The sequence below is a fragment of the Oncorhynchus gorbuscha genome, unplaced genomic scaffold, assembly GCF_021184085.1.
Source record: "Oncorhynchus gorbuscha isolate QuinsamMale2020 ecotype Even-year unplaced genomic scaffold, OgorEven_v1.0 Un_scaffold_1516, whole genome shotgun sequence".
NCBI lineage: Eukaryota > Metazoa > Chordata > Actinopteri > Salmoniformes > Salmonidae > Oncorhynchus > Oncorhynchus gorbuscha.
Window position 1 is genome coordinate 1 of NW_025746270.1, and position 137,011 is coordinate 137,011.

The following is a 137,011-nucleotide window of genomic DNA, read 5'->3' on the forward strand; positions in this document are numbered from 1 at the left end:
CAGGGAACATCAGTCACGTCTCCTGTCTACAGGGAACATCAGTCACGTCTCCTGTCTACAGGGAACATCAGTCATGTCTCCTGTCTACAGGGAACATCAGTTGACTACACCTGTTATTCAGGCTGATTGAGGTAGTATGTACATGTAGATATAGTTAAAGTGACTATATGATGAACAGAGAGTAGCAGTAGGGAGGCTACATGCAGACACCTGTTAGTCAGGCTGATTGAGGTAGTATGTACATGTAGATATAGTTAAAGTGACTATGCATTTCAGATAAACAGAGAGTAGCAGCAGCATAAAAGAGGGGTTGGGTGGGGGCACACAATGCAGATAGTCCAGGTAGCCATTTGGTTACCTGTTCAGGAGTCTATGCTCGTACAAAGTGTTTGTTTTTTTTGCTTGTGAAACAGGAACCTTTTCTTCTCTCCCTCAGGATCCTGGTGAACATGAATGACAATATCATAGAGCACTATTCCAACGAGGACACCTTCATCCTGGCCATCGAGAGGTCAGCGGACTGCTTCCGGGTCACGCTGGCCGAGATCTGACCCTTGAGGGAGGGAGTAGGGGCCCCATCTCAAACCTCACTGGACGGCACCAACACCTCAGAGTCCATAGCTCAGAGCCGATGCTCTCACTCCAGAAGGTGGATTTACTGCGTTGTTCTCAGTGGTGATCGACTCAACCAAAATAACCCTGTGGTAACTCAATAGCTCCCCCTGCAGGTGGAGATTGGGACTCCAGGAGAGTGGGACATTAGGGCTCTGATCTGCCTCGCTCTCTCCAGAATGGTTCCATTAGTTTCCTCCCTGTTAGTGCCTTCTGAACATGATCCTGATCCGAACCTCCATCTCGCCTGGGCTCCTGCTATCTCTGTGACTGACAGGAAATCACATCTCCGTGACTGACAGGAAACCACACCTCCGTGACTAACAGGAAATCACATCTCTGTGACTGACAGGAAATCACACCTCTGTGACTAACAGGAAATCACATCTCTGTGACTGACAGGAAATCACATCTCTGTGACTGACAGGAAATCACATCACTATATAGTGCACTACTTTAGACCAGAGCCCTATTTCTCTATATAGAGCACTACTTTAGACCAGAGCCCTATTTCTCTATATAGAGCACTACTTTAGACCAGAGCCCTATTCCCTATATAGTGCACTACTTTAGACCAGAGCCCTATTCTCTATATAGAGCACTACTTTAGACCAGAGCCCTATTCCCTATATAGTGCACTACTGTAGACCAGAGCCCTATTCCCTATATAGTACACTACTGTAGACCAGAGCCCTATTCCCTATATAGTGCACTACTGTAGACCAGAGCCCTATTCCCTATATAGTGCACTACTGTAGACCAGAGCCCTATTCCCTATATAGTGCACTACTGTAAACCAGAGCCCTATTCCCTATATAGTGCACTACTGTAGACCAGAGCCCTATTCCCTATATAGTGCACTACTGTAGACCAGAGCCCTATTCCCTATATAGTAAACTACTGTAGACCAGAGCCCTATTCCCTATATAGTACACTACTGTAGACCAGAGCCCTATTCCCTATATAGTAGACTACTGTAGACCAGAGCCCTATTCCCTATATAGTACACTACTGTAGACCAGAGCCCTATTCCCTATATAGGGAATAGGCTCTGACTGACTGTTTTCTCTACAGATGTTCAGTTTCCAGAAAATACAAATATTTCTTCAATGAAGAGTAGAAGGACATTATAGATATATAACAGTATAGACAGTATAGATATATAACAGTATAGACAGTATAGATATATAACAGTATACAGTATAGATATATATAATAGTATAGACAGTATAGATCCGTAATGTTCTCCTCCCCAAGAGCTGCTAGGACCTCTCAATACAGAGGACCTCCTGTCAGTCACATTCAGACAGATCCTAGGACCTCTCAATACAGAGGACCTCCTGTCATTTAGACAGATCCTAGGACCTCCTGTCAGTCACATTTAGACAGATCCTAGGACCTCCTGTCAGTCACATTTAGACAGATCCTAGGACCTCTCAATACAGAGGACCTCCTGTCATTTAGACAGATCCTAGGACCTCTCAATACAGAGGACCTCCTGTCATTTAGACAGATCCTAGGACCTCTCAATACAGAGGACCTCCTGTCATTTAGACAGATCCTAGGACCTCCTGTCAGTCACATTTAGACAGATCCTAGGACCTCTCAACAGAGAATGATTCCTGTGTTGTATGAAATCCTAGCTCAGAGTCAGATATTTAGAGTCGGGCCAACTTTTATAATGTTTCTTTTATATTGTTGTAATTGTAGACATTCAGTTCCGTATCACTGTTTAAATATTCTCCATGTCATGTTAATGGGGAGACAATATGGCCGCCGTAGAACGTTCTAGTGTGCGTGCATCACAACGCAGGAACCTCAATGTCCCATCTAAACTCTTGGCTCTGGCCTATCTGTTATTCGCGAGGAGTTGGAACCAACAAACAAACACGAGACTTGGAAAAAGAAGACACGATATCCCAAAATTCGCGCAGAAAACTTGCAGCTTTAATTCTTGCTTTTTAAAGTTGACCCCCCCCCAAAAAAAAACCTAACAAATTCTGTGTTAACAAAAACAACTACAAGATCACTAAATACACCAATACAAAATCTACAAAATCCAAAGGAGGACAAACATTTTGTTCGACAGATCATTTGACAGTATAAATTTATACAATACTGTTTTGTTTTTATTTGGCACATGACCACATGGTTTATTGATTTCTTACAGAAACGGTACATCCGACAACTGAAATACATGAAACAGCCACATTCCAATGTGAAAATCATTGCAGTAGAGTTGTGATCTTCAGTTATTTTTTGTTTTTTAAAATGTACTTTCTTTACAAAACAGCAGTTATTAAAAAATAAAAACATTCCAAGATTTGTCCAATGAACACAAAGCCAACTGAAACCACTGGTTTTAGGCCCTGATCTGGGGGCCTCCGTTACATTCAATTAACAGGAGATGGAAGGGTTGGTTTAAGGGGGTTCCTGACTGAGCAACTGGTGCGGTATAACTGATCCAGGAACTGGTGCGGTATAACTGATCCAGGAACTGGTGCGGTATAACTGATCCAGGAACTGGTGCGGTATAACTGATCCAGGAACTGGTGCGGTATAACTGATCCAGGAACTGGTGCGGTATAACTGATCCAGGAACTGGTGCGGTATAACTGATCCAGGAACTGGTGCGGTATAACTGATCCAGGAACTGGTGCGGTATAACTGATCCAGGAACTGGTGCGGTATAACTGATCCAGGAACTGGTGCATTTTGACAGCCTCCTCTCTTCTGGGAAGGTGTTCCACTAGATGTTGGAACATTGCTGCTATAACAGCCTCCTCTCTTCTGGGAAGGCGTTCCACTAGATGTTGGAACATTGCTGCTATAACAGCCTCCTCTCTTCTGGGAAGGCTTTCCACTAGATGTTGGAACATTGCTGCTATAACAGCCTCCACTCTTCTGGGAAGGCTTTCCACTAGATGTTGGAACATTGCTGCTATAACAGCCTCCACTCTTCTGGGAAGGCTTTCCACTAGATGTTGGAACATTGTTGCTATAACAGCCTCCACTCTTCTGGGAAGGCTTTCCACTAGATGTTGGAACATTGCTGCTATAACAGCCTCCACTCTTCTGGGAAGGCTTTCTACTAGATGTTGGAACATTGCTGCTATAACAGCCTCCAGTCTTCTGGGAAGGCTTTCCACTAGATGTTGGAACATTGCTGCTATAACAGCCTCCACTCTTCTGGGAACGCTTTCCACTAGATGTTGGAACATTGCTGCTATAACAGCCTCCACTCTCCTGGGAAGGCTTTCCACTAGATGTTGGAACATTTTTGTGGGGACTTGAGTCTATTCAGCCACAAGAGCATTAGTGAGGTCGGGCCCTGATGTTGGGCGATTAGGTCTGGCTCGCAGTCTGTGTTCCAATTCATCCCCAAGGTTTTCGATGGAGTTGAGGTCAGGGCTCGGTGCAGGCCAATCAAGTGTGTGTGTATATAGACACACACACACAGTTGGAGTCATTAAAACTCATTTTTCAACCACTCCACAAATATCCTGTTAACAAACTATAGTTTGTCCTTCTGGAAGGTTCTCCCATCTCTGCAGCACTCCACCAATGAGGCCTTTATGGTCGAGAGGCCAAACGGAAGCCACTTTTCAGTAAAAGGCACATAACAGCCTGTTTGGAGTTTGCCAAAAGGACTCTGAGAAACAAGATTCTCTGGTCTGACGAAACCAAGATTGAACTCTTTGGCCTGAATGCCAAGCGTCACATCTGGAGGAAACCTGGCACCATCCTTACAGTGAAGCATGGTGGTGGCAGTATCATGCTGTGGGGATGTTTTTCAGTGGCAGGGAGACTAGTCAGGATGGAGGGAAAGATGAACAGAGCAAAGTACAGAGAGATCCTTGATGAAAACCTGCTCCACAGCGCTCAGGACCTCAGACTGGGATGAAGGTTCACCTTCCAACAGGACAACAACCCTAAGCACACAGCCAAGACAGCGTAGGAGGGTCTTCGGGACAAGTGTCTGACTGTCCTTGACGAGCTCAGCGAGAGCCTGGACTTGAACCCGATCGAACATCTCTGGAGAGACTTGAAAATAGCTGTGCAGCAACGCTCCCCATCCAACCTGACAGAGCTTGAGAGGATCTGCAGAGAAGAATGGGAGAAACTCCCCAAATACAGGTGTGCCAAGCTTGTAGCATCATACCCAAGAAGTCTCAAGGCTGTAATCGCTGCCAAAGGTTCTTCAACAAAGTACTGAGTAAAGGGTCTGAATACAGTTTTAAAAAATGTCTAAAAACCTGTTTTTGCTTTGTCACTATGGGGTTGCGCTGTCGCTATGGGGTTGCGCTGTCGCTATGGGGTTGCGCTGTCGCTATGGGGTTGCGCTGTCGCTACGGGGTTGCGCTGTCGGGGTTGCGCTGTCACTATGGGGTTGCGCTGTCACTATGGGGTATTGTGTGTGTGTGTGTGTGAATACATTGTATATTTGTCTCAGGGCCAGAGGGCCAGATTCATGGCTCAGATCCTTGTTATGGGGTTGGTTGTGTTGTGGTTGAATATAACAGGGTTGTGTTGTGGTTGAATATAACAGGGGGTTGTGTTGGGATGAAGTTGGTTAACTGCCTGTTCAGGGGCAGAATGACAGATTTGTACATGGTCAACTCGGGGGTTTGAACTTGCAACCTTCCGGTTACTAGTCCAACGCTCTAACCACTAGGCTACCCTGCCGCCCTGCCATTGGTCAGTGGCAAGGCTTGAGCTGGTCATAGGAGCTGCTCTCTCTACAAAGCTTTGCTGCTGTCGACAAACCAGAGGAAAAAGTTGGTTCTCCGTAAAAACACAGTGACTTTTCACAACATCACTGGGTGGGAGGATCACTAGGCGGGAAGATCACTGGGCGGGAGGATCACTGGGCGGGAGGATCACTGGGCGGGAGGATCACTGGGCGGGAGGATCACTGGGCGGGAGGATCACTGAGCGGGAGGATCACTGGGCGGGAGGATCACTGGGCGGGAGGATCACTGGGCGGGAGGATCACTGGGCGGGAGGATCACTGGGCGGGAGGATCACTGAGCGGGAGGATCACTGGGCAGGAGGCCACAAGCTCTTCCATCACCACTGAAAACCATCAGCACATGAACACACACATGCACCGTACGAACAGGAACCTGCTCCAAAACAAAGCCCCTCCTTTTAAAATAAACCCCTCCCCCCAGATTGAAACGTGTTTAACATGAACACACACATGCACCGTACGAACAGGAACCTGTTCCAAAACAAAACCCCTTCCTTTTAAAATAAACCCCTCCCCCCAGATTGAAACGTGTTTCTCTTCACAACATCACTGGGCGGGAGGCCACAAGCCCTTCCTTTTAAAATAAACCCCTCCCCCCAGATTGAAATGTGTTTCTCTTCACAACAGTAGATGAGAAATACAACAGAATTGCAACTCATAACATTTGTTCTGTCAACCTTTCTGTTTTCTGCTTTCAGGAGAGGAGGGATCTCGTTTAACTTATTAACAGCCCCTAACCGAAGGCTGTGAACAAATGTCTTGAAGGCTCTGCTTAAAGGATCATTCTAACATTTAAATGCAAATTTCCATTTTAAAGTCTTTCTTAAAACTATTTTTTACAAAACAAAAGTATTTAAGAGAAACATGTCAAAAATAACCACGTAGTTGACATCAATAACCACATTATCTGTGACAGGAAGTGTCCCAAAAGGGCACCCTATTCCCTATATAGTGCACTACTGCAGACCAGGGCCCTGTTCCCTATATAGGGGATAGGGTGGGTTCTGGTCTAGAGTAGTGACCTATATAGGGGATAGGGTGGGTTCTGGTCTAAAGTAGTGCACTATATAGGGGATAGGGTGGGTTCTGGTCTAAAGTAGTGCACTATATAGGGAGCCCTTTGGGACACTTCCCCTGGGGACAGTCCTCTTCCTTTAATTCACTAGAGGTACTTCAAACCATCACTAAAGGCCTTTAACAGTATCTGCATAGTACGATATGGAGACCCCATATTTAACTTGAGTCTGAAAAATACCGGCACAAATATCAATACAACTAAAACACAAGTGTATCAAGCTTGAAAAACACACCCACACATACATCCACATTCTAACAGTAAAATAACGAAAAAAAAATCTCTCTCTCTCTCTCCCTCTCTCTCTCTGTGTTTACGATAAACACAAGAGCTAGGAGGACCTAGTTGAGGGCAGTGGGTGTGTCCAGTACGGAGCGTTGAGAACCAAACAGAGAGTCCATTTTACGACCTTAAAACAGGATGGGATACGTCTCAAACAGCATCCTATTCCCTACGTAGTGCACTACTGCAGACCAGGGCCTACCGGGCTTAAGGTACTGCTATACAGGGAACAGGGTGCGATTTGGGATGTAAACCCTAGGACTTATCGAATACATGGCGAGTGGACTGGATCACATCATGACTGGGATCATGAGAGCCTGGAGATGTTGTCAGGTTGCTGCTGGGAGTGGTTAGAGGAGGAGTCTGGAGAACATGGCTGGCTCTCATTGGCCCGTTGTCTTCAGTGTCATCATTTGAAGGCTTGTCTTCTTCATCAGTTTGCTCCAAAGGTGGAAGGGGGGAGGGGCTATTTGGATTCACCCAAATAAGCACTGGAAATAGAATGACAAAGACTGGTTAGTGGAGGTAACAGACTGGTTAGTGGAGGTAACAGACTGGTTAGTGGAGGTAACAGACTGGTTAGTGGAGGTAACAGACTGGTTAGTGGAGGTAACAGACTGGTTAGTGGAGGTAACAGACTGGTTAGTGGAGGTAACAGACTGGTTAGTGGAGGTAACAGACTGGTTAGTGGAGGTAACAGACTGGTTAGTGGAGGTAACAGACTGGTTAGTGGAGGTAACAGACTGGTTAGTGGAGGTAACAGACTGGTTAGTGGAGGTAACAGACTGGTTAGTGGAGGTAACAGACTGGTTAGTGGAGGTAACAGACTGGTTAGTGGAGGTAACAGACTGGTTAGTGGAGGTAACAGACTGGTTAGTGGAGGTAACAGACTGGTTAGTGGAGGTAACAGACTGGTTAGTGGAGGTAACAGACTGGTTAGTGGAGGTAACAGACTGGTTAGTGGAGGTAACAGACTGGTTAGTGGAGGTAACAGACTGGTTAGTGGAGGTAACAGACTGGTTAGTGGAGGTAACAGACTGGTTAGTGGAGGTAACAGACTGGTTAGTGGAGGTAACAGACTGGTTAGTGGAGGTAACAGACTGGTTAGTGGAGGTAACAGACTGGTTAGTGGAGTGGAGGTAACAGACTGGTTAGTGGAGGTAACAGACTGGTTAGTGGAGGTAACAGACTGGTTAGTGGAGTTAACAGACTGGAGGTAACAGACTGGTTAGTGGAGGTAACAGACTGGTTAGTGGAGGTAACAGACTGGTTAGTGGAGGTAACAGACTGGTTAGTGGAGGTAACAGACTGGTTAGTGGAGGTGGAACAGACTGGTTAGTGGAGGTAACAGACTGGTTAGTGGAGGTAACAGACTGGTTAGTGGAGGTAACAGACTGGTTAGTGGAGGTAACAGACTGGTTAGTGGAGGTAACAGACTGGTTAGTGGAGGTAACAGACTGGTTAGTGGAGGTAACAGACTGGTTAGTGGAGGTAACAGACTGGTTAGGAGGTAACAGACTGGTTAGTGGAGGTAACAGACTGGTTAGTGGAGGTAACAGACTGGTTTGGAGGTTGGAGGTAACAGACTGGTTAGTGGTTAGTGGAGGTAACAGACTGGTTAGTGGAGGTAACAGACTGGTTAGTGGAGGTAACAGACTGGTTAGTGGAGGTAACAGACTGGTTAGTGGAGGTAACAGACTGGTTAGTGGAGGTAACAGACTGGTTAGTGGAGGGACTGGTTAGTGGAGGTAACAGACTGGTTAGTGGAGGTAACAGACTGGTTAGTTAACAGACTGGTTAGTGGAGGTAACAGACTGGTTAGTGGAGGTAACAGACTGGTTAGTGGAGGTAACAGACTGGTTAGTGGAGGTAACAGACTGGTTTGGAGGTAACAGACTGGTTAGTGGAGGTAACAGACTGGTTAGTGGAGGTAACAGACTGGTTAGTGGAGGTAACAGACTGGTTAGTGGAGGTAACAGACTGGTTAGGTAACAGACTGGAGGTAACAGACTGGTTAGTGGAGGTAACAGACTGGTTAGTGGAGGTAACAGACTGGTTAGTGGAGGTAACAGACTGGTTAGTGGAGGTAACAGACTGGTTAGTGGAGGTAACAGACTGGTTAGTGGAGGTAACAGACTGGTTAGTGGAGGGACTGGTTAGTGGAGGTAACAGACTGGTTAGTGGAGGTAACAGACTGGTTAGTGGAGGTAACAGACTGGTTAGTGGAGGGACTGGGTAACAGACTGGTTAGTGGAGGTGATGGATGTAACAGACTGGTTAGTGGAGGTAACAGACTGGTTAGTGGAGGTAACAGACTGGTTAGTGGAGGTAACAGACTGGTTAGTGGAGGTAACAGACTGGTTAGTGGAGGTTGGTGGATGTAACAGACTGGTTAGTGGAGGTTGGTGGATGTAACAGACTGGTTAGTGGAGGTTGGTGGATGTAACAGACTGGTTAGTGGAGGTTAGTGGAGGTAACAGACTGGTTAGTGGAGGTAACAGACTGGTTAGTGGAGGTAACAGACTGGTTAGTGGAGGTAACAGACTGGTTAGTGGAGGTAACAGACTGGTTAGTGGAGGTAACAGACTGGTTAGTGGAGGTTGGTGGATGTAACAGACTGGTTAGTGGACTGGTTGGTGGATGTAACAGACTGGTTAGTGGATGTAACAGACTGGTTAGTGGATGTAACAGACTGGTTAGTGGATGTAACAGACTGGTTAGTGGAGGTTGGTGGATGTAACAGACTGGTTAGTGGATGTAACAGACTGGTTAGTGGATGTAACAGACTGGTTAGTGGAGGTAACAGACTGGTTAGTGGAGGTAACAGACTGGTTGGTTGGTGGATGTAACAGACTGGTTAGTGGAGGTAACAGACTGGTTGGTGGAGGTTGGTAGATGTAACAGACTGGTTAGTGGATGTAACAGACTGGTTAGTGGAGGTAACAGACTGGTTAGTGGAGGTAACAGACTGGTTAGTGGATGTAACAGACTGGTTAGTGGAGGTAACAGACTGGTTAGTGGAGGTAACAGACTGGTTAGTGGAGGTAACAGACTGGTTAGTGGAGGTAACAGACTGGTTGGTGGAGGTTGGTAGATGTAACAGACTGGTTAGTGGAGGTAACAGACTGGTTGGTGGAGGTTGGTGGATGTAACAGACTGGTTTGGAGGTTGGTGGAGGTAACAGACTGGTTAGTGGAGTGGAGGTAACAGACTGGTTAGTGGAGGTAACAGACTGGTTAGTGGAGGTAACAGACTGGTTAGTGGAGGTTGGTGGAGGTAACAGACTGGTTAGTGGAGGTAACAGACTGGTTAGTGGAGGTAACAGACTGGTTAGTGGAGGTAACAGACTGGTTAGTGGAGGTAACAGACTGGTTAGTGGAGGTAACAGACTGGTTAGTGGAGGTAACAGACTGGTTAGTGGATGTAACAGACTGGTTAGTGGATGTAACAGACTGGTTAGTGGAGGTAACAGACTGGTTAGTGGAGGTTAGTGGAGGTAACAGACTGGTTAGTGGAGGTTGGTGGAGGTAACAGACTGGTTAGTGGAGGTTGGTGGAGGTAACAGACTGGTTAGTGGAGGTAACAGACTGGTTAGTGGAGGTAACAGACTGGTTAGTGGAGGTAACAGACTGGTTAGTGGAGGTAACAGACTGGTTAGTGGAGGTAACAGACTGGTTAGTGGAGGTAACAGACTGGTTAGTGGAGGTAACAGACTGGTTAGTGGAGGTTGGTGGAGGTAACAGACTGGTTAGTGGAGGTTGGTGGAGGTAACAGACTGGTTAGTGGATGTAACAGACTGGTTAGTGGAGGTGGAGGTAACAGACTGGTTAGTGGAGGTTGGTGGAGGTAACAGACTGGTTAGTGGAGGTTGGTGGAGGTAACAGACTGGTTAGTGGAGGTAACAGACTGGTTAGTGGAGGTTGGTGGATGTAACAGACTGGTTGGTGGAGGTTGGTGGAGGTAACAGACTGGTTAGTGGAGGTAACAGACTGGTTAGTGGAGGTAACAGACTGGTTAGTGGATGTAACAGACTAGTTAGTGGAGGTTGGTGGATGTAACAGACTGGTTAGTGGAGGTTGGTGGATGTAACAGACTGGTTAGTGGAGGTAACAGACTGGTTAGTGGAGGTTGGTGGATGTAACAGACTGGTTAGTGGAGGTAACAGACTGGTTAGTGGAGGTAACAGACTGGTTAGTGGAGGTTGGTGGATGTAACAGACTGGTTAGTGGATGTAACAGACTGGTTAGTGGAGGTTGGTGGAGGTAACAGACTGGTTAGTGGAGGTAACAGACTGGTTAGTGGAGATAACAGACTGGTTAGTGGATGTAACAGACTGGTTAGTGGATGTTGGGTGGAGGTAACAGACTGGTTAGTGGAGGTAACAGACTGGTTAGTGGAGGTAACAGACTGGTTAGTGGAGGTTGGTAGATGTAACAGATTGGTTAGTGGAGGTTGGTGGAGGTAACAGACTGGTTAGTGGAGGTTGGTGGAGGTAACAGACTGGTTAGTGGAGGTTGGTGGAGGTAACAGACTGGTTAGTGGAGGTTGGTGGAGGTAACAGACTGGTTAGTGGAGGTTGGTGGATGTAACAGACTGGTTAGTGGAGGTAACAGACTGGTTAGTGGAGGTAACAGACTGGTTAGTGGAGGTAACAGACTGGTTAGTGGAGGTAACAGACTGGTTAGTGGAGGTAACAGACTGGTTAGTGGAGGTAACAGACTGGTTAGTGGAGGTAACAGACTGGTTAGTGGAGGTAACAGACTGGTTAGTGGAGGTTGGTGGAGGTAACAGACTGGTTAGTGGAGGTTGGTGGATGTAACAGACTGGTTAGTGGAGGTAACAGACTGGTTAGTGGAGGTAACAGACTGGTTAGTGGAGGTTGGTGGATGTAACAGACTGGTTAGTGGAGGTAACAGACTGGTTAGTGGAGGTAACAGACTGGTTAGTGGAGGTAACAGACTGGTTAGTGGAGGTAACAGACTGGTTAGTGGATGTAACAGACTGGTTGGTGGAGGTAACAGACTGGTTAGTGGAGGTTAGTGGAGGTAACAGACTGGTTAGTGGAGGTAACAGACTGGTTGGTGGAGGTAACAGACTGGTTGGTGGAGGTAACAGACTGGTTGGTGGAGGTAACAGACTGGTTAGTGGATGTAACAGACTGGTTAGTGGAGGTAACAGACTGGTTAGTGGATGTAACAGACTGGTGAGTGGAGGTTGGTGGATGTAACAGACTGGTTAGTGGAGGTTGGTGGAGGTAACAGACTGGTTAGTGGAGGTTAGTGGAGGTAACAGACTGGTTAGTGGAGGTAACAGACTGGTTAGTGGAGGTAACAGACTGGTTAGTGGAGGTTGGTGGATGTAACAGACTGGTTGGTGGAGGTAACAGACTGGTTAGTGGAGGTAACAGACTGGTTAGTGGAGGTAACAGACTGGTTAGTGGAGGTAACAGACTGGTTAGTGGAGGTAACAGACTGGTTAGTGGAGGTTGGTGGATGTAACAGACTGGTTAGTGGAGGTAACAGACTGGTTAGTGGAGGTTGGTGGAGGTAACAGACTGGTTAGTGGAGGTTGGTGGAGGTAACAGACTGGTTAGTGGAGGTTGGTGGATGTAACAGACTGGTTAGTGGATGTAACAGACTGGTTAGTGGAGGTAACAGACTGGTTAGTGGAGGTAACAGACTGGTTAGTGGAGGTTGGTGGAGGTAACAGACTGGTTAGTGGAGGTTGGTGGAGGTAACAGACTGGTTAGTGGAGGTAACAGACTGGTTAGTGGAGGTTAGTGGAGGTAACAGACTGGTTAGTGGAGGTTGGTGGAGGTAACAGACTGGTTAGTGGATGTAACAGACTGGTTGGTGGATGTAACAGACTGGTTGGTGGAGGTTGGTGGAGGTAACAGACTGGTTAGTGGAGGTAACAGACTGGTTAGTGGAGGTTGGTGGAGGTAACAGACTGGTTAGTGGAGGTTGGTGGAGGTAACAGACTGGTTAGTGGAGGTAACAGACTGGTTAGTGGAGGTAACAGACTGGTTAGTGGAGGTAACAGACTGGTTAGTGGAGGTAACAGACTGGTTAGTGGAGGTAACAGACTGGTTAGTGGAGGTTGGTGGATGTAACAGACTGGTTAGTGGAGGTAACAGACTGGTTAGTGGAGGTAACAGACTGGTTAGTGGAGGTAACAGACTGGTTAGTGGAGGTAACAGACTGGTTAGTGGAGGTTGGTGGATGTAACAGACTGGTTAGTGGAGGTAACAGACTGGTTAGTGGAGGTAACAGACTGGTTAGTGGAGGTTGGTGGAGGTAACAGACTGGTTAGTGGAGGTTGGTGGAGGTAACAGACTGGTTAGTGGAGGTTGGTGGATGTAACAGACTGGTTAGTGGAGGTAACAGACTGGTTAGTGGAGGTAACAGACTGGTTAGTGGAGGTAACAGACTGGTTAGTGGAGGTAACAGACTGGTTAGTGGAGGTAACAGACTGGTTAGTGGAGGTAACAGACTGGTTAGTGGAGGTAACAGACTGGTTAGTGGAGGTAACAGACTGGTTAGTGGAGGTAACAGACTGGTTAGTGGAGGTAACAGACTGGTTAGTGGAGGTAACAGACTGGTTAGTGGAGGTAACAGACTGGTTAGTGGAGGTAACAGACTGGTTAGTGGAGGTAACAGACTGGTTAGTGGAGGTAACAGACTGGTTAGTGGAGGTAACAGACTGGTTAGTGGAGGTAACAGACTGGTTAGTGGAGGTAACAGACTGGTTAGTGGAGGTAACAGACTGGTTAGTGGAGGTAACAGACTGGTTAGTGGAGGTAACAGACTGGTTAGTGGAGGTAACAGACTGGTTAGTGGAGGTAACAGACTGGTTAGTGGAGGTAACAGACTGGTTAGTGGAGGTTAGTGGAGGTAACAGACTGGTTAGTGGAGGTAACAGACTGGTTAGTGGAGGTAACAGACTGGTTAGTGGAGGTAACAGACTGGTTAGTGGAGGTTAGTGGAGGTAACAGACTGGTTAGTGGAGGTAACAGACTGGTTAGTGGAGGTAACAGACTGGTTAGTGGAGGTAACAGACTGGTTAGTGGAGGTAACAGACTGGTTAGTGGAGGTAACAGACTGGTTAGTGGAGGTAACAGACTGGTTAGTGGAGGTAACAGACTGGTTAGTGGAGGTAACAGACTGGTTAGTGGAGGTAACAGACTGGTTAGTGGAGGTAACAGACTGGTTAGTGGAGGTAACAGACTGGTTAGTGGAGGTAACAGACTGGTTAGTGGAGGTAACAGACTGGTTAGTGGAGGTAACAGACTGGTTAGTGGAGGTAACAGACTGGTTAGTGGAGGTAACAGACTGGTTAGTGGAGGTAACAGACTGGTTAGTGGAGGTAACAGACTGGTTAGTGGAGGTAACAGACTGGTTAGTGGAGGTAACAGACTGGTTAGTGGAGGTAACAGACTGGTTAGTGGAGGTAACAGACTGGTTAGTGGAGGTAACAGACTGGTTAGTGGAGGTAACAGACTGGTTAGTGGAGGTAACAGACTGGTTAGTGGAGGTTGGTGGAGGTAACAGACTGGTTAGTGGAGGTAACAGACTGGTTAGTGGAGGTAACAGACTGGTTAGTGGAGGTAACAGACTGGTTAGTGGAGGTAACAGACTGGTTAGTGGAGGTAACAGACTGGTTAGTGGAGGTAACAGACTGGTTAGTGGAGGTAACAGACTGGTTAGTGGAGGTTAGTGGAGGTAACAGACTGGTTAGTGGAGGTAACAGACTGGTTAGTGGAGGTAACAGACTGGTTAGTGGAGGTAACAGACTGGTTAGTGGAGGTAACAGACTGGTTAGTGGAGGTTGATGGATGTAACAGACTGGTTAGTGGAGGTTGGTGGAGGTAACAGACTGGTTAGTGGAGGTAACAGACTGGTTAGTGGAGGTAACAGACTGGTTAGTGGAGGTAACAGACTGGTTAGTGGAGGTAACAGACTGGTTAGTGGAGGTAACAGACTGGTTAGTGGAGGTAACAGACTGGTTAGTGGAGGTAACAGACTGGTTAGTGGAGGTAACAGACTGGTTAGTGGAGGTAACAGACTGGTTAGTGGAGGTAACAGACTGGTTAGTGGAGGTAACAGACTGGTTAGTGGAGGTAACAGACTGGTTAGTGGAGGTAACAGACTGGTTAGTGGAGGTAACAGACTGGTTAGTGGAGGTTGATGGATGTAACAGACTGGTTAGTGGAGGTTGGTGGAGGTAACAGACTGGTTAGTGGAGGTAACAGACTGGTTAGTGGAGGTAACAGACTGGTTAGTGGAGGTAACAGACTGGTTAGTGGAGGTAACAGACTGGTTAGTGGAGGTAACAGACTGGTTAGTGGAGGTAACAGACTGGTTAGTGGAGGTAACAGACTGGTTAGTGGAGGTAACAGACTGGTTAGTGGAGGTAACAGACTGGTTAGTGGAGGTAACAGACTGGTTAGTGGAGGTTAGTGGATGTAACAGACTGGTTAGTGGAGGTTGGTGGATGTAACAGACTGGTTAGTGGAGGTTGGTGGATGTAACAGACTGGTTAGTGGAGGTTGGTGGATGTAACAGACTGGTTAGTGGAGGTTAGTGGAGGTAACAGACTGGTTAGTGGAGGTAACAGACTGGTTAGTGGAGGTAACAGACTGGTTAGTGGACTGGTTAGTGGAGGTAACAGACTGGTTAGTGGAGGTAACAGACTGGTTAGTGGAGGTTGGTGGATGTAACAGACTGGTTAGTGGATGTAACAGACTGGTTAGTGGATGTAACAGACTGGTTAGTGGATGTAACAGACTGGTTAGTGGATGTAACAGACTGGTTAGTGGAGGTTGGTGGATGTAACAGACTGGTTAGTGGATGTAACAGACTGGTTAGTGGATGTAACAGACTGGTTAGTGGAGGTAACAGACTGGTTAGTGGAGGTAACAGACTGGTTAGTGGAGGTTGGTGGATGTAACAGACTGGTTAGTGGAGGTAACAGACTGGTTGGTGGAGGTTGGTAGATGTAACAGACTGGTTAGTGGATGTAACAGACTGGTTAGTGGAGGTAACAGACTGGTTAGTGGAGGTAACAGACTGGTTAGTGGATGTAACAGACTGGTTAGTGGAGGTAACAGACTGGTTAGTGGAGGTAACAGACTGGTTAGTGGAGGTTGGTGGATGTAACAGACTGGTTAGTGGAGGTAACAGACTGGTTGGTGGAGGTTGGTAGATGTAACAGACTGGTTAGTGGAGGTAACAGACTGGTTGGTGGAGGTTGGTGGATGTAACAGACTGGTTAGTGGAGGTTGGTGGATGTAACAGACTGGTTAGTGGAGGTTGGTGGAGGTAACAGACTGGTTAGTGGAGGTAACAGACTGGTTAGTGGAGGTAACAGACTGGTTAGTGGAGGTTGGTGGAGGTAACAGACTGGTTAGTGGAGGTAACAGACTGGTTAGTGGAGGTAACAGACTGGTTAGTGGAGGTAACAGACTGGTTAGTGGAGGTAACAGACTGGTTAGTGGAGGTAACAGACTGGTTAGTGGAGGTAACAGACTGGTTAGTGGAGGTAACAGACTGGTTAGTGGATGTAACAGACTGGTTAGTGGATGTAACAGACTGGTTAGTGGAGGTAACAGACTGGTTAGTGGAGGTTGGTGGAGGTAACAGACTGGTTAGTGGAGGTTGGTGGAGGTAACAGACTGGTTAGTGGAGGTTGGTGGAGGTAACAGACTGGTTAGTGGAGGTAACAGACTGGTTAGTGGAGGTAACAGACTGGTTAGTGGATGTAACAGACTGGTTAGTGGAGGTTGGTGGAGGTAACAGACTGGTTAGTGGATGTAACAGACTGGTTAGTGGAGGTAACAGACTGGTTAGTGGAGGTAACAGACTGGTTAGTGGAGGTAACAGACTGGTTAGTGGAGGTTAGTGGAGGTAACAGACTGGTTGGTGGAGGTTGGTGGATGTAACAGGCTGGTTAGTGGAGGTTGTAACAGACTGGTTAGTGGAGGTTGGTGGAGGTAACAGACTGGTTAGTGGATGTAACAGACTGGTTAGTGGAGGTTGGTGGAGGTAACAGACTGGTTAGTGGAGGTTGGTGGATGTAACAGACTGGTTAGTGGAGGTTGGTGGAGGTAACAGACTGGTTAGTGGAGGTTGGTGGATGTAACAGACTGGTTAGTGGAGGTAACAGACTGGTTAGTGGAGGTAACAGACTGGTTAGTGGAGGTTGGTGGAGGTAACAGACTGGTTAGTGGAGGTTGGTGGAGGTAACAGACTGGTTAGTGGAGGTTGTAACAGACTGGTTAGTGGAGGTTGGTGGAGGTAACAGACTGGTTAGTGGATGTAACAGACTGGTTAGTGGAGGTAACAGACTGGTTGGTGGAGGTAACAGACTGGTTAGTGGAGGTTGGTGGATGTAACAGACTGGTTAGTGGAGGTTGGTGGAGGTAACAGACTGGTTAGTGGAGGTAACAGACTGGTTGGTGGATGTAACAGACTGGTTAGTGGAGGTTGGTGGATGTAACAGACTGGTTAGTGGAGGTTGGTGGAGGTAACAGACTGGTTAGTGGAGGTTGGTGGAGGTAACAGACTGGTTAGTGGAGGTTGGTGGATGTAACAGACTGGTTAGTGGAGGTTGGTGGAGGTAACAGACTGGTTAGTGGAGGTAACAGACTGGTTAGTGGAGGTTGGTGGAGGTAACAGACTGGTTAGTGGAGGTTGGTGGAGGTAACAGACTGGTTAGTGGAGGTTGGTGGAGGTAACAGACTGGTTAGTGGAGGTAACAGACTGGTTAGTGGAGGTAACAGACTGGTTAGTGGAGGTAACAGACTGGTTAGTGGAGGTAACAGACTGGTTGGTGGAGGTAACAGACTGGTTAGTGGAGGTAACAGACTGGTTAGTGGAGGTAACAGACTGGTTAGTGGAGGTTGGTGGAGGTAACAGACTGGTTAGTGGAGGTTGGTGGAGGTAACAGACTGGTTAGTGGATGTAACAGACTGGTTAGTGGAGGTTGGTGGAGGTAACAGACTGGTTAGTGGAGGTTGGTGGAGGTAACAGACTGGTTAGTGGAGGTTGGTGGAGGTAACAGACTGGTTAGTGGAGTTGTAACAGACTGGTTAGTGGAGGTTGGTGGATGTAACAGACTGGTTGGTGGAGGTTGGTGGAGGTAACAGACTGGTTAGTGGAGGTAACAGACTGGTTAGTGGAGGTAACAGACTGGTTAGTGGATGTAACAGACTGGTTAGTGGAGGTTGGTGGATGTAACAGACTGGTTAGTGGAGGTTGGTGGATGTAACAGACTGGTTAGTGGAGGTAACAGACTGGTTAGTGGAGGTTGGTGGATGTAACAGACTGGTTAGTGGAGGTAACAGACTGGTTAGTGGAGATAACAGACTGGTGAGTGGAGGTTGGTGGATGTAACAGACTGGTTAGTGGATGTAACAGACTGGTTAGTGGAGGTTGGTGGAGGTAACAGACTGGTTAGTGGAGGTAACAGACTGGTTAGTGGAGATAACAGACTGGTTAGTGGATGTAACAGACTGGTTAGTGGAGGTTGGTGGAGGTAACAGACTGGTTAGTGGAGGTAACAGACTGGTTAGTGGAGGTAACAGACTGGTTAGTGGAGGTTGGTAGATGTAACAGATTGGTTAGTGGAGGTTGGTGGAGGTAACAGACTGGTTAGTGGAGGTTGGTGGAGGTAACAGACTGGTTAGTGGAGGTAACAGACTGGTTAGTGGAGGTTGGTGGAGGTAACAGACTGGTTAGTGGAGGTTGGTGGATGTAACAGTCTGGTTAGTGGAGGTAACAGACTGGTTAGTGGAGGTAACAGACTGGTTAGTGGAGGTAACAGACTGGTTAGTGGAGGTAACAGACTGGTTAGTGGAGGTAACAGACTGGTTAGTGGAGGTAACAGACTGGTTAGTGGAGGTAACAGACTGGTTAGTGGAGGTAACAGACTGGTTAGTGGAGGTTGGTGGAGGTAACAGACTGGTTAGTGGACTGGTTGGTGGATGTAACAGACTGGTTAGTGGAGGTAACAGACTGGTTAGTGGAGGTAACAGACTGGTTAGTGGAGGTTGGTGGATGTAACAGACTGGTTAGTGGAGGTTAGTGGAGGTAACAGACTGGTTAGTGGAGGTAACAGACTGGTTAGTGGAGGTAACAGACTGGTTAGTGGATGTAACAGACTGGTTGGTGGAGGTAACAGACTGGTTAGTGGTTAGTGGAGGTAACAGACTGGTTAGTGGAGGTAACAGACTGGTTAGTGGAGGTAACAGACTGGTTAGTGGAGGTAACAGACTGGTTGGTGGAGGTAACAGACTGGTTAGTGGATGTAACAGACTGGTTAGTGGAGGTAACAGACTGGTTAGTGGATGTAACAGACTGGTTAGTGGAGGTTGGTGGATGTAACAGACTGGTTAGTGGAGGTTGGTGGAGGTAACAGACTGGTTAGTGGAGGTTAGTGGAGGTAACAGACTGGTTAGTGGAGGTAACAGACTGGTTAGTGGAGGTAACAGACTGGTTAGTGGAGGTTGGTGGATGTAACAGACTGGTTAGTGGAGGTAACAGACTGGTTAGTGGAGGTAACAGACTGGTTAGTGGAGGTAACAGACTGGTTAGTGGAGGTAACAGACTGGTTAGTGGAGGTAACAGACTGGTTAGTGGAGGTTGGTGGATGTAACAGACTGGTTAGTGGAGGTAACAGACTGGTTAGTGGAGGTTGGTGGAGGTAACAGACTGGTTAGTGGAGGTTGGTGGAGGTAACAGACTGGTTAGTGGAGGTTGGTGGATGTAACAGACTGGTTAGTGGATGTAACAGACTGGTTAGTGGAGGTTGGTGGAGGTAACAGACTGGTTAGTGGAGGTAACAGACTGGTTAGTGGAGGTTGGTGGAGGTAACAGACTGGTTAGTGGAGGTTGGTGGAGGTAACAGACTGGTTAGTGGAGGTAACAGACTGGTTAGTGGAGGTTAGTGGAGGTAACAGACTGGTTAGTGGAGGTTGGTGGAGGTAACAGACTGGTTAGTGGATGTAACAGACTGGTTGGTGGATGTAACAGACTGGTTGGTGGAGGTTGGTGGAGGTAACAGACTGGTTAGTGGAGGTAACAGACTGGTTGGTGGAGGTTGGTGGAGGTAACAGACTGGTTAGTGGAGGTTGGTGGAGGTAACAGACTGGTTAGTGGAGGTAACAGACTGGTTAGTGGAGGTAACAGACTGGTTAGTGGAGGTAACAGACTGGTTAGTGGAGGTAACAGACTGGTTAGTGGAGGTAACAGACTGGTTAGTGGAGGTTGGTGGATGTAACAGACTGGTTAGTGGAGGTAACAGACTGGTTAGTGGAGGTAACAGACTGGTTAGTGGAGGTAACAGACTGGTTAGTGGAGGTAACAGACTGGTTAGTGGAGGTTGGTGGATGTAACAGACTGGTTAGTGGAGGTAACAGACTGGTTAGTGGAGGTAACAGACTGGTTAGTGGAGGTTGGTGGAGGTAACAGACTGGTTAGTGGAGGTTGGTGGATGTAACAGACTGGTTAGTGGAGGTTGGTGGAGGTAACAGACTGGTTAGTGGAGGTTGGTGGATGTAACAGACTGGTTAGTGGAGGTAACAGACTGGTTAGTGGAGGTTGGTGGATGTAACAGACTGGTTAGTGGAGGTTGGTGGAGGTAACAGACTGGTTAGTGGAGGTTGGTGGATGTAACAGGCTGGTTAGTGGAGGTTGTAACAGACTGGTTAGTGGAGGTTGGTGGAGGTAACAGACTGGTTAGTGGATGTAACAGACTGGTTAGTGGAGGTAACAGACTGGTTAGTGGAGGTTGGTGGAGGTAACAGACTGGTTAGTGGAGGTTGGTGGATGTAACAGACTGGTTAGTGGAGGTTGGTGGAGGTAACAGACTGGTTAGTGTAACAGACTGGTTGGTGGATGTAACAGACTGGTTAGTGGAGGTTGGTGGATGTAACAGACTGGTTAGTGGAGGTTGGTGGAGGTAACAGACTGGTTAGTGGAGGTTGGTGGAGGTAACAGACTGGTTAGTGGAGGTTGGTGGATGTAACAGACTGGTTAGTGGAGGTTGGTGGAGGTAACAGACTGGTTAGTGGAGGTAACAGACTGGTTAGTGGAGGTTGGTGGATGTAACAGACTGGTTAGTGGAGGTAACAGACTGGTTAGTGGAGGTAACAGACTGGTTAGTGGAGGTTGGTGGAGGTAACAGACTGGTTAGTGGAGGTTGGTGGAGGTAACAGACTGGTTAGTGGAGGTTGGTGGATGTAACAGACTGGTTAGTGGATGTAACAGACTGGTTAGTGGAGGTTGGTGGAGGTAACAGACTGGTTAGTGGAGGTAACAGACTGGTTAGTGGAGGTTGGTGGAGGTAACAGACTGGTTAGTGGAGGTTGGTGGAGGTAACAGACTGGTTAGTGGAGGTAACAGACTGGTTAGTGGAGGTTAGTGGAGGTAACAGACTGGTTAGTGGATGTAACAGACTGGTTAGTGGATGTAACAGACTGGTTAGTGGAGGTAACAGACTGGTTAGTGGAGGTTGGTGGAGGTAACAGACTGGTTAGTGGAGGTAACAGACTGGTTAGTGGAGGTAACAGACTGGTTAGTGGAGGTAACAGACTGGTTAGTGGAGGTTAGTGGATGTAACAGACTGGTTAGTGGATGTAACAGACTGGTTAGTGGAGGTAACAGACTGGTTAGTGGAGGTAACAGACTGGTTAGTGGAGGTTAGTGGAGGTAACAGACTGGTTAGTGGAGGTTGGTGGATGTAACAGACTGGTTAGTGGAGGTTGTAACAGACTGGTTAGTGGAGGTTGGTGGATGTAACAGACTGGTTAGTGGATGTAACAGACTGGTTAGTGGAGGTAACAGACTGGTTAGTGGAGGTAACAGACTGGTTAGTGGAGGTTAGTGGAGGTAACAGACTGGTTGGTGGAGGTTGGTGGATGTAACAGGCTGGTTAGTGGAGGTTGTAACAGACTGGTTAGTGGAGGTTGGTGGAGGTAACAGACTGGTTAGTGGATGTAACAGACTGGTTAGTGGAGGTTGGTGGAGGTAACAGACTGGTTAGTGGAGGTTGGTGGATGTAACAGACTGGTTAGTGGAGGTTGGTGGAGGTAACAGACTGGTTAGTGGAGGTTGGTGGAGGTAACAGACTGGTTAGTGGAGGTTGGTGGATGTAACAGACTGGTTAGTGGAGGTAACAGACTGGTTAGTGGAGGTTGGTGGATGTAACAGACTGGTTAGTGGAGGTTGGTGGAGGTAACAGACTGGTTAGTGGAGGTTGGTGGATGTAACAGGCTGGTTAGTGGAGGTTGTAACAGACTGGTTAGTGGAGGTTGGTGGAGGTAACAGACTGGTTAGTGGATGTAACAGACTGGTTAGTGGAGGTAACAGACTGGTTAGTGGAGGTTGGTGGAGGTAACAGACTGGTTAGTGGAGGTTGGTGGATGTAACAGACTGGTTAGTGGAGGTTGGTGGAGGTAACAGACTGGTTAGTGGAGGTAACAGACTGGTTGGTGGATGTAACAGACTGGTTAGTGGAGGTTGGTGGATGTAACAGACTGGTTAGTGGAGGTTGGTGGAGGTAACAGACTGGTTAGTGGAGGTTGGTGGAGGTAACAGACTGGTTAGTGGAGGTTGGTGGATGTAACAGACTGGTTAGTGGAGGTTGGTGGAGGTAACAGACTGGTTAGTGGAGGTAACAGACTGGTTAGTGGAGGTTGGTGGAGGTAACAGACTGGTTAGTGGAGGTTGGTTAGTGGAGGTTGGTGGAGGTAACAGACTGGTTAGTGGAGGTTGGTGGAGGTAACAGACTGGTTAGTGGAGGTTGGTGGAGGTAACAGACTGGTTAGTGGAGGTAACAGACTGGTTAGTGGAGGTAACAGACTGGTTAGTGGAGGTAACAGACTGGTTAGTGGAGGTAACAGACTGGTTGGTGGAGGTAACAGACTGGTTAGTGGAGGTAACAGACTGGTTAGTGGAGGTAACAGACTGGTTAGTGGAGGTTGGTGGAGGTAACAGACTGGTTAGTGGAGGTTGGTGGAGGTAACAGACTGGTTAGTGGATGTAACAGACTGGTTAGTGGAGGTTGGTGGAGGTAACAGACTGGTTAGTGGAGGTTGGTGGAGGTAACAGACTGGTTAGTGGAGGTTGGTGGAGGTAACAGGCTGGTTAGTGGAGGTTGTAACAGACTGGTTAGTGGAGGTTGGTGGATGTAACAGACTGGTTGGTGGAGGTTGGTGGAGGTAACAGACTGGTTAGTGGAGGTAACAGACTGGTTAGTGGAGGTAACAGACTGGTTAGTGGATGTAACAGACTGGTTAGTGGAGGTTGGTGGATGTAACAGACTGGTTAGTGGAGGTTGGTGGATGTAACAGACTGGTTAGTGGAGGTAACAGACTGGTTAGTGGAGGTTGGTGGATGTAACAGACTGGTTAGTGGAGGTAACAGACTGGTTAGTGGAGATAACAGACTGGTGAGTGGAGGTTGGTGGATGTAACAGACTGGTTAGTGGATGTAACAGACTGGTTAGTGGAGGTTGGTGGAGGTAACAGACTGGTTAGTGGAGGTAACAGACTGGTTAGTGGAGATAACAGACTGGTTAGTGGATGTAACAGACTGGTTAGTGGATGTTGGTGGAGGTAACAGACTGGTTAGTGGAGGTAACAGACTGGTTAGTGGAGGTAACAGACTGGTTAGTGGAGGTTGGTAGATGTAACAGATTGGTTAGTGGAGGTTGGTGGAGGTAACAGACTGGTTAGTGGAGGTTGGTGGAGGTAACAGACTGGTTAGTGGAGGTTGGTGGAGGTAACAGACTGGTTAGTGGAGGTTGGTGGAGGTAACAGACTGGTTAGTGGAGGTTGGTGGAGGTAACAGACTGGTTAGTGGAGGTTGGTGGATGTAACAGACTGGTTAGTGGAGGTAACAGACTGGTTAGTGGAGGTAACAGACTGGTTAGTGGAGGTAACAGACTGGTTAGTGGAGGTAACAGACTGGTTAGTGGAGGTAACAGACTGGTTAGTGGAGGTTGGTGGAGGTAACAGACTGGTTAGTGGAGGTTGGTGGATGTAACAGACTGGTTAGTGGAGGTAACAGACTGGTTAGTGGAGGTAACAGACTGGTTAGTGGAGGTAACAGACTGGTTAGTGGAGGTAACAGACTGGTTAGTGGAGGTAACAGACTGGTTAGTGGAGGTAACAGACTGGTTAGTGGAGGTAACAGACTGGTTAGTGGAGGTTGGTGGATGTAACAGACTGGTTAGTGGAGGTAACAGACTGGTTAGTGGAGGTAACAGACTGGTTAGTGGAGGTAACAGACTGGTTAGTGGATGTAACAGACTGGTTAGTGGAGGTTAGTGGAGGTAACAGACTGGTTAGTGGAGGTAACAGACTGGTTGGTGGAGGTAACAGACTGGTTGGTGGAGGTAACAGACTGGTTGGTGGAGGTAACAGACTGGTTAGTGGATGTAACAGACTGGTTAGTGGAGGTAACAGACTGGTTAGTGGATGTAACAGACTGGTGAGTGGAGGTTGGTGGATGTAACAGACTGGTTAGTGGAGGTTGGTGGAGGTAACAGACTGGTTAGTGGAGGTTAGTGGAGGTAACAGACTGGTTAGTGGAGGTAACAGACTGGTTAGTGGAGGTAACAGACTGGTTAGTGGAGGTTGGTGGATGTAACAGACTGGTTGGTGGAGGTAACAGACTGGTTAGTGGAGGTAACAGACTGGTTAGTGGAGGTAACAGACTGGTTAGTGGAGGTAACAGACTGGTTAGTGGAGGTAACAGACTGGTTAGTGGAGGTTGGTGGATGTAACAGACTGGTTAGTGGAGGTAACAGACTGGTTAGTGGAGGTTGGTGGAGGTAACAGACTGGTTAGTGGAGGTTAGTGGAGGTAACAGACTGGTTAGTGGAGGTTAGTGGAGGTAACAGACTGGTTAGTGGAGGTTGGTGGAGGTAACAGACTGGTTAGTGGAGGTAACAGACTGGTTAGTGGAGGTTGGTGGAGGTAACAGACTGGTTAGTGGAGGTTGGTGGAGGTAACAGACTGGTTAGTGGAGGTAACAGACTGGTTAGTGGAGGTTAGTGGAGGTAACAGACTGGTTAGTGGAGGTTGGTGGAGGTAACAGACTGGTTAGTGGATGTAACAGACTGGTTGGTGGATGTAACAGACTGGTTTGGAGGTTGGTGGAGGTAACAGACTGGTTAGTGGAGGTAACAGACTGGTTAGTGGAGGTTGGTGGAGGTAACAGACTGGTTAGTGGAGGTTGGTGGAGGTAACAGACTGGTTAGTGGAGGTAACAGACTGGTTAGTGGAGGTAACAGACTGGTTAGTGGAGGTAACAGACTGGTTAGTGGAGGTTGGTGGATGTAACAGACTGGTTAGTGGAGGTAACAGACTGGTTAGTGGAGGTAACAGACTGGTTAGTGGAGGTAACAGACTGGTTAGTGGAGGTAACAGACTGGTTAGTGGAGGTTGGTGGATGTAACAGACTGGTTAGTGGAGGTAACAGACTGGTTAGTGGAGGTAACAGACTGGTTAGTGGAGGTTGGTGGAGGTAACAGACTGGTTAGTGGAGGTTGGTGGAGGTAACAGACTGGTTAGTGGAGGTTGGTGGATGTAACAGACTGGTTAGTGGATGTAACAGACTGGTTAGTGGAGGTTGGTGGAGGTAACAGACTGGTTAGTGGAGGTAACAGACTGGTTAGTGGAGGTTGGTGGAGGTAACAGACTGGTTAGTGGAGGTTGGTGGAGGTAACAGACTGGTTAGTGGAGGTAACAGACTGGTTAGTGGAGGTAACAGACTGGTTAGTGGATGTAACAGACTGGTTAGTGGAGGTTAGTGGATGTAACAGACTGGTTAGTGGAGGTAACAGACTGGTTAGTGGAGGTAACAGACTGGTTGGTGGAGGTAACAGACTGGTTAGTGGAGGTAACAGACTGGTTAGTGTAACAGACTGGTTAGTGGAGGTAACAGACTGGTTAGTGGAGGTTAGTGGATGTAACAGACTGGTTAGTGGAGTGGAGGTAACAGACTGGTTAGTGGAGGTAACAGACTGGTTAGTGGATGTAACAGAATGGTTAGTGGAGGTTAGTGGAGGTAACAGACTGGTTAGTGGAGGTTGGTGGATGTAACAGACTGGTTAGTGGATGTAACAGACTGGTTAGTGGAGGTAACAGACTGGTTAGTGGAGGTTGGTGGAGGTAACAGACTGGTTAGTGGGTAACAGACTGGTTAGTGGAGGTAACAGACTGGTTAGTGGATGTAACAGACTGGTTAGTGGAGGTAACAGACTGGTTAGTGGATGTAACAGACTGGTTAGTGGAGGTAACAGACTGGTTAGTGGATGTAACAGACTGGTTAGTGGAGGTAACAGACTGGTTAGTGGAGGTTGGTGGAGGTAACAGACTGGTTAGTGGATGTAACAGACTGGTTAGTGGAGGTAACAGACTGGTTAGTGGAGGTTAGTGGATGTAACAGACTGGTTAGTGGAGGTTGGTGGAGGTAACAGACTGGTTAGTGGATGTAACAGACTGGTTAGTGGAGGTTGGTGGAGGTAACAGACTGGTTAGTGGAGGTAACAGACTGGGTGGAGGTAACAGACTGGTTAGTGGAGGTAACAGACTGGGTGGAGGTAACAGACTGGTTAGTGGATGTAACAGACTGGTTAGTGGTAACAGACTGGTTAGTGGAGGTAACAGACTGGTTAGTGGAGGTAACAGACTGGTTAGGTTGGTGGAGGTAACAGACTGGTTAGTGGATGTAACAGACTGGTTAGTGGAGTGTAACAGACTGGTTAGTGGAGGTAACAGACTGGTTAGTGGAGGTAACAGACTGGTTAGTGGAGGTTGGTGGAGGTAACAGACTGGTTAGTGGAGGTAACAGACTGGTTAGTGGAGGTAACAGACTGGTTAGTGGAGGTTGGTGGAGGTAACAGACTGGTTAGTGGAGGTTGGTGGAGGTAACAGACTGGTTAGTGGAGGTAACAGACTGGTTAGTGGAGGTCAGTGGATGTAACAGACTGGTTAGTGGAGGTAACAGACTGGTTAGTGGAGGTTGGTGGATGTAACAGACTGGTTAGTGGAGGTTGGTGGATGTAACAGACTGGTTAGTGGAGGTAACAGACTGGTTAGTGGAGGTAACAGACTGGTTAGTGGATGTAACAGACTGGTTAGTGGAGGTTAGTGGAGGTAACAGACTGGTTAGTGGAGGTTGGTGGATGTAACAGACTGGTTAGTGGAGGTAACAGACTGGTTAGTGGAGGTAACAGACTGGTTAGTGGAGGTTAGTGGAGGTAACAGACTGGTTAGTGGAGGTAACAGACTGGTTAGTGGAGGTTAGTGGAGGTAACAGACTGGTTAGTGGAGGTTAGTGGAGGTAACAGACTGGTTAGTGGAGGTAACAGACTGGTTAGTGGAGGTAACAGACTGGTTAGTGGAGGTTAGTGGAGGTAACAGACTGGTTAGTGGAGGTAACAGACTGGTTAGTGGAGGTTAGTGGAGGTAACAGACTGGTTAGTGGAGGTAACAGACTGGTTAGTGGAGGTAACAGACTGGTTAGTGGAGGGTGGAGGTAACAGACTGGTTAGTGGAGGTAACAGAGACTGGTTAGTGGAGGTAACAGACTGGTTAGTGGAGGTAACAGACTGGTTAGTGGAGGTAACAGACTGGTTAGTGGAGGTTGGTGGATGTAACAGACTGGTTAGTGGAGGTTGGTGGAGGTAACAGACTGGTTAGTGGATGTAACAGACTGGTTAGTGGAGGTAACAGACTGGTTAGTGGATGTAACAGACTGGTTAGTGGAGGTAACAGACTGGTTAGTGGATGTAACAGACTGGTTAGTGGAGGTAACAGACTGGTTAGTGGATGTAACAGACTGGTTAGTGGAGGTAACAGACTGGTTAGTGGAGGTTGGTGGAGGTAACAGACTGGTTAGTGGATGTAACAGACTGGTTAGTGGAGGTAACAGACTGGTTAGTGGAGGTTAGTGGATGTAACAGACTGGTTAGTGGAGGTTGGTGGAGGTAACAGACTGGTTAGTGGATGTAACAGACTGGTTAGTGGTGGAGGTAACAGACTGGTTAGTGGAGGTAACAGACTGGTTGGTGGAGGTAACAGACTGGTTAGTGGAGGTAACAGACTGGTTAGTGGAGGTAACAGACTGGTTAGTGGATGTAACAGACTGGTTAGTGGATGTAACAGACTGGTTAGTGGAGGTAACAGACTGGTTAGTGGAGGTAACAGACTGGTTAGTGGAGGTAACAGACTGGTTAGTGGATGTAACAGACTGGTTAGTGGAGGTTGGTGGAGGTAACAGACTGGTTAGTGGAGGTAACAGACTGGTTAGTGGAGGTAACAGACTGGTTAGTGGAGGTTGGTGGAGGTAACAGACTGGTTAGTGGAGGTAACAGACTGGTTAGTGGAGGTAACAGACTGGTTAGTGGAGGTAACAGACTGGTTAGTGGAGGTTGGTGGAGGTAACAGACTGGTTAGTGGAGGTTGGTGGAGGTAACAGACTGGTTAGTGGAGGTAACAGACTGGTTAGTGGAGGTTGGTGGATGTAACAGACTGGTTAGTGGAGGTAACAGACTGGTTAGTGGAGGTTGGTGGATGTAACAGACTGGTTAGTGGAGGTTGGTGGATGTAACAGACTGGTTAGTGGAGGTTAGTGGAGGTAACAGACTGGTTAGTGGAGGTTAGTGGAGGTAACAGACTGGTTAGTGGAGGTTGGTGGAGGTAACAGACTGGTTAGTGGAGGTAACAGACTGGTTAGTGGAGGTAACAGACTGGTGTAACAGACTGGTTAGTGGAGGTAACAGACTGGTTAGTGGAGGTTAGTGGATGTAACAGACTGGTTAGTGGAGGTTAGTGGAGGTAACAGACTGGTTAGTGGAGGTTAGTGGATGTAACAGACTGGTTAGTGGAGGTTGGTGGATGTAACAGACTGGTTAGTGGAGGTTGGTGGATGTAACAGACTGGTTAGTGGAGGTTGGTGGATGTAACAGACTGGTTAGTGGAGGTTGGTGGATGTAACAGACTGGTTAGTGGAGGTTGGTGGAGGTAACAGACTGGTTAGTGGAGGTTAACAGTGGAGTGGAGGTAACAGACTGGTTAGTGGAGGTAACAGACTGGTTAGTGGAGGGAGGATGGAGGTAACAGACTGGTTAGTGGAGGTTGTTAGTGGAGGATGGAGGTAACAGACTGGTTAGTGGAGGAGTGGAGGTAACAGACTGGTTAGTGGAGGTAACAGACTGGTTAGTGGACTGGTTGGTGGAGGTAACAGACTGGTTAGTGGAGTAACAGACTGGTTGGAGGTGGAGGTAACAGACTGGTTAGTGGAGGGTGGAGGTAACAGACTGGTTAGTGGAGGTAACAGACTGGTTAGTGGAGGTTGGTGGATGTAACAGACTGGTTAGTGGAGGTTAGTGGAGGTTAGTGGAGGTAACAGACTGGTTAGTGGAGGTTAGTGGAGGTAACAGACTGGTTAGTGGAGGTTAGTGGAGGTAACAGACTGGTTAGTGGAGGTTAGTGGAGGTAACAGACTGGTTAGTGGAGGTTGGTGGGTAACAGACTGGTTAGTGGAGGTAACAGACTGGTTGGAGGTTAGTGGAGGTAACAGACTGGTTAGTGGAGGTAACAGACTGGTTAGTGGAGGTAACAGACTGGTTAGTGGAGGTAACAGAGTGGAGGTAACAGACTGGAGTGGTTAGTGGAGGTAACAGACTGGTTAGTGGAGTGTAGTGGAGGTAACAGACTGGTTAGTGGAGGTAACAGACTGGTTAGTGGAGGTTAGTGGAGGTAACAGACTGGTTAGTGGAGGTTAGTGGAGGTAACAGACTGGTTAGTGGAGGTAACAGACTGGTTAGTGGAGGTTAGTGGAGGTAACAGACTGGTTAGTGGAGGTAACAGACTGGTTAGTGGAGGTTAGTGGAGGTAACAGACTGGTTAGTGGAGGTAACAGACTGGTTAGTGGAGGTAACAGACTGGTTAGTGGAGGTTAGTGGAGGTAACAGACTGGTTAGTGGAGGTAACAGACTGGTTAGTGGAGGTAACAGACTGGTTAGTGGAGGTTAGTGGATGTAACAGACTGGTTAGTGGAGGTAACAGACTGGTTAGTGGAGGTTAGTGGAGGTAACAGACTGGTTAGTGGAGGTAACAGACTGGTTAGTGGAGGTAACAGACTGGTTAGTGGAGGTTAGTGGAGGTAACAGACTGGTTAGTGGAGGTAACAGACTGGTTAGTGGAGGTAACAGACTGGTTAGTGGAGGTTAGTGGAGGTAACAGACTGGTTGGTAGTGGAGGTAACAGACTGGTTAGTGGAGGTTAGTGGAGGTAACAGACTGGTTAGTGGAGGTAACAGACTGGTTAGTGGAGGTAACAGACTGGTTAGTGGAGGTAACAGACTGGTTAGTGGAGGTTAGTGGAGGTAACAGACTGGTTAGTGGAGGTAACAGACTGGTTAGTGGAGGTAACAGACTGGTTAGTGGAGGTAACAGACTGGTTAGTGGAGGTAACAGACTGGTTAGTGGAGGTTAGTGGAGGTAACAGTAGGGGTGAAACATACACAGGAATGAAACGAACAGGAAACCTAAATGAATAGAGTGTAGCCTTACATTGTCTTGACCCTCAAGGTCGGGCGGTTTAGAACTGCCCAGCGCTGCTGGGGTCACACTGCAACAGGCGCACAATGGAGGGGTCACTTTTAGCCCCTTTAATGAACTCTTCCAGAGACAGTTTACCTGGAGAAACACAACAGGAGACAGTCAGGTTAGATGAACCTTTAATGAACTCTTCCAGAGACAGTTTACCTGGAGAAACACAACAGGAGACAGTCAGGTTAGATGAACCTTTAATGAACCCCCTAGAGACAGTTTACCTGGAGAAACACAACAACAGGAGACAGTCAGGTTAGATTAACCTTTAATGAACTCTTCCAGAGACAGTTTACCTGGAGAAACACTAGACATATGAGTGTATATCATTATCAAATAGAGACCTCGACGTTTGGACAACAATCTGAAAACCATTGAGTAAGTAGGTCCCCAACTGGTGGTAGCCCTAGTAGTCAGATGTGGGATTATTAACAGGTGGGATTATTAATATGTGGTAACCCTAGTAGTCAGATGTGGGATTATTAACAGGTGGGATTATTAATATGTGGTTACCCTAGTAGTCAGATGTGGGATTATTAACAGGTGGTAACCCTAGTAGTCAGATGTGGGATTATTAACAGGTGGGATTATTAACATGTGGTAACCCTAGTAGTCAGATGTGGGATTATTAACAGGTGGGATTATTAACAGGTGGTAGCCCTAGTAGTCAGATGTGGGATTATTAACAGGTGGGATTATTAACAGGTGGTAGCCCTAGTAGTCAGATGTGGGATTATTAACAGGTGGGATTATTAACAGGTGGGATTATTAACAGGTGGGATTATTAACAGGTGGGATTATTAACAGGTGGTAGCCCTAGTAGTCAGATGTGGGATTATTAACAGGTGGTAGCCCTAGTAGTCAGATGTGGGATTATTAACAGGTGGGATTATTAATATGTGGTAACCCTAGTAGTCAGATGTGGGATTATTAACATGTGGTAACCCTAGTAGTCAGATGTGGGATTATTAACATGTGGGATTATTAACATGTGGTAACCCTAGTAGTCAGATGTGGGATTATTAACATGTGGTAACCCTAGTAGTCAGATGTGGGATTATTAACATGTGGGATTATTAACATGTGGTAACCCTAGTAGTCAGATGTGGGATTATTAACAGGTGGGATTATTAATATGTGGTAACCCTAGTAGTCAGATGTGGGATTATTAACAGGTGGGATTATTAACAGGTGGGATTATTAACAGGTGGGATTATTAACAGGTGGGATTATTAACAGGTGGGATTATTAACAGGTGGTAGCCCTAGTAGTCAGATGTGGGATTATTAACAGGTGGTAGCACTAGTAGTCAGATGTGGGATTATTAACAGGTGGGATTATTAACAGGTGGGATTATTAACAGGTGGTAGCCCTAGTAGTCAGATGTGGGATTATTAACAGGTGGTAGCACTAGTAGTCAGATGTGGGATTATTAACAGGTGGGATTATTAACATGTGGTAACCCTAGTAGTCAGATGTGGGATTATTAACATGTGGTAACCCTAGTAGTCAGATGTGGGATTATTAACAGGTGGTAACCCTAGTAGTCAGATGTGGGATTATTAACATGTGGTAACCCTAGTAGTCAGATGTGGGATTATTAACAGGTGGGATTATTAACAGGTGGGATTATTAATATGTGGTAACCCTAGTAGTCAGATGTGGGATTATTAACAGGTGGTAAGCCTAGTAGTCAGATGTGGGATTATTAACAGGTGGTAGCCCTAGTAGTCAGATGTGGGATTATTAACAGGTGGTAACCCTAGTAGTCAGATGTGGGATTATTAACAGGTGGGATTATTAATATGTGGTAACCCTAGTAGTCAGATGTGGGATTATTAACAGGTGGTAGCCCTAGTAGTCAGATGTGGGATTATTAACAGGTGGGATTATTAATATGTGGTAGCCCTAGTAGTCAGATGTGGGATTATTAACAGGTGGGATTATTAATATGTGGTAACCCTAGTAGTCAGATGTGGGATTATTAACAGGTGGTAGCCCTAGTAGTCAGATGTGGGATTATTAACAGGTGGTAACCCTAGTAGTCAGATGTGGGATTATTAACAGGTGGGATTATTAATATGTGGTAACCCTAGTAGTCAGATGTGGGATTATTAACAGGTGGTAGCTGTGGTAGTCAGATGTGGGATTATTAACAGGTGGTAGCTGTGGTAGTCAGATGTGGGATTATTAACAGGTGGGATTATTAACAGGTGGTAACCCTAGTAGTCAGATGTGGGATTATTAACAGGTGGTAGCTCCGGTAGTCAGATGTGGGATTATTAACAGGTGGGATTATTAATATGTGGTAACCCTAGTAGTCAGATGTGGGATTATTAACATGTGGGATTATTAATATGTGGTAACCCTAGTAGTCAGATGTGGGATTATTAACATGTGGGATTATTAATATGTGGTAACCCTAGTAGTCAGATGTGGGATTATTAACATGTGGGATTATTAATATGTGGTAACCCTAGTAGTCAGATGTGGGATTATTAACATGTGGGATTATTAATATGTGGTAACCCTAGTAGTCAGATGTGGGATTATTAACATGTGGGATTATTAATATGTGGTAACCCTAGTAGTCAGATGTGGGATTATTAACATGTGGGATTATTAATATGTGGTAACCCTAGTAGTCAGATGTGGGATTATTAACATGTGGGATTATTAATATGTGGTAACCCTAGTAGTCAGATGTGGGATTATTAACATGTGGGATTATTAATATGTGGTAACCCTAGTAGTCAGATGTGGGATTATTAACAGGTGGGATTATTAACAGGTGGGATTATTAACAGGTGGTAGCTGTGGTAGTCAGATGTGGGATTATTAACATGTGGTAGCCCTAGTAGTCAGATGTGGGATTATTAACATGTGGTAGCCCTAGTAGTCAGATGTGGGATTATTAACAGGTGGGATTATTAATATGTGGTAACCCTAGTAGTCAGATGTGGGATTATTAACAGGTGGTAGCCCTAGAAATCAGATGTGAGATTATTAACATGTGGTAACCCTAGAAATCAGATGTGGGATTATTAACAGGTGGTAACACAGTATCCACATGTTCATATCGTCATACCATCCTTCTCATCCCAGGATTTAGGGTATTACCTGTTTAGCACAGAAGGGGGCGCTAAAAAACAAGAAAAACCCATTGGGTCTCTATTACCAGAATGCTAACCAAATTACCACAAACCAATAGCAAAATCACATTGACGCTGTTAGCTAAATGCTAACAAGCGAAAAAAGTACATAAACTAATTGCAAAGACAAACAAATCCATCTCATAAAGTTATACAAGCATAGCTAGTAGTTACCAGATGTATAGATATACAAGCATAGCTAGTAGTTACCGGATGTATAGATATACAAGCATAGCTAGTAGTTACCGGATGTAGAGATATACAAGCATAGCTAGTAGTTACCGGATGTAGAGATATACAAGCATAGCTAGTAGTTACCGGATGTAGAGATATACAAGCATAGCTAGTAGTTACCGGATGTAGAGATATACAAGCATAGCTAGTAGTTACCGGATGTAGAGATATACAAGCATAGCTAGTAGTTACCGGATGTAGAGATATACAAGCATAGCTAGTAGTTACCGGATGTAGAGATATACAAGCATAGCTAGTAGTTACCGGATGTAGAGATATACAAGCATAGCTAGTAGTTACCGGATGTAGAGTTATACAAGCATAGCTAGTAGTTACCGGATGTATAGATATACAAGCATCACTAGTAGTTACCGGATGTATAGATATACAAGCATAGTTAGTAGTTACCGGATGTATAGATATACAAGCATAGTTAGTAGTTACCGGATGTATAGATATACAAGCATAGTTAGTAGTTACCGGATGTATAGATATACAAGCATAGCTAGCTAGTAGTTACCGGATGTATAGATATACAAGCATAGTTAGCTAGTAGTTACCGGATGTATAGATATACAAGCATAGTTAGTAGTTACCGGATGTATAGATATACAAGCATAGTTAGTAGTTACCGGATGTATAGATATACAAGCATAGCTAGCTAGTAGTTACCGGATGTAGAGATATACAAGCATAGCTAGCTAGTAGTTACCAGATGTAGAGATATACAAGCATAGCTAGCTAGTAGTTACCGGATGTAGAGATATACAAGCATAGTTAGTAGTTACCGGATGTAGAGATATACAAGCATAGCTAGCTAGTAGTTACTGGATGTAGAGATATACAAGCATAGTTAGTAGTTACCGGATGTAAAGTTATACAAGCATAGTTAGTAGTTAACGGATGTAGAGATATACAAGCATAGTTAGTAGTTACCGGATGTAAAGTTATACAAGCATAGATGTTAACGGATGTAGAGATATACAACATAGCATACCGGATGTAGTAGTTAACGGATGTAGAGATATACAAGCATAGCTAGTAGTTACCGGATGTAGAGATATACAAGCATAGTTAGTAGTTACCGGATGTAGAGATATACAAGCATAGCTAGTAGTTACCGGATGTAGAGATATACAAGCATAGTTAGTAGTTACCGGATGTAGAGATATACAAGCATAGTTAGTAGTTACCGGATGTAGAGATATACAAGCATAGCTAGCTAGTAGTTACCGGATGTAGAGATATACAAGCATAGCTAGTAGTTACCGGATGTAATGTTATACAAGCATAGTTAGTAGTTACCGGATGTAGAGATATACAAGCATAGTTAGTAGTTACCGGATGTAGAGATATACAAGCATAGTTAGTAGTTACCGGATGTAGAGATATACAAGCATAGTTAGTAGTTACCGGATGTAGAGATATACAAGCATAGTTAGTAGTTAACGGATGTAGAGATATACAAGCATAGCTAGTAGTTACCGGATGTAGAGATATACAAGCATAGTTAGTAGTTACCGGATGTAGAGATATACAAGCATAGCTAGCTAGTAGTTACCGGATGTAGAGATATACAAGCATAGTTAGTAGTTACCGGATGTAGAGATATACAAGCATAGTTAGTAGTTACCGGATGTAGAGATATACAAGCAGTAGTTATGTAGATTAGCATAGCTAGTAGGATGTAGAGATATACATAGCAGATATAGATATACAAGTAGTAGTAGTTACCGGATGTAGAGATATACAAGCATAGCTAGTAGTTACCGGATGTAGAGATATACAAGCATAGCTAGTAGTTACCGGATGTAGAGATATACAAGCATAGCTAGTAGTTACCGGATGTATAGATATACAAGCATAGTTAGTAGTTACCGGATAGTTACCGGATGTAGAGATATACAAGCATAGCTAGTAGTTACCGGATGTAGAGATATACAAGCATAGTTAGTAGTTACCGGATGTAGAGATATACAAGCATAGCTAGTAGTTACCGGATGTAGAGATATACAAGCATAGCTAGTAGTTACCGGATGTAGAGATATACAAGCATAGTTAGTAGTTACCGGATGTAGATGATATACAAGCATAGTTAGTAGTTACCGGATGTAGAGATATACAAGCATAGTTAGTAGTTACCGGATGTAGAGATATACAAGCATAGCTAGTAGTTACCGGATGTAGAGATATACAAGCATAGTTAGTAGTTACCGGATGTAGAGATATACAAGCATAGTTAGTAGTTACCGGATGTATGAGATATACAAGCATAGTTAGTAGTTACCGGATGTAGAGATATACAAGCATAGCTAGTAGTTACCGGATGTAGAGATATACAAGCATAGCTAGTAGTTACCGGATGTAGAGATATACAAGCCGGATAGATATAGCATAGCTAGTAGTTACCGGATGTAGAGATATACAAGCATAGTTAGTAGTTACCGGATGTAGAGATATACAAGCATAGTTAGTAGTTACCGGATGTAGAGATATACAAGCATAGTTAGTAGTTACCGGATGTAGAGATATACAAGCATAGTTAGTAGTTACCGGATGTAGAGATATACAAGCATAGTTAGCTAGTAGTTACCGGATGTAGAGATATACAAGCATAGCTAGTAGTTACCGGATGTAGAGATATACAAGCATAGCTAGTAGTTACCGGATGTAGAGATATACAAGCATAGTTAGTAGTTACCGGATGTAGAGATATACAAGCATAGTTAGTAGTTACCGGATGTAGAGATATACAAGCATAGTTAGTAGTTACCGGATGTAGAGATATACAAGCATAGTTAGTAGTTACCGGATGTAGAGATATACAAGCATAGCTAGTAGTTACCGGATGTAGAGATATACAAGCATATAGTAGTTAGCTAGTAGTTACCGGATGTATAGATATACAAGGATGTAGTTACCGGATGTAAGATATACAAGCATAGTTAGTAGTTACCGGATGTAGAGATATACAAGCATAGTTAGTAGTTACCGGATGTAGAGATATACAAGCATAGTTAGTAGTTACCGGATGTAGAGATATACAAGCATAGTTAGTAGTTACCGGATGTAGAGATATACAAGCATAGTTAGTAGTTACCGGATGTATAGATATACAAGCATAGCTAGTAGTTACCGGATGTAGAGATATACAAGCATAGCTAGTAGTTACCGGATGTAGAGATATACAAGCATAGTTAGTAGTTACCGGATGTAGAGATATACAAGCATAGTTAGTAGTTACCGGATGTAGAGATATACAAGCATAGCTAGTAGTTACCGGATGTATAGATATACAAGCATAGCTAGTAGTTACCGGATGTATAGTTATACAAGCATAGCTAGCTAGTAGTTACCGGATGTAGAGATATACAAGCATAGTTAGCTAGTAGTTACCGGATGTATAGATATACAAGCATAGCTAGCTAGTAGTTACCGGATGTATAGATATACAAGCATAGCTAGCTAGTAGTTACCGGATGTATAGATATACAAGCATAGCTAGTTAGTAGTTACCGGATGTATAGATATACAAGCATAGTTAGTAGATACCGGATGTATAGATATACAAGCATAGTTAGTAGATACCGGATGTAGAGATATACAAGCATAGCTAGTAGTTACCGGATGTATAGATATACAAGCATAGTTAGTAGTTACCGGATGTAGAGATATACAAGCATAGTTAGTAGTTACCGGATGTAGAGATATACAAGCATAGTTAGTAGTTACCGGATGTATAGATATACAAGCATAGTTAGTAGTTACCGGATGTATAGATATACAAGCATAGTTAGTAGTTACCGGATGTATAGATATACAAGCATAGTTAGTAGTTACCGGATGTATAGATATACAAGCATAGTTAGTAGTTACCGGATGTAAAGTTATACAAGCATAGTTAGTAGTTAGCGGATGTAGAGATGTACAAGCATAGCTAGTAGTTACCGGATGTAGAGATATACAAGCATAGCTAGTAGTTACCGGATGTAGAGATATACAAGCATAGCTAGCTAGTAGTTACCGGATGTAGAGATATACAAGCATAGTTAGTAGTTACCGGATGTATAGATATACAAGCATAGCTAGTAGTTACCAGATGTAGAGATATACAAGCATAGTTAGTAGTTACCGGATGTAGAGATATACAAGCATAGCTAGTAGTTACCGGATGTATAGATATACAAGCATAGTTAGTAGTTACCGGATGTAGAGATATACAAGCATAGCTAGTAGTTACCGGATGTAGAGTTATACAAGCATAGTTAGTAGATACCGGATGTAGAGATATACAAGCATAGCTAGTAGTTACCGGATGTATAGATATACAAGCATAGCTAGTAGTTACCGGATGTATAGATATACAAGCATAGCTAGCTAGTAGTTACCGGATGTAGAGATATACAAGCATAGTTAGTAGTTACCGGATGTAGAGATATACAAGCATAGCTAGTAGTTACCGGATGTAGAGATATACAAGCATAGCTAGTAGTTACCGGATGTAGAGATATACAAGCATAGTTAGTAGTTACCGGATGTATAGATATACAAGCATAGTTAGTAGTTACCGGATGTAGAGATATACAAGCATAGCTAGTAGTTACCGGATGTAAAGTTATACAAGCATAGCTAGTAGTTACCGGATGTATAGATATACAAGCATAGCTAGTAGTTACCGGATGTAAAGTTATACAAGCATAGCTAGTAGTTACCGGATGTATAGATATACAAGCATAGCTAGTAGTTACCGGATGTAAGATATACAAGCATAGTTAGTAGGTAGGTATACCAGTACACTCCCTCTATCGGCTGCCACTGTGGGCTGTAATGTGTGGATGAGATGAGACCTACATAGTTAGTAGGTATACCCTATACCAGTACACTAACACGGTATACCAGTACACTAACACGGTATACCCTATACCAGTACACTCCCTCTATCGGCTGCCACTGTGGGCTGTAATGTGTGGATGAGATGAGACCTACATAGTTAGTAGGTATACCCTATACCAGTACACTAACACGGTATACCAGTACACTAACACGGTATACCCTATACCAGTACACTCCCTCTATCGGCTGCCACTGTGGGCTGTAATGTGTGGATGAGATGAGACCTACCGTCTCTGTTGGTGTCCATCTGTCTGAAGATCTTCTCTGTTCTCTTCTCTGGAGTGGACTCGTCTTCTGGCATCTTCATCACAGACGACACCATCTTATAGATGGCCTGGAGAATAAACACACAGACACTATCTTATAGATGGCCTGGAGAATAAACACACAGACACCATCTTATAGATGGCCTGGAGAATAAACACACAGACACCATCTTATAGATATCCTGGAGAATTAAACACACAGACACCATCTTATAGATGGCCTGGAGAATTAAACACACAGACACCATCTTATAGATGGCCTGGAGAATAAACACACAGACACCATCTTATAGATATCCTGGAGAATTAAACACACAGACACCATCTTATAGATGGCCTGGAGAATAAACACACAGACATCCTGGAGAATTAAACACACAGACACTATCTTATAGATATCCTGGAGAATTAAACACACAGACACCATCTTATAGATATCCTGGAGAATTAAACACACAGATATCCTGGAGAATTAAACACACAGATATCCTGAAGAATTAAACACACAGATATCCTGAAGAATTAAACACATACAGACACCATCTTATAGATATCCTGGAGAATTAAACACACACAGACACCATCTTATAGATATCCTGGAGAATTAAACACACAGATATCCTGGAGAATTAAACACACAGATATCCTGGAGAATTAAACACACAGACACCATCTTATAGATATCCTGGAGAATTAAAACACAGATATCATCTTATAGATATCCTGGTGAATTAAACACACAGATATCCTGGAGAATAAACACACAGACACCATCTTATAGATATCCTGGAGAATTAAAACACAGATATCTTATAGATATCCTGGAGAATTAAACACACAGATATCCTGGAGAATAAACACACAGACACCATCTTATAGATATCCTGGAGAATAAACACACAGATATCCTGGAGAATTAAACACACAGACACCATCTTATAGATATCCTGGAAAATAAACACACAGGCACCATCTTATAGATATCCTGAAGAATTAAACACACAGATATCATCTTATAGATGGCCTGGAGAATAAACACACAGACACCATCTTATAGATATCCTGGAGAATTAAACACAGAGACACCATCTTATAGATATCCTGGAGAATTAAACACACAGACACCATCTTATAGATATCCTGGAGAATTAAAACACACAGACACTATGTTATACCCTGAACAAAAATATAAACACAACTCTAGTTCTATAGGAGGAATATGGTCTGGAAGGTTCTATTGGAGGAATATGGTCATCTCAGACCTCATATGTCTGTTTCTGTCTCACCTCCACCATCTCAGACCTCATATGTCTGTTCCTGTCTCACCTCTACCATCTCAGACCTCATATGTCTGTTCCTGTCTCACCTCTACCATCTCAGACCTCATGTCTGTTCCCGTCTCACCTCTACCATCTCAGACCTCGTGTCTGTTCCTGTCTCACCTCTACCATCTCAGACCTCATATGTCTGTTCCTGTCTCACCTCTACCATCTCAGACCTCATGTCTGTTCCCGTCTCACCTCTACCATCTCAGACCTCATGTCTGTTCCTGTCTCACCTCTACCATCTCAGACCTCATGTCTGTTCCTGTCTCACCTCTACCATCTCAGACCTCATATGTCTGTTCCTGTCTCACCTCTACCATCTCAGACCTCATGTCTGTTCCTGTCTCACCTCTACCATCTCAGACCTCCTCATATGTCTGTTCCTGTCTCACCTCTACCATCTCAGACCTCTCATATGTCTGTTCCTGTCTCACCTCTACCATCTCAGACCTCATATGTCTGTTCCTGTCTCACCTCTACCATCTCAGACCTCATATGTCTGTTCCTGTCTCACCTCTACCATCTCAGACCTCATGTCTGTTCCTGTCTCACCTCTACCATCTCAGACCTCATGTCTGTTCCTGTCTCACCTCTACCATCTCAGACCTCATGTCTGTTCCTGTCTCACCTCTATCATCTCAGACCTCATGTCTGTTCCTGTCTCACCTCTATCATCTCAGACCTCGTGTCTGTTCCTGTCTCACCTCTATCATCTCAGACCTCATGTCTGTTCCTGTCTCACCTCTACCATCTCAGACCTCATATGTCTGTTCCTGTCTCACCTCTACCATCTCAGACCTCCTCATATGTCTGTTCCTGTCTCACCTCTACCATCTCAGACCTCCTCATATGTCTGTTCCTGTCTCACCTCTACCATCTCAGACCTCATGTCTGTTCCTGTCTCACCTCTACCATCTCAGACCTCATGTCTGTTCCTGTCTCACCTCCACCATCTCAGACCTCATATGTCTGTTCCTGTCTCACCTCTACCATCTCAGACCTTGTGTCTGTTCCTGTCTCACCTCTATCATCTCAGACCTCATATGTCTGTTCCTGTCTCACCTCTATCATCTCAGACTTGCTGATGTATCCGTTCCCGTCCAGGTCGTGCCTACAAATAACTCACACCAGAACTACAAATCCCAGCTCTCTGTTCCCGCCTCACCTCTACAATCTCAGACCTATAACTCACACCAGAACTACAAATCCCAGCTCTCTGTTCCCGCCTCACCTCTACCATCTCAGACCTCATATGTCTGTTCCCGTCCAGGTCGTACATACCGTGCCTACAAATAACTCACACCAGAACTACAAATCCCAGCTCTCTGTTCCCGCCTCACCTGTACGATCTCCAGCATCTCAGACTTGCTGATGTATCCGTTCCCGTCCAGGTCGTACATGCTGAAGGCCCACTTCAGTTTCTGCTCCAGTTTGCCCCGCGACGTGACGCTCAGAGCGATGATGAACTCCCGGAAGTCTATGGTCCCGTCCCCGTTGGCGTCGAAGGTACGGAAGACGTGCTCTGCGAACTTGGAGGCGTCTCCGTAAGGGAAGAAGTTACCGTAGATCTTCTTAAACTCCTCCATGGAGAGGTTCCCGCTGGGGCAGTCTCTCAGGAAGCCCTTGTACCACTCCTGGATCTCATGCTCTGTGAAGTCCGTGCTCTCCAGCAGATCCTGCATCACCTCAGGGCGGAGTTTGCTGTTCTGCTTCCCCATGACTGGTGGTTACTATAGTAACAGCTGGAAGAGAGAGAGAGAGAGAGGGGAAACAGAAGCTGAGAAAGGGAGAGGAAGATGTCCACTAGAGTACTGAAGACCACGATGATAAACAGCTAACAGAAAGAACAAGACGTTAGCTGAATGTTGACGGCTGTACAGAGAAATTAGAGATGCACATCCCACATGACACAGGAGAAGAAAAAGGACCCAAAATGTATGTTTGGTTGTTTGCATATCACAGAAAGCTTCATTAAAAGACTACTTAGTTATCAGAGCAGCAAAGTAAGCAGACAGAACAGTGTCTCTCTACTGCTATGCAACCAAACCGCCTGTATCCTTCTCAGGTACCCTTCACTGTGGAACGAGGGAGAAGTGGACTTCACTGTGTCCAGGAGTCTTCACATGCTCAAACGTAACCAAACATATTGTTCTGTCTGAAGTGACAGACAGACAGACAGACAGGCAGGCAGGCAGGCAGGCAGGCAGGCAGGCAGGCAGAAATATGTCCATGCAGACTGACAGGCAGACAGAAATATGTCCATGTACTGAACCTAGAAAACACCTGGAGACACACCGGAGACAGACACTACTAAACCTACGGCTGTAGTAAACACCTGGAGACAGACACTACTGAACCTACGGCTGTAGAAAACACCTGGAGACAGACACTACTGAACCTACGGCTGTAGTAAACACCTGGGAGACAGACACTACTGAACCTACGGCTGTAGAAAACACCTGGAGACAGACACACTGAACTGAACCTACAGCTGTAGAAAACACCTGGGACACAGACACTACTGAACCTACGGCTGTAGAAAACACCTGGGAGACAGACACTACTGAACCTACGGCTGTAGAAAAACACCTGTAGTAAACACCTGGAGACAGACACTACTGAACCTACGGCTGTAGAAAACACCTAGAGACAGACACTACTGTAGTAAACACCTGGGAGACAGACACTACTGAACCTACGGCTGTAGTAAACACCTGGAGACAGACACTACTGAACCTACGGCTGTAGTAAACACCTGGAGACAGACACTACTGAACCTACGGCTGTAGAAAACACCTAGAGACAGACACTACTGAACCTACGGCTGTAGTAAACACCTGGGAGACAGACACTACTGTAGAAAACACCTGGGAGACAGACACAACTGAACCTACGGCTGTAGTAAACACCTGGAGACAGACACTACTGAACCTACGGCTGTAGAAAACACCTAGAGACAGACACTACTGTAGTAAACACCTGGAGACAGACACTACTGAACCTACGGCTGTAGTAAACACCTGGAGACAGACACTACTGAACCTACGGCTGTAGAAAACACCTGGAGACAGACACTACTGAACCTACGGCTGTAGAAAACACCTAGAGACAGACACTACTGAACCTACGGCTGTAGTAAACACCTGGGAGACAGACACTACTGTAGAAAACACCTAGAGACAGACACTACTGAACCTACGGCTGTAGTAAACACCTGGAGACAGACACTACTGAACCTACGGCTGTAGTAAACACCTGGGAGACAGACACTACTGAACCTACGGCTGTAGTAAACACCTAGAGACAGACACTACTGAACCTACGGCTGTAGAAAACACCTAGAGACAGACACTACTGAACCTACGGCTGTAGTAAACACCTGGAGACAGACACTACTGAACCTACGGCTGTAGAAAACACCTGGAGACAGACACTACTGAACCTACGGCTGTAGTAAACACCTGGAGACAGACACTACTGAACCTACGGCTGTAGTAAACACCTGGAGACAGACACTACTGAACCTACGGCTGTAGAAAACACCTAGAGACAGACACTACTGTAGTAAACACCTGGAGACAGACACTAGTGAACCTACGGCTGTAGTAAACACCTGGAGACAGACACTACTGAACCTACGGCTGTAGTAAACACCTGGAGACAGACACTACTGAACCTACGGCTGTAGAAAACACCTAGAGACAGACACTACTGAACCTACGGCTGTAGTAAACACCTGGGAGACAGACACTACTGTAGAAAACACCTGGGAGACAGACACTACTGAACCTACGGCTGTAGTAAACACCTGGAGACAGACACTACTGAACCTACGGCTGTAGTAAACACCTGGGAGACAGACACTACTGAACCTACGGCTGTAGAAAACACCTAGAGACAGACACTACTGAACCTACGGCTGTAGAAAACACCTAGAGACAGACACTACTGTAGTAAACACCTGGAGACAGACACTACTGAACCTACGGCTGTAGTAAACACCTAGAGACAGACACTACTGAACCTACGGCTGTAGTAAACACCTGGGAGACAGACACTACTGTAGAAAACACCTGGGAGACAGACACTACTGAACCTACGGCTGTAGTAAACACCTGGAGACAGACACTACTGAACCTACGGCTGTAGTAAACACCTGGGAGACAGACACTACTGAACCTACGGCTGTAGAAAACACCTAGAGACAGACACTACTGAACCTACGGCTGTAGAAAACACCTAGAGACAGACACTACTGTAGTAAACACCTGGAGACAGACACTACTGAAACTACGGCTGTAGTAAACACCTGGAGACAGACACTACTGAACCTACGGCTGTAGAAAACACCTAGAGACAGACACTACTGTAGTAAACACCTGGAGACAGACACTACTGAACCTACGGCTGTAGTAAACACCTGGGAGACAGACACTACTGAACCTACGGCTGTAGTAAACACCTGGGAGACAGACACTACTGAACCTACGGCTGTAGAAAACACCTGGGAGACAGACACTACTGAACCTACGGCTGTAGAAAACACCTGGGAGACAGACACTACTGTAGAAAACACCTGGGAGACAGACACTACTGAACCTACGGCTGTAGTAAACACCTGGAGACAGACACTACTGAACCTACGGCTGTAGTAAACACCTGGGAGACAGACACTACTGAACCTACGGCTGTAGAAAACACCTAGAGACAGACACTACTGAACCTACGGCTGTAGAAAACACCTAGAGACAGACACTACTGTAGTAAACACCTGGAGACAGACACTACTGAACCTACGGCTGTAGTAAACACCTAGAGACAGACACTACTGAACCTACGGCTGTAGTAAACACCTGGGAGACAGACACTACTGTAGAAAACACCTGGGAGACAGACACTACTGAACCTACGGCTGTAGTAAACACCTGGAGACAGACACTACTGAACCTACGGCTGTAGTAAACACCTGGAGACAGACACTACTGAACCTACGGCTGTAGAAAACACCTAGAGACAGACACTACTGAACCTACGGCTGTAGAAAACACCTAGAGACAGACACTACTGAACCTACGGCTGTAGTAAACACCTGGAGACAGACACTACTGAACCTACGGCTGTAGAAAACACCTGGAGACAGACACTACTGAACCTACGGCTGTAGTAAACACCTGGAGACAGACACTACTGAACCTACGGCTGTAGAAAACACCTAGAGACAGACACTACTGAACCTACGGCTGTAGAAAACACCTGGAGACAGACACTACTGAACCTACGGCTGTAGAAAACACCTGGGAGACAGACACTACTGAACCTACGGCTGTAGTAAACACCTGGGAGACAGACACTACTGTAGAAAACACCTGGGAGACAGACACTACTGAACCTACGGCTGTAGTAAACACCTGGAGACAGACACTACTGAACCTACGGCTGTAGTAAACACCTGGGAGACAGACACTACTGAACCTACGGCTGTAGTAAACACCTGGGAGACAGACACTACTGAACCTACGGCTGTAGAAAACACCTAGAGACAGACACTACTGAACCTACGGCTGTAGTAAACACCTGGAGACAGACACTACTGAACCTACGGCTGTAGTAAACACCTGGAGACAGACACTACTGAACCTACGGCTGTAGTAAACACCTGGAGACAGACACTACTGAACCTACGGCTGTAGTAAACACCTGGAGACAGACACTACTGAACCTACGGCTGTAGAAAACACCTAGAGACAGACACTACTGTAGTAAACACCTGGAGACAGACACTAGTGAACCTACGGCTGTAGTAAACACCTGGAGACAGACACTACTGAACCTACGGCTGTAGTAAACACCTGGAGACAGACACTACTGAACCTACGGCTGTAGAAAACACCTAGAGACAGACACTACTGAACCTACGGCTGTAGTAAACACCTGGAGACAGACACTACTGAACCTACGGCTGTAGTAAACACCTGGGAGACAGACACTACTGAACCTACGGCTGTAGAAAACACCTAGAGACAGACACTACTGAACCTACGGCTGAAAACACCTAGAGAAACACCTAGTAAACACCTGGAGACAGACACTACTGAACCTACGGCTGTAGTAAACACCTAGAGACAGACACTACTGAACCTACGGCTGTAGTAAACACCTGGGAGACAGACACTACTGTAGAAAACACCTGGGAGACAGACACTACTGAACCTACGGCTGTAGTAAACACCTGGAGACAGACACTACTGAACCTACGGCTGTAGTAAACACCTGGGAGACAGACACTACTGAACCTACGGCTGTAGAAAACACCTAGAGACAGACTGAACCTACGGCTGTAGAAAACACCTAGAGACAGACACTACTGAACCTACGGCTGTAGTAAACACCTGGAGACAGACACTACTGAACCTACGGCTGTAGAAAACACCTGGAGACAGACACTACTGAACCTACGGCTGTAGTAAACACCTGGAGACAGACACTACTGAACCTACTGTAGAAAACACCTAGAGACAGACACTACTGAACCTACGGCTGAAAACACCTAGAGACAGACACTACTGTAGTAAACACCTGGAGACAGACACTACTGAACCTACGGCTGTAGTAAACACCTGGAGACAGACACTACTGAACCTACGGCTGTAGAAAACACCTAGAGACAGACACTACTGTAGTAAACACCTGGAGACAGACACTACTGAACCTACGGCTGTAGTAAACACCTGGGAGACAGACACTACTGAACCTACGGCTGTAGTAAACACCTGGAGACAGACACTACTGAACCTACGGCTGTAGTAAACACCTAGAGACAGACACTACTGAACCTACGGCTGTAGTAAACACCTGGGAGACAGACACTACTGTAGAAAACACCTGGGAGACAGACACTACTGAACCTACGGCTGTAGTAAACACCTGGAGACAGACACTACTGAACCTACGGCTGTAGTAAACACCTGGGAGACAGACACTACTGAACCTACGGCTGTAGAAAACACCTAGAGACAGACACTACTGAACCTACGGCTGTAGAAAACACCTAGAGACAGACACTACTGAACCTACGGCTGTAGTAAACACCTGGAGACAGACACTACTGAACCTACGGCTGTAGAAAACACCTGGAGACAGACACTACTGAACCTACGGCTGTAGTAAACACCTGGGAGACAGACACTACTGAACCTACGGCTGTAGAAAACACCTAGAGACAGACACTACTGAACCTACGGCTGTAGAAAACACCTAGAGACAGACACTACTGTAGTAAACACCTGGAGACAGACACTACTGAACCTACGGCTGTAGTAAACACCTGGAGACAGACACTACTGAACCTACGGCTGTAGAAAACACCTAGAGACAGACACTACTGTAGTAAACACCTGGAGACAGACACTACTGAACCTACGGCTGTAGTAAACACCTGGAGACAGACTACTGAACCTACGGCTGTAGTAAACACCTGGAGACAGACACTACTGAACCTACGGATAGAAAACACCTGGGAGACAGACACTACTGAACCTACGGCTGTAGAAAACACCTAGAGACAGACACTACTGAACCTACGGCTGTAGTAAACACCTGGGAGACAGACACTACTGTAGAAAACACCTGGGAGACAGACACTACTGAACCTACGGCTGTAGTAAACACCTGGAGACAGACACTAGAACCTACTGTAGTAAACACCTGGGAGACAGACACTACTGACGGCTGTAGTAAACACCTAGAGACAGACACTACTGAACCTACGGCTGTAGAAAACACCTAGAGACAGACACTACTGAACCTACGGCAGAGAAAACACCTAGAGACAGACACTACTGTAGTAAACACCTGGAGACAGACACTACTGAACCTACAGCTGTAGTAAACACCTGGAGACAGACACTACTGAACCTACGGCTGTAGTAAACACCGAGAGACAGACACTACTGAACCTACGGCTGTAGTAAACACCTGGAGACAGACACTACTGAACCTACGGCTGTAGTAAACAGATCGGGAGACAGACACTACTGAACCTACGGCTGTAGAAAACACCTAGAGACAGACACTACTGAACCTACGGCTGTAGAAAACACCTAGAGACAGACACTACTGAACAGGCGATAGTAAACACCTGGAGACAGACACTACTGAACCTACGGCTGTAGAAAACACCTGGAGACAGACACTACTGAACCTACGGCTGTAGTAAACACCTGGGAGACAGACACTACTGAACCTACGGCTGTAGAAAACACCTAGAGACAGACACTACTGAACCTACGGCTGTAGTAGAGACAGACACTACTGTAGTAAACAGAGACAGACACTACTGAACCTACGGCTGTAGTAAACACCTGGAGACAGACACTACTGAACCTACGGCTGTAGAAAACACCTAGAGACAGACACTAGTAAACACCTGGAGACAGACACTACTGAACCTACGGCTGTAGTAAACACCTGGAGACAGACACTACTGAACCTACGGCTGTAGTAAACACCTGGAGACAGACACTACTGAACCTACGACTGTAGAAAACACCTAGAGACAGACACTACTGAACAGACGGCTGTAGTAAACACTGGGAGACAGAACTACTGTAGAAAACACCTGGGAGACAGACACTACTGAACCTACGGCTGTAGTAAACACCTGGAGACAGACACTACTGAACCTACGGCTGTAGTAAACACCTGGGAGACAGACACTACTGAACCTACGGCTGTCAGAAAACACCTAGAGACAGACACTACTGAACCTACTAGAAAACACCTAGAGACAGACACTACTGTAGTAAACACCTGGAGACAGACACTACTGAACCACGGCTGTAGTAAACACCTAGAGACAGACACTACTGAACATACGGCTGTAGTAAACACCTGGGAGACAGACACTACTGTAGAAAACACCTGGGAGACAGACACTACTGAACCTACGGCTGTAGTAAACACCTGGAGACAGACACTACTGAACCTACGGCTGTAGTAAACACCTGGGAGACAGACACTACTGAACCTACGGCTGTAGAAAACACCTAGAGACAGACACTACTGAACCTACGGCTGTAGAAAACACCTAGAGACAGAGACTACTGAACTACGGCTGTAGTAAACACCTGGAGACAGACACTACTGAACCTACGGCTGTAGAAAACACCTGGAGACAGACACTACTGAACCTACGGCTAGTAAACACCTGGAGACAGACACTACTGAACCTACGGCTGTAGAAAACACCTAGAGACAGACACTACTGAACCTACGGCTGAAAACACCTAGAGACAGACACTACTGTAGTAAACACCTGGAGACAGACACTACTGAACCTACGGCTGTAGTAAACACCTAGAGACAGACACTACTGAACCTACGGCTGTAGAAAACACCTAGAGACAGACACTACTGTAGTAAACACCTGGAGACAGACACTACTGAACCTACGGCTGTAGTAAACACCTGGAGACAGACACTACTGAACCTACGGCTGTAGAAAACACCTGGAGACAGACACTACTGAACCTACGGCTGTAGAAAACACCTAGAGACAGACACTACTGAACCTACGGCTGTAGTAAACACCTGGGAGACAGACACTACAGAAAACACCTGGGAGACAGACACTACTGAACCTACGGCTGTAGTAAACACCTGGAGACAGACACTACTGAACCTACGGCTGTAGTAAACACCTGGGAGACAGACACTACTGAACCTACGGCTGTAGAAAACACCTAGAGACAGACACTACTGAACCTACGGCTGTAGAAAACACCTAGAGACAGACACTACTGTAGTAAACACCTGGAGACAGACACTACTGAACCTACGGCTGTAGTAAACACCTGGAGACAGACACTACTGAACCTACGGCTGTAGTAAACACCTGGAGACAGACACTACTGAACCTACGGCTGTAGAAAACACCTGGAGACAGACACTACTGAACCTAGAGAAAACACCTAGAGACAGACACTACTGAACCTACGGCTGTATTAAACACCTGGGAGACAGACACTACTGTAGAAAACACCTGGGAGACAGACACTACTGAACCTACGGCTGTAGTAAACACCTGGAGACAGACACTACTGAACCTACGGCTGAGTAAACACCTGGGAGACAGACACTACTGAACCTACGGCTGTAGAAAACACCTAGAGACAGACACTACTGAACCTATAGAAAACACCTAGAGACAGACACTACTGAACCTACGGCTGTAGAAAACACCTAGAGACAGACACTACTGTAGTAAACACCTGGAGACAGACACTACTGAACCTACAGCTGTAGTAAACACCTGGAGACAGACACTACTGAACCTACGGCTGTAGTAAACACCTGGAGACAGACACTACTGAACCTACGGCTGTAGTAAACACCTGGAGACAGACACTACTGAACCTACGGCTGTAGTAAACACCTGGGAGACAGACACTACTGAACCTACGGCTGTAGAAAACACCTAGAGACAGACACTACTGAACCTACGGAGAGACAGACACACTGAACTACGGCTGTAGTAAACAGAGACAGACACTACAGAATACGGCTGTAGAAAACACCTGGAGACAGACACTACTGAACCTACGGCTGTAAACATACTACAGAACTACGGCTGTAGAAAACACCTAGAGACAGACACTACTGAACCAGAAAACATAGAGACGATGAGTAAACACCTGGAAACAGAACTACTGAACAGATCGGATGAGTCACACCTGGAGACAGAACTACTGAACAGATCGGCTGAGTCATACCTGGAGACAGAACTACTGAACCACGGCTGTAGAAAACACCTAGAGACAGACACTACTGACGGCTGTAGTAAACACCTACTACAGAAAACACCTGGGAGACAGACTCTGATGAGTAAACACCTGGAGACAGACACTACTGAACAGATAAACACCTGGGAGACAGACACTACTGAACCATAGAAAACACCTAGAGACAGACACTACTGACGGCAGAAAACACCTAGAGACAGACACTACTGTAGTAAACATGGAGACAGACACTACTGAAACTGTAGTAAACACCTGGAGACAGACACTCTGACGGCTGAGTAAACACCTGGAGACAGACACTACTGAACCTACGGCTGTAGTAAACACCTGGAGACAGACACTACTGAACCTATGAGAAAACACCTGGAGACAGACACTACTGAACCTAGAAAACACCTAGAGACAGACACTACTGAACCTACGGCTGTAGTAAGTCACCTGGGAGACAGACACAGACCTGGGAGACAGACACTACTGAACAGACGGATGTAGTAAACACCTGGAGACAGACACTACTGAACAGATCGCTGAGTAAACACCTGGGAGACAGACACTATGACAGAAAACACCTAGAGACAGATGAAAACACCTAGAGACAGACACTACTGTAGTAAACACCTGGAGACAGACATACTGAACCAGAGCTAGTAAACACCTGGAGACAGACACTACTACGGCTGTAGTAAACACCTGGGAGACAGACACTACTGTAGAAAACACCTGGGAGACAGACTACTCGCTGTAGTGAGGCTGTAGAAAACATAGAGACAGACACTACTGAACCTACGGCTGTAGTAAACAGAGACAGACACTACTGTAGAAAACACCTAGAGACAGACACTACTGTAGTAAACACCTGGAGACAGACACTACTGAACCTACGGCTGTAGTAAACACCTAGAGACAGACTACTGACGGTAGAAAACACCAGAGACAGACACTACTGAACCTACGGCTAGTAAACACCTGGGAGACAGACACTACTGAGAAAACACCTGGGAGACAGACACTACTGAACTACGGCTGTAGTAAACACCTGGAGACAGACACTACTGAGTAAACACCTGGGAGACAGACACTACTACTACGGCAGAAAAACCTAGAGACAGACACTACTGAACCTGACGGCTGTAGAAAACACTAGAGACAGACACTATAATAATAATAATAAGATAATATATGCCATTTCTTTTACACAGAACTATACAGTCATGTGTGCATACATTCTACATATGGGTGGTCGGGGACGAACCCACTACCCTGAGCGTTACAAGCGCCATGCTCTACCAACTGAGCTACTGTAGTAAACACCTGGAGACAGACACTACTGAACCTACGGCTGTAGTAAACACCTGGAGACAGACACTACTGAACCTACGGCTGTAGTAAACACCTGGAGACAGACACTACTGAACCTATGAGAAAACACCTGGAGACAGACACACTGAACTACGGCAGAAAAACCTATAACAGAGACAGACACTACTGAACCTACGGCTCATAAACACCTGGGAGACAGACACTACTGTAGAAAACACCTAGACAGATACTGACGGCTGAGTAAATACCTGGAGACAGAACTACTGAACAGATAGTAAACACCTGGGAGACAGTCACTGAACTACGGCAGAAAACACTATAGACAGACACTACTGATGAGTCAAAACACCTAGAGACAGATCTACTGAACCTACGGCTGTAGAAAACACCTAGAGACAGACACTACTGTAGTAAACACCTGGAGACAGACACTACTGAACCTACAGCTGTAGTAAACACCTGGAGACAGACACTACTGAACCACGGCTGTAGTAAACACCTGGAGACAGACACTACTGAACCTACGGCTGTAGTAAACACCTGGAGACAGACAACTAGTAAACAACAGATCGACTGAGTCATACTACTGAACCTACGGCTGTAGTAAACACCTAGAGACAGTCACTACTGAACCTACAGAACTAGAAAACACCTGGGAGACAGACATCTGAGTAAACACCTAGAGACAGTCACTACTGAACCTAGAACTGTAGTAAAGACCTAGAGACATACACTACTGTAGTAAACACCTAGAGACAGACACTACTGAGTCAGCTTGCCTAGAGACAGACACTGAGTGGACTTGATAAAGGTGCTGAGATCATACTACAGAACTATAACAGTTGACAGATCGATGAGTCATACTACAGAACTATAACAGATCAGATGAGTCATACTACAGAACTATAACAGATCGATGAGTCATACTACAGAACTATAACAGATCGATGAGTCATACTACAGAACTATAACAGATCGATGAGTCATACTACAGAACTATAACAGATCGATGAGTCATACTACAGAACTATAAGATCGATGAGTCATACTACAGAACTATAACAGATCGATGAGTCATACTACAGAACTATAACAGATCGATGAGTCATACTACAGAACTATATAACAGATCGATGAGTCATACTACAGAACTATAACAGATCGATGAGTCATACTACAGAACTATAACAGATCGATGAGTCATACTACAGAACTATAACAGATCGATGAGTCATACTACAGAACTATAACAGATCGATGAGTCATACTACAGAACTATAACAGATCGATGAGTCATACTACAGAACTATAACAGATCGATGAGTCATACTACAGAACTATAACAGATCGATGAGTCATACTACAGAACTATAACAGTCGATGAGTCATACTACAGAACTATAACAGATCGATGAGTCATACTACAGAACTATAACAGATCGATGAGTCATACTACAGAACTATAACAGATCGATGAGTCATACTACAGAACTATAACAGATCGATGAGTCATACTACAGAACTATAACAGATCGATGAGTCATACTAACAGAACTATAACAGATAACAGATCGATGAGTCATACTACAGAACTATAACAGATCGATGAGTCATACTACAGAACTATAACAGATCGATGAGTCATACTACAGAACTATAACAGATCGATGAGTCATACTACAGAACTATAACAGATCGATGAGGTCATAAGTCACCACTAAAAGCTACCTGGCTCCTTCCTCGTCACGATGAGACAAGAGAAGTAAATTCACAAAATCCACCACTTCAGTGCAAGACACCACTTCATAACAAACTCAACTTCACAAAGCTCATAAGTCATTTACCACTCAACAGAAACAAGACACACTAAGTTCAGCACCAAACCAAACTTCATCAAGTTCCTAAGTGGTTTCCGGATGGAGACAGGCCTTACACAGTGCAGCTCTAGAGAAGGGCTGGTAGAACGTCTACTATGTACCAGAGCTGAGGCCTTACACAGTGCAGCTCTAGAGAAGGGCTGGTAGAACGTCTACTATGTACCAGATCTGAGGCCTTACACAGTGCAGCTCTAAAGAAGGGCTGGTAGAGCGTCTACTATGTACCAGAGCTGAGGCCTTACACAGTGCAGCTCTAGAGAAGGGCTTGAATGTAGTTTACATACACTTAGGTTGGAGTCATTAAAACTCGTTTTTCAACCACTCTACAAATGTCTTGTTAACAAACTATAGTTTTGGCAAGTCGGTTAGGACATCTACTTTGTGCAAGACACAAGAGTCATTTTTCCACCAATTGTTTACAGACAGATTATTTCCCTTATTCACTGCATCACAATTCCAGTGGGTCAGAAGTTTACAGACACTAAGTTAACTGTGCCTTTAAACAGCTTGGAAAATTCCTGAAAATTATGTCACGGCTTTAGAAGCTTCTGATAGGCTAATTGACATAATTTGAGTCAATTGGAGGTGAACCTATGGATGTATTTCAAGGCCTACCTTCAAACTCAGTGCCTCATTGCTTGACGAATCAAAATAAATCAGCCAAGACCTCAGAAAAAGAACTGTAGACCCCCGCAAGTCTGGTTCATTACATTTCCAAACGCCTGAAGGTACCACGTTCATCTGTACAAACAATAGGCACTCAAGTCTAAACACCATGGGACCACATTCCACATTCTTATAATAAAGTGGTGAGCCTAACTGACCTAAGACACGGAATTTTTACTAGGATAATATGTCAGGAATTGTGAAAAACTGTCTGAAGATGAAGGTAAACTTCCGACTTCAACTGTATGTACCAGACAGCTGCGGAGTAGAGGAGTCTGTCCTCAGGAGAATGTGTTCATCCTCCTCTCAGCGGCCGGAAAGTCTGTCTCATATCACAACGTCTCTGACGTTTCCTATTTAAAAAATAAAAATAGACCCTTTTTCGTGGTATCCAATTGGTAGTTACAGTCTTGTCTCATTGCTGCAACTCCAGTACGGACTCGGGAGAGGCGAAGGTCGAGAGCCGTGCGTCCTCCGAATCACAACCGAACCAAGCCGCACTGCTTCTTGACACAATGACCACTTAACCCGGAAGCCAGCCGCACCAACGTGTCAGAGGAAATACCCGGACACCTGGCGACCGTGTCAGGGTGCCCGGCCAGCCAACAGGAGTCGCTAATTAGTGCGCGATGGGAAAAGGACATTCCTGCCGACCAAGCCCTCCCCTAACCCAGATGACACTGGGCCAAACCCTCCCCTAACCCAGACGACACTGGGCCAAACCCTCCCCTAACCCGGACGACGCTGGGCCAAACCCTCCCCTAACCCGGACGACGCTGGGCCAAACCCTCCCCTAACCCGGACGACACTGGGCCAAACCCTCCCCTAACCCGGACGACACTGGGCCAAACCCTCCCCTAACCCGGACGACACTGGGCCAAACCCTCCCCTAACCCCGGACGACACTGGGCCAAACCCTCCCCTAACCCCGGACGACACTGGGCCAAACCCTCCCCTAACCCCGGACGACACTGGGCCAAACCCTCCCCTAACCCCGGACGACACTGGGCCAAACCCTCCCCTAACCCCGGACGACACTGGGCCAAACCCTCCCCCCCTAACCCCGGACGACACTGGGCCAAATCCTCCCCAGATGACACTGGGCCAAACCCTCCCCTAACCCGGACGACACTGGGCCAAACCCTCCCCTAACCCGGACGACACTGGGCCAAACCCTCCCTAACCCGGACCCTGGGACCTCCCTGGATGAAACCCTCCCCCCTCCCCGGACGACACTGGGCCAAACCCTCCCCTAACCCGGACGACACTGGGCCAAACCCTCCCCTAACCCGGACGACACTGGGCCAAACCCTCCCCTAACCCAGATGACACTGGGCCAAACCCTCCCCTAACCCAGATGACACTGGGCCAAACCCTCCCCTAACCCAGATGACACTGGGCCAAACCCTCCCCTAACCCAGATGACACTGGGCCAATTGTGCGCCGCCCATGGGCTTCCTGGCCCGGCTGGACTCAAACCCAGAATCTCTAGAGGCACAGCGATGTCTTAAGACCACTGAGCCACTCAGGACGCCCTCTCTGACATTTACTGCAACAGGAAGTGAGTTCCCCCCTCCCTCTCTCTGTGTGAGAGATCAGGTCTCTCTCTCTCTGTGTGAGAGATCAGGTCTCTCTCTCTCTGTGTGAGAGATCAGGTCTCTCTCTCTCTCTGTGTGAGAGATCAGGTCTCTCTCTCTCTCTGTGTGAGAGATCAGGTCTCTCTCTCTCTGTGTGAGAGATCAGGTCTCTCTCTCTCTCTCTCTCTCTCTCTCTCTCTCTCTCTCTCTCTCTCTCTCTCTCTCTCTCTCTCTCTCTCTCTCTCTCTCTCTCTCTCTCTCTCTCTCTCTCTCTCTCTCTCTCTCTCTCTCTCTCTCTCTCTCTCTCTCTCTCTCTCTCTCTCTCTCTCTCTCTCTCTCTCTGGTCAGGTGTGTCTCTCTCTGTGAGGTCAGGTGTCTCTCTCTGTGAGGTCAGGTGTCTCTCTCTGTGAGGTCAGGTGTCTCTCTCTGTGAGGTCAGGTGTCTCTCTCTGTGAGGTCAGGTGTCTCTCTCTGTGAGGTCAGGTGTCTCTCTCTGTGAGGTCAGGTGTCTCTCTCTGTGAGGTCAGGTGTCTCTCTCTGTGAGGTCAGGTGTGTCTCTCTGTGAGGTCAGGTGTGTCTCTCTGTGAGGTCAGGTGTGTCTCTCTGTGAGGTCAGGTGTGTCTCTCTGTGAGGTCAGGTGTCTCTCTCTGTGAGGTCAGGTGTCTCTCTGTGAGGTCAGGTGTGTCTCTCTGTGTGAGAGATCAGGTGTCTCTCTCTGTGTGAGAGATCAGGTGTCTCTCTCTGTGTGAGAGATCAGGTGTCTCTCTCTGTGTGAGAGATCAGGTGTCTTTCTCTGTGAGGTCAGGTGTCTCTCTCTGTGAGGTCAGGTGTCTCTCTCTGTGAGGTCAGGTGTCTCTCTCTGTGAGGTCAGGTGTCTCTCTCTGTGTGAGAGATCAGGTGTCTCTCTCTGTGTGAGAGATCAGGTGTCTCTCTCTGTGTGAGAGATCAGGTGTCTCTCTCTGTGAGGTCAGGTGTCTGTGAGGTCAGGTGTCTCTCTCGGTGTGAGAGGTCAGGTGTCTCTCTCTGTGTGAGAGATCAGGTGTCTCTCTCTGTGTGAGAGATCAGGTGTCTCTCTCTGTGTGAGAGATCAGGTGTCTCTCTCTGTGTGAGAGATCAGGTGTCTTTCTCTGTGAGGTCAGGTGTCTCTCTCTGTGAGGTCAGGTGTCTCTCTCTGTGAGGTCAGGTGTCTCTCTCTGTGAGGTCAGGTGTCTCTCTCTGTGAGGTCAGGTGTCTCTCTCTGTGAGGTCAGGTGTCTCTCTCTGTGAGGTCAGGTCTCTCTCTGTGAGGTCAGGTGTCTCTCTCTGTGAGGTCAGGTCTCTCTCTGTGAGGTCAGGTCTCTCTCTGTGAGGTCAGGTCTCTCTCTGTGAGGTCAGGTCTCTCTCTGTGAGGTCAGGTCTCTCTCTGTGAGGTCAGGTCTCTCAATTCAATTCCAATCAAAAGGTCTTTATTGGCATGGGAAACAAACTATACATACAAAAGTATGTGGACACAGAGACAGGAGAGGAGACATGGACAGAGAGACAGGGAGAGGAGACATGGACAGAGACAGGAGAGGAGACATGGACAGAGACAGGAGAGGAGACATGGACAGAGACAGGAGAGGAGACAGGAGTCATGCTGTCCATCACACAGGACACCCGTTAGGATCTCTCCACCTCCCCTAGAGAGAGACAGGACACAGAGTTAGGATCTCTCCACCTCCCCTAGAGAGAGACAGGACACCCGTTAGGATCTCTCCACCTCCCCTAGAGAGAGACAGGACACCTGTTAGGATCTCTACACCTCCCCTAGAGAGACAGGACACCCGTTAGGATCTCTACACCTCCCCTAGAGAGACAGGACACCCGTTAGGATCTCTACACCTCCCCTAGAGAGACAGGACACCCGTTAGGATCTCTCCACCTCCCCTAGAGAGAGACAGGACACCCGTTAGGATCTCTCCACCTCCCCTAGAGAGAGACAGGACACCTGTTAGGATCTCTCCACCTCCCCTAGAGAGACAGGACACCCGTTAGGATCTCTCCACCTGCCCTAGAGAGAGACAGGACACCCGTTAGGATCTCTCCACCTCCCCTAGAGAGACACTCAGCATTCTGGAGGCCTTTAAACTGCTGCCTGGTTCTCTCAGTAGTTGCCATGGAAACCTCCAGCACAGACTAGAGACCATTGATAAGCTGTAAAAACACCATGAGAGAGAGGGGAGATGGAGGGAGGAAAAATGGAGAGAAGGGAGGGAGGGGAGATGGAGGGAGGGGGTATGGAAGGAGAAAGGAGGGAGGAAGGAGATATGGAGGGAACGGAGGAGGGAGGAAGGAGATATGGAGGGAGGGGGTATGGAAGGAGAAAGGAGGGAGGAAGGAGATATGTAGGGAACGGAGGAGATAGGGAGGGAGGAAGGAGATAGGGAGGGAGGGGAGATAGGGAGGGAGGAAGGAGATATGTAGGGAACGGAGGAGATAGGGAGGGAGGAAGGAGATAGGGAGGGAGGGGAGATAGGGAGGGAGGAAGGAGATAGGGAGGGAGGGGATAGTACTTCCTTAACTCTCCCTCGTAGTGACACTGATGAACTGAGAGAGTGAGGGGGGAGAAGAGTGAGGGCTGGTGGTTAGTGGGGTGTGTGATTGACCTGAGAGAGTGAGGGGGGAGAAGAGTGAGGGCTGGTGGTTAGTGGGGTGTGTGATTGACCTGAGAGAGTGAGGGGAGAAGAGTGAGGGCTGGTGGTTAGTGGGTGTGTGTGTGTGTGTGTGTGTGTGTGTGTGTGTGTGTGTGTGTGTGTGTGTGTGTGTGTGTGTGTGTGTGTGTGTGTGTGTGTGTGTGTGTGTGTGTGTGTGTGTGATTGACCTGAGAGAGTGAGGGGGGAGAAGAGTGAGGGCTGGTGGTTAGTGGTGTGTGTGTGTGTGTGTGTGTGTGTGTGTGTGTGTGTGTGTGTGTGTGTGTGTGTGTGTGTGTGTGTGTGTGTGTGTGTGTGTGTGTGTGTGTGTGTGTGTGTGTGTGTGTGTGTGTGTGTTTGACCTGAGAGTGTGAGGGGGGAGAAGAGTGAGGGCTGGTGGTTAGTGGGGTGTGTGTGTGTGTGTGTGTGTGTGTGTGTGTGTGTGTGTGTGTGTGTGTGTGTGTGTGTGTGTGTGTGTGTGTGTGTGTGTGTGTGTGTGTGTGTGTGTGTGTGTGTGTGTGTGATTGACCTGAGAGAGTGAGGGGGGAGAAGAGTGAGGGCTGGTGGTTAGTGGGGTGTGTGTGTGTGTGTGTGTGTGTATGTGTGTGTATGTGTGTGTATGTGTGTGTATGTGTGTGTATGTGTGTGTGTGTGTGTGTGTGTGTGTGTGTGTGTGTGTGTGTGTGTGTGTGTGTGTGTGTGTGTGTGTGTGTGTGTGTGTGTGTGTGTGTGTGTGCGTGCAAGGTTACTACAAGCTGCACTTGGGTGGATGTCAGGAGCAGCAGAAACCTTCTGGTAACATGCTATCCTAGCTGCTCTCACTCACTCATTTTGACTGGCCTTCCCTTGAGAGTAGCAGCTAGCTGGCTTTAGCCTGGCTAAAATCATGGCAAGCTAGCTGGCTTTAGCCTGGCTAAAATCATGGCAAGCTAGCTGGCTTTAGCCTGGCTAAAATCATGGCAAGCTAGCTGGCTTTAGCCTGGCTAAAATCATGGCAAGCTAGCTGGCTTTAGCCTGGCTAAAATCATGGCAAGCTAGCTGGCTTTAACCTGGCTAAAAACATGGCAAGCTAGCCTGCTCCCCCCCCTCTACGACAGCTGCTCTGTGGGGGAATTCCTGCTCCCCCAGAGGGACGACAGCTGCTCTGTGGGGAATTCCTGCTCCCCCCTCCCCTCTACGACAGCTGTTCTGTGGGGAATTCCTGCTCCCCCTCTACGACAGCTGCTCTGTGGGGGAATTCCTGCTCCCCCTCTACGACAGCTGCTCTGTGGGGAATTCCTGCTCCCCCTCTACGACAGCTGCTCTGTGGGGGAATTCCTGCTCCCCCTCCCCTCTACGACAGCTGCTCTGTGGGGGGAAAGCCCTGCCCCCCTCTACGACAGCTGTTCTGTGGGGAATGTCCTGCTCCCCCCTCTACGACAGCTACTCTGTGGGGAATGGCCTGCCCCCCCCTCTACGACAACTGCTCTGTGGGGAATGTCCTGCTCCCCCCCCCCCCTACTACAACAGCTGCTCTGTGGGGGAATGGCCTGCCCCCCCCCTCTACGACAGCTGCTCTGTGGGGAATGGCCTGCCCCCCCCTACTACAACAGCTGCTCTGTGGGGGAATGTTCTGCTCCCTTAAGACTCAGAAATAACCGGATGTATCTGGTTTTCAGGGACGGTATCTCCAGCTTCCGTTTCCCCTGACAACCGGATGTGGGGACTCCGCTCAGGGGTTTCTGTTATGCCTGCCACTCTGGGATAAGCTGTAAACACTCACATAGAAGATGAGGAGGAGAGGGAGGATGCCACTCTGGGATAAGCTGTAAAGGAGGAGGGAGAGGGAGGATGAAGAGAGAGGGAGAGGACGAAGAGGGGAGGACGAAGAGGAGGAGAGGGGGAGGAGGAGAGGGGGAGAAGAGAGGGAGACGAAGGAGGAGGAAGAGGGAGGGAGAGGGGAGGGGGGGTTTCTGTTAGGAGGCCTGCCACTCTGGGATAAGCTGTAAACAGGAACATAGAAGATGAGGAGGAGGGAGGAGGAAGAACGAGAGGGAGGAGGAAGAGGACGAGAGGGAGGAGGAGAGGGGAGAGGAGAGGGAGGAGGAAGAGGAGAGAGGGAGGAGGAAGAGGAGAGGGAGGGGGTTTCTGTTATGGACTCGAAGAGGGGATAAGAGAAGATCAAGAGGAGAGGGAGGACGAAGAGGGAGAGGGAGGAGGAAGAGGGAGAGGAGGACGAAGAGGAGGAGAGGGAGGACGAAGAGGAGGAGAGGGGAAGAGGACGAAGAGGAGGAGAGGGAGGACGAAGAGGAGGAGAGGGAGGAGGAGGAAAGAGGAGGAGAGGGAGGAGGAAGAAGAGGAGAGGGAGGATGAAGAGGACGAGAGGGAGGGAGGACGAAGGGAGGAGAAGAGGACGAGAGGGAGGATGAAGAGGACGAGAGAGGAGGACGAGGGAGAGGAGGAGAGGGAGGACGAAGAGGAGGGAGGGAGGGAGGACGAAGGGAGGAGGAGAGGGAGGAGGAAGAGGAGAGAGGGAGGACGAAGAGAGGGAGGAAGAAGAGGAGGAGAGGGAGGGAAGAGGACGAGAGGGAGGAGGAGGAAGGGAGGAGGACAAGGAGGAGGGAAGAGGAGGACAAGAGGAGGAAGAGAAGGAGCGGGAGAAAGAGGAAGAAGGAGGAGGAGGGAAGAGGAGGAGGAAGAGGACGAGAGGGAGGAGGAAGAGGACGAGAGGGAGGAGGAAGAGGACGAGAGGAGGGGGAGGAGGAAGAGGACGAGAGGGAGGAGGAAGAGGACGAGAGGGAGGAGGAAGAGGACGAGAGGGAGGAGGAAGGAGAGGGAGGAGGAAGAGGACGAGAGGAGGAGGAAGAGGGAGAGGGAAGAGGAGGAGAGGGAGGAGGAAGAGGACGAGAGGGAGGACGAAGAGGGAGGACGAAGAGGATGAGAGGGAGGACGAAGAGGAGGAGAGGGAGGACGAAGAGGAGGAGAGGGAGGACGAAGAGGAGGAGAGGGAGGACGAAGGGAGGGACGAGAGGGGGAGGAGGACGAGAGGGAGGAGGAAGCGGACGAGAGGGAGGAGGAAGAGGACGAGAGGGAGGAGGAAGAGGACGAGAGGGAGGAGGAAGAGGACGAGAGGGAGGACGAAGAGGACGAGAGGGAGGACGAAGAGGACGAGAGGGAGGACGAAGAGGACGAGAGGGAGGACGAAGAGGACGAGAGGGAGGACGAAGAGGACGAGAGGGAGGAGGAAGAAGACGAGAGGGAGGAGGAAGAAGAGAGGGAGGAGGAAGAAGAGAGGGAGGAGGAAGAAGAGAGGGAGGACGAAGAGGAGGACAGGAGGAAGAGGACGAGAGGGGAGGATGAAGAGGACGAGAGGGAGGATGAAGAGGACGAGAGGGAGGATGAAGAGGACGAGAGGGAGGATGAAGAGGACGAGAGGGAGGATGAAGAGGACGAGAGGGAGGATGAAGAGGACGAGAGGGAGGATGAAGAGGACGAGAGGGAGGATGAAGAGGATGAGAGGGAGGAGGAAGAGGAGGAGAGGGAGGAGGAAGAGGAGGAGAGGGAGAACGAAGAGGAGGAGAGGGAGGACGAAGAGGAGGAGAGGGAGGACGAAGGAGGAGAGGGAGGAGGAAGAAGTGGAGAGGGAGGATGAAGAGGACGAGAGGGAGGACGAAGAGGACGAGAGGGAGGACGAAGAGGAGGAGAGGGAGGAGGAAGAAGAGAGGGAGGACGAAGAGAGGGAGGACAAAGAGGACGAGAGGGAGGAGGTGAAAGAGGAGGACAAGCAGGAGGAAGAGGAGGAGCGGGAGAAAGAGGAGGAGGACGAAGAGGAGGAGGAAGAGGACGAGGAGAGGGAAGAGGAGAGGTGTATAAAAGGAGTCAACAACTAGAGGATCTGAATCAGTGTTTAAAAGGAGTCAACAACTAGAGGATCTGAATCAGTGTTTAAAAGGAGTCAACAACTAGAGGATCTGAATCAGTGTTTAAAAGGAGTCAACAACTAGAGGATCTGAATCAGTGTTTAAAAGGAGTCAACAACTAGAGGATCTGAATCAGTGTTTAAAAGGAGTCAACAACTAGAGGATCTGAATCAGTGTTTAAAAGGAGTCAACAACTAGAGGATCTGAATCAGTGTTTAAAAGGAGAAAGGAGTCCCATCAGAACAGACACACGTCACTCACTCCAACATGGCTTCAGCCTTATTGTCTAAAAACATGTTCGGTTTGATGCCTCTCCTAGAACAGCGTCTGCTCGATGAGCCTGCTACAGGTTCTAACGGTTTGATGCCTCTCCTAGAACAGCTTCTGCTCGATGAGCCTGCTACAGGTTCTAACGGTTTGATGCCTCTCCTAGAACAGCTTCTGCTCGATGAGCCTGCTACAGGTTCTAACGGTTTGATGCCTCTCCTAGAACAGCGTCTGCTCGATGAGCCTGCTACAGGTTCTAACGGTTTGATGCCTCTCCTAGAACAGCGTCTGCTCGATGAGCCTGCTACAGGTTCTAACGGTTTGATGCCTCTCCTAGAACAGCGTCAGTTCGATGAGCCTGCTACAGGTTCTAACGGTTTGATGCCTCTCCTAGAACAGCGTCCGCTCGATGAGCCTGCTACAGGTTCTAACGGTTTGATGCCTCTCCTAGAACAGCGTCCGCTCGATGAGCCTGCTACAGGTTCTAACGGTTTGATGCCTCTCCTAGAACAGCGTCCGCTCGATGAGCCTGCTACAGGTTCTAACGGTTTGATGCCTCTCCTAGAACAGCGTCTGCTCGATGAGCCTGCTACAGGTTCTAACGGTTTGATGCCTCTCCTAGAACAGCGTCCGCTCGATGAGCCTGCTACAGGTTCTAACGGTTTGATGCCTCTCCTAGAACAGCGTCCGCTCGATGAGCCTGCTACAGGTTCTAACGGTTTGATGCCTCTCCTAGAACAGCGTCCGCTCGATGAGCCTGCTACAGGTTCTAACGGTTCGATGCCTCTCCTAGAACAGCGTCCGCTCGATGAGCCTGCTACAGGTTCTAACGGTTTGATGCCTCTCCTAGAACAGCGTCCGCTCGATGATCCTGCTACAGGTTCTAACGGCGTTCCGTTCAGCCGTGTCTCTAAAAAGGGGGCCTGCTCCTTCATCACGTTGCCGCGGCAACAGACTCGACACGCACAACCAGCCTGTTATTGATACAGAAGAAGAGGAACAACGCTAAATCAAATGAGAAAAGAAAAATCTGAAAAGAAAGACATTTTCCTCAACGAATCATCCAACTAAAACTAAACACCTCACAGCGTTGGATTACAGACAGATTATAAAAACCTCACAGCGTTGGATTACAGACAGATTATAAAAACCTCACAGCGTTGGATTACAGACAGATTATAAAAACCTCACAGCGTTGGATTACAGACAGATTATAAAAACCTCACAGCGTTGGATTACAGACAGATTATAAAAACCTCACAGCGTTGGATTACAGACAGATTATAAAAACCTCACAGCGTTGTCGTTGGATTACAGACAGATTATAAAAACCTCACAGCGTTGGATTACAGACAGATTAGACCACAAGGTATTTGTTGACCAAAGTAGCTATTTCTGCAGAGTAAAGAGCAACAGTTTTGCAGGAGGTTCTGTACACAATACACATGTTACCACTTTCAAATACTCCGAGGTACGCCCCCCTCTCCTCACATGCAGGGAGGGGAGATTCAGCACCTTTTGGGACGGTACCAGGCATATTCAAATCAATGTACTGGTCAGACTAGTGGCTGCATCATGTAGGAGGGGGTCAGTGTGTTTGGAGGAGTCTCTGCAGTCTACAGGAGGGCCGGGGTCAGTGTGTTTGGAGGAGTCTCTGCAGTCTACAGGAGGGCTGGGGTCAGTGTGTTTGGAGGAGCCTCTGCAGTCTACAGGAGGGCTGGGGGTCAGTGTGTTTGGAGGAGCCTCTGCAGTCTACAGGAGGGCTGGGGGTCAGTGTGTTTGGAGGAGCCAGTGTGTTTCTGCAGTCTACAGGAGGGCTGGGGGTCAGTGTGTTTGGAGGAGCCTCTGCAGTCTACAGGAGGGCTGGGGGTCAGTGTGTGTCTGCAGGAGGAGGGCTGGGGTCCTCTGCAGTCTACAGGAGGGCTGGGGGTCAGTGTGTTTGGAGGAGCCTCTGCAGTCTACAGGAGGGCTGGGGGTCAGTGTGTTTGGAGGAGCCTCTGCAGTCTACAGGAGGGCTGGGGGTCAGTGTGTTTGGAGGAGCCTCTGCAGTCTACAGGAGGGCTGGGGGTCAGTGTGTTTGGAGGAGCCTCTGCAGTCTACAGGAGGGCTGGGGGTCAGTGTGTTTGGAGGAGCCTCTGCAGTCTACAGGAGGGCTGGGGGTCAGTGTGTTTGGAGGAGCCTCTGCAGTCTACAGGAGCAGTGTGGGGGTCAGTACAGGAGGGCTGTCAGTTGGAGGAGCCTCTGCAGTCTACAGGAGGGCTGGGGGTCAGTGTGTTTGGAGGAGCCTCTGCAGTCTACAGGAGGGCTGGGGGTCAGTGTGTTTGGAGGAGCCTCTGCAGTCTACAGGAGGGCTGGGGGTCAGTGTGTTTGGAGGAGCCTCTGCAGTCTACAGGAGGGCTGGGGGTCTGGGGCAGTCTCAGGAGCTGGGGGTCAGTGTGTTTGGAGGAGCCTCTGCAGTCTACAGGAGGGCTGGGGTCAGTGTGTTTGGAGGAGCCTCTGCAGTCTACAGGAGGGCTGGGGGTCAGTGTGTTTGGAGGAGCCTCTGCAGTCTACAGGAGGGCTGGGGGTCAGTGTGTTTGGAGGAGCCTCTGCAGTCTACAGGAGGGCTGGGGGTCAGTGTGTTTGGAGGAGCCTCTGCAGTCTACAGGAGGGCTGGGGGTCAGTGCCTCTGCAGTCCAGGAGGGCTGGGGGACGTGACTAATGTGTTGGTTCCCTTGTGAGGTTCCTTAAATCCATCAGCAGGCAATTGGCAGGAAGGAGGAATGTCTGACCCCTCCCAGGGCTCGGCAGAGAGGAGAGGAGAGGCACAGCCAGACAGCCCTCTCCAACTCATCAGGACAGACAGCCAGTCCTCTCCAACTCATCAGGACAGACAGCCAGTCCTCTCCAACTCATCAGGACAGCCAGACAGCCCTCTCCAACTCATCGGGACAGACAGACAGCCCTCTCCAACTCATCGGGACAGACAGACAGTCCTCTCCAACTCATCGGGACAGACAGACAGTCCTCTCCAACTCATCGGGACAGACAGACAGCCCTCTCCAACTCATCGGGACAGACAGACATCCCTCTCCAACTCATCGGGACAGACAGACAGCCCTCTCCAACTCATCGGGACAGACAGACAGCCCTCTCCAACTCATCGGGACAGACAGACAGTCCTCTCCAACTCATCGGGACAGACAGACAGTCCTCTCCAACTCATCGGGACAGACAGACAGCCCTCTCCAACTCATCGGGACAGACAGTCCTCTCCAACTCATCGGGACAGACAGACAGCCCTCTCCAACTCATCAGGACAGACAGACAGCCCTCTCCAACTCATCAGGGCAGACAGACAGCCATCTCCAACTCACCAGGAAAGACAGACAGCCCTCTCCAACTGATCAGGACAGACAGACAGCCCTCTCCAACTCATCAGGACAGACAGGACAGACAGACAGCCCTCTCCAACTCATCAGGACAGACAGACAGTCCTCTCCAACTCATCAGGACAGACAGACAGTCCTCTCCAACTCATCAGGGCAGACAGACAGTCCTCTCCAACTCATCAGGACAGACAGCCCTCTCCAACTCATCAGGACAGACAGTCCTCTTCAACTCATCGGGACAGCCAGACAGCCCTCTCCAACTCATCAGGACAGACAGACAGTCCTGTCCAACTCATCAGGACAGACAGCCAGTCCCTCTCCAACTCATCAGGACAGACAGACAGTCCTCTCCAACTCATCAGGACAGACAGCCCTGTCCAACTCATTAGTTGAGTGTACTGCAGCAGCATACCCATGCTGGTATAAAGAGGGCTCCAGGGACATGCCCTGTCCAACTCATTAGTTGAGTGTACTGCAGCAGCATACCCATGCTGGTATAAAGAGAAAGGCTCCAGGGACATGCCCTGTCCAACTCATTAGTTGAGTGTACTGCAGCAGCATACCCATGCTGGTATAAAGAGGGCTGCCCAGGGACATGCCCTGTCCAACTCATTAGTTGAGTGTACTGCAGCAGCATACCCATGCTGGTATAAAAAGAGGGCTCCAGGGACATGCCCTGTCCAACTCATTATGTGTACTGCAGCAGCATACCCATGCTGGTATAAAGAGGGGCTCCAGGGACATGCCCTGTCCAACTCATTAGTTGAGTGTACTGCAGCAGCATACCCATGCTGGTATAAAGAGGGGCTCCAGGGACATGCCCTGTCCAACTCATTAGTTGAGTGTACTGCAGCAGCATACCCATGCTGGTATAAAGAGGGCTCCAGGGACATGCCCTGTCCAACTCATTAGTTGAGTGTACTGCAGCAGCATACCCATGCTGGTATAAAGAGAGGCTCCAGGGACATGCCCTGCAGCCCTGTCTTCAGTCCCAAACAGAACACAGCACCACTTCCTGTGGTCAGACAGAAATATAGCAACAGGATATGACATAATGGAAAATAACAAACAAAGAGAAAGTAGCATCAGGACCTCTGAAACAGGAAGTCAGGGCTCAGGGGTCATGACTCCTCTACCAACTGTTATCATACCATCTGAATACAGATGCAGACCATCCTCCTTTCTGAAACAGGTCTTCACCAGGGAAACATTCAAACATGGCTCTGAAATGTTTCCATGACAGAGCAGCAGATGTCTTTCACCAGGTCTTCATCTTCCTCTGAAACAGAACAACAGATGTCTTCATCCTCTTCATCCTCCTCTGAAGCAGAACAACAGATGTCTTTCATCAGGTCTTCATCCTCTTCATCCTCCTCTGAAACAGAGCAGCAGTCAGATGTCTTCATCAGGTCTTTCATCCTCCTCTGAAACAGAACAACAGATGTCTTCACCAGGTCTTCATCCTCCTCTGAAACAGAGCAGCAGACAGATGTCTTCATCAGGTCTTCATCCTCCTCTGAAACAGAACAACAGATGTCTTCACCAGGTCTTCATCCTCCTCTGAAACAGAACAGTCAGATGTCTTCATCAGGTCTTCATCCTCTTCATCAGGTCTTCATCATCTTCATCAGGTCTTCATCATCAGAACATCAGATGTCTTCATCAGGTCTTCATCTTCCTCTGAAACAGAACAGTCAGATGTCTTCATCAGGTCTTCATCTTCCTCTGAAACAGAACAACAGATGTCTTCACCAGGTCTTCATCCTCCTCTGAAACAGAACAACAGATGTCTTCATCAGGTCTTCATCCTCCTCTGAAACAGAACAACAGATGTCTTCATCAGGTCTTCATCCTCCTCTGAAACAGAACAACAGATGTCTTCATCCTCTTCATCCTCCTCTGAAACAGAACAACAGATGTCTTCACCAGGTCTTCATCCTCCTCTGAAACAGAACAACAGATGTCTTCATCAGGTCTTCATCCTCCTCTGAAACAGAACAACAGATGTCTTCATCAGGTCTTCATCCTCCTCTGAAACAGAACAACAGATGTCTTCATCTTCACCAGGTCTTCATCAGGTCTTCATCAGGTCTTCATCCTCCTCTGAAGCAGAGCATCAGATGTCTTCATCATCTTGAAACAGAACAACAGGTCTTCATCAGGTCTTCATCCTCCTCTGAATCAGAACATCAGATGTCTTCATCAGGTCTTCATCCTCCTCTGAAACAGAACAACAGATGTCTTCACCAGGTCTTCATCCTCCTCTGAAACAGAACAACAGATGTCTTCATCAGGTCTTCATCCATCAGATGTCTTCACCAGGTCTTCATCCTCCTCTGGTCAGAACATCAGATGTCTTCATCAGGTCTTCATCATCTTCATCCTCCTCTGAAACAGAACAACAGATGTCTTCATCAGGTCTTCATCCTCCTCTGAAACAGAACAACAGATGTCTTCATCAGGTCTTCATCAGGTCTTCATCATCTTCATCTTCCTCTGAAACAGAGCAGCAGTCAGATTTCTTCATCAGGTCTTCATCCTCTTCATCCTCCTCTGAAACAGAGCAGCAGTCAGATGTCTTCACCAGGTCTTCATCCTCTTCATCCTCCTCTGAAACAGAGCAGCAGTCAGATGTCTTCACCAGGTCTTCATCAGGTCTTCATCCTCCTCTGAAACAGAGCAGCAGTCAGATGTCTTCATCAGGTCTTCATCCTCCTCTGAAACAGAACAACAGATGTCTTCATCAGGTCTTCATCCTCTTCATCCTGCCTCTGAAGCAGAACAACAGATGTCTTCATCAGGTCTTCATCCTCCTCTGACTTCCTGATACAGTAACTCTGGAGGAGCAGGACAGGCCTAATGTGGACAATCAGCTGTAGACACAGAGAGGGACTGGCATGGTTCTCTCTCAACACAATGCCTCGTAGTAACAGACACAGACAGGGACTGGCATGGTTCTCTCTCAACACAATGCCTCGTAGTAACAGACACAGACAGACAGGGACTGGCATGGTTCTCTCTCAACACAATGCCTCGTAGTAACAGACACAGACAGGGACTGGCATGGTTCTCTCTCAACACAATGCCTCGTAACAGACACAGACACATGGTTCTCTCTCAACACAACAGACACAGACAGGGACTGGCATGGTTCTCTCTCAACACAATGCCTCGTAGTAACAGACAGGGACTGGCATGGTTCTCTCTCAACACAATGCCTCGTAGTAACAGACACAGACAGGGACTGGCATGGTTCTCTCTCAACACAATGCCTCGTAGTAACAGACACAGACAGGGACTGGCATGGTTCTCTCTCAACACAATGCCTCGTAGTAACAGACAGGGACTGGCATGGTTCTCTCTCAACACAATGCCTCGTAGTAACAGACACAGACAGGGACTGGCATGGTTCTCTCTCAACACAATGCCTCGTAGTAACAGACAGGGACTGGCATGGTTCTCTCTCAACACAATGCCTCGTAGTAACAGACACAGACAGGGACTGGCATGGTTCTCTCTCAACACAATGCCTCGTAGTAACAGACAGACAGGGACTTGTTCTTTCAACACAATGCCTAGATAACAGACCTGATGGTTCTATCTCAACACAATGCCTCGTAGTAACAGACAGGGATTGGCATGGGCTTCCACAATGCCAGGTAGTAACAGACAGAGGGACTGGCATGGTTCTCTCTCAACACAATGCCTCGTAGTAACAGACAGGGTGGCATGGTTCTCTCTCAACACAATGCCTCGGAGTAACAGATCAGACAGGGACTGGCATGGTTCTCTCTCAACACAATGCCTCATAGTAACAGACACAGACAGGGACTGGCATGGTTCTCTCTCAACACAATGCCTCGTAGTAACAGACAGGGACTGGCATGGTTCCTCTCAACACAATGCCTCGTAATAACAGACACAGACAGGGACTGGCATGGTTCTCTCTCAACACAATGCCTCGTAGTACACAGACAGGGACTGGCATGGTTCCCTCAACACAATGGTAGTAACAGACAGACAGGGACTGGCATGGTTCTCTCTCAACACAATGCCTGATACAGACAGGGACTGGCATGGTTCCTCTCAACACAATGCCTCGTAGTAACAGACACAGACTGGACTGGATGGTTCTCTCTCAACACAATCAGTAACAGACGCTCTGATAATTCCCTCAGGGTAACAGACACAGACAGGGACTGGCATGGTTCTCTCTCAACACAATGCCTCGGAGACACAGACCTGATAATTCCTCTCAACACAATGACTGGGATCACAATCAGGGAGCATGGCCTGATAATTCCCTCAGGGGAGACAGGGACTGGGATCAATCAGCACGCCTGATAATTCCCTCAGGGAGCCGACTGGGATCCAATCAGCACGCCTGATAATTCCCTCAGGGACTGACTGGGATCCAATCAGCACGCCTGATAATTCCCTCAGGGAGCTGACTGGGATCCAATCAGCACGCCTGATAATTCCCTCAGGGGAGCCGACTGGGATCCAATCAGCACGCCTGATAATTCCCTCAGGGAGCCGACTGGGATCCAATCAGCACGCCTGATCAGGGGAAGACTGGGATCCAATCCCTCAGGGGGCCGACTGGGTAACACTGTGTGTTTGATAAGCAGTGTGTTTGATAAGCAGTGTGTTTTGATAAGCAGTGTGTTTGATAAGCAGTGTGTTTTGATAAGCAGTGTTAGGGCCTGGGTAACACTGTGTGTTTTGATAAGCAGTGTGTTTTGATAAGCAGTGTGTTTTGATAAGCAGTGTGTTTTGATAAGCAGTGTGTTTTGATAAGCAGTGTGTTTTGATAAGCAGTGTGTTTTGATAAGCAGTGTGTTTTGATAAGCAGTGTGTTTTGATAAGCAGTGTGTTTTGATAAGCAGTGTGTTTGATAAGCAGTGTGTTTGATAAGCAGTGTGTTTGATTAGCAGTGTGTTTGATAAGCAGTGTTAGGGCCTGGGTAACACTGTGTGTTTTGATAAGCAGTGTGTTTTGATAAGCAGTGTGTTTTGATAAGCAGTGCGTTTGATAAGCAGTGCGTTTGATAAGCAGTGTGTTTGATAAGCAGTGCGTTTGATAAGCAGTGTGTTTGATAAGCAGTGTGTTTGATAAGCAGTGCGTTTGATAAGCAGTGTGTTTGATAAGCAGTGTGTTTGATAAGCAGTGTGTTTTTAGCAGTGTTTTGATAGGCAGTGTGTTTGATAAGCAGTGAGGATACACAGTGTGTTTGATAGGCTGAGTTTGATAAGCAGTGTGTTTTGATAGTGTGTTTGATAAGCAGTGTGTTTTGATAGCAGTGTGTTTTGATAAGCAGTGTGTTTTGATAAGCAGTGTGTTTTGATAAGCAGTGTGTTTGATGAGGAAGCAGTGTGTTTGATAACAGTGTGTTTGATAAGCTGTAGTCAGTGTGTTTGATAAGCAGTGTGTTTGAGAACAGTCTAGGCTGAGGATAGGCAGTGTGTTTGAGGATCTAGCAGCTGTAGACATGTGTTTGATAAGCAGAGTGTTCAACAAATAACCCCTCTTCCATAAGCAGTGTTTATCACCCCCCAAACAACAGCTTGACATTCAGACATGCTGAGTAGAGCCAGAGTCCTCTCAACAAATAACCCTCTTCCATATCACAGCTGTAGTCTCTGTGTTGTAGCAGACAAACAACAGGACACTGACATTCAGACATGTAGCAGAGCCAGAGTCCTCTCAACAAATAACCCCTCTTCCATATCACCCCCAAACAACAGCTTGACATTCAGACATGTAGCAGAGCCAGAGTCCTCTCTCTGCTCAACAAATAACCCCTCTTCCATATCACCCCCCAAACAACAGCTTGACATTCAGACATGTAGCAGAGCCAGAGTCCTCTCAACAAATAACCCCTCTTCCATATCACCCCCCAAACAACAGCTTGACATTCAGACATGTAGCAGAGCCAGAGTCCTCTCTCTGCTCAACAAATAACCCCTCTTCCATATCACCCCCAAACAACAGCTTGACATTCAGACATGTAGCAGAGCCAGAGTCCTCTCTCTGCTCAGAGTCCTCTCAACAAATAACCCCTCTTCCATATCACCCCCCAAACAACAGCTTGACATTCAGACATGTAGTAGAGCCAGAGTCCTCTCTCTGTTGAACCCCTCTTCTCTCTCTGTGGTTTTCAGTCTCTTCCATATCACCCCCCAAACAACAGCTGCTTCCACCGATAGTGTTGCAAGGTTCAACTCTGTGAGGCTGCGTCCTCACATCTCATTTACTGCATGTAGTCTGACCAGGGCCCCACAGGGGGCGGCATTCTGGACCGAACCCGCGGCCGCGAAAAAGCTGCCATTATTTCAGGTCCAGTCATGGGAGAGTGTTTTCAGAGAGAGTGGGTGATACACAGAGTGCCTCTGGTGAACCTCAAAACAACATAAAATCACTATTTCCCATAAAACCCGTCTTAGTTTCAGCTCAAGCTGAAGAGCGGTCAGGGACGGTGTCGTGAATGTCTTTCTGCGGTGATACAACGCTGAATGCTACCATTAGGAGAGATGGTCAACTGACACCATTAGGAGAGATGGTCAACTGACACCATTAGGAGAGATGGTCAACTGACACCATTAGGAGAGATGGTCAACTGACACCATTAGGAGAGATGGTCAACTGACATGGTCATTAGGAGAGATGGTCAACTGACACCATTAGGAGAGATGGTCAACTGACACCATTAGGAGAGATGGTCAACTGACACCATTAGGAGAGATGGTCAACTGACACCATTAGGAGAGATGGTCAACTGACACCATTAGGAGAGATGGTCAACTGACACCATTAGGAGAGATGGTCAACTGACACCATTAGGAGAGATGGTCAACTGACACCATTAGGAGAGATGGTCAACTGACACCATTAGGAGAGATGGTCAACTGACACCATTAGGAGAGATGGTCAACTGACACCATTAGGAGAGATGGTCAACTGACACCATTAGAGATGGTCAACTGACACCATTAGGAGAGATGGTCAACTGACACCATTAGGAGAGATGGTCAACTGACACCATTAGGAGAGATGGTCAACTGACACCATTAGGAGAGATGGTCAACTGACACCATTAGGAGAGATGGTCAACTGACACCATTAGGAGAGATGGTCAACTGACACCATTAGGAGAGATGGTCAACTGACACCATTAGGAGAGATGGTCAACTGACACCATTAGGAGAGATGGTCAACTGACACCATTAGGAGAGATGGTCAACTGACACCATTAGGAGAGATGGTCAACTGACACCATTAGGAGAGATGGTCAACTGACACCATTAGGAGAGATGGTCAACTGACACCATTAGGAGAGATGGTCAACTGACACCATTAGGAGAGATGGTCAACTGACACCATTAGGAGAGATGGTCAACTGACACCATTAGGAGAGATGGTCAACTGACACCATTAGGAGAGATGGTCAACTGACACCATTAGGAGAGATGGTCAACTGACACCATTAGGAGAGATGGTCAACTGACACCATTAGGAGAGATGGTCAACTGACACCATTAGGAGAGATGGTCAACTGACACCATTAGGGGAGATGGTCAACTGACACCATTAGGAGAGATGGTCAACTGACACCATTAGGAGAGATGGTCAACTGACACCATTAGGAGAGATGGTCAACTGACACCATTAGGAGAGATGGTCAACTGACACCATTAGGAGAGATGGTCAACTGACACCATTAGGAGAGATGGTCAACTGACACCATTAGGAGAGATGGTCAACTGACACCATTAGGGGAGATGGTCAACTGACACCATTAGGAGAGATGGTCAACTGACACCATTAGGGGAGATGGTCAACTGACACCATTAGGGGAGATGGTCAACTGACACCATTAGGAGAGATGGTCAACTGACACCATTAGGAGAGATGGTCAACTGACACCATTAGGAGAGATGGTCAACTGACACCATTAGGAGAGATGGTCAACTGACACCATTAGGAGAGATGGTCAACTGACACCATTAGGAGAGATGGTCAACTGACACCATTAGGAGAGATGGTCAACTGACACCATTAGGAGAGATGGTCAACTGACACCATTAGGAGAGATGGTCAACTGACACCATTAGGAGAGATGGTCAACTGACACCATTAGGAGAGATGGTCAACTGACACCATTAGGAGAGATGGTCAACTGACACCATTAACTGAGAGATGGTCAACTGACACCATTAGGAGAGATGGTCAACTGACACCATTAGGAGAGATGGTCAACTGACACCATTAGGAGAGATGGTCAACTGACACCATTAGGAGAGATGGTCAACTGACACCATTAGGAGAGATGGTCAACTGACACCATTAGGAGAGATGGTCAACTGACACCATTAGGAGAGATGGTCAACTGACACCATTAGGAGAGATGGTCAACTGACACCATTAGGAGAGATGGTCAACTGACACCATTAGGAGAGATGGTCAACTGACACCATTAGGAGAGATGGTCAACTGACACCATTAGGAGAGATGGTCAACTGACACCATTAGGAGAGATGGTCAACTGACACCATTAGGGAGATGGTCAACTGTCATGTTAAATTAAACTAAGAAGATGGTCAACTGACACCATTAGGAGAGATGGTCACAGACTGACACCATTACTTCCACCTACGCATTAACCACACCCCTGGAACACACACACACACGTTGGTCATTAGGAGATGATGGTCATTCTGACACCTGAGGACAGAGGACTGACACCATTAGGAGAGATTGACACCAGAGAGACACGAGCTTGGTCTACTTCCACCTACGAGATTAACCACCCACCTGGAACAACACACACACACGTTGGTCTATGAGATGTGTGTATTCTGGCTGAGGACAGAGGACTGACGATTCACAGAGAGACACGAGCTATCTACTTCCACCTACGCATTAACCACCCACCTGGAACACACACACACGTTGGTCTATGAGATGTGTGTATTCTGACACCTGAGGACAGATGGACTGACACCATTAGGAGGTGACATTCTGACACCATTAGATGGTCAACCCACCTGAGAGACACACACACACGTTGGTCTATGAGATGTGTGTATTCTGGCTGAGGACAGAGGATGTCAACTGATTCACATTAGAGAGATGGCTATCTACTTCCACCTAGGCTAACCACCCACCTGGAACACACACACACGTTGGTCTATGAGATGTGTGTATTAGGAGAGATGGTCAACTGACACCATTAGGACAGATGGTCAACTGATTTGGATGACAGAGATGGTCACTGACACCACAGGTCTATGAGATGTGTCAACTGGCTGAGGACAGAGGACTGATTTCGGATTCACAGAGAGACACGAGCTATCTACTTCCACCTACGCATTAACCACCCACCTGGAAACACACACACACACACGTTGGTCTATGAGATGTGTGTATTCTGACACCTAGGAGAGATGGAATGACACATTACAGAGATGGTCAACTGACACACACAGAGATGGTCTATGAGATGTGTGTAAATTCACTGAGGACAGAGGACTGATATCGGATTCACAGAGAGACACGAGCTATCTACTTCCACCTACGCATTAACCACCCACCTGGAAACACACACACACGTTGGTCTATGAGATGTGTGTATTCTGGCTGGAATGACACAGACACACAGATGTGTGTATTCTGCATTGAGGACAGACACACACAGGTTGGTCTATGAGATGTGTGTATTCTGGCTGAGGACAGAGGGATTTCGGATTCACAGAGAGACACACACACACAGGTTGGTCTATGAGATGTGTGTATTCTGGCTGGAATGACACACACAGGTTGGTCTATGAGATGTGTGTATTCTGGCTGGAATGACACACACACAGGTTGGTCTATGAGATGTGTGTATTCTGGCTGGAATGACACACACACACACACACACAGGTTGGTCTATGAGATGTGTGTATTCTGGCTGGAATGACACACACACACACACACACACACACACACACACACACACACACACACACACACACACACACACACACACACACACACACACACACACACACACACACACACACACACACACACACACACACACACACACACACACACAGGTCTATGAGATGTGTGTATTCTGAGGACAGAGGACTGCTTTAACACAATAGCAGCCTTGTGTCACCATGGTAACTCCTCCCTCTGATCAGGGAGACAAGTCCTAAACCATCTCTGACTGGTCTCTCTGTGTCTCTCAGCTTTAGGACCAGGCAGCCTGTTTCTCTCTCTGATCAGGGAGACAAGTCCTAAACCATCTCTGACTGGTCTCTCTGTGTCTCTCAGCTTTAGGACCAGGCAGCCTGTTTCTCTCTCTGATCAGGGAGACAAGTCCTAAACCATCTCTGACTGGTCTCTCTGTGTCTCTCAGCTTTAGGACCAGGCAGCCTGTTTCTCTCTCTGATCAGGGAGACAAGTCCTAAACCATCTCTGACTGGTCTCTCTGTGTCTCTCAGCTTTAGGACCAGGCAGCTTGTTTCTCTCTCTGTGGTTTTCAAGAGATCAGCTTCAGGACCAGCTGACTGGCCTGTGTCCCTCCCTAAAGAGTCATTGTGGGGAGGGTAAAGAGAGGGTAAAGAGTCATTGTGGGGAGGGGTCAGGAGGGTAAAGAGAGGGTAAAGAGTCATTGTGGGGAGGGTAAAGGAGTCATTGTGGGGAGGGTAAAGAGTCATTGTGGGGAGGGTAAAGAGTCATTGTGGGGAGGGTAAAGAGTCATTGTGGGGAGGGTAAAGAGTCATTGTGGGGAGGGTAAAGAGTCATTGTGGGGAGGGTAAAGAGTCATTGTGGGGAGGGTAAAGAGTCATTGTGGGGAGGGTAAAGAGTCATTGTGGGGAGGGTAAAGAGTCATTGTGGGGAGGGTAAAGAGTCATTGTGGGGAGGGTAAAGAGTCATTGTGGGGAGGGTAAAGAGTCATTGTGGGGAGGGTAAAGAGTCATTGTGGGGGGGTAAAGAGTCATTGTGGGGAGGGTAAAGAGTCATTGTGGGGAGGGTAAAGAGTCATTGTGGGGAGGGTAAAGAGTCATTGTGGGGAGGGTAAAGAGTCATTGTGGGGAGGGTAAAGAGTCATTGTGGGGGGGTAAAGAGTCATTGTGGGGAGGGGGGGGTAAAGAGTCATTGTGGGGAGGGTAAAGAGTCATTGTGGGGAGGGTAAAGAGTCATTGTGGGGAGGGTAAAGAGTCATTGTGGGGGGGTAAAGAGTCATTGTTGGGGGTAAAGAGTCATTGTGGGGACAGAAAGTCATTGATCTGTCAATAGAGGCAGAGACTCTGGAGGATTGATTTGGTACAAAGTCATTGTGGGGAACTACAAAATCATTGTTCCCCTCAAAACAGGTAAATATCACATTAGGTTCATTGTGGGGACAGAAAAATTGTGTTCCTATGCACATTATGGGGGGGTAAACCCACAACATGTGGGGGGGTCATTGTGGGGGGTATACACCCACATTGTGGGGACCCACAAGAGTCATTATGAGTCATTGTTGGGGGGTACAAATAGCACGTCACAGAAATACATCTGTCAATATACAGAGACTCTGGAGGACCCACATTTATACAACCCACAACTACAAAATCTAATTGTTCCCCTCAAAACAGGTAAATATCACATTAGGTTCAAACAATATACAGAACAATGTGTTCCTATGCACATTATATATCCCACATATACACCCACAATATATACACCCTCAATATACACCCACAACATATACACCCACAATATATATCCGCAATATACACCCACAAATATACACCTGGGTTGGCAATATACACCCTCAATATACACCCAACCAATATACACCCACAATATACACCCACAATATACACCCACAACATATACACCCACAATATATACACCCACAATATACACACCCCACAATATATACACCCACAATATATACACCCACAACATATACACCCTATGTGGGTTGGCAGAGCATACGTTGCTGCCTGCTATAGGATATACACCTGACAACCAATATACCCTCTATATGGGTTGGCAGAGCACTATACACCCACAGGATATACACACAATCTGACAGACCAACCATGTCCTCTATGTGGGTTACACCCACAATTATACACCCACTGCTATAGGATGAGGGACAGTATATGACAGACAACCATGTCCCTATGTGGGTTGGCAGAGCACTACGTTGCTGCCTGCTATAGGATGAGGGACAGTGTCTGACAGACCAACCATGTCCTCTATGTGGGTTGGCAGAGCACTACGTTGCTGCCTGCTATAGGATGAGGGACAGTGTCTGACAGACCAAGTGTCCATGTCCTCTATGTGGGTTGGCAGAGCACTACGTTGCTGCCTGCTATAGGATGAGGGACAGTGTCTGACAGACCAACCATGTCCTCTATGTGGGTTGGCAGAGCACTACGTTGCTGCCTGCTATAGGATGAGGGACAGTGTCTGACAGACCAACCATGTCCTCTATGTGGGTTGGCAGAGCACTACGTTGCTGCCTGCTATAGGATGAGGGACAGTGTCTGACAGACCAACCATGTCCTCTATGTGGGTTGGCAGAGCTCTACGTTGCTGCCTGCTATAGGATGAGGGACAGTGTCTGACAGACCAACCATGTCCTCTATGCTTATTGTTATTGATCAAAGTGCAGTTATTTTAACCCTTGATTATTACCGTTGTCCCGTCGACAGACTTAATGATTATTTTAATGATGCTAATATTGTAAATCTCCAGGGTAAACTTTGGCATTTATGTACAGTACCAGTCAAACGTTGGGACACATCTACTCATTCTAGGTTTTTGTTTCTCATTTTTTAAATTATTGGGACATGCCTGAATGTGCAAAGCTGTCATCAAGGCAAAGCTCCTTTGAAGAATCTCAAGTATAAAACAGATATTTTGAATTGTTGAGCTTTTTTTGGTAACTACATGATTCCATAATGTGTTATTTTCATAGTGTTGATGTCTTCACTATTATTCTACAACGTAGAAAATAGTAAAAAATAAAGAAAAACCCTTGAATGAGAAGGTGTGTCTAAACATTTGACTTGTACATGGTTACGTCATGCCAATAAAGCTAATTGAATTGAACTTAATTCAATTGAGTGACAGACAGAGATAAAAAAAAATACATGTATTTAACTAGGCAAGTCAGTTAAGGACAAATTCTTATTTCCAATGATGGACTAGGAACAGTGGGTTAACTGCCTGTACCTTGTCAGCTCGGGGATTTGATCTAGCAACGCTCTAACCACTAGGCTACCTGCCGCCCCAGATACATACAGAGACAGAGAAAGAGATCTATACATAGAGACAGAGATAGAGAGAGATCAATCTCCAAGTTAACCCCTCTGCTTCTCTCTCCAAAGGGCCTTTTCATGCCAGAGACAGAGATACATACAGAGAGACAGAGATACATACAGAGAGACAGAGATACATACAGAGAGACAGAGATACAGAGATACAGACAGAGAGACAGAGATACATACAGAGAGACAGAGATACATACAGAGAGACAGAGATACATACAGAGAGACAGAGAGACAGAGATACATACAGAGAGACAGAGATACAGAGATACATACAGAGAGACAGAGATACATACAGAGAGACAGAGATACATACAGAGAGACAGAGATACATACAGAGATACAGAGAGACAGAGATACATACAGAGAGACAGAGAGACAGAGATACATACAGAGAGACAGAGAGACAGAGATACATACAGAGAGACAGAGATACAGACAGAGAGACAGAGAGACATACAGAGAGACAGAGAGACAGAGATACATACAGAGAGACAGAGATACATACAGAGAGACATACAGAGAGACATACAGAGAGACATACAGAGAGACAGAGATACATACAGAGAGACAGAGATACATACAGAGAGACAGAGAGACAGAGATACATACAGAGAGACAGAGATACAGAGATACATACAGAGAGACAGAGATACATACAGAGAGACAGAGAGACAGAGATACATACAGAGAGACAGAGATACATACAGAGAGACAGAGATACATACAGAGAGACAGAGATACATACAGAGAGACAGAGATACATACAGAGAGACAGAGATACATACAGAGAGACAGAGATACATACAGAGAGACAGAGATACATACAGAGAGACAGAGATACATACAGAGAGACAGAGATACATACAGAGAGACAGAGAGACAGAGATACATACAGACAGAGAGACAGAGAGACAGAGAGTTAATCCAAACAGAGAGACAGAGATACATACAGAGAGACAGAGATACATACAGAGAGACAGAGATACAGACAGAGATACATACAGAGAGACAGAGATACATACAGAGAGACAGAGATACATACAGAGAGACAGAGATACATACAGAGAGACAGAGATACATACAGAGAGACAGAGATACATACAGACAGAGAGACAGAGAGATCAATCTCCAAGTTAACCCCTCTGCTTCTCTCTCCAAAGGGCCTCTTCATGCCAGAGACAGAGAACATGTATTTCTACAGCCCCGTTTCACAACAGGAAGAGAGGCTCCGTTGTGACTGCAGTGAGTGGCCCATTTCAAATCCACACATTTGGAGCTGGTTAAACTGGAATGAAAGAGCTGAACCGACCAAAAGTGTCACTTGTTTCTCAAACCGTTGTTTACTGTCAATCCCCTAGTCTAAATAACTTTAAAAAACGTCTTGTGGGAAACATACACTTCAACGAGGTGAGCTCACACGTTCCTGTGTTGTCCAGACAGCAACACACAGACAGCTGGACACGAGCGTGACATGTCATCATGACAGACGTGCATTACCCATAGAGAAACAACAGCATTACATTCCACTGGGAGATGAGGGCTTTTATCTGAGGATTAGCATCATTATCATCTCAAACTACCTCAATATCATCTCAGAGGATTAGACCCCAACAGTCTACAGCCTAAACTACCTCAATATCATAGAGGAGGATTAGACCCCAACAGTCTACAGCCTAAACTACCTCAATATCATCTCAGAGGATTAGACCCCAGGTCACCAGTCTACATCCTAAACTACCTCAACATCATAGAGGAGGATTAGACCCCAGGTCAACAGTCTACATCCTAAACTACCTCAATATCTACCAGGTCAATATCATCAATATCAGGAGGATTAGACCCCAGGTCACCAGTCTACATCCTAAACTACCTCAATATCATCTCAGAGGATTAGACCCAACAGTCTACAGTCAGAGGATTCAGTCTACAGCCTAAACTACCTCAATATCATCTCAGAGGATTAGACCCCAACAGTCTACATCCTAAACTACCTCAATATCATCTCAGAGGATTAGACCCCAGGTCACCAGTCTACATCCTAAACTACCTCAATATCATCTCAGAGGATTAGACCCCAGGTCACCAGTCTACATCCTAAACTACCTCAATATCATAGAGGAGGATTAGACCCCAGGTCATCAGTCTACATCCTAAACTACCTCAACATCATCTCAGAGGATTAGACCCCAGGTCATCAGTCTACATCCTAAACTACCTCAATATCATCTCAGAGGATTAGACCCCAGGTCATCAGTCTACATCCTAAACTACCTCATCATCATAGAGGAGGATTAGACCCCAGGTCAACAGTCTACATCCTAAACTACCTCAATATCATAGAGGAGGATTAGACCCCAGGTCACCAGTCTACATCCTAAACTACCTCAATATCATCTCAGAGGATTAGACCCCAGGTCACCAGTCTACATCCTAAACTACCTCAATATCATCTCAGAGGATTAGACCCCAACAGTCTACATCCTAAACTACCTCAATATCATAGAGGAGGATTAGACCCCAGGTCATCAGTCTACATCCTAAACTACCTCAATATCATAGAGGAGGATTAGACCCCAGGTCATCAGTCTACATCCTAAACTACCTCAACATCATCTCAGAGGATTAGACCCCAGGTCATCAGTCTACATCCTAAACTACCTCAATATCATAGAGGAGGATTAGACCCCAGGTCAACAGTCTACATCCTAAACTACCTCAATATCATCTCAGAGGATTAGACCCCAGGTCATCAGTCTACATCCTAAACTACCTCAATATCACCTCAGAGGATTAGACCCCAGGTCACCAGTCTACATCCTAAACTACCTCAATATCATCTCAGAGGATTAGACCCCAACAGTCTACAGCCTAAACTACCTCAATATCATCTCAGAGGATTAGACCCCAGGTCACCAGTCTACATCCTAAACTACCTCAATATCATAGAGGAGGATTAGACCCCCAGGTCACCAGTCTACACCCTAAACTACCTCAATATCATCTCAGAGGATTAGACCCCAACAGTCTACAGCCTAAACTACCTCAATATCATCTCAGAGGATTAGACCCCAGGTCACCAGTCTACATCCTAAACTACCTCAACATCACCTCAGAGGATTAGACCCCAACAGTCTACATCCTAAACTACCTCAATATCATAGAGGAGGATTAGACCCCAGGTCACCAGTCTACATCCTAAACTACCTCAATATCATCTCAGAGGATTAGACCCCAGGTCATCAGTCTACATCCTAAACTACCTCAATAAACCTCAGAGGATTAGACCCCAACAGTCTACATCCTAAACTACCTCAATATCATCTCAGAGGATTAGACCCCAGGTCACCAGTCTACATCCTAAACTACCTCAATATCATAGAGGAGGATTAGACCCCCAGGTCACCAGTCTACACCCTAAACTACCTCAATATCATCTCAGAGGATTAGACCCCAGGTCACCAGTCTACATCCTAAACTACCTCAATATCACCTCAGAGGATTAGACCCCAACAGTCTACATCCTAAACTACCTCAATATCATAGAGGAGGATTAGACCCCAGGTCACCAGTCTACATCCTTAACTACCTCAATATCATAGAGGAGGATTAGACCCCAGCTCATCAGTCTACATCCTAAACTACCTCATCAGATTAACAGACCCAGTTCATCAGTCTATATCCTAAACTACCTCAGAGTAATGGACCCAGTCTACATCCTAAACTACCTCATCATCAGAGTAATGGACCCAGTTCATCAGTCTACATCCTAAACTACCTCATCAGAGTAATGGACCCAACTCATCAGTCTATATCCTAAACTACCTCATCAGAGTAATGGACCCAGTTCATCAGTCTATATCCTAAACTACCTCATCAGAGTAATGGACCCAGTCTATATCCTAAACTACCTCATCAGAGTAATGGACCCAGTTCATCAGTCTACATCCTAAACTACCTCATCAGAGTAATGGACCCAGTTCATCAGTCTACATCCTAAACTACCTCATCAGAGTAATGGACCCAGTTCATCAGTCTATATCCTAAACTACCTCATCAGAGTAATGGACCCAGTCTACATTCTAAACTACCTCATCATCAGAGGAATGGACCCAGCTCATCAGTCTACATCCTAAACTACCTCATCAGAGTAATGGACCCAGTCTACATCCTAAACTACCTCATCAGAGTAATGGACCCAGCTCATCAGTCTACATCCTAAACTACCTCATCATCAGAGTAATGGTCCCAGCTCATCAGTCTACATCCTAAACTACCTCATCAGAGTAATGGACCCAGCTCATCAGTCTATATCCTAAACTACCTCATCAGAGGAATGGACCCAGCTCATCAGTCTACATCCTAAACTACCTCATCATCAGAGTAATGATCCCAGCTCATCAGTCTATATCCTAAACTACCTCATCAGAGGAATGGACCCAGCTCATCAGTCTACATCCTAAACTACCTCATCATCAGAGAAATGGACCCAGTCTACATCCTAAACTACCTCATCATCAGAGTAATGGACCCAGCTCATCAGTCTATATCCTAAACTACCTCATCAGAGTAATGGACCCAGTCTACATCCTAAACTACCTCATCAACAGAGTAATGATCCCAGCTCATCAGTACCATCCTAAACTACCTCATCATCAGAGAAATGGACCCAGTCTACATCCTAAACTACCTCAACATCATAGAGGATTAGACCCCAGGTCATCAGTCTACATCCTAAACTACCTCAACATCATAGAGGATTAGACCCCAGGTCATCAGTCTACATCCTAAACTACCTCATCATCATAGAGGAGGATTAGACCCCAGGTCAACAGTCTACATCCTAAACTACCTCAACATCATAGAGGAGGATTAGACCCCAGGTCACCAGTCTACATCCTAAACTACCTCATTATCAGAGGAATGGACCCATCCCATCAGTCTACATCCTAAACTACTAAACTACCTCATCAGAGTAATGGACCCAACTCATCAGTCTATATCCTAAACTACCTCATCAGAGTAATGGACCCAGTTCATCAGTCTATATCCTAAACTACCTCATCAGAGTAATGGACCCAGTCTATATCCTAAACTACCTCATCAGAGTAATGGACCCAGTTCATCAGTCTATATCCTAAACTACCTCATCAGAGTAATGGACCCAGTCTACATTCTAAACTACCTCATCATCAGAGGAATGGACCCAGCTCATCAGTCTACATCCTAAACTACATCAGAGTAATGGACCCAGTCTACATCCTAAACTACCTCATCAGAGTAATGGACCCAGCTCATCAGTCTACATCCTAAACTACCTCATCATAGAGTAATGGACTCAGTCTATATCCTAAACTACCTCATCAGAGTAATGGTCCCAGCTCATCAGTCTACATACTAAACTACCTCATCAGAGTAATGGACCCAGCTCATCAGTCTATATCCTAAACTACCTCATCAGAGGAATGGACCCAGCTCATCAGTCTACATCCTAAACTACCTCATCATCAGAGTAATGGACCCAGTCTACATCCTAAACTACCTCATCATCAGAGTAATGGACCCAGTTCATCAGTCTACATCATAAACTACCTCATCGGAGTAATGGACCCAGCCCATCAGTCTACATCCTAAACTACCTCATCGGAGTAATGGATCCAGCTCATCAGTCTATATCCTAAACTACATCATCAGAGTAATGGACCCAACTCATCAGTCTATATCCTAAACTACCTCATCAGAGCAATGGACCCAGTCTACATTCTAAACTACCTCATCATCAGAGTAATGGACCCAGCTCATCAGTCTACATCCTAAACTACCTCATCAGAGTAATGGACCCAGTCTACATTCTAAACTACCTCATCATCAGAGTAATGGACCCAGCTCATCAGTCTACATCCTAAACTACCTCATCAGAGTAATGGACCCAGCTCATCAGTCTACATCCTAAACTACCTCATCAGAGTAATGGACCCAGCTCATCAGTCTACATCCTAAACTACCTCATCAGAGTAATGGACCCAGCTCATCAGTCTATATCCTAAACTACCTCATCAGAGTAATGGACCCAGCTCATCAGTCTACATCCTAAACTGCTGTACTAAGTTGACTACAACAGAGAAGGAGAACAAGAGGAAAAGATAAAGAGAGGGAGAAGAGAACATGTCGTGTCTGTAGAGGATATATGTAACCCCCCCCTCTTTATCTCTGGTCTCCACGGGCTGTTGGATTCTCCCCCCCCTCTATCTCTGGTCCCCACAGGCTGTTGGATTCTCCCTCTTCCTCTCCACACCCACTTTAAACCCCATTCCCTCCTCTGAGGCAGCTGCTTGCCCCCTGTACTCCCCCCTCTAACCCCAGCCCTCCAGCCCCAACCTCAATCCCTCCAGCCCCAACCTCAATCCCTCCAGCCCCAACCCCAACCCCTCCAGCCCCCCCAACCCCTCCAGCCCCAACCCCAACCCCTCCAGCCCCAACCCCAACCTCAACCCCTCCAACCCCAACCTCAACCCCTCCAGCCCCAACCTCAACCTCTCCAACCCCAACCTCAACCCCTCCAGCCCCAACCTCAGCCCTCCAGCCCCAACCTGAGCCCAACCCTCAGCCTCCAAGCCCCAACCTCAGCCCCCTCCAGCCCCAACCTCAACCCCTCCAGCCCCAACCTCAACCTCTCCAGCCCCAACCTTTAACCCCTCCAGCCCCAACCTCAATCCCTCCAGCATTACTCCTACACCACAGTCCTCCAGGAGCATTACTCCTACACCACAGTCCTCCAGGAGCATTACTCCTACACCACAGTCCTCCAGGAGCATTACTCCTACACCACAGTCCTCCAGGAGCATTACTCCTACACCACAGTCCTCCAGGAGCATTACTCCTACACCACAGTCCTCCAGGAGCATTACTCCTACACCACAGCATTACACTCCTACATTACTTCTAACCCCAACCCAGTCTTTCCAACAGTATTCTAACCCCTTTCTATCCAACAGTATTCTAACCCCCTCTATCCAACAGTATTCTAACCCCCTCTATCCAACAGTATTCTAACCCCCTCTATCCAACAGTATTCTAACCCCCTCTATCCAACAGTATTCTAACCCCCTCTATCCAACAGTATTCTAACCAACAGTATTCTAACCCCCCTCTATCCAACAGTATTCTAACCCCTCTATCCAACAGTATTCTAACCCCTCTATCCAACAGTATTCTAACCCCCTCTATCCAACAGTATTCTAACCCCCTCTAACCAACAGTATTCTAACCAACAGTATTCTAACCCTAACCCCCTCTATCCAACAGTATTTTAACCCCCTCTATCCAACAGTATTCTAACCCCTCTAACCAACAGTATTCTAACCCCTCTAACCAACAGTATTCTAACCCTAACCCCCTCTATCCAACAGTATTTTAACCCCTCCAACCAACAGTATTCTAACCCCCTCTATCTCACAGTATTCTAACCCCTCTATCTCACAGTATTCTAACCCCCCTCTATCTCACAGTATTCTAACCCCTCTATCTCACAGTATTCTAACCCCCTCTATCTCACAGTATTCTAACCCCCTCTATCAGTATCTCACAGTATTCTAACCCCCTCTGACAGTATTCTAACCCCCTCTGACAGTATTCTAACCCCCTCTGACAGTATTCTAACCCCCTCTGACAGTATTCTAACCCCCTCTGACAGTATTCTAACCCCTCTGACAGTATTCTAACCCCCTCTGACAGTATTCTAACCCCCTCTGACAGTATTCTAACCCCTCTGACAGTATTCTAACCCCCTCTGACAGTATTCTAACCCCCTCTGACAGTATTCTAATTCTAACCCCTCTGACAGTATTCTAACCCCTCTGACAGTATTCTAACCCCCTCTGACAGTATTCTAACCCCTCTGACAGTATTCTAACCCCTCTGACAGTATTCTAACCCCCTCTAACAGTATTCTAACCCCTCTGACAGTATTCTAACCCCCTCTGACAGTATTCTAACCCCTCTGACAGTATTCTAACCCCCCACTGACAGTATTCTAACCCCCTCTAACAGTATTCTAACCCCCTCTAACAGTATTCTAACCCCCTCTAACAGTATTCTAACCCCCTCTAACAGTATTCTAACTCCTCAGTCTCTGGACTCATGGGAAAGTAACATTTCATATCCCTTCACAGTTCCTTATTCAAACCAACACAATGCAAATGTTCTGCCGACTGTTGCCTGTGGTCAATCCTGCAGCTCTCACAACATTGCAAAAGCCGAATGAGAAGCGTGTGTTGCCGAGAGTAAAAGAAAATAGCAAATCATTTAAACAAAAACAACCGGTTTCTCACACAAAAAGACAAGACCGGAGATCTTACCTCACCCTGGTGTGTAGTAACGTAGGTCTGTTAACAGTCCATAATCCAATAGGTCCTATGGTTTGCAGAGTGTCAGCGACAGGCAGCAGTGACAACAGGAGAGGATCTAGCTAACAGAACAGAGGAAGAGGCTTCGACGAGACACCAGGCAGAACTGACAACAACTAGCGACTCCCAACACCCAAGAAGAAGAAGAGACTCTCACAAGCCCCCACAGCTGCTAACTGAAATGTCTTGAGCGAAGCTGTTCACCCAAACTCTGCCTCCTCTCCTCTCTGACGTCAAACCCCCGGTGGGGTCACATGACACGGTTCTATGAAAGGCGTTGCCCTGGTAACAGTAGAACACAAGGGGAGGGGGGGGGGGGGCTACTGCTGAAAGCGGTTTCAATAGGTCCTCTATAACACAGCAGCAGCCAGGGCTGGGAAATACACTCTACAAGTCAGTCAGCAGCACAGAGAGACGACAGACACGTGTTAACATCGACCCTGCAGAGTTTCAAAGGTCTCCTTTTAAAACTGGACAACTGAACTGAGTCACCTGGAAAAAGAGGGAAGGGGGTTTGGGTTTAGGTCACTCCATTTTCATACTATAAGCAGTCTGATCTTCTCAGCTAACTACTCATCCACAGGTAGTCTGATCTCAGCTAACTACTGAACCCCACGCAGTCTGATCTCAGCTAACTACTCACCCACAGGTAGTCTGATCTCAGCTAACTACTGAACCCCACGCAGTCTGATCTTCTCAGCTAACTACTCATCCACAGGTAGTCTGATCTCAGCTAACTCATCACCCACACGCAGTCTGATCCTAACACTGTAGTCTGATCTCAGCTAACTACTCACCCACAGGTACTGATCTCAGGCAGTCTGATCTCAGCTAACTACTGAGTCTGATCTTCTCCCATGCAGTCTGATCTCAGCTAACTACTCACCCACAGGTAGTCTGATCTCAGCTAACTACTGAACCCCACGCAGTCTGATCTTCTCAGCTAACTACTGAACCCCACGCAGTCTGATCTTCTCAGCTAACTACTGAACCCCACGCAGTCTGATCTTCTCAGCTAACTACTGAACCCCACGCAGTCTGATCTCAGCTAACTACTGAACCCCACATGCAGTCTGATCTCAGCTAACTACTGACCCACACGCAGTCTGATCTCAGCTAACTACTCACCCACAGGTAGTCTGATCTCAGCTAACTACTGAACCACACGCAGTCTGATCTTCTCAGCTAACTACTGAACCCCACGCAGTCTGATCTTCTCAGCTAACTACTGAACCCCACGCAGTCTGATCTTCTCAGCTAACTACTCACCCACAGGTAGTCTGATCTCAGCTAACTACTGAACCCCACGCAGTCTGATCTTCTCAGCTAACTACTGAACCCCACGCAGTCTGATCTTCTCAGCTAACTACTGAACCCCACGCAGTCTGATCTTCTCAGCTAACTACTGAACCCCACGCAGTCTGATCTCAGCTAACTACTGACCCACAGGCAGTCTGATCTCAGCTAACTACTGACCCACAGGCAGTCTGGTCTCAGCTAACTACTCACCCACACGCAGTCTGATCTTCTCAGCTAACTACTGAACCCCACACAGTCTGATCTCAGCTAACTACTGACCCACACGCAGTCTGATCTCAGTTAACTACTGAACCCCACGCAGTCTGATCTCGGCTAACTACTGACCCCACGCAGTCTGATCTCAGCTAACTACTGAACCCCACGCAGTCTGAACTCCTCGGCTAACTACTGAACCCCACGCAGTCTGATCTCGGCTAACTACTGAACCCCACGCAGCCTGATCTTCTCAGCTAACTACTGACCCACACGCAGCCTGATCTTCTCAGCTAACTACTGACCCACACGCAGCCTGATCTTCTCAGCTAACTACTGACCCACACGCAGTCTGATCTTCTCAGCTAACTACTGACCCACACGCAGTCTGATCTCAGCTAACTACTCACCCACACGCAGTCTGATCTTCTCAGCTAACTACTGAACCCCACACAGTCCGATCTCAGCTAACTACTGACCCACACGCAGTCTGATCTCAGTTAACTACTGAACCCCACGCAGTCTGATCTCGGCTAACTACTGACCCCACGCAGTCTGAACTCCTCGGCTAACTACTGAACCCCACGCAGCCTGATCTCGGCTAACTACTGAACCCCACGCAGCCTGATCTTCTCAGCTAACTACTGACCCACACGCAGCCTGATCTTCTCAGCTAACTACTGACCCACACGCAGCCTGATCTTCTCAGCTAACTACTGACCCACACGCAGTCTGATCTTCTCAGCTAACTACTGACCCACACGCAGTCTGATCTTCTCGGCTAACTACTGAACCCCACGCAGTCTGATCTCAGCTAACTACTGACCCACACGCAGTCTGATCTCAGCTAACTACTGAACCCCATGCAGTCTGATCTTCTCAGCTAACTACTGAACCCCACGCAGTCTGATCTTCTCAGCTAACTACTGAACCCCACGCAGTCTGATCTTCTCAGCTAACTACTGAACCACACGCAGCCTGATCTCAGCTAACTACTGAACCACACGCAGCCTGATCTCAGCTAACTACTGAACCACACGCAGCCTGATCTCAGCTAACTACTGAACCACACGCAGCCTGATCTCAGCTAACTACTGAACCACACGCAGCCTGATCTTCTCGGCTAACTACTGAACCACACGCAGTCTGATCTTCCCCAGACAGCTACATGTTGTCTAGCCCAGACAGCTACATGTTGTCTACCCCAGACAGCTACATGTTGTCTACCCCAGACAGCTACATGTTGGTGTTGTCTAGCCCAGACAGCTACATGTTGGTGTTGTCTAGCCCAGACAGCTACATGTTGGTGTTGTCTAGCCCAGACAGCTACATGTTGTCTAGCCCAGACAGCTACATGTTGTCTAGCCCAGACAGCTACATGTTGTCTAGCCCAGACAGCTACATGTTGTCTAGCCCAGACAGCTACATGTTGTCTAGCCCAGACAGCTACATGTTGGTGTTGTCTAGCCCAGACAGCTACATGTTGGTGTTGTCTAGCCCAGACAGCTACATGTTGGTGTTGTCTAGGCCAGACAGCTACATGTTGTCTAGCCCAGACAGCTACATGTTGTCTAGCCCAGACAGCTACATGTTGTCTAGCCCAGACAGCTACATGTTGTCTAGCCCAGACAGCTACATGTTGTCTAGCCCAGACAGCTACATGTTGTCTAGCCCAGACAGCTACATGTTGTCTAGCCCAGACAGCTACATGTTGTCTAGCCCAGACAGCTACATGTTGTCTAGCCCAGACAGCTACATGTTGTCTACCCCAGACAGCTACATGTTGTCTACCCCAGACAGCTACATGTTGGTGTTGTCTACCCCAGACAGCTACATGTTGGTGTTGTCTACCCCAGACAGCTACATGTTGGTGTTGTCTACCCCAGACAGCTACATGTTGTCTACCCCAGACAGCTACATGTTGGTGTTGTCTACCCCAGACAGCTACATGTTGGTGTTGTCTACCCCAGACAGCTACATGTTGGTGTTGTCTACCCCAGACAGCTACATGTTGTCTACCCCAGACAGCTACATGTTGGTGTTTTCTACCCCAGACAGCTACATGTTGGTGTTGTCTACCCCAGACAGCTACATGTTGGTGTTGTCTACCCCAGACAGCTACATGTTGGTGTTGTCTACCCCAGACAGCTACATGTTGTCTAGCCCAGACAGCTACATGTTGGTGTTGTCTAGCCCAGACAGCTACATGTTGGTGTTGTCTAGCCCAGACAGCTACATGTTGGTGTTGTCTAGCCCAGACAGCTACATGTTGTCTAGCCCAGACAGCTACATGTTGTCTAGCCCAGACAGCTACATGTTGTCTAGCCCAGACAGCTACATGTTGTCTAGCCCAGACAGCTACATGTTGTCTAGCCCAGACAGCTACATGTTGTCTAGCCCAGACAGCTACATGTTGTCTACCCCAGACAGCTACATGTTGTCTACCCCAGACAGCTACATGTTGTCTACCCCAGACAGCTACATGTTGGTGTTGTCTACCCCAGACAGCTACATGTTGTCTACCCCAGACAGCTACATGTTGTCTACCCCAGACAGCTACATGTTGGTGTTGTCTACCCCAGACAGCTACATGTTGGTGTTGTCTACCCCAGACAGCTACATGTTGGTGTTGTCTACCCCAGACAGCTACATGTTGGTGTTGTCTACCCCAGACAGCTACATGTTGGTGTTGTCTACCCCAGACAGCTACATGTTGTCTACCCCAGACAGCTACATGTTGGTGTTTTCTACCCCAGACAGCTACATGTTGGTGTTGTCTACCCCAGACAGCTACATGTTGGTGTTGTCTACCCCAGACAGCTACATGTTGGTGTTGTCTACCCCAGACAGCTACATGTTGTCTAGCCCAGACAGCTACATGTTGTCTAGCCCAGACAGCTACATGTTGTCTAGCCCAGACAGCTACATGTTGTCTACCCCAGACAGCTACATGTTGTCTACCCCAGACAGCTACATGTTGTCTACCCCAGACAGCTACATGTTGTCTACCCCAGACAGCTACATGTTGTCTACCCCAGACAGCTACATGTTGTCTACCCCAGACAGCTACATGTTGTCTACCCCAGACAGCTACATGTTGTCTACCCCAGACAGCTACACGTTGTCTACCCCAGACAGCTACACGTTGGTGTTGTTGGCTCAGGGGTTTCTGGTGCACGCTATTTTCAAATAATACACACAACAAAAGAGTGATGGCACTTCAGGCGGGGATATTTTGGGGTCAACCCCCCTCTCTGTCCCCATCCCCCTACCCAGACACTGTGTATAGGGACAACTATAGAACCACTACTTCCATATAAGTAATTTGAATAGAAGAATAGCATCGGTCGGCCTGCTGAATAGAGGGAATGGGGCCAGGGCAGAGGGGTGAGGAAGGACAGAGAGACAGAGAGAGAAAAAAGGAGGGAGAAATGCTAGTTAAAGGCCATACTAGGACAAATGAGAGAGCTTCCTGCTACTCTGCTGGAACAGCTGGACAGAAATAGGACCAGGCAGAGAGGGGCTCCCGGACCAGGCAGAGAGCGGGGCTCCCGGACCAGGCAGAGAGGGGCTCCCGGACCAGGCAGAGAGCGGGGCTCCCGGACCAGGCAGAGAGCGGGGCTCCCGGACCAGGCAGAGAGCGGGGCTCCCGGACCAGGCAGAGAGGGGCTCCCGGACCAGGCAGAGAGGGGCTCCCGGACCAGTCAGGACATCAACTAAATAAAATGAATATGGCCCAGATGCTGATGATAAAATATTTAGACTGGGGTTAAAGGGATCTGTAGATTCAGAGACTGCAGAGAGATAAAGACTAGAGACAGTGGGAACTGCAGAGAGAGATAAAGACTAGAGACAGTGGGAACTGAGGAGAGATAAAGACTAGAGACAGTGGGAACTGAGGAGAGATAAAGGCTAGAGACAGTGGGAACTGAGGAGAGATAAAGACTAGAGACAGTGGGAACTGCAGAGAGATAAAGGCTAGAGACAGTGGGAACTGCAGAGAGAGAGGGAGAGATAAAGGCTAGAGACTGTGGGAACTGAGGAGAGATAAAGGCTAGAGACAGTGGGAACTGAAGAGAGATAAAGACTAGAGACAGTGGGAACTGCAGAGAGATAAAGACTAGAGACAGTGGGAACCGCAGATAGATAAAGGCTAGAGACAGTGAGAACTGCAGAGAGAGAGATAAAGGCTAGAGACAGTGGGAACCGCAGAGAGATAAAGACTAGAGACAGTGAGAACCGCAGAGAGAGAGATAAAGGCTAGAGACAGTGGGAACCGCAGAGAGATAAAGACTAGAGACAGTGGGAACCGCAGAGAGATAAAGGCTAGAGACAGTGGGAACTGAGGAGAGATAAAGGCTAGAGACAGTGGGAACTGAGGAGAGATAAAGACTAGAGACAGTGGGAACTGCAGAGAGATAAAGACTAGAGACAGTGGGAACTGAAGAGAGATAAAGGCTAGAGACAGTGGGAACCGCAGAGAGATAAAGCCTAGAGACAGTGGGAACCGCAGAGAGATAAAGGCTAGAGACAGTGGGAACTGAGGAGAGATAAAGGCTAGAGACAGTGGGAACTGCAGAGAGATAAAGACTAGAGACAGTGGGAACTGAAGAGAGATAAAGGCTAGAGACAGTGGGAACCGCAGAGAGATAAAGCCTAGAGACAGTGGGAACCGCAGAGAGATAAAGGCTAGAGACAGTGGGAACTGCAGAGAGAGAGAGGGAGAGATAAAGGCTAGAGACAGTGGGAACCGAGGAGAGATAAAGGCTAGAGACAGTGGGAACCGCAGAGAGATAAAGACTAGAGACAGTGGGAACTGAAGAGAGATAAAGGCTAGAGACAGTGGGAACTGAGGAGAGATAAAGGCTAGAGACAGTGGGAACTGAGGAGAGATAAAGGCTAGAGACAGTGGGAACTGAGGAGAGATAAAGGCTAGAGACAGTGGGAACTGAGGAGAGATAAAGGCTAGAGACAGTGGGAACTGAGGAGAGATAAAGGCTAGAGACAGTGGGAACTGAGGAGAGATAAAGGCTAGACAGTGGGAACTGCAGAGAGATAAAGGCTAGAGACAGTGGGAACTGAGGAGAGATAAAGGCTAGAGACAGTGGGAACTGAGGAGAGATAAAGACTAGAGACAGTGGGAACTGCAGAGAGATAAAGGCTAGAGAGTGGGAACCGCAGTGCAAGAGAGGGAGAGATTAAGTAGAGCTATTAGAGAGAGGGAGACATCTCCCGTTTCTCCAAGCTAGGTCACCCACGCTGTTTGCTTTCATATCCCAGCATGCAGTATAGGTCTGTAGTCTGAATGGGAGAGACACGGAGAAGCTACGGTGGTGATTGGTGAATATAACCGCTGAGGGAGGGATTGGAGAGACAGGGAGGGCAGAGAGAGAGAGAGAGAGAGAGGTCTGGCACAGAGACACAACAGGACGCTACAACCTGTGAAGTTCTAATGGTCTCATATGCCACGGACTGCTGCTGGGGGGGGGCAAGGACTGGCAGGGCCGTTGTGCCCTCTAACGCCCTCATCACTAAACCCGTCTCCCCCAGCCTGTTGCCAAGACACGCTTGTCGGTCTTGTCTGCCTGCTTCAGCTGGCAGGCAGCGCTGTCCGTCTCAGTCCTAGCAGGTAGCTGTGTCTCTGTCCAAGACGCGGTAAGACACTGAACGATAGAATGTTCTCACTGATTAACTGGCATTTCCTGCATCCAGAAACCGGAAGTGTGAGAGACGGAGGTTTATACACCCTGCTGTTCTCAATAGCAGCTTGGTATAAACGGGATATTTGAGGGCCAAGAATGTGAGATTATTAAAAAATATTGAAAACATCAGCCATAATCTGGTATTGTCCTCTTCAGGGAAGACTTCACAATAAAGGTTACTGTAGAGATTACAGCAGATTTTACTGTAGAGATTACAGCAGATTTTACTGTAGAGATTACAGCAGATACAGACTGAAGGTTACTGTAGAGATTACAGCAGATTTTACTGTAGAGATTACAGCAGATCATACTGTAGAGATTACAGCAGATACAGACTGAAGGTTACTGTAGAGATTACAGCAGATTTTACTGTAGAGATTACAGCAGATCATACTGTAGAGATTACAGCAGATCATACTGTAGAGATTACAGCAGATTTTACTGTAGAGATTACAGCAGATCATACTGTAGAGATTACAGCAGATTTTACTGTAGAGATTATAGCAGATCCAGACTGATGATTACAGCAGATCCTAGTGTAGAGATTACAGCAGATGGTCTCCATAGTGATATCTCCTGGTATGTAGCTGGGGGGGATGGTCTCCATAGTGATATCTCCTGGTATGTAGCTGGGGGGGCTGGTCTCCATAGTGATATCTCCTGGTATGTAGCTGGGGGGCTGGTCTCCATAGTGATATCTCCTGGTATGTAGCTGGGGGGGGCTGGTCTCCATAGTGATATCTCCTGGTATGTAGCTGGGGGGCTGGTCTCCATAGTGATATCTCCTGGTATGTAGCTGGGGGGCTGGTCTCCATAGTGATATCTCCTGGTATGTAGCTGGGGGGCTGGTCTCCATAGTGATATCTCCTGGTATGTAGCTGGGGGGCTGGTCTCCATAGTGATATCTCCTGGTATGTAGCTGGGGGCTGGTCTCCAGTGATATGTCCTGTTATGTAGCTGGGGGGGGGGGGGGGCTGGTCTCCATAGTGATATCTCCTGGTATGTAGCTGGGGGGGCTGGTCTCCATAGTGATATCTCCTGGTATGTAGCTGGGGGGCTGGTCTCCATAGTGATATCTCCTGTTATGTAGCTGGGGGGCTGGTCTCCATAGTGATATCTCCTGGTATGTAGCTGGGGGGCTGGTCTCCATAGTGATATCTCCTGGTATGTAGCTGGGGGGCTGGTCTCCATAGTGATATCTCCTGGTATGTAGCTGGGGGGCTGGTCTCCATACTGATATCTCCTGGTATGTAGCTGGGGGGGGCTGGTCTCTATAGTGATATCTCCTGGTATGTAGCTGGGGGGGGCTGGTCTCCCATAGTGATATGGTCCTGGTATGTAGCTATAAAGACCTATTCCCATAGGGGGGGCTGGTCTCCATCGTGATATGTCCTGTTATGTAGCTAGGTGGGGGGCTGGTCTCCACTCTGTAGTGATATGTCCTGTTATGTAGCTGTTGGGGGCTGAGTCTCCATAGTGATATGTCCTGTTATGTAGCTGGGGGGGGCTGGTCTCCATAGTGATATGTCCTGTTATGTAGCTGGGGGGGGGGGCTGGTTTGTCTCAGGTCCTCGGTGTTTATCGTGTTGCAGTGAATAAAACCCAGGGTGTTTCCCAAATTGAACCCTACTCACTTCTACCCTGGTCTAAAGAAGTGCACTATAAAGACCTATTCCCATAGGGCTCTGGTCTAAAGTAGTGCACTATAAAGACCTATTCCCATAGGGTTCTGGTCTAAAGTAGTGCACTATAAAGACCTATTCCCATAGGGCTCTGGTCTAAAGTAGTGCACTATAAAGACCTATTCCCATAGGGCTCTGGTCTAAAGTAGTACACTAGAAAGGAGGGGACGTGAGACACCAGTCTCAGCACTCTGTTGTAGAGGACGTGAGACACCAGTCTCAGCACTCTGTTGTAGAGGACGTGAGACACCAGTCTCAGCACTCTGTTGTAGAGGACGTGAGACACCAGTCTCAGCACTCTGTTGTAGAGGACGTGAAGACACCAGTCTCAGCACTCTGTTGTAGAGGACGTGAGACACCAGTCTCAGCACTCTGTTGTAGAGGACGTGAAGACACCAGTCTCAGCACTCTGTTGTAGAGGACGTGAGACACCAGTCGCAGCACTCTGTTGTAGAGGTCGTGAGACACAGAAACAGTCGGGCCTCAGCACTCTGTTGTAGAGGACGTGAGACACCAGTCTCAGCACTCTGTTGTAGAGGACGTGAGACACCAGTCTCAGCACTCTGTTGTAGAGGACGTGAGACACCAGTCATGCAGTGTGGGTGTCGTGAAGACACAGAAACAGACTGGACGGGCCTCAGCTTGGCACCAGTCAGTGTGGGTGTGTAGACACCTACATCTGACTGGACTCATTCAGTCTCTTTCCCCCTCCATCTCCTACCCTCCCTCCATCTCCTCTCCCTCCTCCTCCGCCCCCATCCATCTCCTCCCTCCCCCACCCATCTCCCCCTCCCCCATCCATCTCCAATCCCCATCCATCCCCCCTCCATCTCCTCCATCCCCCCCTCCTCCATCTACCTCCCTCCTCCATCTGATCCATCTCCTCCCTCCTCCACCCCCTCCATCTCCCCCCCCTCCCATCTCCCCCCTCCCCCATCCATCTCCAATCCCCATCCTCCCCCCCCTCCCCCTCCATCCCTCCATCTCCCCCCCCCCATCTCCCTCCTCCAACCATCCACCCCCTCCATCTACCTCCCCCTCCCCCACCCATCTCCCCCTCCCCCATCCACACACAGTCAATCCAATCCCCATCCAGGAACCCCCCTCCTCACAGGAGAGGACACCATCTCCTCTCCATCTTCCACCCACTGTATCTGATGAGAACACACACTCATTATGTACAGTACAGAGCTGTCACACACACACACATCTCTGTTATCTACAGACGGAGCTGTCACACACACACACACACAGTCTGTTATGTACAGTACGGAGCTAACAGAACCCCATCACACACACACAGTCTGTTATGTACAGTACGGAGCTGTCCACACACACACACACACATACACACACACAGGACACACACACACACACACGTCCACACACACACACACACACACACACACACACACACACACACACACACACACACACACGAGTGAAGAATCACTCCATCCATGATTGAAGTTCGCAACGAAATCTGAATGTGAGTGTCTGCGTGAGTCACGACTGAGAAAACATTCTAACACAAACCGGGTCAAACTGCAAGACAACATTCGGAAATCAACGGCTCATGTTCTGAGAACAGAACGTCCATCTACAGGAGGAGACTGATACTGTATCTGATGAGGAACACATAACAGAACGTCCATCTACAGGACAGGAGACTGATACTGTATCTGATGAGAAACACATAACAGAACGTCCATCTACAGGAGAGGAGACTGATACTGTATCTGATGAGGAACAGAACGTCCATCTACAGGAGAGGAGACTGATACTGTATCTGATGAGGAACAGAACGACCATCAACAGGAGAGGAGACTGATACTGTATCTGATGAGGAACACATAACAGAACGTCCATCTACAGGAGAGGAGACTGATACTGTATCTGATGAGGAACAGAACGTCCATCTACAGGAGAGGAGACTGAATCTGATGAGGAACAGAACGTCCATCTACAGGAGAGGAGACTGATACTGTATCTGATGAGAAACAGAACGTCCATCTACAGGAGAGGAGACTGATACTGTATCTGATGAGAAACACATAACAGAACGTCCATCTACAGGAGAGGAGACTGATACTGTATCTGATGAGGAACACATAACAGAACGTCCATCTACAGGAGAGGAGACTGATACTGTATCTGATGAGGAACACATAACAGAACGTCCATCTACAGGAGAGGAGACTGATACTGTATCTGATGAGGAACACATAACAGAACGTCCATCTACAGGAGAGGAGACTGATACTGTATCTGATGAGGAACAGAACGTCCATCTACAGGAGAGGAGACTGAATCTGATGAGGAACAGAACGTCCATCTACAGGAGAGGAGACTGATACTGTATCTGATGAGAAACAGAACGTCCATCTACAGGAGAGGAGACTGATACTGTATCTGATGAGAAACACATAACAGAACGTCCATCTACAGGAGAGGAGACTGATACTGTATCTGATGAGGAACACATAACAGAACGTCCATCTACAGGAGAGGAGACTGATACTGTATCTGATGAGGAACACATAACAGAACGTCCATCTACAGGAGAGGAGACTGATACTGTATCTGATGAGGAACACATAACAGAACGTCCATCTACAGGAGAGGAGACTGATACTGTATCTGATGAGGAACACATAACAGAAGGTCCATCTACAGGAGAGGAGACTGATACTGTATCTGATGAGAAACAGAACGTCCATCTACAGGAGAGGAGACTGATACTGTATCTGATGAGGAACAGAACAGAACGTCCATCTACAGGAGAGGAGACTGATACTGTATCTGATGAGGAACACATAACAGAACGTCCATCTACAGGAGAGGAGACTGATACTGTATCTGATGAGGAACAGAACGTCCATCTACAGGAGAGGAGACTGATACTGTATCTGATGAGGAACAGAACGTCCATCTACAGGAGAGGAGACTGATACTGTATCTGATGAGGAACAGAACGACCATCAACAGGAGAGGAGACTGATACTGTATCCCCCCCGGTCTAGTCTGTTACAGGAGTAGTTTACCCCCCGGTCTAGTCTGTTACAGGTGTAGTTTACCCCCCGGTCTAGTCTGTTACAGGTGTAGTTTACCCCCCCAGGTCTAGTCTGTTACAGGTGTAGTTTACCCCCAGGTCTAGTCTGTTACTGGTGTAGTTTACCCCCCTGGTCCCCCCACCCAGTCTAGTCTGTTACAGGTGTAGTTTACCCCCCCGGTCTAGTCTGTTACAGGTGTAGTTTACCCCCTGGTCTAGTCTGTTACAGGTGTAGTTGACCCCCCCTGGTCTAGTCTGTTACAGGTGTAGACCCCCCTGGTCTAGTCTGTTACAGGTGTAGTTTACCCCCTGGTCTAGTCTGTTACAGGTGTAGTTGACCCCCCTGGTCTAGGTCTAGTCTGTTACAGGTGTAGTTTACCCCCTGGTCTAGTCTGTTACAGGTGTAGTTTACCCCCCCTGGTCTAGTCCACTGGTCTAGTCTGTTACAGGTGTAGTTTACCCCCTGGTCTAGTCTGTTACAGGTGTAGTTTACCCCCCCTGGTCTAGTCTGTTACAGGTGTAGTTTACCCCCCTGGTCTAGTCTGTTACCACCCCCTGGTCTAGTCTGTCTAGTCTGTTACAGGTGTAGTTTACCCCCTGGTCTAGTCTGTTACAGGTGTAGTTTACCCCCCCCCCTGGTCTAGTCTGTTACAGGTGTAGTTTACCCCCTGGTCTAGTCTGTTACAGGTGTAGTTTACCCCCTGGTCTAGTCCCCCTGGTCTAGTCTGTTACAGGTGTAGTTTACCCCCCCTGGTCTAGTCTGTTACAGGTGTAGTTTACCCCCTGGTCTAGTCTGTTACAGGTGTAGTTTACCCCCCCTGGTCTAGTCTGTTACAGGTGTAGTTTACCCCCTGGTCTAGTCTGTTACAGGTGTAGTTTGTCTAGTCTGTTACAGGTGTAGTTTACCCCCCTGGTCTAGTCTGTTACAGGTGTAGTTTACCCCCTGGTCTAGTCTGTTACAGGTGTAGTTTACCCCCCTGGTCTAGTCTGTTACAGGTGTAGTTTACCCCCCCCCAGGTGTAGTTTGGTCTAGTCTGTTACAGGTTAGTTTACCCCCCTGGTCTAGTCTGTTACAGGTGTAGTTTACCCCACTGGTCTAGTCTGTTACAGGTGTAGTTAACCCCCCCCTGGTCTAGTCTGTTACAGGTGTAGTTAAACCCCCCGGTCTAGTCTGTTATATACCAGTGAACTCAGAGCACTCCAAGCAGACATCCGCTGTCATACTGTATATGGAGAGAAGGGGAGATGGAATCTGATGGCGTTGAGCCTTTGACCTGGGCTCTGTGCAGCATTTGAAGAGTCTTTAAGTGCTGCAGTGTGTGCGGGGGAGAGGCTGCAGGCTTAGGGCGAGGACTGACCGGGCTCCACAGGCCTCCTAGTGATGCTAAGCAGCTGTTGTATGGGATCGGTCACCAAGAGGCCGACAAACACAGCTAGCATCCCAAACAGCACCATCTTCCCTATATAGGGAACTAGATAGCACCCTATACAGTCTATCCCAGCCAGGAACAACACCCTCCCAGCTAGTCTATCCCAGCTACAGTCTATCCCAGCTACAGTCTATCCCAGCCAGGAACAAGACTCTCCCAGCTACAGTCTAGCCCAGCCAGTAACAACACCCTCCCAGCTACAGTCTATCCCAGCCAGGAGCAAGACCCTCCCAGCTACAGTCTATCCCAGCCAGTAACAAGATCCTCCCAGCTACAGTCTATCCCAGCTACAGTCTATCCCAGCCAGGAACAAGACCCTCCCAGCTACAGTCTATCCCAGCTACAGTCTATCCCAGCCAGGAACAACACCCTCCCAGCTACAGTCTATCCCAGCCAGGAACAACACCCTCCCAGCTACAGTCTATCCCAGCTACAGTCTATCCCAGCTACAGTCTATCCCAGCCAGGAACAACACCCTCCCAGCTACAGTCTATCCCAGCTACAGTCTATCCCAGCCAGGAACAACACCCTCCCAGCTACAGTCTATCCCAGCTACAGTCTATCCCAGCCAGGAACAACAGGCTGTAGCTTCACGTGTGCTTGCCGGGACCACAAGGGTCCGTGAGGCTGAAGCCTGGCCGGGACCATAAAATTGATCAAATCATTTATACCCCATAATGACAAAGCAAAAAGAGGTTTTTAGAGAAAAAAATATTCAGTATTCAGACCCGTTATTCAGTAATAATAATAATAATATAATAATAATAATAATAATATATGCCATTTAGCAGACGCTTTTATCCAAAGCGACTTACAGTCATGTGTGCATACATTCTATGTATGGGTGGTCCCGGGAATTGAACCCACTACCCTGGCGTTACAAGCGCCATGCTCTACCAACTGAGCTACAGAAGGACCACCGTACTTTGTTGAAGCACCTTTGGCAGTGATTACAGCCTCCAGTCTTCTTGGGTATGACGCTACAAGCTTGGCACATCTGTATTTGGGGAGTTTCTCCCATTATTCTCTGCAGATCCTCTCAAGCTCTGTCAGGTTGGATGGGGAGCGTCGCTTCACAGCTATTTTCAGGTCTCTCCAGAGATGTTTGATCGGGTTCAAGTCCGGGCTCTGGCTGGGCCACTCAAGGACATTCAGAGGCTTGTCCCGAAGCCACTCCTGTGTTGTCTTGTCTGTGTGCTTAGGGTTGTTGTCCTGTTGGAAGGTGAACCTTCGTCCCAGTTTGAAGTCCTGAGCGCTGTGGAGCAGGTTTTAATCAAGTAACTCTCTGTACTTTGCTCTGTTCATCTTTGCCTCGATCCTGACTAGTCTCCCAGTCCCTGCCACTGAAAAACATCCCACTAGCATGGCAAAAATGTTCAAAACAATGCTATGAGGAGAATGAATGGCTCAGTCGGCCATCAGTCAACACTATGAGGAGAATGAATGGCTCAGTCGGCCATCAGTCAACACTATGAGGAGAATGAATGGCTCAGTCGGCCATCAGTCAACACTATGAGGAGAATGAATGGCTCAGTCAGCCATCAGTCAACACTATGAGGAGAATGAATGGCTCAGTCAGCCATCAGTCAACACTATGAGGAGAATGAATGGCTCAGTCAGCCATCAGTCAACACTATGAGGAGAATGAATGGCTCAGTCGGCCATCAGTCAACACTATGAGGAGAATGAATGGCTCAGTCAGCCATCAGTCAACACTATGAGGAGAATGAATGGCTCAGTCAACACTATGAGGAGAATGAATGGCTCAGTCAACACTATGAGGAGAATGAATGGCTCAGTCAACACTATGAGGAGAATGAATGGCTCAGTCAACACTATGAGGAGAATGAATGGCTCAGTCGGCCATCAGTCAACACTATGAGGAGAATGAATGGCTCAGTCGGCCATCAGTCAACACTATGAGGAGAATGAATGGCTCAGTCAACACTATGAGGAGAATGAATGGCTCAGTCAACACTATGAGGAGAATGAATGGCTCAGTCAACACTATGAGGAGAATGAATGGCTCAGTCAGCCATCAGTCAACACTATGAGGAGAATGAATGGCTCAGTCGGCCATCAGTCAACACTATGAGGAGAATGAATGGCTCAGTCGGCCATCAGTCAACACTATGAGGAGAATGAATGGCTCAGTCGGCCATCTGTCAACACTATGAGGAGAATGAATGGCTCAGTCGGCCATCAGTCAACACTATGAGGAGAATGAATGGCTCAGTCGGCCATCAGTCAACACTATGAGGAGAATGAATGGCTCAACACTATGAGGAGAATGAATGGCCATCAGTCAACACTATGAGGAGAATGAATGGCTCAGTCAACACTATGAGGAGAATGAATGGCTCAGTCACTATGAGGAGAATGAATGGCATCAGTCAACACTATGAGGAGAATGAATGGCTCAGTCAACACTATGAGGAGAATGAATGGCTCAGTCGGCCATCAGTCAACACTATGAGGAGAATGAATGGCTCAGTCAGCCTATGAGGAGAATGAATCAGTCAACACTATGAGGAGAATGAATGGCTCAGTGAGGAGAATGCCATCAGTCAACACTATGAGGAGAATGAATGGCTCAGTCAACACTATGAGGAGAATGAATGGCTCAGTCGGCCATCTGTCAACACTATGAGGAGAATGAATGGCTCAGTCAACACTATGAGGAGAATGAATGGCTCAGTCGGCCATCAGTCAACACTATGAGGAGAATGAATGGCTCAGTCAGCCATCAGTCAACACTATGAGGAGAATGAATGGTCAACACTCATGAGGGAATGAATGGCATCAGTCAACACTATGAGGAGAATGAATGGCTCTCAACACTATGAGGAGTGAAGCCATCAGTCAACACTATGAGGAGAATGAATGGCTCAGTCAGCCATCAGTCAACACTATGAGGAGAATGAATGGCTCAGTCAACAGTCAACACTATGAGGAGAATGAATGGCAGTCTATGAGGAGAATGAAGTCGGCCATCAGTCAACACTATGAGGAGAATGAATGGCTCAGTCAACACTATGAGGAGAATGAATGGCTCAGTCAACACTATGAGGAGAATGAATGGCTCAGTCAGTCAACACTATGAGGAGAATGAATGGCTCAGTCAACACTATGAGGAGAATGAATGGCTCAGTCGGTCAACACTATGAGGAGAATGAATGGCTCAGTCAACACTATGAGGAGAATGAATGGCTCAGTCGGCCATCAGTCAACACTATGAGGAGAATGAATGGCTCAGTCAGCCATCAGTCAACACTATGAGGAGAATGAATGGCTCAGTCAACACTATGAGGAGAATGAATGGCTCAGTCAACACTATGAGGAGAATGAATGGCTCAGTCGGCACTATGAGGAGAATGAATCTCAGTCAACACTATGAGGAGAATGAATGGCTCAGTCAACACTATGAGGAGAATGAATGGCTCAGTCGGCCATCAGTCAACACTATGAGGAGAATGAATGGCTCAGTCAGCCATCAGTCAACACTATGAGGAGAATGAATGGCTCAGTCGGCCATCAGTCAACACTATGAGGAGAATGAATGGCTCAGTCAGCCATCAGTCAACACTATGAGGAGAATGAATGGCTCAGTCAGCCATCAGTCAACACTATGAGGAGAATGAATGGCTCAGTCAGCCATCAGTCAACACTATGAGGAGAATGAATGGCTCAGTCGGCCATCAGTCAACACTCTGAGGAAACATGCAACTCATGAATAGTTTAACTACTGGATGACTATATATATACTATATACTTTTCCTAATGTATCACACATAAGCCATTTGGGGTTCACTACCTTTATATTTGTGTGTTTTCATTGTTCAGGAATGTGGTGGGTCGTCTCTTCGTTTCTCAGGACTTTATCCTCCAAATGTCCGACTGAATTTGGTAAAAGGGCTTTTATGTCCTCTGCGCCATCGTCTTGGAACGCCTCACAAAATACTTTTAAACTGGAAGAACTTGTCCCCGATTGGTATTTTTAAAATCACTGATGGAAGGATTTTGAGGCTGATTCTCTGACCTGTCAATGTTTTTAATTTGCTGTTTTATACTCTTGTGAATTCAATGTTTTTTTTACTAGATTACTTTTAGTTTTTCATGTTGTCTGTCTGTCTTTTTTGTAATGACTTGGTGCTGCCCATCTTGGCCAGGATGCTCTTCCTGGTTAAATAAAGGTCAAATAATATTTTAATACATTAACCTAAGCAGCATTTAAATTCTTCTTATCCTTCCTTCTGACCTATCAACTCTTCCCCCCCCATCGGTCCATTATGTCCTAACTAAGCCCTTTAACTCTACAGAGTCTGAGAAGGAACCTCTGAAAGCTCAGTGTGACTATCTCCACAGCAGGACTAGGCTATATGTTTATTATACAAACACAATAACACAAGGAGAAGCTCATAACCACCTATGCCTGGATGGAACTCTGTCTGGCGGCTGTTGCTCAAACAGCGAGAGCTCCGTGGGCGAATAGAGAATGTCAGAGAGAAGTGAAAGCTCTAGAACGTTGTGGATGAATGTGCTGCTGGATTCTATAGAGCAGTGGTCACCAACTGGTCCATCGCCAAGACATTCCCTAGTGGATCGTCAAACTTTTCTGTAAAAAAAAAAAGGAGACAAAAATGGTAAAGCCTCGTGTATCTATTTCTATTTTATTCCTCTGGGGCTTCGTCCTCATTGTGGTTTTACAGACGTGTTTAATACGTCTTATGTACACAATTTTGGGTAGCCTAGTTGTTAGCGCGAATTGGACTAGTACCCTGAAGGTTGCAAGTTCAAACCCCCGAGCTGACAAGGTACAAATCTGTCGTTCTGCCCCTGAACAGGCAGTTAACCCACTGTTCCAAGGCCGTGATTGAAAATAAGAATTTGTTCTTAACTGACTTGCCTAGTTAAATAAAAAAAAAAATATATATATATTTTTTATATATTTATGAAATGTATATTGTTATATTTGGAAGCACTTATGTGTTTTTCCTTCGCCTCCAACCCCTTTCGATGCGTGTAACGGATGTGGGCGGGGCTAGGTCTATATAAGGGTACTATTTAAAAAATATTTTTAATCACAACATTTCTGACGAAGGCCGTGAGGCCGATACGTAAAGCTTATTAAAGATCAGTGACACCATCAAGACCAGTGTGCGGGTTCCTTTTTCATTCCTCTGGGGCTGTTGGCAGTAGGTGCACCTGATTTAAACTGCCCTGCGCGCCGGGGAGGCAACCGGTTCCCATTTTGAATAATTTTATGTGTCTGAAGGTACAAACTCTGCCCTCCTGGCGGGCCCGCAGAACTAAATCAAGCGCTCTATTTGCCTCCCGCTGGCCAATCGGATGGCTCAGATTACCGTATCCGTAGTAAGTTGAATCTGTGAGATTCTTCCACTCAGAGTTGTCAACACGCGAGAATCGTCCTCCTCCCACTCAGAGCTGTCCACACGCGCTTCGTCCTCCTCCCACTCAGAGCTGTCCACACGCGCCTTCGTCCTGCTCCCACTCAGAGCTGTCCACACGCGCCTTCGTCCTGCTCCCACTCAGAGCTGTCCACACGTGCCTTCGCCCTCCTCCCACTCAGGACTGTCAACATGTGCCTTCGTCCTCCTCCCACTCAGAGCTGTCAACATGTGCCTTCGTCCTCCTCCCACTCAGAGCTATCAACATGTGCCTTCGTCCTCCTCCCACTCAGAGCTATCAACATGTCGTCCTCCTCCCACTCAGAGAGAATCAACATGTGCCTTCGTCCTCCTCCCACTCAGAGCTATCAACATGTGCCTTCGTCCTCCTCCCACTCAGAGCTATCAACATGTGCCTTCGTCCTCCTTCCACAGCCAGCATCATTGGTGGAAAGGGAGAACGGAGGGATGTTGAGAGGCGGACCCTAACATGGACAGCGTCATTGGTGAAAAGGGAGAATGGAGGGATGTTGAGAGGCGGACCCTAACATGGCCAACGTCATTGGTGGAAAGGGAGAATGGAGGGATGTTGAGAGGCGGACCCTAGCATGGCCAGCGTCATTGGAGGAAAGGGAGAATGGAGGGATGTTGAGGGGATGACCCTCAGTCTGCTGCTCTCTCCCTCCGCTGAGATTGGCCATCAGATGCACCATTAGTCCAGTAAAATCAAAAATATAGTGAATTATTAAAAATGTATGCAAAAAATTATCATACCTCCCCAGCACCTTGTTACACCAGTCACTAGAGCAGCTGTACTCCTCCCCAGCTCCTTGTTACACCAGTCACTAGAGCAGCTGTACTCCTCCCCAGCACCTTGTTACACCAGTCACTAGAGCAGCTGTACTCCTCCCCAGCACCTTGTTACACCAGTCACTAGAGCAGCTGTAATCCTCCCCAGCTCCTTGTTACACCAGTCACTAGAGCAGCTGTACTCCTCCCCAGCTCCTTGTTACACCAGTCACTAGAGCAGCTGTACTCCTCCCCAGCACCTTGTTACACCAGTCACTAGAGCAGCTGTACTCCTCCCCAGCTCTTGTTACACCAGTCACTAGAGCAGCTGTACTCCTCCCCAGCTCCTTGTTACACCAGTCACTAGAGCAGCTGTACTCCTCCTCAGCTCCTTGTTACACCAGTCACTAGAGCAGCTGTAATCCTCCCCAGCTCCTTGTTACACCAGTCACTAGAGCAGCTGTACTCCTCCTCAGCTCCTTGTTACACCAGTCACTAGAGCAGCTGTACTCCTCCCCAGCTCCTTGTTACACCAGTCACTAGAGCAGCTGTACTCCTCCCCAGCTCCTTGTTACACCAGTCACTAGAGCAGCTGGACTCCTCCCCAGCTCCTTGTTACACCAGTCACTAGAGCAGATGTAACTCCTCCCCAGCTCCTTGTTACACCAGTCACTAGAGCAGCTGTAATCCTCCCCAGCCCCTTGTTACACCAGTCACTAGAGCAGCTGTACTCCTCCCCAGCTCCTTGTTACACCAGTCACTAGAGCAGCTGTACTCCTCCCCAGCTCCTTGTTACACCAGTCACTAGAGCAGCTGTAATCCTCCCCCAGCTCCTCCCACACAACAGGGATGGATCTATGAGAACGATACCCTCTCTAACACTATAAATATATCTGTTTATGAGACAACTAACAAACAACCAAAAGATGCAGTGGAAAAGTAGAGTGTGTTGGCAGTTACCCTTCCGCTAGCCGGTGTTTTGATGCCAGTGACCCGGTCTCTCAGACCGTTCAGCTAAGAGGCCCAGTGTCTCACACCCTTCAGCTAAGAGTCCCAGTGTCCCGGTCTCTCAAACCCTTCAGCTAAGAGTCCCAGTGTCCCGGTCTCTCAGACCGTTCAGCTAAGAGTCCCAGTGACCTTCTAAGCTGGTTCAGATAAGAGGCATCAGTGTGATGGGTAACCAAAGTTCAGCTAAGAAGTCCCAGTCTGCTGGTTATAGATCAGGACAACAGGCTGATGGGTAACCTAAAGGATCCAGAAGTCCCAGTCTGCTGGTTATAGACTCAGGCAGTGATGGGTAACCTAAAGGATGAAGTCTACAGTCTGCTGGTTATAGATCAGGAGATGGGCCCTAAAGGATGAAGTCTACAGTCTGCTGGTTATAGAGGCCCAGGCTGATGGGTAACCTAAAGGATGAAGTCTACAGTCTGCTGGTTATAGATCAGGCTGATGGGTAACCTAAAGGATGAAGTCTACAGTCCCTGGTTATAGATCAGGCTGATGGGTAACCCAAAGGATGAAGTCTACAGTCTGCTGGTTATAGATCAGGTCAACAGGCTGATGTCCTCCTAACCTCAAATGATGAAGTCACAGTCTGCTGGTTATAGATCAGGCTGATGGGTAACCTAAAGGATGAAGTCTACAGTCTGCTGGTTATAGATCAGGCTGATGGGTAACCTAAATGATGAAGTCTACAGTCTGCTGGTTATAGATCAGGCTGATGGGTAACCTAAAGGATGAAGTCTACAGTCTGCTGGTTATAGATCAGGCTGATGGGTAACTAAAGGATGAAGTCCCAGTCTGCTGGTTATAGATCAGGCTGATGGGTAACCTAAAGGATGAAGTCTACAGTCTGCTGGTTATAGATCAGGCTGATGGGGAAACCTAAATGACAGATGTGCGGTTTGAAGAACACAGTGGAATAGAAATGTCCAGCCTCTGCACCAGAACAACAAACAGTATCAGAATATATTTCCGAAGTAGTAGAGTCTCAGAGGAGAGACTGGCCAAACCCACAGCTTGGTGGTTAAACAGATCTGGGTCTTCTCCTTACCTGGTGGAACTCTGGGATACCGTCAGGACTGCAGGGGAGATGGGTCTTCTCTCTGGGACTGCAGGGGAGATGGGTCTTCCTCTGGGACTGCAGGGGAGATGGGTCTTCTCTCTGGGACTGCAGGGAGATGGGTCTTCTCTCTGGGACTGCAGGGGAGATTACACCAGTCTCTGGGACTGCAGGGGAGATGGGTCTCTCTCTGGGACTGCAGGGGAGATGGGTCTTCTCTCTGGGACTGCAGGGGAGATGGGTCTTCTCTCTGGGACTGCAGGGGAGATGGGTCTTCTCTCTGGGACTGCAGGGAGAAGGGTCTCTCTGGGACACCAGGGGAGATGATAATGATAAGTTACCAATAACCCTGTCAGCAGACTGATAGAGCAGTTACCAATGACCCTGTTCAGGCAGTCACTGAGTTACCCCAGATACAGGCAGACTGATAATGATAAGTCTACCAGTCACTCAGGCAGACTGATAAGTTCCCCAGACCCTCAGCAGACTGATGGGTTGCCAAACTCCCCAGCTCCCTGTCAGGCAGACTGATAATGATAAGTTACCAATAACCCTGTCAGGCAGACTGATGTTACACCAATGACCCTGTCAGGAGACTGATAATGATAAGTTACCAACCCTGTCAGGCAGACTGATAATGATAAGTTACCAATGACCCTGTCAGGCAGACTGATAATGATAAGTTACCAATGACCCTGTCAGGCAGACTGATAAGTTACCAATGACCTTGTCAGGCAGACTGATAAGTTACCAATGACCTTGTCAGGCAGACTGATAATGATAAGTTCCCAATGACCCTGTCAGGCAGACTGATAAGTTACCAATGACCCTGTCAGACAAAGATAATGATAAGTTACCAATGACCCTGTCAGCAGACTGATAATGATAAGTTACCAATGACCCTGTCAGGCAGACTGATAATGATAAGTTACCAATGACCCCGTCAGGCAGACTGATAAGTTACCAAGAACCTGTCAGGCAGACTGATAATGATACAGTTAAGACCAATGACCCTGTCAGGCAGACTGATAAGTTACCAATGACCCTGTCAGGCAGACTGATAATGATAAGTTACCAATGACCCTCTCTCAGACTGATAAGTTCAGCAATGACCCTGTCAGACAAACTGATAATGATAAGTTACCAATGACCCTGTCAGGCAGACTGATAATGATAAGTTGCCAATGACCCTGTCAGGCAGACCTGATAATGATAAGTTGCCAGTGACCCTGTCTCTCAGACTGATAATGATAAGTTGCCAATGACCCTTCAGGCAGACTGGGACTCAGACAAACAGATAATGCAGTTACCAATGACCCTGTCAGGAGATAAGTTACCAATAACCCTGTCAGGCAGGATAAGTTACCTATGACCCTGTCAGACAAACAGATAATGATAAGTTACCAATGACCCTGTCAGGCAGACTGATAATGATAAGGTAACCCTGTCAGGCAGACTGATAATGATAAGTTACCAATGACCCTGTCAGGCAGACTGATAAGTTACCTAAAGGATGACCCTGTCAGGATAATGATAAGTTACCAATGGGGCAGACTGATAATGATAAGTTACCAATGACCCTGTCAGGCAGACTGATAATGATAAGTTACCAATGACCCTGTCAGGCAGACTGATAAGTTACCAATGACCCTGTCAGGCAGACCTGATAATGATAAGTTACCAATAACCCTGTCAGGCAGACTGATAATGATAAGTTACCAATAACCCTGTCAGGTTAGATAGACTGATAATGATGATCAGGCAGACTGATAAGTTACCAATGAACCTGTCAGGCAGACTGATAATGATAAGTTACCAATGACCCTGTCAGGCAGACTGATAAGTTACCAATGACCCTGTCAGGCAGACTGATAATGATAAGTTACCAATGACCCTGTCAGGCCTGATAAGTCAAGACCCTGTCAGACAAACTGATAATGATAAGTTACCAATGACCCTGTCAGGCAGACTGATAATGATAAGTTACCAATGACCCTGTCAGGCAGACTGATAATGATAAGTTACCAATGACCTGGGACTCAGGCAGACTGATAAGTTACCAATGAACCTGTCAGGCAGACTGATAATGATAAGTTACCAATGACCCTGTCAGGCAGACTGATAAGTTACCAATGACCCTGTCAGGCAGACTGATAATGATAAGTTACCAATGACCCTGTCAGGCAGACTGATAATGATAAGTTACCAATGACCCTGTCAGGCAGACTGATAAGTTACCAATGACCCTGTCAGACAAACTGATAATGATAAGTTACCAATGACCCTGTCAGGCAGACTGATAATGATAAGTTGCCAATGACCCTGTCAGGCAAACAGATAATGATAAGTTACCAATGACCCTGTCAGGCAGACTGATAATGATAAGTTACCAATAACCCTGTCAGGCAGACTGATAAGTTACCTATGACCCTGTCAGACAAACAGATAATGATAAGTTACCAATGACCCTGTCAGGCAGACTGATAATGAGTTACCAAGACCCTGTCAGGCAGACTGATAATGATAAGTGCCAATGACCCTGTCAGGCAGACTGATAAGTTACCTATGACCCTGTCAGACAAACAGATAATGATAAGTTACCAATGACCCTGTCAGGCAGACTGATAATGATAAGTTACCAATGACCCTGTCAGGCAGACTGATAATGATAAGTTACCAATGACCCTGTCAGGCAGACTGATAAGTTACCAATGACCCTGTCAGGCAGACCGATAATGATAAGTTACCAATAACCCTGTCAGGCAGACTGATAATGATAAGTTACCAATAACCCTGTCAGGCAGACTGATAATGATAAGTTACCAATGACCCTGTCAGGCAGACTGATAAGTTACCAATGACCCTGTCAGACAAACTGATAATGATAAGTTACCAATGACCCTGTCAGGCAGACTGATAAGTTACCAATGACCCTGTCAGACAAACTGATAATGATAAGTTACCAATGACCCTGTCAGGCAGACTGATAATGATAAGTTACCAATGACCCTGTCAGGCAGACTGATAATGATAAGTTACCAATGACCCTGTCAGGCAGACTGATAAGTTACCAATGACCCTGTCAGGCAGACTGATAATGATAAGTTACCAATGACCCTGTCAGGCAGACTGATAAGTTACCAATGACCCTGTCAGGCAGACTGATAATGATAAGTTACCAATGACCCTGTCAGGCAGACTGATAAGTTACCAATGACCCTGTCAGACTGATAATGATAAGTTACCAATGACCCTGTCAGGCAGACTGATAATGATAAGTTACCAATGACCCTGTCAGGCAGACTGATAAGTTACCAATGACCCTGTCAGACAAACTGATAATGATAAGTTACCAATGACCCTGTCAGGCAGACTGATAATGATAAGTTACCAATGACCCTGTCAGGCAGACTGATAATGATAAGTTACCAATGACCCTGTCAGGCAGACTGATAATGATAAGTTACCAATGACCCTGTCAGGCAGACTGATAATGTTAGTTACCAATGACCCTGTCAGACAAACAGATAATGATAAGTTACCAATGACCCTGTCAGGCAGACTGATAATGATAAGTTACCAATGACCCTGTCAGGCAGACTGATAATGATAAGTTACCAATGACCCTGTCAGGCAGACTGATAAGTTACCAATGACCCTGTCAGACAAACTGATAATGATAAGTTACCAATGACCCTGTCAGGCAGACTGATAATGATAAGTTACCAATGACCCTGTCAGGCAGACTGATAATGATAAGTTACCAATGACCCTGTCAGGCAGACTGATAATGATAAGTTACCAATGACCCTGTCAGGCAGACTGATAAGTTACCAATGACCCTGTCAGGCAGACTGATAATGATAAGTTACCAATGACCCTGTCAGGCAGACTGATAATGATAAGTTACCAATGACCCTGTCAGACAAACTGATAATGATAAGTTACCAATGACCCTGTCAGGCAGACTGATAATGATAAGTTACCAATGACCCTGTCAGGCAGACTGATAATGATAAGTTACCAATGACCCTGTCAGGCAGACTGATAATGATAAGTTACCAATGACCCTGTCAGGCAGACTGATAATGATAAGTTACCAATGACCCTGTCAGGCAGACTGATAATGATAAGTTACCAATGACCCTGTCAGGCAGACTGATAATGATAAGTTACCAATGACCCTGTCAGGCAGACTGATAATGATAAGTTACCAATGACCCTGTCAGGCACCCTGTCACCCTGTCAGGCAGACTGATAATGATAAGTTACCAATGACCCTGTCAGGCAGACCGATAATGATAAGTTACCAATAACCCTGTCAGGCAGACTGATAATGATAAGTTACCAATAACCCTGTCAGGCAGACTGATAATGATAAGTTACCAATGACCCTGTCAGGCAGACTGATAATGATAAGTTACCAATGACCCTGTCAGGCAAACTGATAATGATAAGTTACCAATAACCCTGTCAGGCAGACTGATAATGATAAGTTACCAATGACCCTGTCAGGCAGACTGATAATGATAAGTTACCAATGACCCTGTCAGGCAGACTGATAATGATAAGTTACCAATGACCCCATCAGGCAGACTGATAAGTTACCAATGACCCTTAAGATAACTTAATTGAAAATGTCTCCATTAAAAGTCACCCAGTAACATACTACTTGAGTAAAAGTCTTTAAAAAAAAAGTTTAAGTATAAAAAGAAAAAAAATCATTTCACGGCTACTTTGAAGAATCTAAAATATATTTTAATTTGTTTAACACTTTTTTGGTTACTACATGATTCCATAATGTGTTATTTCATAGTGTTGATGACTTCACTATTATTCTACTATGTAGAAAATAGTAAAAAAATAAAGAAAAACCCTTGAAGGAGCAGGTGGGACGGAGTAAAAAGTACATTCATTTCTTTAGGAATGTAACGTTAGTGGAGTAAAAGGTGTACATAAATATATAAAATTAAAGTACAGATACCCCCCCCGCAAAAAAACCGACTTAGCCAAGAAGTACTTTAAAGTATCGTTAGTTAAGTACTTTATAACACCGACAACTTGGTAATAAACGAAGTTATCTGAACAACTGTTCAGTCACAACCACCTGTGTGTTTGGACAGTCTGCAGACTCGCCGTCAACACTGGCCTTATTAACAGCCTGTTGTTTACTGATGTGAATCTCCACTATTCAACCTGTTCACTCTGCTCTAACTTACCCATAATCACATACTGAACAGAGCGGCTTGGAGCAACGTGCTCGTTAAATGGACATAGTAAGCATAGCTGGCCAACCTTTACAAGTATTTAGTTTAGCCAGCCAGCTAGTACCGTTAGCAAGTAGCCAGATGTTATTGATTTGCTGAAATCAATAAACGTTACTCAAAATTGTGAGTTATCATCATGGAAATAGAATAACTGTAGTCATCTGTGTTTTTTGACTGTTGCCAAATAAAATAGCTTGTTGACAAATGCTCAAATGAAAAAAAAAGAGAGCGTGCTAATGTTAGCTCGGTCGGAGAACACTAAAATCCAGACTCACCAGTTGAAATTCTGAAAAGTTACGAAAAGTCACTGTGGCTTGAACGCGACACGTCTTCGTTTTAAAAAAAAAGAGCCAATTCTTCGGAAACTGGGAGGCGAAACACACTTCAACAGGACAGGATAAAGCATGTGGCTTCACAAAAGTGACACATTTGAGTGTTGCCAACTGGTGTTTTAGTTTGCATGGCCTCGTATTGGTGACGTCACATCGGAGGGGTTTGTAACTTTGATGCCGCGTTCACATCAACTGGGAACTCGAAAAATCTCTGAATTCCGACGTTCACGACAAAAATGGGAACTCCGGGAGAAAAGAAAAGAAAAGCAAAAAAAATCTCTGACAAAGGGAAAATCTTTTCAAACCGTCGTCCAATTCTAAATCGGGAACTCACTGACGTCACGATTGTACGTCGTATGTTTCCGAGTTCCCAGTTTTCCAGAAAGCACTATGAGTTTGGGGAACACGCAGAGAAGGCATTGCCAGATGCGTCACTATAACCCAGAAAGTTAAACCACACTGGAAGCCACATTTGAAATTAAATACATTTGAAGTCGTGGGATAAAAATCGCATTTAAATGTACTTTCGGGAAGGTTTTGTGGCCACCATTCATTTAATACAATTAAATATATACATCAGACGGTATTGGGAGCTATTTCATAGTCCCCCCCATTTCAATCTTACAGTGACCCTGGTTTGGCGTTACTATTATAGGAGGAGCAGACCATCCGATATGCCCATAAATATGATATGAAACCTGGAATAAAAATGTTAGAGGACCAGTGTTTCCATAGAGAAACAAACCTCACATCTGTGCAGTTTGCAAGCAATGTTGTTAGACCCCATTGTATCGTTGTTTCTTATTTAGAGAACACTGGTGAGCAACATCATTTTACTTCACCGCAATAACAAAAACACCCTGCTACATGTATTCAATATACACCATTTCAAATCTGACTCCCGGTGCGGTTTTTACTTCCGGGCTACTATGACGCAGGTGGCAGTTCCTTGTCAAAATGTCGCGAGGTGCTGACGGATCTCTCTGTGATTTAATGGTGTCTGCTTCCCTCTAGCGGTTAATATAATACACTACAGATTGGTATTTTCTTTGACCAGCAGGCGGTGATAAAGTGCTATGCTACTTTCTCTAAGGATCGGTTCCAAAGATTATAACGCGATATGCACCAGAGGAGGCTGGTGGGGGAAGCTATAGGAGGACGTGCTCACTGGATGGTAAATTAGCACATCCAGCATATGGAAACCACATGTTTGATATGTTATTCCAGACATTTCAATGAACCCGTCCTCCTATAGCCCCTCCCACTAGCCACCACTGATATGCACCTGATATTCACCGACCTCCGTACTCATATAGGATGAACTAGACTCCAAACCATCCACACATTACCGTACGTCTTATCTCACGATGTGGGTCTCTGGGAAACGGTCTGAAGGGAGTTTTATTTTAAGGACGTAGGAAACGCACTGAAACAGCGTTATGAATACAGATGTAGTTTTTAATTTTTAAGAAAATCCTGGACATGGAATGAATAGAAGCAGCACAGGATGCTCATAATGTGATTTACAGATAAACAGGATGTTCATAATGTGTTCTGGATTTACAGATAAACAGGATGTTCATAATGTGTTCTGGATTTACAGATAAACAGGATGTTCATAATGTGATTTACAGATAAACAGGATGTTCATCATGTGATTTACAGATAAACAAGATGTTCATAATGTGATTTACAGATAAACAGGATGTTCATCATGTGATTTACAGATAAACAGGATGTTCATAATGTGATTTACAGATAAACAGGATGTTCATAATGTGTTCTGGATTTACAGAGATAAACAGGATGTTCATAATGTGATTTACAGATAAACAGGATGTTCTTTAATGTGTTCTGGATTTACAGATAAACAGGATGTTCATAATGTGTTCTGCTCCCAGATTTACAGATAAACAGGATGTTCATAATGTTGATTTACAGATAAACAGGATGTTCATAATGTGATTTACAGATAAACAGGATGTTCATAATGTGTTCGTGGATTTACAGATAAACAGGATGTTCATAATGTGTTCTGGATTTACAGATAAACAGGATGTTCATCTGTGCCGCTTTCTGGATTTACAGATAAACAGGATGTTCATAATGTGTTTTCTGGATTTACAGATAAACAGGATGTTCATCATGTGATTTACAGATAAACAGGATGTTCATCATGTGATTTACAGATAAACAGGATGTTCATAATGTGATTTACAGATAAACAGGATGTTCATAATGTGATTTACAGATAAACAGGATGTTCATAATGTGATTTACAGATAAACAGGATGTTCATAATGTGTTCTGGATTTACAGATAAACAGGATGTTCATAATGTGATTTACAGATAAACAGGATGTTCATAATGTGTTCTGGATTTACAGATAAACAGGATGTTCATCATGTGATTTACAGATAAACAGGATGTTCATAATGTGATTTACAGATAAACAGGATGTTCATAATGTGATTTACAGATAAACAGGATGTTCATAATGTGTTCTGGATTTACAGATAAACAGGATGTTCATAATGTGTTCTGGATTTACAGATAAACAGGATGTTCATAATGTGTTCTGGATTTACAGATAAACAGGATGTTCATAATGTATTCTGGATTTACAGATAAACAGGATGTTCATAATGTGATTTACAGATAAACAGGATGTTCATAATGTGATTTACAGATAAACAGGATGTTCATCATGTGTTCTGATTTACAGATAAACAGGATGTTCATAATGTGATTTACAGATAAACAGGATGTTCATCATGTGATTTACAGATAAACAGGATGTTCATAATGTGATTTACAGATAAACAGGATGTTCATAATGTGATTTACAGATAAACAGGATGTTCATAATGTGTTCTGGATTTACAGATAAACAGGATGTTCATCATGTGATTTACAGATAAACAGGATGTTCATAATGTGATTTACAGATAAACAGGATGTTCATAATGTGTTCTGGATTTACAGATAAACAGGATGTTCATAATGTGTTCTGGATTTACAGATAAACAGGATGTTCATAATGTGATTTACAGATAAACAGGATGTTCATAATGTGATTTACAGATAAACAGGATGTTCATAATGTATTCTGGATTTACAGATAAACAGGATGTTCATAATGTATTCTGGATTTACAGATAAACAGGATGTTCATAATGTGTTCTGGATTTACAGATAAATAAATATGGATGATGTATTAGTGTGAGTGAAGGGAGAGGGGTAAATGCATTAATTGACATTAACCCAAATGATCCCATATATTGTAGTCCATCCCCTAAACAATTGATTAATGTTGATCATACTAATGAAACCACAGCCAGAGTTCAGGTTTTGCTAATTAAAATGTTTTTTTTTGGGGGGGGAGACTACAGACTACAGCTCTGTTATTGCCCACATATACAATCGCTAATTACTCCCTAATACAACATTCAAGTGATGCAGGAAGAGGAAAATACTTGAGAATTGTATTTAAAATAAATTATACAAATTGAAGAAAAAAAAACACAAAAACCTTAGATATGATTTAAGACTTTTTAAGTCTTTGATTTGACACACATCACAACATAGCTGGTTCTATAGCTGGTTCTATAGCTGGTTCTATAGCTGGTTCTATAGCTGGTTCTATAGCTGGTTCTACAGCTGGTTCTATAGCTGGTTCTATAGCTGGTTCTATAGCTGGTTCTATAGTTGGTTCTATAGCTGGTTCTATAGCTGGTTCTATAGCTGGTTCTATAGCTGGTTCTATAGCTGGTTCTATAGTTGGTTCTATAGCTGGTTCTATAGCTGGTTCTATAGCTGGTTCTATAGCTGGTTCTATAGCTGGTTCTATAGCTGGTTCTATAGCTGGTTCTATAGCTGGTTCTATAGTTGGTTCTATAGCTGGTTCTATAGCTGGTTCTATAGCTGGTTCTATAGCTGGTTCTATAGCTGGTTCTATAGTTGGTTCTATAGCTGGTTCTATAGCTGGTTCTATAGCTGGTTCTATGGCTGGTTCTATAGCTGGTTCTATAGCTGGTTCTATAGCTGGTTCTATAGCTGGTTCTATAGCTGGTTCTATAGCTGGTTCTATAGCTGGTTCTATAGCTGGTTCTATAGCTGGTTCTATAGCTGGTTCTATAGCTGGTTCTATAGCTGGTTGTATAGCTGGTTCTATAGCTGGTTCTATAGCTGGTTCTATAGCTGGTTCTATGGCTGGTTCTATAGCTGGTTCTATAGCTGGTTCTATAGCTGGTTCTATAGCTGGTTCTATAGCTGGTTCTATAGCTGGTTCTATAGCTGGTTCTATAGCTGGTTCTATAGTTGGTTCTATAGCTGGTTCTATAGTTGGTTCTATAGCTGGTTCTATAGCTGGTTCTATAGTTGGTTCTATAGTTGGTTCTATAGCTGGTTCTATAGTTGGTTCTATAGCTGGTAGCTGGTTCTATAGTTGGTTCTATAGTTGGTTCTATAGCTGGTTCTATAGCTGGTTCTATAGTTGGTTCTATAGCTGGTTCTATAGCTGGTTCTATAACTGGTTCTATAGTTGGTTCTATAGTTGGTTCTATAGTTGGTTCTATAGCTGGTTCTATAGTTGGTTCTATAGTTGGTTCTATAGCTGGTTCTATAGCTGGTTCTATAGTTGGTTCTATAGCTGGTTCTATAGCTGGTTCTATAGCTGGTTCTATAGTTGGTTCTATAGCTGGCTCTATAGCTGGCTCTATAGCTGGTTCTATAGTTGGTTCTATAGCTGGTTCTATAGTTGGTTCTATAGTTGGTTCTATAGTTGGTTCTATAGCTGGTTCTATAGCTGGCTCTATAGCTGGTTCTATAGCTGGTTCCATAGATTGTCCTGAGTCAGAGCACCAACACCTGAGACAGAGACTATGACATGCCCCAGAGCACCAACACCTGAGATAGAGACTACGACACGCTCCAGAGCACCAACACCTGAGATAGAGACTACGACACGCCCCAGAGCACCAACACCTGAGATAGAGACTACGACACGCCCCAGAACACCAACACCTGAGATAGAGACTACGACATGCCCCAGAGCACCAACACCTGAGATAGAGACTACGACACGCCTCAGAGCACCAACACCTGAGACAGAGACTACGACACGCCCCAGAACACCAACACCTGAGATAGAGACTACGACATGCCCCAGAGCACCAACACCTGAGATAGAGACTACGACACACCCCAGAACACCAACACCTGAGACAGAGACTACGACATGCCCCAGAGCACCAACACCTGAGATAGAGACTACGACACACCCCAGAGCACCAACACCTGAGATAGAGACACCTGAGATAGAGACACCAACGCCCCAGAGCACCAACACCTGAGATAGAGACACCTGAGATAGAGACTACGACACGCCCCAGAGCACCAACACCTGAGACAGAGACTACGACATGCCCCAGAGCACCAACACCTGAGATAGAGACTACGACACACCCCAGAGCACCAACACCTGAGATAGAGACACCTGAGATAGAGACTACGACACGCCCCAGAGCACCAACACCTGAGATAGAGACACCTGAGATAGAGACTACGACACGCCCCAGAGCACCAACACCTGAGATAGAGACTACGACACGCCCCAGAGCACCAACACCTGAGATAGAGACACCTGAGATAGAGACTACGACACGCCCCAGAGCACCAACACCTGAGATAGAGACTACGACACGCCCCAGAGCACCAACACCTGAGATAGAGACACCTGAGATAGAGCACCAACACCCCAGAGCACCAACACCTGAGATAGAGACTACGACACGCCCCAGAGCACCAACACCTGAGATAGAGACTACGACACGCCCCAGAACACCAACACCTGAGATAGAGACACCTGAGATAGAGACACCTGAGATAGAGACTACGACATGCCCCAGAGCACCAACACCTGAGACAGAGACTACGACATGCCCCAGAGCACCAACACCTGAGATAGAGACTACGACACGCCCCAGAGCACCAACACCTGAGACAGAGACTACGACATGCCCCAGAGCACCAACACCTGAGACAGAGACTACGACACGCCCCAGAGCACCAACACCTGAGATAGAGACACCTGAGATAGAGACTACGACACGCCCCAGAGCACCAACACCTGAGATAGAGACTACGACACGCCCCAGAGCACCAACACCTGAGATAGAGACACCTGAGATAGAGACTACGACACGCCCCAGAGCACCAACACCTGAGATAGAGACTATGACACGCCCCAGAGCACCAACATCTGAGATAGAGACACCTGCCCCAGAGCACCAACACCTGAGACAGAGCACCAACATGCCCCAGAGACCTGAGACAGAGACTACGACACGCCCCAGAGCACCAACACCTGAGATAGAGACTACGACACGCCCCAGAGCACCAACACCTGAGATAGAGACACCTGAGATAGAGACTACGACACGCCCCAGAGCACCAACACCTGAGATAGAGACTATGACACGCCCCAGAGCACCAACATCTGAGATAGAGACTATGACATGCCCCAGAGCACCAACACCTGAGATAGAGACTACGACATGAGAGTGCCAACACCTGAGATAGAGGCTACGACACGCCCAGAGCACCAACACCATCTCTGATAACCTCTCTCTCTCTCTAATAACCTCTCTCTGATAACCTCTCTCTGATCATCTCTAATAACCTCTCTCTGATAACCTCTCTCTGATAACCTTTAATACCTCTCTCTGATAACCTCTGATAATCTCTCTCTAATAATCTCTCTCCAATAATCTCTCTCTAATAACCTCTCTCTGATAACCTATAATAACCTCTCTCTGATAACCTCTCTCTAATAATCTCTCTCTGATAACCTCTCTCTGATAATCTCTCTCTGATAACCTCTCTCTGATAATCTCTAATAACATCTCTCTGATAACCTCTCTCTGATAATCTCTCTCTGATAACCTCTCTCTGATAACCTCTCTCTGATAATCTCTCTCTGATAACCTCTCTCTAATAATCTCTCTCTGATAACCTCTCTCTGACAACCTCTCTCTGATAACCTTTAATACCTCTCTCTGATAACCTCTCTCTGATAACCTCTCTCTGATAATCTATAATAACCTCTCTCTGATAACCTTTAATACTTCTCTCTGATAACCTCTCTCTAATAATCTCTCTCTAATAATCTCTCTCCAATAACCTCTCTCTGATAACCTCTCTCTGATAACCTCTCTCTGATAACCTCTCTCTAATAATCTCTCTCTAATAATCTCTCTCTAATAATCTCTCTCTAATAACCTCTCTCTGATAACCTCTCTCTGATAACCTCTCTCTAATAATCTCTCTCTAATAACCTCTCTCTGATAACCTCTCTCTGATAACCTCTCTCTAATAACCTCTCTCTGATAACCTCTCTCTGATAACCTATGATAACCTCTCTCTGATAACCTCTCTCTGATAACCTATCTCTGATAATCTCTAATAATCTCTCTCTGATAACCTCTCTCTAATAACCTCTCTCTGATAATCTCTCTCTAATAATCTCTCTCTGATAACCTCTCTCTGATAACCTCTCTCTGATAACCTATCTCTGATAATCTCTAATAATCTCTCTCTAATAATCTCTCTCTAATAACCTCTCTCTGATAACCACTCTCTAATACTCTCTCTCTAATTAACTCTCTCTAGTAACCTCTCTCTGACAACCTCTCTCTGATAATCTCTCTCTAATAATCTCTCTCTGATAACCTCTCTCTGATAACCTCTCTCTGATAATCTCTCTCTAATAACCTCTGATAATCTGTCTCTGATAATCTCTCTCTGATAACCTCTCTCTGATAATCTCTCTCTGATAACTCTCTGATAATCTGTCTCTGATAATCTCTCTCTGATAATCTCTCTCTGATAATCTCTCTCTGATAATCTCTCTCTAATAACCTCTCTCTAATAACCTCTGATAATCTCTCTCTGATAACTTCTCTCTTATAACCTGTTGAAACCGAACAGTGGTGCTCTGAGATAGATAGAAGCACCAGATAGTTAGATGATACTAAGAGCCATTTAAATGGTAGAACAGAGACATGACTCTTAAGTCCATTTAAATGGTAGAACAGAGACATGACTCTTACGTCCATTTAAATGGTAGAACAGAGACATGACTCTTATGTCCATTTAAATGGTAGAACAGAGACATGACTCTTATGTCCATTTAAATGGTAGAACAGAGACATGACTCTTATGTCCATTTAAATGGTTGCACAGAGACACAGTGGATCTGGGTTACGGACCACCGTATATAAACGGTTCATGTTCTAATTACGTTGTTAACCTGTTTATTACAGCAATAAGGCACCTCAGGGGTTTGGGGTATATGGGTCATATATCACACCCACCTAAGGCCTTATTGCTTAAATAAATACGTGTGGAAAATAAATCGGTTTTAATTTTCCCTTAAAAGCACAGAATTAATTCTATGTGGATTAGATTTTACATTTGGTGAAATAATGATCACAATAACACCGGCATTGTGTGACATCACTCTGTGGGTAAAATGCTGTCCTTCACACACTTCTGTCCACATTATGCAGCGTCCTCTCCTCTCCTCTCCTCTCCTCTCCTCTCCTCTCCTCTCCTCTCCTCTCCTCTCCTCTCCTCTCCTCTCCTCTCCTCTCCTCTCCTCTCCTCTCCTCTCCTCTCCTCTCCTCTCCTCTCCCCTCTCCTCTCCTCTCCTCTCCTCTCCCCCTCCCCTCCCCCCCTCCCTCCTCTCCTCTCCTCTCCTCTCCTCCTCCTCTCCCTCCCTCCCCTCCCTCCCTCCCCTCCCCTCCCCTCCCCCTCCCTCTCCTCTCCTCTCCTCTCCTCCCCTCCTCTCCTCTCCCCTCTCCTCTCCTCTCCTCTCCTCTCCTCTCCTCTCCTCAGCACCATTTAATCCGAATGCAGCAGAGAGGAAGCGTTGACATCAACCCAAACTTTGACGGGCCTGTGAGGATTGCCAATTAATTCCATTCTACCAGCCAGCCAATTAGTGATTCTGTGTTTACTTTAGAGTTGTTGAACACACTGATCAGGGGAAGCCAGGGGGTCGGGGGGTGACAGGGGGCGGGGAGGTTGGGAGGAGGCTGGGGGGGGGGGGGGGACAGGGGGAGGTTGGGAGGAGGCTGGACATGACTAGGGGTGACAAGGGGAGAGAGGGGGGAACATGGGGAGGTTGGGAGGAGGCCTGAGAGAGAAAGGGGGAGACTAGGTTCATGAATAATTCCTCCTAACGATGTTGGGCACCTCGGCTTCCTCTCTCCTCTACTGCAGCACAGGAAGAGGAAGTGAGAGGAGGTGTTTAAGGTGGGGAAGGCAGGTATTTTTCACCTCATATTAAACAGCAGCAGCACCTTGACTCAGGTGTCATAGTCTAATAGGTCCTCTGGGACAGGTGGTGCGAGCAGAACAGGAAATGATGCTGCTTCTACACAATACAGTATCAACACTACTGACACCTTCCTCTCAGCGCTGAGCTGAGACACTACGGTGCTGTGCAGAGGCGAAGTCAAGTGGAATATTACTGGAAACAATTACAGTTCTACCTGAGACCAGTTGTTATGTTGGCTTACCAAAGTTACGGTGTGTGTGTGTGTGTGTGTGTGTGTGTGTGTGTGTGTGCGCGTGCGCGTGCGTGAGTGTGTGTGTGAGTCTGTGTGTGTGTGCGTGCGCGTGCGCGTGTGCGTGTGCGTGTGCGTGTGCGTGTGCGTGTGTGTATAGATTTAATAATAGTCTGTTATCTCCAACTAGAAATATGTTTATTCATTAATTCCATACAAAATTAAATAATACCTTTTTTAATTTTTTAAAAATATACTGAAATGAAATGTTACTTTGAAGTTTAACGTTTTTAACTTTCCGTCTTTAAGTTAATTAATTAATGAAATGTAATTATAGAAATGGAGACGGGTATTAAACAGTTGAACTCAACTAGCGATATGAGTCAATGAGAAACACACACTGTCACTGTGACTAGGGTGGGTTATCTAGGTTATTATATATCTATGTTTGGCCTGGTATGGTTCCCAATCAGATGCAGCTGTTTATCGTTGTCTCTGATTGGGTGGGGGGGTCATATTTAGGCAGCCCTTTTCCCACTGTGTTTTTGTGGGGTCTTGTTTGTTTGTGTGGAGTTGCCAGTGAGCATTTGACTTCACGTTTAGTTTTGGTTCTGTATTTGTTTTGGTGAGTTTCTTTAATTAAACATGCGGACCTCTACACACGCTGCTCCTTGGTCTGTTAATTCTACAAACGACAGTTATTAATATATAAAGAACAAACTCCTACCAGCGAAGCTAAATCACAGCCTGTCGTGTGTCCTGTTTTTTATTATTAACTTTTAAACAATTCATTTTAAAAGTATTTATGTTTACGTCATTTTGCTCTTACTAAAGTAAAAAGCCTTACAATACAACTGGTGATGTTGTAGATTGGTTCCCGTAGAAATGCTTTTCATTCCACTTAAAATTAACAGACTTATTTGCATTTAAATAACAGAAAAAAATTCACGTTTTGAAAGGGAAAAAATGATGCGAAAATTGCGATTGAAATATAATTCGTAAATTAGTAGATGACAACATTCTGAGTAGCTGTTCTAATAATATACCCAATAACTAACTGGGTAATCAATGAACCTGGTAGTGAGAATGACCTATAATACCCAATAACTAACTGGGTAATCAATGAACCTGGTAGTGAGAATGACCTATAATACCCAATAACTAACTGGGTAATCAATGAACCTGGTAGTGAGAATGACCTATAATACCCAATAACTAACTGGGTAATCAATGAACCTGGTAGAGAATGAGAATGACCTATAATACCCAATAACTAACTGGGTAATCAATGAACCTGGTAGTGAGAATGACCTATAATACCCAATAACTAACTGGGTAATCAATGAACCTGGTAGTGAGAATGACCTATAATACCCAATAACTAACTGGGTAATCAATGAACCTGGTAGTGAGAATGACCTATAATACCCAATAACTAACTGGGTAATCAATGAACCTGGTAGTGAGAATGACCTATAATACCCAATAACTAACTGGGTAATCAATGAACCTGGTAGTGAGAATGACCTATAATACCCAATAACTAACTGGGTAATCAATGAACCTGGTAGTGAGAATGACCTATAATATCCAATAACTAACTGGGTAATCAATGAACCTGGTAGTGAGAATGACCTATAATACCCAATAACTAACTGGGTAATCAATGAACCTGGTAGTGAGAATGACCTATAATACCCAATAACTAACTGGGTAATCAATGAACCTGGTAGTGAGAATGACCTATAATACCCAATAACTAACTGGGTAATCAATGAACCTGGTAGTGAGAATGACCTATAATACCCAATAACTAACTGGGTAATCAATGAACCTGGTAGTGAGAATGACCTATAATACCCAATAACTAACTGGGTAATCAATGAACCTGGTAGTGAGAATGACCTATAATACCCAATAACTAACTGGGTAATCAATGAACCTGGTAGTGAGAATGACCTATAATACCCAATAACTAACTGGGTAATCAATGAACCTGGTAGTGAGAATGACCTATAATACCCAATAACTAACTGGGTAATCAATGAACCTGGTAGTGAGAATGACCTATAATACCCAATAACTAACTGGGTAATCAATGAACCTGGTAGTGAGAATGACCTATAATACCCAATAACTAACTGGGTAATCAATGAACCTGGTAGTGAGAATGACCTATAATACCCAATAACTAACTGGGTAATCAATGAACCTGGTAGTGAGAATGACCTATAATACCCAATAACTAACTGGGTAATCAATGAACCTGGTAGTGAGAATGACCTATAATACCCAATAACTAACTGGGTAATCAATGAACCTGGTAGTGAGAATGACCTATAATACCCAATAACTAACTGGGTAATCAATGAACCTGGTAGTGAGAATGACCTATAATACCCAATAACTAACTGGGTAATCAATGAACCTGGTAGTGAGAATGACCTATAATACCCAATAACTAACTGGGTAATCAATGAACCTGGTAGTGAGAATGACCTATAATACCCAATAACTAACTGGGTAATCAATGAACCTGGTAGTGAGAATGACCTATAATACCCAATAACTAACTGGGTAATCAATGAACCTGGTAGTGAGAATGACCTATAATACCCAATAACTAACTGGGTAATCAATGAACCTGGTAGTGAGAATGACCTATAATACCCAATAACTAACTGGGTAATCAATGAACCTGGTAGTGAGAATGACCTATAATACCCAATAACTAACTGGGTAATCAATGAACCTGGTAGTGAGAATGACCTATAATACCCAATAACTAACTGGGTAATCAATGAACCTGGTAGTGAGAATGACCTATAATACCCAATAACTAACTGGGTAATCAATGAACCTGGTAGTGAGAATGACCTATAATACCCAATAACTAACTGGGTAATCAATGAACCTGGTAGTGAGAATGACCTATAATACCCAATAACTAACTGGGTAATCAATGAACCTGGTAGTGAGAATGACCTATAATACCCAATAACTAACTGGGTAATCAATGAACCTGGTAGTGAGAATGACCTATAATACCCAATAACTAACTGGGTAATCAATGAACCTGGTAGTGAGAATGACCTATAATACCCAATAACTAACTGGGTAATCAATGAACCTGGTAGTGAGAATAACCTATAATACCCAATAACTAACTGGGTAATCAATGAACCTTAGAGAGAATGACCTATAATATCCAACAACTGAGAAGGAATCTCAGGTATCCAAGACAGCTGACACACGAGAATAAAGAGGTCAACTGAAATCTGTACTGTAGACACTGAACACATTGAGAATAAAGAGGAATCTGTACTGTAGACACTGAACACATTGAGAATAAAGAGGAATCTGTACTGTAGACACTGAACACATTGAGAATAAAGAGGAATCTGTACTGTGACACTACAGTTTTTGAGTAAAGAGGAATCTGTACTGTAGACACTGAACACATTGAGAATAAAGAGGAATCTGTACTGTGAGACACTGAACACATTGAGAATAAAGAGGAATCTGTACTGTCGACACTGAACACATTGAGAATAAAGAGGAATCTGTACTGTAGACACTGAACACATTGAGAATAAAGAGGAATCTGTACTGTAGACACTGAACACATTGAGAATAAAGAGGAATCTGTACTGTAGACACTGAACACATTGAGAATAAAGAGGAATCTGTACTGTCGACACTGAACACATTGAGAATAAAGAGGAATCTGTACATTTTGTTAATTCATGTCCAGTAAAAGCCAGAGCTCATCTGTAAGCGGAGGGCTACAGGTGAGGAATCTCTCTGTAGACACTGAACACCTTGAGAATAAAGAGGAATCTGTACTGTAGACACTGAACACATTGAGAATAAAGAGGAATCTGTACTGTAGACACTGAACACATTGAGAATAAAGAGGAAACTGTACTGTAGACACTGAACACACGAGAATAAAGAGGTCAACTGGAAATCTGTACTGTAGACACTGAACACATTGAGAATAAAGAGGAATCTGTCATGTGAAGTGTTTAATGTTGCACTGAACACCCGCTTTCTTCTGAGAATAAAGAGGAATCTGTCTGTAGACACTGAACACATTGAGAATAAAGAGGAATCTGTACTGTAGACACTGAACACATTGAGAATAAAGAGGAATCTGTACTGTAGACACTGAACACATTGAGAATAAAGAGGAATCTGTACGGGGTGAATGACCCGGAGAGAGACACTGAACACATTGAGAATAAAGAGGAATCTGTACTGTAGACACTGAACACATTGAGAATAAAGAGGAATCTGTACTGTAGACACTGAACACATTGAGAATAAAGAGGAATCTGTACTGTAGACACTGAACACATTGAGAATAAAGAGGAATCTGTACTGTAGACACTGAACACATTGAGAATAAAGAGGAATCTGTACTGTAGACACTGAACACATTGAGAATAAAGAGGAATCTGTACTGTAGACACTGAACACATTGAGAATAAAGAGGAATCTGTACTGTAGACACTGAACACATTGAGAATAACTTTTTTTTCAGAGAACGTCAACTGAAATCTTTACTGTTATTTCATTCAGAGAAACATTCTGTAAAGTAATTGAATCGATACTATCTTTCTCATGACATCATCACTGAAGGCCTAACAGATCAGTGGAAACATTCTGATCAGGACCGCAAGGATCAAGTCTCATCAGCGCTCTCCTTTTGGTTTCATCATCATGTCACTTCTGTCACCCACCGTCCCTCCCTCCTATAGTCTCTCTCTCTCCTCTCTCTCCTCTCTCTCTCTCTCTCTCTCTCTCTCTCTCTCTCTCTCTCTCTCTCTCCCTCTATCTCTCTCTCTCTCTCTCTCCTGTCTCTCTCAACGCTGGGATAGGATCTCTCTCTCTCTCTCTCTCTCTCTCTCTCTCTCTCTTCTATGTCTCTCTCTCTCTCTCCCTCTCTCTCGTCTCTCGCTCTCTCTCTCTCTCTCCTTCTCTCTGGACTCTCTCTCTCTCTCTCTCTGCCAAACGACTCCTCTCTCTCTCGTCTCTCTCTCTCTTTCCCTCTCTCTCTCTGGTCTCTTCTCTCTCTCTCTCTGCCTTCTCTCTGTTCTTCTTCTCTCCTTCTCTAGGAGGATTCTCCTCTCTCTCTCGGGTAAACAGTCTGGGGAATCTCTCTCAGGATTCTCAAGCATCACTCTCTCTCATCTCCTCTCTCTTTTCTCCTCTCTCTCTCTCTCTCTTCTCTCACTCTGCTCTCGGTCTCTCTCTCTCTCTCTCTGCGGGTCTCTCGCCAGCTCTCAAGGTCTCTCTCAGGAGCGTCTCCTTCTCTCTTCTCTCTCTGGGCAGACTCTCTCTCTCTCTCTCCTCTCTCGTCTCTCTCTCTCCCCTTATCTCTCTCTCTCTCAGTCTGTCTCTGGTCTCAGCCTCTCTCTCTCTGGTCTCAGGCTCTCACTCTCTGTCTTTCCATTCCAAAATGTAAAATCCTTTAGGGGATGAGGGTATTGGAGAAATGTGTTGTATGGTCTGGTCGGGACAGAGCCAATTAATAGAAGGATTATGACATACTAGCCAGGGAGACCCCACAGGGACGGTGAAAACAAAAAGAAATGATCTCAGGGTATTGGAGAATGTGTTGTATGGCCTATCCCCCAGAGCCCAGGGTATTGGAGAATGTGTTGTATGGCCTGCAGAGCCCAGGGTATTGGAGAATGTGTTGTATGGTCTGAAGAGCCCAGGGTATTGGAGAATGTGTTGTATGGCCTGCAGAGCCCAGGGTATTGGAGAATGTGTTGTATGGCCTGCAGAGCCCAGGGTATTGGAGAATGTGTTGTTTGGCCTGCAGAGCCCAGGGTATTGGAGAATGTGTTGTATGGTTTACAGAGCCCAGGGTATTGGAGAATGTGTTGTATGGTCTACAGAGCCCAGGGTATTGGAGAATGTGTTGTATGGCCTGCAGAGCCCAGGGTATTGGAGAATGTGTTGTATGGTCTGCAGAGCCCAGGGTATTGGAGAATGTGTTGTATGGTCTGTCCCTGTGCTCAGAGCCCAGGGTATTGGAGAATGTGTTGTATGGTCTGCAGAGCCCAGGGTATTGGAGAATGTGTTCCCAGCTGTTTTGGCCTGCAGAGCCCAGGGTCCCTTGGAGAATGTGTTGTATGGTCTACAGAGCCCAGGGTATTGGAGAATGTGTTGTATGGTCTGCAGAGCCCAGGGTATTGGAGAATGTGTTGTATGGTCTGTAGAGCCCAGGGATTGGAGAATGTGTTGTATGGTCTGCAGAGCCTTTCAGGGTATTGGAGAATGTGTTGTATGGTCTGTAGAGCCCAGGGTATTGGAGAATGTGTTGTATGGCCTGTAGAGCCCAGGGTATTGGAGAATGTGTTGTATGGCCTGCAGCCTAATATAACAGTGATGAAGTCATTAATTCAGCTGATTAAGTTGGCCTTTGGGTTAAAGAAGAATCTTATCCATATCCCTTTGAGATGTAACAGGGGGAGCAGAGGAGAGGGAACAGCCAGCTAATTAGCACAGACAAGCAGGGGAGGGGGGAGAGGGAACAGCCAGCTAATTAGCACAGACAAGCAGGGGGGGGGGGGAGGAGGGGGGAACAGAAAGGTGGTTTGACTGAACTATTAATGAGGCATGTTTGCCGTCACGCTGCCTGCCAGGCGAGACGTTCCTTCTCTCAGAGACGAGGCGAGGCGAAGCTACCTTTGAGCCAAAGCAACGCTACTTAATGATGTGAGACTGGAGAGAGAGAGAGAGAGAGAGGGAGAAGTTTAGGGTGAGATGTCAGTTTCCTTTCTGACTAATGAGCTTGTTGTTGGATGCAAAGAAAGAAAATAAAGAAAGAAAGAGAGAGAGAGAAGAGTAGGAAGTAAACAGGTTTGGTTCTGGCCCCGTCTTCCTCCGAGCAAGATGCTGCTGTGGTACATCAATGACTTGGTAAACATCAGAGGACAGGAATGGCTTTGTAGCGTTTCTAAGAGAATAACATCTCCTGGCATTATCTGGTCTGATTTCCTCTCAGAGCACTGCTGTTGTATGTCACACAGTATGTAGGTAGGTCAGAGAATATTAAAACATTTCCCCTGATACTGTATGTAGGTAGGTCAGAGAATATTAAAACATTTCCCCTGATACTGTATGTAGGTAGGTCAGAGAATATTAAAACATTTCCCCTGATACAGTATGTAGGTAGGGATGGTCTGAGTACCTCTCTCTGACACAGTATGTAGGTAGGTCAGAGAATATTAAAACAGTTCCCCTGATACAGTATGTAGGTAAGTCAGAGAATAGTAAAACATTTCCCCTGATACAATATGTAGGTAGGTCAGAGAATATTAAAACATTTCCCCTGATACAGTATGTAGGTAGGTCAGAGAATATTAAAACATTTCCCCTGATACAGTATGTAGGTAGGTCAGAGAATATTAAAACATTTCCCCTGATACAGTATGTAGGTAGGTCAGAGAATATTAAAACATTTCCCCTGATACAGTATGTAGGTAGGTCAGAGAATATTAAAACATTTCCCCTGATACAGTATGTAGGTAGGTCAGAGAATATTAAAACATTTCCCCTGATACAGTATGTAGGTAGGTCAGAGAATATTAAAACATTTCCCCTGATACAGTATGTAGGTAGGTCAGAGAATATTAAAACATTTCCCCTGATACTGTATGTAGGTAGGTCAGAGAATATTAAAACATTTCCCCTGATACTGTATGTAGGTAGGTCAGAGAATATTAAAACATTTCCCCTGATACTGTATGTAGGTAGGTCAGAGAATATTAAAACATTTCCCCTGATACAGTATGTAGGTAGGTCATGAGAATATTAAAACATTTCTGACACAGTATGTAGGTAGGTCAGAGAATATTAAAACATTTCCCCTGATACAGTATGTAGGTAGGTCAGAGAATAGTAAAACATTTCCCCTGATACAGTATGTAGGTAGGTCAGAGAATATTAAAACATTTCCCCTGATACAGTATGTAGGTAGGTCAGAGAATATTAAAACATTTCCCCTGATACAGTATGTAGGTAGGTCAGAGAATATTAAAACATTTCCCCTGATACAGTACTGTATCTAGGTAGGTCAGAGAATATTAAAACATTTCCCTGACACATACTGTATGTAGGTAAGTCAGAGAATATTATCTAGGGGTGGTCTGAAAACATTTCCCCTGATACAGTATGTAGGTAGGTCAGAGAATATTAAAACATTTCCCCTGATACAGTATGTAGGTAGGTCAGAGAATATTAAAACATTTCCCCTGATACAGTATGTAGGTAGGTCAGAGAATATTAAAACATTTCCCCTGATACAGTATGTAGGTAGGTCAGAGAATATTAAAACATTTCCCCTGATACTGTATGTAGGTAAGTCAGAGAATATTAAAACATTTCTCATGACACAGTATGTAGGTAGGTCAGAGAATATTAAAACATTTCCCCTGATACTGTATGTAGGTAGGTAAGAGAATATTAAAACATTTCCCCTGACACAGTATGTCTGAGTACCTCTCTCTGACACAGTACTGTATCTAGGGGTGGTCTGAGTACCTATCTCTGACACAGTACTGTATCTAGGGGTGGTCTGAGTACCTCTCCCTGACACAGTACTGTATCGAGGGGATGTCTGAGTACCTCTCCCTGACACAGTACTGTATCTAGGGGTGGTCTGAGTACCTCTCTCTGACACAGTACTGTATCTAGGGGTGGTCTGAGTACCTCTCTCTGACACAGTACTGTATCTAGGGGTGGTCTGAGTACCTCTCTCTGACACAGTACTGTATCTAGGGGTGGTCTGAATACCTCTCTCTGACACAGTACTGTATCTAGGGGTGGTCTGAGTACCTCTCCCTGACACAGTACTGTATCTAGGGGTGGTCTGAGTACCTCTCCCTGACACAGTACTGTATCTAGGGGTGGTCTGAGTACCTCTCCCTGGCACAGTACTGTATCGAGGGGTGGTCTGAGTACCTCTCCCTGACACAGTCCTGTATCGAGGGGTGGTCTGAATACCTCTCTCTGAATATTCAGGGTATTCCCTGAACACCTCTCCCCCCTACCCACCAGAGCTACTCTCATAATCTGCTCTCGAGGGACACACTGACCTCTGCATGACTTCCATTCAGCCTGGATTGTCTGGTTTGGTGTAAATCTAGCAGAAGAACAGGCAGGCAGTGTGTGATGGAGGCAAGAGTCAAGCTCTTCTGAGAAGGACTAGAATACGCAGATGGAGAATTTAATGAAGAATCGGCACAGAAACATTTTGATAATTTAAAGTTAGCTATAGATTGGGCTCTGGGTTTGGGCTATTATTTTAACCTGACCTATATCACAATTATGAATTGATATGTTGATGAGATGTTTTTACTGTGGTTGATAATATATAGTAGAAGGTTGTAGAAGCCTGGGAGGTTGTTTATCAGGGAAGTACTTCTGTTACATTACCCCTGTAATCAAATCATTGATGGAGAAGTTTGTCCATAAATAAGACTGCCAATTTAGAGAGAAAGAGAGAGAGATATATATACAGTATATATAGATATATATGTATATATATAGAGAGATAGATGTATATATATATATATATATATATATATATAGAGAGAGAGATACAGTATATATATATATATTTATATATATATATATAGATATATACAGTGCCTTGCGAAAGTATTCGGCCCCCTTGAACTTTGCGACCTTTTGCCACATTTCAGGCTTCAAAAACATAAAGATATAAAACTGTATATTTTTGTGAATAATCAACAACAAGTGGGACACAATCATGAAGTGGAACAACATTTATTGGATATTTCAAACTTTTTTAACAAATCAAAAACTGAAAAATTGGGCGTGCAAAATTATTCAGCCCCTTTACTTTCAGTGCAGCAAACTCTCTCCAGAAGTTCAGTGAGGATCTCTGAATGATCCAATGTTGACCTAAATGACTAATGATGATAAATACAATCCACCTGTGTGTAATCAAGTCTCCGTATAAATGCACCTGCACTGTGATAGTCTCAGAGGTCCGTTAAAAGCGCAGAGAGCATCATGAAGAACAAGGAACACACCAGGCAGGTCCGAGATACTGTTGTGAAGAAGTTTAAAGCCGGATTTGGATACAAAAAGATTTCCCAAGCTTTAAACATCCCAAGGAGCACTGTGCAAGCGATAATATTGAAATGGAAGGAGTATCAGACCACTGCAAATCTACCAAGTGTAACGGCTCTCTTCTATCTCCTCCTCTGACGAAGAGGTGGAACAAGGATTGGACCAAAATGCAGCGTGATGATGATTCATGATATTTTAATGAAGGAAAACCTTACATACAGAAACTACAAAAATAACGAAAATTAAATAACGAAAACCGAAAAAGCCCATGTAGGTTCATTATCCATGTAGGTTTCCTATCCATGTAGGTTTCCTATCCATGTAGGTTCATTATCCATGTAGGTTCCCTATCCATGTAGGTTCATGTAGGTTTTATCCATGTAGGTTCCCTATCCATGTTTCCTATAGGTTCATTATCCATGTAGGTTCCTATCCATGTAGGTTCATTATCCATGTAGGTTTCCTATCCATGTAGGTTCCCTATCCAAGTAGGTTCATTATCCATGTAGGTTCATTATCCATGTAGGTTCCCTATCCATGTAGGTTCATTAGGTTCCATGTAGGTTCATTATCCATGTAGGTTCATTATCCATAGGTTCATTATCCATGTAGGTTCATTATCCATGTAGGTTCCCTATCCATGTAGGTTCATTATCCATGTAGGTTCATTATCCATGTAGGTTCATTATCCATGTAGGTTTATTATCCATGTAGGTTCATTATCCATGTAGGTTCATTATCCATGTAGGTTCCATGTAGGTTCATTATCCATGTAGGTTCATTATCCATGTAGGTTCATTATCCATGTAGGTTCATTATCCATGTAGGTTCCTATCCATGTAGGTTCATTACCCATGTAGGTTCATTATCCATGTAGGTTTCCTATCCATGTAGGTTCATTATCCAAGTAGGTTCATTATCCATGTAGGTTCCCTATCCATGTAGGTTCATTACCCATAGGTTCATTACCCATATAGGTTCATTATCCATGTAGGTTCATTATCCAGGTTCCCTATCCATGTAGGTTTCCTATCCATGTAGGTTCATTATCCAAGTCCAGGTTCATTATCCATGTAGGTTCCCTATCCATGTAGGTTCATTACCCATGTAGGTTCATTATCCATGTAGGTTCATTATCCATGTAGGTTCATTATCCATGTAGGTTCCTATCCATGTAGGTTCATTATCCATGTAGGTTCATTATCCATGTAGGTTCATTATCCATGTAGGTTCATTATCCATGTAGGTTCCCTATCCATGTAGGTTCATTATCCAGGTTCCCTATCCATGTAGGTTCATTATCCATGTAGGTTCATTATCCATGTAGGTTCATTATCCATGTAGGTTTCCTATCCATGTAGGTATCCATTAGGTTCCCTATCCATGTAGGTTCATTATCCATGTAGGTTCCCTTCCATGTATCCATGTAGGTTCATTATCCATGTAGGTTCCCTATCCATGTAGGTTTCTATCCATGTAGGTTCATTATCCATGTAGGTTCCCTATCCATGTAGGTAGGTTCATTATCCATGTAGGTTTTATCCATGTAGGTTCATTATCCATGTAGGTTCATTATCCATGTAGGTTCTATCCATGTAGGTTTCCTATCCATGTAGGTTCATTATCCATGTAGGTTCCCTATCCATGTAGGTTCATTATCCATGTAGGTTCCCTATCCATGTAGGTTCATTATCCATGTAGGTTCATTATCCATGTA

The 137,011-nt window shown here is 46.2% G+C and overlaps 1 protein-coding gene across 3 annotated transcripts; it reads right to left on the bottom strand.

Annotated features, from left to right (window-relative positions):
- Nucleotides 1-4,759: 4,759 nt before the first annotated feature.
- LOC124023155 (neurocalcin-delta A) lies at nucleotides 4,760-110,122 on the bottom strand. Of its 3 annotated transcripts, none has more exons than XM_046337692.1 (5): nucleotides 109,998-110,122; nucleotides 41,558-41,959; nucleotides 38,855-38,960; nucleotides 30,309-30,434; nucleotides 4,760-7,213 (listed from the first exon to the last, which is right to left on the bottom strand). In XM_046337692.1, exons 2-4 carry the CDS (start codon nucleotides 41,933-41,935, stop codon nucleotides 30,337-30,339), a joined length of 582 nt encoding a protein of 193 aa, XP_046193648.1. In that variant the 5' UTR covers nucleotides 41,936-41,959; nucleotides 109,998-110,122; the 3' UTR covers nucleotides 4,760-7,213; nucleotides 30,309-30,336. The 3 variants fall into 3 exon arrangements, with proteins under 3 accessions (XP_046193648.1, XP_046193649.1, XP_046193646.1); XM_046337693.1 differs by lacking the exon at nucleotides 109,998-110,122 and adding an exon at nucleotides 88,327-88,596; XM_046337690.1 differs by lacking the exon at nucleotides 109,998-110,122 and adding an exon at nucleotides 88,322-88,595.
- Nucleotides 110,123-137,011: the final 26,889 nt, after the last annotated feature.

Excerpts from the sequence above, each read along its gene's own strand:
- LOC124023155 (XM_046337692.1), bottom strand. The coding sequence starts at position 41,935 with ATGGGGAAGCAGAACAGCAAACTCCGCCCTGAGGTGATGCAGGATCTG. Across the intron at positions 38,961-41,557 it reads AGATGCTGGAGATCGTACAG|GCCATCTATAAGATGGTGTC; the intron begins GTGAGGCGGGAA and ends TTTATTCTCCAG. Across the intron at positions 30,435-38,854 it reads GATGGACACCAACAGAGACG|GTAAACTGTCTCTGGAAGAG; the intron begins GTAGGTCTCATC and ends GTGTTTCTCCAG.